At 32.3% G+C, this 131,961-nt stretch overlaps 11 protein-coding genes and 1 pseudogene across 32 annotated transcripts in view; 5 read left to right on the plus strand and 7 right to left on the minus strand.

The window, feature by feature from the left end:
* The window catches only part of LOC137813324 (uncharacterized), a 3,628-nt gene extending 2,793 nt beyond the window's left edge, over positions 1-835 (minus strand). The window contains exon 1 of one of the 6 annotated variants that reach the window (XM_068615476.2): positions 684-835. In XM_068615476.2, coding sequence (XP_068471577.1) covers positions 684-731 — 48 coding nt within the window. In that variant the 5' untranslated portion in view covers positions 732-835. Of the gene's footprint in view, positions 542-683 lie in introns of those variants that run through there. The other 5 variants (XM_068615479.2, XM_068615477.2, XM_068615478.1 and 2 more) reach the window with 5 other exon arrangements.
* Positions 836-21,832: 20,997 nt separating this feature from the next.
* LOC137815414 (ethylene-responsive transcription factor SHINE 2) lies at positions 21,833-22,998 on the plus strand. Its single transcript, XM_068618552.2, has 2 exons — positions 21,833-22,023; positions 22,286-22,998. The coding sequence occupies exons 1-2, from the start codon at positions 21,944-21,946 to the stop codon at positions 22,779-22,781; spliced, it is 576 nt and encodes a 191-aa protein (XP_068474653.1). The 5' UTR covers positions 21,833-21,943; the 3' UTR covers positions 22,782-22,998.
* A 10,740-nt stretch (positions 22,999-33,738) lies between these two features.
* Positions 33,739-34,736, plus strand: LOC137815415 (putative carboxylesterase 17). Its single transcript, XM_068618553.1, has one exon. It carries the CDS (start codon positions 33,739-33,741, stop codon positions 34,666-34,668), a length of 930 nt encoding a protein of 309 aa, XP_068474654.1. The 3' UTR covers positions 34,669-34,736.
* A 3,163-nt stretch (positions 34,737-37,899) lies between these two features.
* Positions 37,900-45,904, plus strand: LOC137813326 (DEAD-box ATP-dependent RNA helicase 15). Of its 2 annotated transcripts, none has more exons than XM_068615481.1 (12): positions 37,900-38,019; positions 38,182-38,293; positions 38,609-38,709; positions 42,790-43,077; positions 43,171-43,402; positions 43,505-43,623; positions 44,197-44,253; positions 44,353-44,537; positions 44,775-44,919; positions 45,060-45,143; positions 45,386-45,449; positions 45,625-45,904. In XM_068615481.1, exons 4-12 carry the CDS (start codon positions 42,940-42,942, stop codon positions 45,633-45,635), a joined length of 1,035 nt encoding a protein of 344 aa, XP_068471582.1. In that variant the 5' UTR covers positions 37,900-38,019; positions 38,182-38,293; positions 38,609-38,709; positions 42,790-42,939; the 3' UTR covers positions 45,636-45,904. The 2 variants fall into 2 exon arrangements, with proteins under 2 accessions (XP_068471582.1, XP_068471583.1); XM_068615482.1 differs by having other exon boundaries at positions 37,904-38,019; positions 42,905-43,077.
* Positions 40,049-41,913, minus strand: LOC150029480 (uncharacterized; annotated as a pseudogene).
* Positions 45,905-46,907: 1,003 nt separating the features above from the next.
* LOC137813327 (pentatricopeptide repeat-containing protein At4g21065) lies at positions 46,908-54,239 on the minus strand. Its single transcript, XM_068615485.2, has 2 exons — positions 53,457-54,239; positions 46,908-48,257 (listed from the first exon to the last, which is right to left on the minus strand). The coding sequence occupies exons 1-2, from the start codon at positions 54,162-54,164 to the stop codon at positions 47,115-47,117; spliced, it is 1,851 nt and encodes a 616-aa protein (XP_068471586.1). The 5' UTR covers positions 54,165-54,239; the 3' UTR covers positions 46,908-47,114.
* A 439-nt stretch (positions 54,240-54,678) lies between these two features.
* Positions 54,679-75,172, plus strand: LOC137813328 (AFG1-like ATPase family protein). 16 transcript variants are annotated; one of them, XR_016518981.1, is made up of 15 exons: positions 54,703-55,022; positions 55,166-55,302; positions 55,446-55,582; positions 55,818-55,963; positions 58,178-58,257; positions 58,400-58,657; positions 60,500-60,610; positions 60,791-60,913; positions 60,996-61,463; positions 61,642-61,771; positions 61,847-61,916; positions 63,475-63,567; positions 63,779-63,906; positions 72,423-72,564; positions 74,769-75,172. XR_016518981.1 is itself a non-coding variant. In XM_068615488.2 (14 exons), the coding sequence occupies exons 3-14, from the start codon at positions 55,500-55,502 to the stop codon at positions 74,868-74,870; spliced, it is 1,458 nt and encodes a 485-aa protein (XP_068471589.2). In that variant the 5' UTR covers positions 54,679-55,022; positions 55,166-55,265; positions 55,446-55,499; the 3' UTR covers positions 74,871-75,172. The 16 variants fall into 16 exon arrangements, 3 of the variants coding, with proteins under 3 accessions (XP_068471589.2, XP_068471587.2, XP_090155439.1); XR_016518982.1 differs by having other exon boundaries at positions 61,650-61,771; positions 63,829-63,906; XR_016518978.1 differs by having other exon boundaries at positions 61,420-61,463.
* An 8,038-nt stretch (positions 75,173-83,210) lies between these two features.
* Positions 83,211-86,477, plus strand: LOC137813329 (adenine nucleotide transporter BT1, chloroplastic/mitochondrial). The gene is made up of 3 exons (XM_068615489.1): positions 83,211-84,074; positions 85,451-85,612; positions 85,840-86,477. Exons 1-3 carry the CDS (start codon positions 83,499-83,501, stop codon positions 86,311-86,313), a joined length of 1,212 nt encoding a protein of 403 aa, XP_068471590.1. The 5' UTR covers positions 83,211-83,498; the 3' UTR covers positions 86,314-86,477.
* Positions 86,478-96,571: 10,094 nt separating this feature from the next.
* LOC137815416 (cytochrome P450 71D11) lies at positions 96,572-101,280 on the minus strand. The gene is made up of 3 exons (XM_068618554.2): positions 100,238-101,280; positions 98,003-98,618; positions 96,572-96,893 (listed from the first exon to the last, which is right to left on the minus strand). Exons 1-3 carry the CDS (start codon positions 101,153-101,155, stop codon positions 96,874-96,876), a joined length of 1,554 nt encoding a protein of 517 aa, XP_068474655.1. The 5' UTR covers positions 101,156-101,280; the 3' UTR covers positions 96,572-96,873.
* A 10,957-nt stretch (positions 101,281-112,237) lies between these two features.
* On the minus strand, positions 112,238-113,757 carry LOC137813330 (transcription factor MYC2). Its single transcript, XM_068615490.2, is given in 2 exon segments — positions 112,238-112,560; positions 112,981-113,757. Coding segments are annotated over 2 exon segments (861 nt in total). The 5' UTR covers positions 113,643-113,757; the 3' UTR covers positions 112,238-112,361.
* A 9,931-nt stretch (positions 113,758-123,688) lies between these two features.
* On the minus strand, positions 123,689-124,545 carry LOC137815417 (uncharacterized). The gene has a single exon (XM_068618555.2). The coding sequence runs from the start codon at positions 124,481-124,483 to the stop codon at positions 123,815-123,817; it is 669 nt and encodes a 222-aa protein (XP_068474656.2). The 5' UTR covers positions 124,484-124,545; the 3' UTR covers positions 123,689-123,814.
* A 3,438-nt stretch (positions 124,546-127,983) lies between these two features.
* LOC137815370 (uncharacterized) lies at positions 127,984-131,664 on the minus strand. Its single transcript, XM_090298017.1, has 6 exons — positions 130,075-131,664; positions 129,716-129,985; positions 129,424-129,630; positions 129,094-129,354; positions 128,310-128,993; positions 127,984-128,225 (listed from the first exon to the last, which is right to left on the minus strand). Exons 1-6 carry the CDS (start codon positions 131,647-131,649, stop codon positions 127,986-127,988), a joined length of 3,237 nt encoding a protein of 1,078 aa, XP_090154143.1. The 5' UTR covers positions 131,650-131,664; the 3' UTR covers positions 127,984-127,985.
* Positions 131,665-131,961: the final 297 nt, after the last annotated feature.

Below are 131,961 nucleotides of genomic sequence, written 5' to 3' on the forward strand. Positions count from 1 at the left end.
CTTACACAGAAAAAACCCTTGCATTTGAGCTTTAACCTATCCATGGAAGAGAGCATAAGAACCCGAAACCAATCACCACAAAACACTGAAAATGAGGGTTTCTTCCCAAAGCATCTAACCAACGGTTCTAGAAAGCAACCCCTAGAACACATTTGTTTGATGAAACTTTCACAGAAGCAAATTGTATGTATCTTATGCAAACTTCCAAAGAATCCAAAGAAAGAATGAAAAACAACAAAAAGCCCCATCAGGCTACCCTGTTGACATATCTTTTGCTTGCTTGAAAACTAAGCAAGTGCAAGCAAAGATTCCAAAACATGATTAAAAAAGTATTACAAACTTCAGAGAAGAACCTTAACATACCCAGAAAGATTAAAAGATGCAAAGCAATAAAAATTTCAATTTTCTAGAAATCAGCCTCACAAAAACAGCAATATCACCTTGATCAAGGCAACTAGTGACTTTGGATCTTTCATATTGACCCATTTTCACTCATTGCTAGACAAAACCTCAAAACTCACTTGGTGAAACAAAATCACACAATTATAAATAACACATTGAAAAAGTTATTTTCTTACAGATTAAGTAATAAGTGGGGCAGTAGAATAGTCACATTCAAAAAACAGCAATTGAAAATTCAGCTGCCAAACCAAGACAAACAACAAAGACAGTAAAGAACTCACCCCATGCACGCCATAGACCAAAGGTGGAACGTACCTACACAGCTGCATTTACATAAGTCAAAGAAGAAGAGATTTTTCACACAAAAAAATGTGAATTCTTGAAGGGAATAATTCAATGCTGCATGCAGATTAACAGTATTGAATAAATAAAAAAGTAGAGAATTTCTTAGACTTTGATAAAAGAAAGGAGGGGAGACATAAAGCTAGCAAATATTCGAGATGTTTTGTTCTTGAAAATAATGGGCACGTTTGGTTGCTGAGAAATTGTAAGAGAATCCAAAACATGATATTCTCACCCTTTTGGTCGGAAACACAATCAAATGAATCTTGCTCATAAAGAAGGTTGCTTAAGAATAGGAGTGGAAATGGTTTGGAGTTACTACATTTTTGTAGTTTGATTCAAATTAGAGTTTGAAGCGTAATTTTAATATAGGATTAGTTTTAAGCTAGTTTTTTAAAGTTTAATCTGATTTAAAAGCTTAATACAACTTATGAAAAAATGTTTTAAGTACTGCATTTTGTATAGGTTAATCATTAATAAACAGATTATTTATATAGTTTTTTCAAACAAATTAATAATTTCAAAATATTAGAATTAAAATTGATATAATAATTATAAAATAATAATAATAATAATAATAATAGTAATATTAGCTTCTGGATTACATAATCTGGAAGTTTTTTTTCGGATGCATGATTATTTTTCGGATTATGTAATTCTAAAGTCTTTTTTAGCTTTTGGATTATGTAATCCAGAAGTCTTTTTTCAAATGTGTGTCCGGATTACATAATCCAAAAACTACTCTATGGGATGATACAAAAATGATAAAAAGGTATTTTCACGTTTTGTATGGAATAGAAAAAAAACCTATAAAGGGGTAGGAAGAAACAGTCTATAAACCCACATAATGCACCGGTCATAGAAATTGGGCTAAACAAAAAAAATTCTAAGCTAGGAATACGAAGACGGCAGTTTCTCCTGCACCCCTATATTTTTCTTCCTGCACCCCCACAATTTTGTAAATTTCGAAACTAACCTCCACAATTTCGGGATTTGGGAGTGTGTTACGGATTCATCAATCCGGAAGTGAATCATGTTGCATTCTGGATGAGGGGGTGTTCCAGAAGCAAAGTTTGCATAAATTATTGATTTCTAGATTGTTGAATCCGGAAACCTAATTTATATTACGGATTGGTGGATCCGGAATGATTTTTTTCATTATCAATTTTTGAACGGAATGCATATTTTGAATTATGGATTAGCGGATCTAGAATGGTTTTTTCAATTATGGATGTTTTGCATCTTTTTATTTTGGATTAACACTATCATTTATGTACTACCGGAAGCATCAATCTGGGAGATTACCGGATGCGCCAATCTGAAAATTTACCGGAAGCTTCAATCCGAAAATTTACCGAATTTCATAATCCGAAATACAAAAAAAAAATGTACAGTTTATATAGGGACAATTTTGTCTTTGCGCAACCTTGTGGAAGTGCAGGAAGAAAAATGTAGGGTGTAGGAAGAAACTGCCTATGAAGACTCTTTACCCCATTTTTTCAATCCTCCATCTCCACCTAACTCCCAAGAAGAATAATGAAAGTGTTAACAAGAGATATTCAGGGAAGATGTGAACATAGAGGAAGAAATGTTAACATAGGCTCCTAAAAGAGAAAGAGACATGGACCAACTCTACCCTAACTTTATTTTTAATTTAAATTACAGTTTAATGGAAATAATGACATGATAAATTATTTAAATTTGATTGAATGTCAGAAAAAAAAAGTTATATTGACAAGACATATCTATTTACTGTTAATTTAAATTAGTCAAGTTTAAGATTTTTTTAATAAAAAATAGTCATATGTATGGAAGTTTATAATATGTCAGGCACCATTTTTAATTAAACGAGTTCTCTTATAAATTTAGATGTTTTAATTTAAATTATTAGTAGTTAAAAATGAAAACATTATTTTGTAAGTACTGTATTAGAGTTAACTAAAAAAAAACATGAATTATAGCAAATATTCAAACCATCTACAACAACAACTTCATTATATTCTGAAATCTTTAAAATAATACATAGTTCATTATATTATTGTTATTATTTTTCAAGACAATATTATAATTTCATATTTCTTTATATATATACTCTGCTTAATATTTATTATGCATACACTTTATCCATAAATTTCGCTTCAACATAAACAAATTTACTGAATTTACTGAATCATGTAATGAACCCTATCGAAATGTGTGTTGATGTTGAGGTTCATAATCTTTATTGATTTATGCAACTCTTGAATTTCACTCCAAGTTTGTGGTATCATTTCCGAGTGATCCTAGAATGGAGCCTAAGGTGCACTATCTTGAACATCCTCGTCTAGAATGGTTGGATCAACGTCATCTTCCTCATCCTCTAGTTGATCTGTCTCATACTACCACACACTTGTACATGATGAATATTTAACTTCTTCACTATTTTTTTCCTAAAGAAGTGGGATCATCCGAGCTCGAGACTTGTTTTGAGCTATAAATTGACTTCACACACATTCATGATCCGTGTGATGAGCATGGCATAGGAAAGAAACATGTTATTTTCTTGACATTTGATCTTTTGTGCCATTATATAATGGGGCCTATATTAATCACTATATTATTTTTTATTTCCCATAATATGAAAATATTTTCATGCAACAATTGAGAATAATTACTTTGTCGTGGACTTAAGATGTGAACAAATGTGTAATGGAGAAGTTTATCATCCACTGATAGACCACTTACAGTCCTAACATCAAGACCCTACATCCCTGGCCTCATCATGGCTGCTAATGCCATATCACAATCGTAATTCAAATCATTAGGAAGGTTTGCAACATTCATTTTCAGTCCCTAATACTTCAATTTAGCCAGCAACATCCAATCTAGAGCTCCACCAGTAATCCTCTTTCAGTTCACCTCGGAACAGGGGGTACATCATCTATGATCCTAAGATTTGTGTAAAAGACTCTCATCATATCCTCAAAACATCCATATCTCAGCATCACAAATTATTTCAATCCTTGATGTTCCAAATGATGGCTAAAATCAAACTATGCTGCCTGAAAGAAGGGAAAATTCATTACTTTAGGGCCACGATCAATCTATTATAAAATTCATGCCATACTCTAGCATATGCTCTCACTCAGTAAAAAATTGTGACTGATTAAGAAGGTCTTCAATACCGGGGACTCGTGCACCAAATAAAGACCAATGTGAACTTTGAAAACATCATCAACACAACAAATGAACCAAATCAAATTGATAAAATCTCAAAACCATGCAAGATAATTGATTAAGTGACGAGGATAATCAATTATCCACTTAAAACACGTAGATAATTGATTATGGCCTAGGTATAATCGATGTTCAGTGAAAAAACCAAGAATCATTTATTATGTAACTCTACAAAGGCACGGAATAATCGATTATGTGACTAAAAAAAACACCATAATTGATTATATGGGCATCATATAATCGATGTTCACTTAAAAAGTGAGTCATAATTGATTATGTAATTATTCAAAGGCATTGGATAATTGATTATCAACTGGAAAAACTAGCATAATCGATTATCTCAAACATGTAATCGATTATGATTCCTTTAAACATTTTTTATGCTGAAATAGTCATTGGGTTTGTGTTCTTACCTCAAAGCTGCACCACTAAAGATGCTCCACAAAATCACCAAAGCACCAAGAAATATGCAGGAAAGCTCCACAAAAGCACAAAACTAACACACCAAAAGCTTCAATACAACAAAAATAGAGTACCTCAGACCTCATAACATTTACGCTTTTAATTGTGAATGAACTCATCTACCTCCATTGATGAGTATTTAAGAACACCACCTATAATGTTACCCAATTTAAAGGGTCAAAGAATCATTGCAAAGTTGTGTCCAAGAATCACTGCAAAGTTGTGCATTGCTACTGTGTTGGTTAGGACATTACATGCAACTGTTACGTGCAGATTCCCGCATAAAGTTAAGGGCACCATGATCAATCTTTATATGCTAGCATGACTTTCCATGCTTTCTATGCACTTCAGTGAAGAAGAAAAAAACAATCAACCCCATCATTTCGTGCTTGCAAATCCGCGACTTTCACTGGATATAAATAGTTAGGTCATCTACCTTTCTATTTGCATGAACAATGAAGCAGTGGAAACAAACACATTGTAAAGGTGATTTGAGTTAAACCAATTTAGTGAGTTAAACCAATTATCAAGTCATATTTGACTTGAGTTGGTATATGTGAACATTATAAAGTGAAAACAAGTTTAAATATATGTTTGAAACTTTATTGGAGGGTTAAAACTTATTATTTTTTTATTAGATATATTTTAGCTGATTTTGCATAATTGTTTGGTTTTCTATAATTTGTTGAGCAAATAAACATTCCCTTCGTGTATCTTATCCAAAGAATAAATGTCTAATATGTGAACTAATTCGACTAAATCCATTAATCCATGTCTAAGTTTAATTTGTTTAGTGAATTTTGATTTACTTTGATAAAAATAAAGAAAAAGAGTTTGTTTGGAATATGTCTAATTCAAACTTTATATGTTTATTTCTTTTAACAATTTTTGTATTTGAAATTTAAGTTAGTTGAATAAATTAAATATTAAATATTAAATATTAAGTATTAATTATATTATTGTTCATTTTTATGATTTAAGAGTGAATTGAAAGTTGTTAGGATATTAGTAAGTAAATATTATTGTAATAAATAAATACATGTGTTATGTTGATAGTAATCGAGGAAATATTATTGGATTGTTGATGTTTTATGTATGTATATTAAATTATAGAGATTAAATGAAATTTTAGATTATAATACACCTACTCATATAGAAAAAAAAAATATTAGACGAAGAGAATCGATACAAATTTATAACATCATTAACTTTAAAGTTAATGATAAAGAGTCACTAATACTCAATAAAATAAAATATATAAAAAAATTACGAGATAAAATCTATATAAAAGTTTGTCTCATGTTAAGCGTTAATATCAAAATCTAAATTTTTTAATATTAATCTTTAAAAATAATTTCTTATACATAGGATAGATGAGCTATGATAGATTAACTTAGTAATTGTTTATACACTAATATTATTAATTAAATAGTTAATCTATTATAGTTTTCATTTGTGTTTATACAATAATCGTATTTTAATACTTAAGCATACATAGATTTTGTAAAGTAGAGGTCAACGCTGACCCATACCCTAGTCTTTGCTGCACAATTTACAATTAACGTGTCGGCGGTGATAAGCTCCTAGTTAAGCCTTCTCTTCATATATTAATATAACGGAGAATTTATATCTCATTTTTACTTTCTCAAAAATTGCTAAAACATCTCTAATCATAATATCATTATCATAATTAAGATTAATAAATCCGTCCTCGTAAGAATTATTTGACTGTATAGACGTACGAATATAGTTAATATTTCATTTTTTAAATTAAGTATAAAAACAATAATAAATATATACGTATTTATCTCAATATCTATCTTTATCTTTATCCTATTCGTCTAAATAATAGATAGAAGTCTAAATAGTTTAAGTATCTTATCTTTTGGGGGTGGAGTTTATGTAAAAGATTGACACACCTACTGTATCTCTTATATATATATATAATCATTTTTTTATAAGAAAAATTATCTTTATTTTGAATTATTAAAATATTTTGAATTTATTAAGTTTTTTTAAAAAACTTATATTAACTTTTTTTTTCTCTTGATTTTGTAATTTGTTTATGAGACACACGTTTGATTATTTTATTTAAGTTTAAGATTTCTGAATTATTTATTTTTATAATTATTTGATATTGATTTGAAAAGACTTATATAATTATAATTCATTTTTTAACATTTGATATTATTAGAGAGAAAAAAACATGTAACATTCTAACACTGAAAAGAATGCGTATGAATATACATATTACTCAATGGAAATGAGATGATATTATTAATTTGTCGTATTAAGATGACATTTTCATCGTCACTTAATTTTAATTTATCTTATCTCTCTTATGCTTTTAGTTTTTACATCATATACGCAAAATGTTAAAAATAATTTATTGAAATTAAATTAGAAAAAGTTTAATTTATTTGAAGAATGTAGATATAAAATAATATTATAATTTAGATAATAAATATTCATAAATTAATTATTAATTATAATTGAATTAATATTTAAAATCAGCAATTCTTTAGAAGCGGGTCAAGAGAGTCGAGAAAAATGTTACACGATGAAAGAAAACATCAGAAGCTGTTACCTAAATTTGCATAAATTGGCACACATTTTGACCTTTTGAATCCAAACAATTGGTGTTTGGTATCCATCTTTTTACGTTATATTTCTTTCTTTCTTATGTTTTTAAGTTTATTGTTAGTTGTTGTCTTGTTTCTGGTTTTGCAGGTGTTAATGGGAATGGATTATTATGTCGTGACGTACAAGGTAAGGGTACACATGTTTGGCTGATAACAGGCAGAAACTCTTAAAAAATACGTTTTGGTATAACATACATTAATAGCTTTTCAAAAATTTAATTATTTTTAATATATGATTAAGAATCAAAATTGAAAAACATAACGCTTGCTCAAGAATCAAGATGAAAAAAATAGATTGATGTTAGAGACATAAATGAAATTCTAAAACAATTCGAGACTTAATTTTGGAATATATGATATTGAGACCAACTCTTAACTTATTTGTTTCTATAAATGACACTCACGTGGATGTGAGGATGTGAATTTGTTATAATTGTTATTATTTGTTTTTGTGAATTTTTTCTTTTAGAGTGTGAAGTTTTTATTTTTATTTTTTACAGTTAGATCTTCAATTTTTTGTTACAGGATTTGAACTATTTGATTTTGAATCTCGCTTGTGCGAGAGTAAAGGATCCATGTAAAAGGTCTTTCACGCTTAAGTCAATATTCAATGTTTGGTGGTTGGAGTAATAAATGTTATTAAATGCTGACATTTTGCTTCACTTTGGTCAACCTATTTATAAAGTCGTATTTAACCTTTGGGTTGAAGGGTCTCATTAGTGTCAATACCACAGTTAATCTTAGCCTGACATCAAGTACAAATTAGTTGTGTTAAACTCCTATTTAAGTGGTCATTGTTTGAGGAGGTCGAGATGTGTTGGGCTTTGTTGTTGAGGTCCTACTTGGCTATATGATTGTGGCCTAACCCATATCGGCCATATATAGTACAATTGCCCTTTAGACTTGCAAAATTTAGCTTTGTAGAGTTTTGTTTCTGCTATAGTTATTACATTGAGATTGTCTTTGTCTTCAAAAAGTTTGCAAAAAAAAATTGTATTCTTTAGTTATGCTAAAGCTGTCTCGACCATTTGTTATTGGGGAGACCATGGTGGTTGTGATGAGGTGATCTCGACTACCTATCGGCCCCAAGTTCAAGGGATTGAGGCCTATAGAGTCTAGAAAGCTTTGTTTTGGTGAGGACAATGAGGTGACGTCTTTTTTGTGATCCGTGCTCGAGGCGATTGCAACTGTTAGATGGGTGATCAATCTAATGGTTGGGAAAAGATGCTACGTTTGTGTTCGTCTACTTTCATTTTCTATAAATAGGGGGCTCATTTGTTGGGACCACCATTTGTTATTTTTTGTATTATGAATAGTAGCTGAGTGCTGAGAATATCTCTAACGTATAGGTTAGTGATGCATTCCTCCATGAGCTCATTAGGTTCTTCGGATGGCAGTCTACCTTTTCTCATCCCTCAACTTTCTTTCCTTTTGAGATACTAGACGTGCTTCTCAATAATTCGAGAGTTTATGTGAGATGAGATTTGGGTCTACGCCCGACATATCAACAACGGTCAATGCGAATAGGTCGACATTTTTTATAAGGGTTTGAGAGATAATCTTGACTTCAACTGGTGACAACAAATTCGCCACACACATGCAACATTCTTCCCCTCCGAGCTTTAGGATTGTAGTTTTCTCACCCAAATGTACTCAAATTTCATAATTTACCCTTAGGTTGAGATCCACTAGCGCTATCGTGATTGTACTTGGGCGTTGGGTCTTGATGTTTGGCATTAGGCACTTCACTTGAAGGCTAGTGGCGTAGCACTCTCTGGCTGCTCTTAGGTCTATGTGGATCGTGATGATGTCTCCGGAGGTTGAGGGAAACTTCACGGCTAAATGTGGGGTGCACATTATAGCTCCAAGCTTGTTCAAAGAATGTCTCCCCAACCTCATGTTGTATAACGTGTTAGCGTCGACAATGAGGTATCAAACTTTGATTATCCTACTATTGAGTGACTTTTCCCCGAACTTTGTGTAGAGATCTATATATCCCATGGTGTCCACCATTTTGCCTGAAAACCCTACAATTTGGTCGTCATAGGGTTGGATGTTGTCTTTGGATATCCACAAATTTTTGAAGGTCTTCCAATACAATATGTCCACAAAACTTTCTTTGTCTACTAGGGTCTTCATAATTACAAATTGTTCCACCTTGACTGTAATCACCACGAGGTCATCTTGTAATGGGTCGATGACCTTGAAGTCGACATCGATGAAGGTGATCGATAGCATTCTCCTAGGCGACGATGTTATAGTGTTATCATATTGCACCATTTGAGATGGCACTTTCGGTCTAACACTAATGGTTCTCCTCCATCATATCCTTCAGCGATTGTGTTTATGACCCATCGTAATGTTGCATCCTAGGTCTCCTCTACTCGTGGTTGTTGTGCTTGCCTCGATCTATTTTCTTCATTTCGGTGATAGTTGGTGTAACAGTGACTTCTATCACGGTTTTTCTTAGGAGATAGTCCTGACTTGGTGCTCAGCTTCTTTGATGAAATTTCTCAGATGTCCAACTTGGATTAACTTCTCAGATGTGCCTGACACTCCTTGGTTGTGTGTCTGAAGTTGTGGTGATGTTTGCACGATTTTTTTGTGTCCACATTGGATGGGGTTGGCACCTTTCTGGGAGTGGGAATGAGCTCGATATTAAGAGCCTCGTTGATTGAGAATATGACCTCAATCTACGTTAAGAAGTATGTATCTTAAGAATTTTGGCACTTTGTGTTCTCTCGTCTTGGGACCTGCCTATTGCTTGTCAAACTTTTTGGTCTCCCTCTTATTTGCAACTATCGCAACCCTTGCTTTGCTTCTAAACTCGCACAACTCCATTAGTTGCATGAACTTCGCAACCCTGCATCGCAGTTCATCTAGGTCATCTATCAATTTCTTGTACAGGCTATCCGCAAATGGTCCCGACCTCAGTGCAGTGATCATGTGATGCAATGCTACTTTGAGACTTAAGTTATGAATGTTCAAGGCCACCTTTATGAATCTCTCCATAAATGTGTGTAGTGATTCATCCTTGTCTTGTCGAATGTTCACTAGCACAATGGAATTTATGTGGTGAGGTCAACATGTCGCAAATTGGGTCTCGAATTTGGTTATTAGTGTGGCAAAAGAGTCAATTAATAAAGAAGGTAGTCAAGTGAATCAACTGAGCACCTCACCTTTTAGCGAGGTGGGGAAGACTCGACATATAACAACATCAATAATTGTGTATAACCTCATTTGCATTGTGTATAAGCTCATTTGCGTTGTGTACCATCGACATGCTCGTCGGGGTCCGTCGTCCCATCATATTTATCTATGGTTAACCCCTTCTAGCTTGAGTGTATTTGAGCTTCCATAATTCCATCGACAAAGGGATGTCAGTGGGCTCCTCTTATTGTTCTAAGGTGTGGGACAAAGTTTTCAACCAAGATTCAGCTTTTTGATTACCAGCCTCCAATGGTCAGGTCATGGCCAACGAGAAGTGCATCAGGGGGTGGTACCTTCTTGGCAGGGTACCCCGACGAACTCATTCTCGAGAGTTTAATGTGTTCCTTCCGTGAGCCTTCTCCTCATCTCCTCATTCTCCTGCCGCAAGATGTGAATCTCTTCCGCATTCTTCTATTTCATCACGACCATTTACCATTGAAGTGTCAAGAGAAGGGCCATATGCTTAGTTTTAGTTACTCTTGAATCTATTGTCTTCTTCTCATTGGTCATGTTTCTCGTAGTTATCATGTGTCCTTCTCAACCTCATGGTGGGTGCCAATTGTTCTTATATAGGTTAAGAAGGTATTTTCCTTCACTAATAAGTCTCAAATTCTTTGTCAAAAGGGTTGGATCTTGGTTGGAATGTGCGAGAGAAAGAGGTACCTGTGAAAGATCATCTAACACTCAAGTCAATATTCGATATTCGGTGGTTGGTATGATAAATGTTATTAAATGTATACATTCCCATGACTTTGATCAATCTATTTATAGAGTCGTAGGGCCTTTAAGTTGATGAGTTTGATTAGTGTATATACCACTGTTAATCCTTATATTAGTCTTGAATGTATATTAGTTATGTTAAACTCATATTTAAGTGGTTATTATTTTAAGAGATCGATATGTGTTCGACCTTGTTATCAAAATCCTACTTGACTGTATATAATTGTGGCCTAATTCATTACAACCATATACTATACATGTAATAAAGTAAATATCATAAGAAAATGTTTATTTTAAATTTATTAGGTGGTTTCATTTTTAAAATGAGAAAATTAACATGTAAAGTGAACTGACAATTTTGAATATGCTAATTTAAAAAAAATTGTTTTAGTTTCAAGTGAAAATATGGAGATTTTTTTAGTAACAAAAAAGATTTTTATATAATTATTGATATATTATTTTTCATTATTATTATTATTGTTTAAATTTAATTAAATGTTTAGAATGAAATAAGATTTAAGATAATACTTGTCTTTTTATGAAGTTGAAAGTAATTTTTATATTATTTATAAAAATATTTATTAATAATGAAATGATTTTTTTCATTAATAGAGTATATTTTATTTTATTATTAGTCATCGGTTTTTATGGTTTGATATCTTAATTTGAATTTTTTTCCTAAAAAATATTAATTAATTTAAGAATTGACTAATATTTCTTTTTAACTTTTCCTTATTTAAAATAAAATAATCAATGCTATTATTGACATTTTATTTTTACATCAGTAACAATTTTAAAGTTTGATATTTCTTTTAATATTGTATTATTAGATTTTAAACTATAATTTTAAATTTCTGAAATTAGAAAATGAGCACATATTAGAATATAAATGTATAAAATTCAATAATAATATACGTGACTTTTCATGAAAATGAAATCAAAATTAAAGAATAATTATAATCTCATAAATACAATTTTTTATCTTACTTTTCTCACTACAAGAAAAAAAGGTTTTAGTGAAGGTTATTTAGCGGAGGTTAACATAACCTTAGAATTTAATTTAATTAATGGAGGTTTTTTTCTAAAACCTCAACAAAATAACGGAGGTTTTTTAACCTTATTTAAATTCCAAAGGTTTATTCTAAAACCTCGGCAAAATGACGGAGGTTTTTTTAACCTTCATTAATTTCCAAAGGTTTATTTTAAAATTTTCGCAAAATAACTGATGTTTTTTTAACCTTCATTAATTTCCATAGGTTTATTTCAAAACATCCGCAAAATAATAGAGGTTTTTTAACCTTAGTTAATTTTCAAAGGTTTATTTTAAAACCTCTGCAAAAATAGTTGAGACTTTTTAACCTTTGTTAAGTTTCATTAATTTATTCTAAAATCTCATTAAAATAATGGAGTTTTTTTAATTTTCATTAAATTTGAAATGTTTATTGTAAAACATCAATAAAATATTTTAAATTTTCTCAAATTTCAATAAATAAATATAATTAAACTTTTTTTAAAAAAATAATTTAAAAAATAATTTTAATATATTTGATAACTAAATTCTTAAAGTTTTTGAAAGTGTAAGTTTAAACATATAAATTTTTTTAAAAATATTCTTAATTTTAAATATTTATTTAATTAAAATTAATTAATTTTTATTTATTTTATATAAATATTTTTAATAAAAAAAGAAAAAATATCTTCTTTTTTTTAACTTTTCCAAAGATGTATTTTTAAACCTCAAGAAAATACTCACACTTTTTCCAACTTTTGACTAAAAAGCTCATTATTGTTCTCCTCTTCCACCGTAGAGCTATTCTCCTCTTCCATGGTAGAGCTACTTCTCATCCTCTACCACAGAGCTTCTCCTCCTCCATCACGGACTTGTTTCTCCTCCTCCACCACGACCTGCTTTTACTGCTTCACCACGGTAATTGGTTTCTTCTTCCTCTTCTCATTACATATTCTCTCTCTCACGCCCCTATACGCTCCACCACCATTGTTCTCTCCGGCGAACGCAACACCACCGTCATCACCATCTATTTTGCTCTTTTTTTCATTATCCTTTCTCTATTTCCATTGTCGATTTCTTCAGTTGGCATTGATTTTACGCTTTCGATACTATCAACTTTATTTTTAGATTTGTGCTTCTTGGCTCATTGTGTTTTCTCTATATGAAGTGTACGCATTGACAAAATTATTGTAGGGTAGAATTATACACATAGAATGGGTAAAATAATGAAAAATGAATTGAATAGTATGAGTGGGATGGTCTGGGTGGATTGGAAGAAGTAAGGCTGGGGAAAGGGCTCTTTTTATGTTGACGCCATTTCAGACTGAAGGGGGCGATGTGGCCTTTGCAGGTGCAGTATGTGGCTCTCCTATCTTTGGTGGTACTAGAGTTCAAAGCTTTAGCCAAAGGGTGAGGAGAGGTGGATGGTCTGGTTGTTATGCAGGCTATTTTGGAATAGATTGGAGGTTCCTGGTGCGGTCCGGAAGTTGGTGATGGGAGTAGGGTGTTGGTAGGAGAGGTAAGGCTTAATTGGAGTGGTGGTTCTGTTGGTGTGTTGTTGTCCTGCTTGTAAGGTTGCCTTTGTTGGAGGAACAAAAGTTTGGTATGTCAAGTTCTGGTGGCTTGAAAGAGGGGAGTGCGGGGTCAAAGGTGAGTTAAGTTTATGTTAGCATGGAGCTGGTTTATGGTACTTGGAATAAGAGAGGCTTGGAGATGTTAGAATCTGAGTCCAAATAGTACATGTGTAAGAAAGGGTTTGCTTGCTGCTCATGACGCTATGGTGGCTTGAGTCCAAAAGCTGCTAGATTTCTAATAACTTTATATTGCAGGTTCAAGTCCTTTAGAGCAGCATTTATGTAAGAAGTAATTCTAACCAATTGATCACAGGCTACAGTAAAGGGTGGTTTATCTGTGGAGGCCCGAGAGCTTTGAAAAGCTTATAGCCAGTACGGTTATTAGCTTTATAATCTGTTTGGTTTTAGTTGTTGATTAGGCAGTCCTGTAGGCTCCTTTTGATGGTCTTTGTTTGATCCATGGTTAGCTATTGTACAAGGGTTGCTATAGGTTCATAGTTAAATCTGCTCCAGCTCAAAAAAAAAAAAAAAAAAAGGATCCCAACCATTTGTTTTCATTCACTGTTTCTGATCCAGTTTTTCCAGTCATTATGTTTTCACATTTGTTTTCAATTCTGTACTATTTGTTTCAGTCTTCTCAGGATTCCAATTCAAGTTCCAGTTAAACAGATGAACTAGATGAACTAGCTATATATAAAGCTGAACATGATAGTTGTTCTCTCCCATTGTCTTCTATTTCCTTAGCATTTGTCTATGATAGGACCTTTAAATCATTATCTTCCATTCCTTTTGTTCCTTCACTTTCCTATCCAAATGTATGTATATTTTTTGTATTTTCCAATTCTAAGTATAACACGTTTTTTTTTAATTGTAACACGCATGCTTTTATCTGTTTCTCATTTCTGCAGTTAATATACAGTTTTCAATATAATCCATTTCAATTTCTGATTTACTTGCTTTTCAATTTTTGTTTTCTTCAATCTTTCTATTAGATTCAATTTCTTCATGTTTTCAATTCTATTTTCAATGCATTCGTGCCATTCAAGATTTTTATTTCTTAGCATTCATTTCCTTTCATATATGCATTCAGATTCTCTTATGCTTTAACCTTTCTTTCTTAATTTTCTTACGTTCATTTCACTGTTTTTGGTTTCTTAAATGTTTTTCAGTGCTTTTATTAGGTGTTTTGTGTTATTAGATAAGATTAAGGTGCCTAATGATCATTGAATCTTCTAATGCATTACTACTGCTGTAGTTTGGAGGTTCTCTAGTCAAGGTTTTGTACCCGTGGGGTTTATGTGCGTTTGATACTGTTTAGTCAAACATGAATTGATTCTATTTTTGTGGGGAGGAAGGGTTAGAATTATTGGGACTTGCTCAACATGATATTATGGGGGTGACCACGTTCAATTTGGTCAAGGTTAGAAATTGGGATACCTTTGAAGGGAGTATTGTGCTTAAAGTTAATTATTACAATAGATTAATATTTTGATTCTCAAAAGATTGTTTTAATATCAGTCTAGTCCTTCAAGTTTTTATGAATTTAATTTTCGGAGAACTGAATTTTCTTGAGATAAATTTGAAGAATGATGTAGTCTATTGATATAAGTAATCTTTTTGAACTAATAAAGCGGAACAAAATAAATCTTTGGACCGATATGTGTACTTTATCTTGATCATCGTCGAGTTGTTGATTTATTGTATGCATGGTGTTTAATGTTAAAATTTAGTGAGAAAAGAAATAAATAAAAAGCTTGTTAAACACTAACTTATCTCTGCTTAATCTTCATCCTAAGATGTTGCTGAAGATAAAGCTTGGTCCCATTTATTTCTTTTATTTATTGAAAAAAATACTTTAACAAACATAGATAAATAAATACAATAGATACAAATAATTGTGGTTTAAAAAACACATGAATGCCTAAATGGTAAAGGAATAAAAAAAAACAAATTTTCATAATTTTGAAACCTATGGTATTTTTTAAGGAGGTTCTAAAACATTTTATGGAGGTTTTGAAACCTATGGTATTTTACGGAGGTTTTGAAACCCATGGTATTTTACAGAGGTTTTGAAACCCATGGTATTTTACGGAGGTTCTTAAACCCATGGTATTTAACAAGAGTTTTGAAAGACTTTTCCTGAGGTTTAAAAAAACCCTGGGAAACACATTCCCCAAAGATGGTTTAGCGGGGGAAACTACAACCCTGGGTAAATGACTTAATGGAGGTTTTAATGTAAAAATAAACCCTCATTAAAACCATTTTTTCTTGTAGTGTCTCAATCATCTATTAGTTTTATTCAATATATAAGAAAAATAATGATAATAATAACAATAGTTTTATTTTTTACAAATTTAATAAGTAATAGTGATAATAGTGAAGGTTTTTATTAGAAATATTACATTCACATTAATAAATTTATATATATATATATATATATGAAAATGAAAAAATGATGATGATAATAATTTGATTTCTTACTCTAATTAAAAAAAAAAAATCTAAAACTGCTAACAAAGAGTATGCATAACAAATTAAATTTAACATAAATCTATATATATGCATGGTCCGTGTGATAAAAGAAAGAAAAATGAAATAATAAAGTTTGAACATGCGTCTCATGTATTCAATACATAGCAAGTCATCACAAAAACAATAACACAGTTAAACTACTCAAAAGAAATATATCATTATACTAAGGTCTGCAATAAAACATTCATACAAAAATAAATAATGAAAATTATTGTAATTCTGCATCTTACCATCAGACACATGTAAAATATATATATATATATATATATATATATATAAATAAAGAAAATAATGAAATAGAAATCAATTTTAGATAAAGAAAATAATTAGTTGTTATATTAATTAAATTAGACACCATTTTAGAAACTAAAAAAAATAATTTCTAAATTAGTTTATATTATTGTTAAATAATTTTTAAATTGGTATCTAATTAGCTATCAAAGTTTTAACTACCAATTATTTATATTCTAAATTTGTTAGAAAAATCTTGATTGCTAATTAGATACCAATTTAAAAATCATTTAACAATAATGAAACTAATTTAGAAACTAATTTTTTTTTAATTTATAAATTATCTCTAATTCAGTCACTATATCAACTAATTATTTTTTTCTTTAAAAATTTATTTGTATTTCATAATTCATGATTTTTTTAATATATATATATATATATATATATATATTCTCGAATCACGTATATATTAACTATAATATATATTAAGAAAGTCCTACAAAATACTAACATTTTTATCATTTAAACATTGTTGAACTCTAAGTAAATATATCACCAATATATTATGTTCGACTATATTAAATTTCTTAACAAACATAACACTTAGATATACATTTCATTCCACACACTATAACATTCTAAAAAATAATAATATAACTTTACTTATTAATTTTATTCTCAACTTATATTATTTTATCCAAAAGATGGTCCATATAAAACTATCACTAATTCAAATAAATCCTAGGATAATTATATACATTCATTCAAAATATAATAAGAAACTCAAATCCAACATTGAATTTATTCTCTTAAAGGCTCAACTTGGACCATAATCTCAAATATATGCTATCCAACATTAATATATGCTATAAAACATAATCACAAATAGGATTTCAATTCAACGACAAACACAAGGGTAAGATACGGTAAATAATTTGGTAAATAATTTAATAATGTATATATGAATCTATTTACACTAAATAATACATTTTAATTCATAACATTCATCGAGCATAGACCACACATGAATCTATACTATAAAATTGATATTCATAAATAAATATTTATTTAACATCTTTTAGTAATAGTTCAACGTAGAACACAAACTAAACTTATCACATTATGATTCAAGTGTTTAAGGAAATTCAACCGTTCATTATGAATATTATAAATTTTAATTTTATTAACAAGTTTTAACCCTAAATTTCAATTTGTTCTATACTCAAACTTACATATATATTTAATCAAACTAAATATCGCGACACAAGACTCCATTTTCACCTTTACATCAAAGTTCTAATACGAACATGCACAATATTCATTCAATTAATTTAATCTAAACTTAACATGATAAACTTTTTATTGATACTGAATTCTTAAAAGAGATACACAATGCAATAATACTTGTAAAGTAGCTTTTCTTGATAAAGAATTCATTGATGGAACATGAGACTTAAAGCATAAAAAAATTAATATATATATATATATATATATATGGAGAAGAAGAAAAAAAAATTGTTTCTCATATAAAAAAAAAGCAAGATCACATGTTTTTTTACTTAACAAACAAACTTTTTTTATTGTATAATATTATAATAGTCACGTCAATAATAAGTTAATATAAAATATTTTAACATTTTAGTTCACATTGGATATCAGTTTGTTACCAAAAAATTAGTAAGAACAAATTTTAATAGTTTTTTCTACTACAAGTAATCAATAGATCTAAAGTTTTAGATTAAAAATAAAAGTTAATTTCCCTAGTACTGAAAAAAAAAAATTTAACCCTTTTAATTATTTTTTGCTATACAGTCTTTAAATTTGTATGTGGATGGGAACATACTATACACTCCTTTATTAATAAAAAAAAACTATTTCTTGTTATCCATCAAGAAATAAATGTTAAGCAAATTCGAAAAATTATTATTCTTGGTTGTTATCTTATGGTTTCTTCGAATATAAAAACTTAATTAAAATAAAGGAATATTTTATGGATTGAATTGATTGTGATGAATGATGAATGTAGGTTGTTGAGTATGAAGAAAGAATTTGTCAAAACATTAATTATGCATTTTGGAGTGTTCTTTATCATAAAATAAAAACAAAAACAAAAAAATAAAAGGCACCCGTTGAAAATTGAAAGTCCACTATTTCGTCCCTTCCAACAATAAATTGAAAAGCACGAGAAGCTACAACCATGGACACCTCTGTTCTTGTGGGTTTGCAAATAAAGTAATAAAATAGTCTAAGGATGATGAATCCCCACCTTCTTTCAAAAAAAGTCCAACTATCAAATCTTGTTCACAAGATTACAAAAACAAAAGAGTAATTTTGTTTATATTTTGTTTATTTAAATTGCAATTTTCATCTACTTGTTATACTTTATATGATTCTTAATTTTCAATAAAAGAATTATTAAATAATAATTAATTTTAAAAATAAAAAATAATTAATTACTATATTAATTAAATTATATATTATTTTATAAATTAAAAAAAATATTATTAATGAAAATTTATAAATTAATTAATAAATTAGTATTTATTATTAATATATAAATTAATTATTAATTATTTAAAATTTAAAATAATTAATATAAAGTAAACAATAGTTGAAATCTTGATAACCAATGTTAAATATCAATTTAAAAATTAATTTAACTTTTTTATAATATATAACCACTTCAAGAAAATCAAGAAATAGAAACTAAATTTAGAGACAAAAAAATAATTAGTTGATATAGTGACTAAATTAGAGACTATATTAGAAACTAAACAAACATTTTGTTTCAAATTTAGTTTCTATTATTGTTAAATGATTTCTAAATTGTTATCTAATTAGTTTAATTAGTTGCCAAAGTTTTTGCTATCAAATTTAGAATTTAAATAATTGGTAGTTAAAACATTGGTATCTAATTAGATACCAATTTAGAAACTATTTAACAATAATGGAAACTAATTTAGAAACAAAAAAAATTTAATTTTTGTTTTTGTTTTTAAGATAGTCTCTAATTTTGTGACTATAACAACTAATTATTTTTTGTCTCTAAAATTGGTTTTTATTTAATGATTCTTTTGTACTGAACTTAGATAATATAGTAAATATTTCTTTTTAAATTAGTTGTTATTTTTTTAATTTAAAAATAGTATATAATTTATTTAATACATAATTATTTTTTATTTCTAAAATTAATTGTTATTTTAATATTTTTTGTAATATTTATATATTCTATTATTTTAATTTCCAGATTAATAAAACTTGTGATTTGAGTCTAATCCTTAATTTATATATTTTATTGTATTGTATTTTAGTCTAATTAAATTCAAAATTTAACATATTTATTTAAAATATCGTTGAAAATACTTTAATTAATTAAAATGTAATGTGCATAGTCCAAATATTCCTAGAATTTATAATGGGGTCAAACTTTTGGTTGACTATATGTCTCAACTCATCGAATTTATCAATAAGGCAATTATTAGTTAATTATCGTGTTTAGCATGTCGTTATTAGGTAAAACTTGATTAACAAGGTAATCAATCACTAAGACCCATGGACCTAGTCAAATATGTATTAAAAAGTTAGATTATATAAATATATTATTCACGTATAATTTATCACTTTCTTGTCAATAACTTAACTAAAATAATTAAAATCTTGTTTAGGATTTTAAGTTTATTGTGGATAAAACAATATAATTAATTAGAAAAAAAGACGTAACTAAAAGTGTGCTGTTAGATTTTCAACCGACATAATCATTCACACACAAAAAAGTTAAAATTGCGAATTTTTTAAATTAAAAAAATAAGAATTTAATAAATAAAGAATAATATTAATTTATGTAATAAATGTGTTATAGAATCACAAGATGGTTGAAGATGAAGACGTAAAGTCAACGTACTTGCCAACATCATTAAATCGACCCACAAAATAAGCAACGCGGAAGTTAAATTCTAAATATATGACCTTTTCAATATAATGTAATTGTAAACATTTAATATATCAAAATATTTTGAATTTATGATAAATATTTAATATTATAGTACAAAGTTGTTTTAATTTCATAAGAAATATGTATTAAGTTTCATTTCATAAAAAAAATAAATTAATTTAAAAACAAAAGTTAGAGGCAGTATAATAGATATATATGAGGAGTACTACTTATTATATTTTGTAACAATTTAAAATTTATTTAAAAATTACAAAAGTTACAAGTGAGACATATTAAATAATGAGTGAGATCCATAAAATTTTATGATTTTCTATAAAAGTTAACCAATATTTTTGTTGAATCACTTGTTTTCTTCTAACCTTGTCTTTTCAATTTACGTTGCCTTGTTGAGCATAAAAAAATATAATTCATTTTTTTTCTCTTAAATCCATATTTTTTGTGATTTTTGTCAAAAATTTAGAAAAAGCAATGATATTATATATATATATATATATATATATATATATATATATATATAAAATATGAACATGTAATAGATATCTTACTGTTTGAAAAAATAAAAATAAAACATTCCATTATGATTATGTAATAAAAAAAATTGGTAGATTAAAAGTGAAGAGAAAATTTTACTATTATTTTGTTTGGTTTGGAGCACAGCTAGGGGTGTTGGAAAGGTAACCCTACCAGTGTTGCTCATTTATTTAAGTTGTTAAGAAGTTAGGGACTCATCCACACATAGGTGAAACTTTTAATGCAACTGCAAAGCTTCAAATGAAATTATAAGGAAGATAAAAAAAAAACAGAAATTAACTTCATTCAATTAAATGCACTAGTGTAGAGATACATAAGCCTCTTAAAATACTTGTTATAATGCTCTAAAAAAAAGATTATGTCGAAAATAATACTATACATATTTCTCTTAATAACTATACAAATATTTTAAAGTTTAGAAAAATTACATAAATTATACCACTTTACTATAAAAAATTATTAAATAAAAATTAATTTTTTTAAAAAAATAACTAATTATTATATATTAACTAAACTAAATATTATTTTAGAAATTAAAAGAATTATCAATATCAAAGTAATTTTTATCGTTAATAATAGTTTCTAAATTATTATCTAATTAACTATTAATTTTAGTAATAATTAATTTATCATTTAATTTAGTTAATATATAATTATTTTTTTGTTATTAAAATTAGTTTTATTTAATAATTTTTTATGGGTTTAATATCTATGATCAATAATTTTAAATAGACATTTATGAAGAATAAGAAAATCTATAATTAAACATATCAAGTGAAAACAGAAAAAGTTAAATAATTTTGAAAAAGTAATTTTAAAATCTAACTTAATTTTGAAAAAAAGAATTTTAAAAAAAGAATTTAAGTTTACTTATATATTATTATAATTTGTTAATGCCAACTCTTCCTACTCTATTTATAAATAACATTGGGTAATTATTTGACCACATTTTCCCACCAATCAATCAACAATCTATATATATAAGTCTCACACAAGTTATCACAAACTCACTATATAAGTCTTCAACATTTGGCATTATACTATGTCATAAACCTCGTACATAGGTTGTCTTCATTTTAAAGTACCTTTTTCCTGACCCAGAGCACCCACACACAAAGCCATGGTACAAGCAAAGAAGTTCAGAGGAGTGAGGCAACGCCAATGGGGCTCATGGGTGTCAGAAATTCGTCACCCTTTGCTGTAATCACCTCTTCACATACTTCATACTTTCAACTGCTATCTCCTTGTTATTAGGAAATGATCTTTTGTTGTTCTGTGTTTGGTTACGTATATCTTGTAGCTTCTACTTCTCAGACGTGATTTTTCACTTCTCAACAAATTTCCAATGAGTGTGTACACGTTTGGAAAACTCTTTTTGATACATTGAATGATTAGAAATATGTTATAGTTATAGTATGAGTTCAAAGTTTATGTGTTAACTGAGATTGTTTTGAATGAACAGGAAGAGAAGGGTGTGGCTAGGGACATTCAAGACAGCAGAGGCTGCAGCAAGGGCATATGACAAAGCAGCCATTTTGATGAATGGTCAAAATGCCAAGACCAATTTCCCTGCACCACCGTTGAATCAGCCTGAAGGTGCCACCACCACTGCCACTGTTTGTGAAGACCCTTTTTCATCTCCCAATGTTCTTGCTGAGCATCTGAGTAGAAAGCTGAAAAAGTGCTGCAAAGACCCTTCTCCATCCCTCACATGTCTCAGGCTGGATGCTGACAATTCCCACATTGGAGTGTGGCAGAAGGGTGCAGGACCACATTCAGACTCCAATTGGATAGTCAGGGTGGAGCTTGGGAAGAAACATGCAGAGAGTGAGTCAAGTGTATCAGAAGGGTCTCCACAAAAAAGTGCTAGTGATGGTGAAGAAGAAGATGAAGAAGATAGAATTGCCATGCAGATGATTGATGAGCTTCTTAATTGGAATTATTATCCCTGTGGTTAAGTAATTAATTAAGCTTTAGTGTTTTAAGAAAGAAAAAAAACAGCAAAAAGGAAAATTTGGTGTTGAAATATATATATCAGCATGTCCATTTTCTTCTATCTTTATCATATGCTTCTTTTGGCTTGTGTAATATTGACAATTTCATCATATTGCTATATGATGTTAATGTATTGGGATGCAATACATGTGGAAAAATCATGCAGAAGAATTTAATCAATCTAATCTATGTTTCTATGTTATACACACCTTTTAATATATAAATAATTTGATGAAAACGAGTTCAGGTTATTTGAGAAGAAAAATCAATGTTGAATGTAAAACATTTTAAAATACAAATAAATTTGAAATTTAAAAAACATAAAAATATACATTAAGAATTAGACTATATATTATGGGTGGTCCGATAGCGGCCCGATAGCAGGTGACACAATAGGTCTAACACAAACACTCGTTAGGATAGGCTCGAAACGACTCTGATACCATATTAAGAAGTGAACTTTAAGTCTAACTCAACCCCATAAAATTGACTCATGGGGTGGGGTTTGCACCCACTTATATATTATGAAAGGTTCTAATCTCTAGTCGTTGTGAGATCTCCAACACTCCTCACGTCTAGACTGCTAACTCGTGCATAAGACTATATATTATGAGTGGTATGATAGCGACTACTAACAATATAAAAAAAAATTGAGAATCTATATATCTAGAAATGAAGAGTATTGAATTTATATATACAGGTGGATAATTCATTCTTATTAATTAGTGAATCATAATAAACTATGTAGAAAAACTGTTGAACATTTTTTATATTTTGATATATATTTTTAGAATTTATAGAACACAAGTTAGCATTATACATTTTGAATATATTTTGAGGAGATGATTATCTTGATATGAAATGCAAGTAAAAGATTTAATGAGACCAATTATTAAAGCATAACCTGGAGACTTGTTTGTATGAAAGTCATGTGGTCTACACTTAGCATATGCAATAAGTCTACACAATAAGATAAAGAAGAAATGGACATAATTAATAGGATAGGGAGTTGTGATTCAAGTAGTTGCCAATCAATAAATGTCTCCTACATAATAGGGCAAACATTAGACTCTTTCTGCATAATGTATTTTCTATCAACTCACCTCAAAAACATCACAAAAGTCAACTCTTACCATTTTCCCATATAAACTTTTGAATAAATGAGGACTACATAATCTAAAATAAGAAAAAATAAATATTTTTTTTATGATCATATGACTCTATAATTGATTATAAATATATTTCTAATTTATTATAATAACAAATAAATACAAATAATATTATCATTAATAAATATTAAATAAATAAATTATTTATATTAATTTATTATTATTATTATCTAATTTTCCAATTAAATAATCTTTACATTCATTTTTTTATTTTTCTCTGTTTCTTAAGAAACAAACAAAATAAATATTAAACTTTAATTTTTCATGTTGATAATTTTATGTATTTTATTAAGATAAATATTTTATTAATATTTATTGTTTATGTACTACTCGAGTGTCCAAGATCATCGTCTTAGCATCTCAGCAACATCTTCAACGAGTATATGACAACCAAGATAAGAGCTTAATCACATAATTAGGAAGTATCACACAGTAAAAAAAAGTCATAAACTACTATTAAGAAAACGAAAAAACAAAAACGTCAAAAAGAGGATAAATTTTTATGTATCGAATGAATCAATGACTATTCATGATTTAGAGCCTACTCTAGTTATATGTATAGGTAGGGACCCCATGCGATTTATATAAATAAGTAAATACACTAAGATAAAAGATAATGAATATCTTACTATTGCTATATACTCGTTGTATTGACCGAGAATTGATTAGAGCATCATGGTGCAATTGTAGGTACTCCTATCAAAGACCAAAGATCGAGAACATCAAGTGTAAGGAATAACCTCGTCAAGAAACATTTTTTATGATGGTTAAAATAGACTCTTTATGTCAGTTTTAAAATTGTCATATATACAAGCGACATATAAAATTAAATGATTTTGGAAAGAATTTGTGTAAAAATTATTACACTGTAAAAGTCTTAAAAGATTAAATATAATTATGCTTCAATGTTTTGAATTAATATTAACTTAGAAATTTTTTGAATGTGGTTTAAATGTGCAATATCTAAAAAAGAAAGTTTAAATAATTCATAAATATTAAAAGATGTTGCTTTAGTGATACCTTATATTTTTCACTAATACTCTTTTCTTTCTAGAAGCTATCAAAGGGAATTAAAGATGTACATCAAAACTTTTCTATTTCAGCGTCTAATACGAAAGAGAAGATTAACAATACAAAAATGGAAATATCTAAGTCCAAAGATAATCAAAACTCAACGGACAAAGTTCATATAAATGAAGGATGTATTTGAAATTCAAATACAAATTAAAGACACGAAGATCACATAGAAGCAATCATTTCCTTATTGAGCGTCTAGCACGTAAGAAATGGTGAATAAAACTAGAAAGTGATACCCAAAGGCAGAAGTGATTCAAGTCTCAACGTTCACATCAAATATGATTAAAGAAACATTTTGAAATGTTTCATAAGAGTTGACTAACACAAACTGCACCAAAACATAAGTTTCCTTATCCAGCTTTTAGCGCATTAAATAAGAAAAGCAACATGAAAAGCGCATTAAATAAGAAAAGCAACATGGCATATTGAGCAAATATTGAAGTAATGAAGATTCAAGTGTCAACATTCATATTTGAGAAAGATGAAGAATTATTTTAAAAGCCTTACACGTGAAGATCAATAAGAAAAAATGTTTCTATATCTAGTGTTTAAAGGCTATATGAAGAATTGAATAAACCCTAAAGTTTCAACATACACATTCTAGAAGTCTATATAAAGACATTAAAGGTGAATAACACAATAATGAAGTACATACACATATCATATAAAACATTCAAGTGTACAATAAAGCTTTTTGTAGTTGTGTTTAGACTTGTGTTTTACATTTCCATATCCACTAGTGAAGAGCGAATATGTGAGATTGAGTTTTGAGTGTAACTATTGTAAATCCTTCACCATTGTGAAGTATACCCAATGAGCCTTATTTGTTCTCTTTGAACGAGAGTTTTTCTCATTGTAATGAGAGGTCCATGATCTCAGGGAGAGATTAGAATATTGTACCTGGAGAGGTTAGAATACTTGGTGTACCTAGAAAGACAGATAATACTTGGTGAACCTGCAAAAATTAAGAATAGTGCGTGAACCTTAAGAGGTTGAGAATATGTGTGTGACTTGAAGAAGTGTAGAATGCTTTTATAAGTGAAAGACTCTTGAGTGAGTTGTTCAAGGGGATTGGACATAGCCCTTGTTGTGGGATAAACCAGTATAAATTTAATGTGTATTTCTCTCTCTCTTTATCCTTATCTATTATTTGTTAGATTTTGTGTTTTTTTTTCTACCCCTTTTGGAGCCAACTGCATCTTCATTTCTTGCTTCTTGCTTTGAAGAATTATATTGTGTGTTTAAACTTTATTGTTTACAATTTTTGTCATATACAATTTCTACATTTTTATATTTTTGTCATTTACAATTTGATTAGACATTCAAATTTTCATTGTAAAAACTTTTAGACGATCTAGTAGACGATAATGATTTAAACAGTAGATAGTTGCATTTAGTTTTTATAAATTTTGAATTTGTTTGTGTTTTACTTGTTGCTTCAAAATTTATATTTTAGTTTTAATTTAGTCTTACAATATGTGTTATTTGAACCATTTGATATATTTTCTGTTTTTGTTTCATTACTACAACCTTATTTTCTTTATCCATTTTAGTTCTAGTTTTTTATTTCCATTAGTATTCAATTTCATTATTATGATTTTAATTTAGTTCTTTTGTTCAATTGCTTTGATTTTAGTTTCTATCTTTTGTTCTCATTTGCTCTGCCTTTTGTTTTAATTTACTATTTACTATTTTTGCTTTTATGTTTGATGCAATTTCTTAATTAATTTTTTTTCTCCAATCTTAATTTGTTTAAGGAGAATATGAAGTAATGGAAATGTATGAGATGCGTCTTTAGGGATTCAACCTAGGTCTCTATATTACACGAGGGGAAACTTAGTTTTGTTTGAACTAGTAACATTCGTAAATGACCTGACTATATCATTAATGGATACAAGTTTGTGAAACAAAGTCAAAATGAAATAATGAGTACAACAAATCATCATACACGTGAAGATCAATAAGAAAAAATGTTTCTATATCTAGTGTTTAAAGGTTATATGAAGAATTGAATAAACCCTAAAGTTTCAACGTACACATTCTAGAAGTCTATATAAAGACATTAAGGATGAATAACACAATAATGACGTACATACACATATCATATAAAACATTCAAGTGTAAAAAAAAAGCCTTTTGTAGTTGTGTTTAGACTTGTGCTTTATATTTTCATATCCGCTAGTGAAGAGCGAATATGTGAGATTGAGTTTTGAGCGTAACTATTGTAAATACTTCACCATTGTGAAGTATACCCAATGAGCCTTATTTGTTCTCTTTGAACGAGAGTTTTTCTCATTGTAATGAGAGGTCCATGATCTCAGGGAGAGATTAGAACATTGTACCTGGAGAGGTCAGAATACTTGGTGTACATAGAAAGACAGATAATACTTGGTGAACCTGCAAAGATTAAGAATAGTGTGTGAACCTTAAGAGGTTGAGAATATGTGTGTGACTTGAAGAAGTGTAGAATGCTTTTATAAGTGAAAGACTCTTGAGTGAGTTGTTCAAAGGGATTGGACATAGTCCTTGTTGTGGGATAAACCAGTATAAATTTAGTGTGTATTTCTCTCTCTCTTTATCCTTATCTATTATTTGTTAGATTCTGTGTTTTTTTTTCTAGGTTTGCGATTAGAGTTCTAAATCCATTCAAACCCCTTTTTGGAGCCAACTGCATCTTCATTTCTTGTTTCTTGCTTTGAAGAATTCTATTGTGTCTTTAAACTTTATTGTTTACAATTTTTGTCATATACAATTTCTAAATTTTTATATTTTTGTCATTTACAATTTGATTAGACATTCAAATTTTCATTATAAAAACTTTTAGACGATCTAGTAGACGATTATGGATTAGTAGACGATTATGGATTAAACAGTAGATAGTTGCATTTAGTTTTTATAAATTTTGAATTTGTTTGTGTTTTACTTGTTGCTTCAAAATTTATATTTTATTTTTAATTTAGTCTTACAATATGTGATACTTTAACCATTTGATATATTCTCTGTTTTTGTTTCATTACTACAATTTTATTTTCTTTATCCATTTTAGTTCTAGTTTTTTTATTTCCATTAGTTTTCAATTTCATTATTATGATTTTAATTTAGTTCTTTTGTTTAATTGCTTTGATTTTTGTTGGAGATCCCACATCGACTAGAGATTAGAGCCTTTCATTGTATATAAGTGGGTGCAAACCTCAACCCTATGAGCCGGTTTTATGGGGTTGAGTTAGGCTTAAAGTCCACTTCGTAACAATTTTAGTTTCTATCTTTTGTTCTCATTTGCTCTGCTTTTTGTTTTAATTTACTGTTTACTATTTTTGCTTTTATGTTTGATGCAATTTCTTAATTAATTTTTTTTTCCAATCTTAATTTGTTTAAGGAGAATATGAAGTAATGGAAATGTATGAGATGCGGCTTTGGGGATTCAACCTAGGTCTCTATATTACACGAGGGGAAACTTAGTTTTGTTTGAACAACTTAATGCAACTGAATAGTTTATCAACTATATACTTAACTTTCTTATTATAATTAGATCTTGACATGGATAAGACAACATTAGATGGTTAAATTTTGGATATTTTTTCAACTTAGTTTAAATCATGTGTGAGTGTAATGACTATTATTTTGTACATTGATTGTGCATAATTTGTTTGAATGATGACTTAATGAAGTGTAGCTACTCAATCTTTTAAATATGATTGAAGATGATTTGTTAAGAAGCTCGACATTGGGTCTTACTAGTAACATTCGTAAATGACCTGACTATATCATTAATGGATACAAGTTTGTGAAACAAAGTCAAAATGAAATAATGAGTACAACAAATCATCATGTTCAAGTTAAAGGGGGACAAACTAATACACATAAAACTTATTACAACAAAATCTCAGTAGATATAGTTTAGGTAGAGTACACATGTTGGCCAAATAAAACCTAATTTTATTAGAATGTGATTGGTTTGATTTAAGTTCCAATGGCACAAGAAAAAATGAGTATGACAACATTGAAATCAAAGTGAATAGGAGATATCATAAGTATGACCCTTTTGTGCCTGCTAAACAGTGGAACAATTATTTTACATAATTTTTTGAAGGGCAATAAGGATGGTTAGTTGTCATAAAAACCAAAGCACATACTAAAGTACAATCAAGTGCAACTGAAAATATTAACATTGCATACCAAGACAATGATGCACAACAAAGGCTCATAATTATTGTAAATGATGATTTACACTAAAATCTTGTTAGCACTTTTGTAATTGAATTAGAAATCCCTATAAATTTTATGTACAAATGACATATTTTTATTACTTTCGTGGTTACCAACATGTTTTAATCACATATATTGATCTTTACTCAATTTAAAAATGATTTATAGGAACATTTAGATGGAAGATAACAATATTCCACATAGAGGGAAATATTTTAGTAGGGGGGTAGGGGAAGGAGTAAGCATAGAGGTACCAAACCTCCTAGCCTTGGTTCAGATTCCAGTCATGAATCCACACCCTTCTTGCATACTATTTATGCACATACTCATTACCGATCTATCTCTTATATGCAACCCATCATGCTTTCTTCAAATCTTGGTTTCTTTATAAATTTATCTATATCTATGATGAGCATATATTCATTCACACTCATTAGCCTTATTCATAGATTATTGGACTATAATAATAAATAAATCCATTGTTTTAATTAATATTCTTATAATTGGGTTTATTTGGGCCTTAACTATTATTATTGTTAATTTTGTGTTTTTAGAGTAAATTATCCGGAGGAAGCATCTACCTTTGTGAATGGGCCAAATGTGCAAAAGTCCAAGTTGCTTCTTGAACCAAAACAGAAAACAAATTCTGAGGAGAAGAAAGAGAAAATAAAATCTACAATATCTCAGAAACAGAATTGGAAGCAAATCTTCTGCAAAATACAAGAATTCTGGAAAGATAGAAACTTAGAAACGGTTAACAAAATATAAACTACAATATTCTCTCAAGATCCTTGGAGCAAAAAAGCCTATAAAAGGACACAAGCATCAAGGAGAAAAGGGAGAGTTTTCATAGGGTTTTCTTAGTTTCTTTTCTTCTTTGTAATTCTTTTGTTTTGCCTCCGTATGGAAGGCTAAACCTTTTTGGTTGGTTCTTTTGTAATTCCCCATTGAGTTCTGAGGTTTTGTTCCAATAAAAGTTTCGATTTTTAATTCTCTATAGCAGTTGTTTTTATTGTCTAATCTCCTGGAAAACTGGTTTTTGTGAGAGGTTGTACTTGAACGCATGATTGAGAGTCTTCCTTATCTTAAACTTTGGTTTCTTAGTTAGTTCGCATTGTTCTAATTAATTTCTTGGGCGCATGATTCAAGGGAGAGGAGGTAAGCATTCCCATGGAGTATACGCATGGAACAAAGTGGGTATTGATTAAACTAGTAGACGCATGCTTTACTAGTGAGTTTCAGTTGAATCAGATCGGCGCATGTTCAATCTGGTTTAGCTCTGTTGGAGGATTGAGAAAAGATTAATCTTTAGAGAACCTGTGAAGAATTCAATGGTGGAAGAACTTGGGATCAACCGCTTTTTATTTGCTATTTTAATTTCTTTTATATTTTTTGCACAACTATCTCAAACTCCCTTTTCATCTTTATTGTTATTGCTAACTTTTATTGCTTGCAGATAGATTTTAAACCCTGATCAACTGATTTTACTATTGGATTCGTTGGGAGACGACTTGGGGACATTTGTCCACAATTATACTATTATCTCTCTAGTGTTAGACAAGTCTACGCTAGAATCATATTAATTTGACAGCAAAACGACAGTTATCAATCTAGCCCCCACCCAAAGCCTATAAGGCAACCCCCACATCACACACTACCTAGTTTGCATATTGCATCTACTGAGACTCATTTACCAACATCATACCAATATGACCATATCCTTGTTGGTACTATTGACAGTGATGGGCGTAAATGGATTCACCTAGATCTAAAAAATATGTAAGCAATTACATATTTTAAGGAAAAATCACTTTTTTATATTTATTTCAATCTTGTATAACTTGTTTGTGTTGTCTCATTGTCCTTGTTTGATTCATTTATTTAGTCCACACATAAGATTTCCTAGATAATAAAAGGGAAATTTGAAAGAGTTTGAAGACTTGTTGAGAGGTTAAGAGCTCAGACCCAAATGTGGTGATGATGTGGTTTGAGGAGTTCTCGATATATTCATATTTTTTTATTAACCTTATCTTCATGTAACAATAATGTGTATATATTAACAATGTTCGATATTTGTAATGTATAGAAAATATAAGTGGTTGCTTGTTCATGATGAACAAATTCGAAGAACATATGAACATAAGACATTTGAAGGCTTTTTAAATGTTATGTATAAATTTTTGCGGGATATTGATATGTGTGCTTGGATTCCCGATGCAATGAGGCAGTACTTACAATAGAAATGAAGCAACCAAGATTGACAAAATACGATGAAAACTAATGCTTATAATAAAAATTCTTCTAATAGTTCATTTCATATAGGAGGATTAATCCTTGCATCAAAGCTTTTCAAGAGACTGGTATGTAACATAATTTACTTTTATTTTCATTTTGTTTATAAATGCAACTAATTTCTTCTATTTAATTTTAGAAACAAAATACAAACATCACTCCAACTTGTTGAAATATTTTTTAAAAGAACCATAAGACTACTAAAATCGATGCATGAGTGTCGTCTAAGGCTCGAAAAATTGTTTTGATTTGGGTAATTATTTTACCACTTCAATTTCTTAATACATTACTTCATATGAACATTTATACATCATTTAATATTGAATCTCACTTTGATTATTTTTTCAAGATGACTATTAAAAGCTTATTGTTGACAAAGACTTCTCTCAGGATATATTGGAGGATAGTGTGTCTAGCTGTCCATCTAATGATAACATATTTTTCGATGTTGTCATAGGATTCAACAAAAGATGACAACTTTATAGCCTAGGATCTACGGGTTAAAATTCAAATCTCTTATTCTTCTTTAATTTCTTCAAATGTAATCACATTATGTGACTTTTAATCAATGAGACGTATTATGACCAACTTATCTTAAGAAAATAAGACATTGAAGGACATGTTAGTTGTTGAAAGAGAAGAGTTATGTTTCTTTAGAGAACAGAAGACACAATTTATGTTGAATTTTTCACTCAGTTGAATTTTTCACTCAGTCACTCATCTTCATAAAAAATGAACATCACTATGCTTAAATGAAAAAATTAACAAGCTTAAATAACTAAGCAACGCTTAAGTGAACATCATACTGCGCTTAAGCGACCATTCTACCACTCTTAAGTGATGTTATACTCATTGTAAGCGACATTATCCAACATAGTCGCTTAAGCGTTATTTGTTCATTCTAAGTGACCAAATCTATGAGTCATTCACTTAAGTGTGTTGTATCGTGCCTTGAGCAAAAATACTTTATGTTGCTAAGTGAGTCCTAACACACACCAAACAATAACATTTCTTGCTCAAAGTACCTCATTTTCACCTAAACAATATTATCACCTACAATATGTTTTGCTTTATAGTACGTGTTTTCATCTCACATGTGGTTGCTTGCCATTTTGTAAACATAATAAATGAGTATTGCATTGAAAATGTGATAATGAAGTTAAATATAATGATTTTGAGTCCAATATGCATCCTAAAATCTAGCATAAAGACTTACTTGGTTGATATTAACACATTTTTAATTTTTATTTAGAAAATGTATTATGTTCTATAGTAAATTAAAACTATATATTTTTTTTTTATATTTTCAAAATTTAAATAAAAAAGTAAAATGTTAATTTGTTCCTTAAAGATTATTAAGCTGTTTAAATATATAAAAAATAATTGTCTTTGTATGAAAAATAAATAACAAATATATATAACTATTTTGGTAAGGAAAATAAATAGTAAATATATTATTGTCTTAACATCTAGCAATAACATTGGATGGAGAATAATGTTAATTGTGCATAATCTTTTATATAATCTACCAGCACATTTATTATTACCATATCTTTATTCCAAAAAATTGTGAAACTAACATTTCTTGAAATAATTTATGTAATTCAAATAATTTTTTTAAAACTAATCTAATTAAAAATAAGAGAAATTAACAAACATAACTTTAAAAAAACTCACCAAGCTAAAATAAGTTTTAGAGCTATCCTCATTTCTTAAAATGTTGCAGCTGCATAATATATTTCTTTCAACATTATTGTAATAAAAAATAGTGAAGTTAAAATCTCATTTCTTGAAAAAAAAAGTGTTACCATAAACATTATTGAGTCAATTACTTTCTATAAAGATATTTTCAACATATATATTTTTTTATCTAAAGCAAACTTTTAACAACTAATACACAATCCAATTTCCATAAAATAAGATAAATCATATGTTGGTCAATATTGTAAATGCCATTTTTTTTCATATTGGAATCAACAAAGCATGCATGTATAACCTCTTAACAACAAATACAACAATGTAATGTAAATGACCAAACAAACAAAATACACTTTGTATTGGATACCTAATAATGCAAGCACAAAAAATGTATGAATGTAAAATACATACACTATTTCAATTCTTTTAGCTTATGTATAAAATTTCAACTTTAGATAGAACTTTCATCTCAACTAACATGTCTTTAATAGCAGAAGCACCAAACTTTCTTCAAGTTTTCTCAAATGGTTCTGTGAAACGCTTTGACCCTGAAACTGTCTCAGCCTCCTTAGAATCAACCAATGGATACAAATCAAAGGATGTGATCATAGACTCATCAAAGCCTATCACAGGAAGAATCTTCCTTCCTCGCTTTCCAACATCCTCAAAGAAACTTCCTCTCTTGGTTTACTTCCATGGTGGTGGCTTTTGCATTGGATCCACCACATGGCTTGGTTACCATGCCTTTCTTGGTGACCTCTGTGTCACATCTCAATCCATTATCCTTTCTGTTGACTACCGTTTGGCTCCAGAACATCGCCTCCCTGTTGCTTATGAAGATTGTTACACCTCACTTGAATGGCTCAGTGATGAAGTTGGTTATGAACCTTTACTGCAACAAGCTGACATAACTAGAGTGTTTCTCTCAGGAGACAGTGCTGGAGGCAACATTGCACACCATGTTGCTGTGAAGGCAATTCAAAGCAATGCATGTCCTTTGAGAATCAAAGGGTTGATGCCAATACATCCCTATTTTGGTAGTGAGAAGAGAACAGTGAAAGAGATGCTTGATGAAAGCATAGAGGATGTGACCATGAATGACATGTTTTGGAAGCTAAGTATTCCTGAAGGCTTAAACCGTGACTACTATGGTTGCAACTTTGAAAAACATGACCTATCTAACAATGTTTGGCATGAATTTCCACCAACTGAGGTTTATGTTGCTGGTCAAGATTTCTTGAAGGAAAGGGGAGTGATGTATGAGGAGTTTTTGAAGAAAAAAGGGGTAAAAGAGGTGGAAGTTGTGGAAGCAAAGGAAGAGACTCACGTATTTCATGTATATTATCCTCAATCTTCTGCAACCCTTTTGCTACAAACTCAAATGTCTAGATTCATGGAAAAATATTAGCTTCAACCATGACTATTAAGTAATAAAATTCATCAAATAATAAAATACATTAAGATGTTTTCTCATTATTTTGCGATGTTATTTTTTAAAATTAACATGAGTTTTTGTTAGTTTATTTATATATTATTGAAGATTTGTGAAAGATTTTTTCTAGGATAATAACACATTTAAATATCTAACTCACAAATATTAATCTTTTGCTTGAATGAATAAGGTAGAGTTTTCTTAAGTTAAACCAAACTTTAGTTATTTTACTAATTTTATATAAGAAAATTCTTTGAAGTTTTTGGTGTTGTATTCCATCAAAAGTTTGGTGATGACAACTTGACTTATGGTAAAATAATATATATATATATATATATAATTTAAAATTGAGAAATGTTGTATCCGTTTTCAAATAAATCATAAAAATACTAATATCATAAACTTAAAAATATGCACACACATATTATTTATTAGAATAAAGTGAGGCAACTTAATAACATTTTGATTTTTACTAATTGAGACACCAAATTAAAATTTTGATTGTGAAATAATTAATCCACCACAATTATAGTTAGTAACTATAAAAATACAATATTAATAATTTATTGTACCATTTGATCTTATAGTAAAACTATATATATATATATATATATTAAATTTTAAAAGATTGAAATGATATTTAAAAAAAAATAAAAAATAAGGTTTTCCTTAAATTTTTCAGATTAAGATCATAACTCAACCTTTAAAAAAATGTATTTTTAATTAGATGAAAATCCCAATCCTAAAATCGATTTTCCATTTCTGAAGTTACCAAACCATATATACTTTATATAACAATACAAAAATAACAATTTTTTTATTTATAATTTATTTTACTGAATATTTTATGCATTAAAATTTAATATTTTATTTTATCACATAATATTATAAATAATGATAAATTATTAAACAGAAGATATTCAAAAGATGCTGAGGCCAAGCTAATCCTTTCAATATGGCAGTTTCTTTCTACACCATTACATTTTTCTTCCTGCATCCCCACAATATTATGCAAAGATCAAACTTGAAATTTTTTTGGATCCACCAATCCGTAATTCAAAATATACATTTCACATTCAAAAATTCATCAGTAAAAAAAAGCATTCCGGATCCACCAATCCATAACAGAAATATGCATTCTATAATAAAAAATCCATAATTAAAAAAAAAACATTCCAGATCCATCAATCTGTAACAGAATTAGGCTTCTGAGTTCAACAATCTGGAAATCAATAATTTATGCAAAATTTGCTTCCAGAACACCCTCTCATCTAGAAAAAAAATGATTCAGTTCTGAATTGATGAATTCGTAGCACACTCCCAGATTCCGATTTCCAATAACCACAGTGCCTTTTTCAAATAAAAGGTCAAGGCCAGTTTCGAGATTTAAAAAATTATGGGGTGCAAGAAGAAAAACGCAGGGGTAAAAACTTAGGAAGAAGAAGCCTTCATAGGCCTCTAAGTTTTATTTGTTTGGTAAAAACTAAATTAAAAGATTGAAAGTGAATAAAAATATTAAAAAAACATAATTAAAAATCAAATCAACATTTTGAAAATGCCATTTTAAATTCATTTATGTAAAAAGTGACTTTTCAAAAATACCATTTTATTAATAGTGACAATCCATTCCTAAATTGATATGTAAATTAAATTCATTCTAACAGAAAACATTAGGACATGAAAAATGAATCTAATTAATAATGAAATCAAATGCAATGACAAATACAATGTTTTTTTAATTCATTTTTAGCAAAATTTTGATTTTTCAAAAATGCCATTTTCAAAATTGATACCGACATTAACCTAATTTGTAAAAGCATAAATATGAAAAGCCTTGATATCTATAAAAAACTTTCCATCTCTAACACACTCACTTAGAATTATTATTACTAAATATTTTTTTACGTTTTTATCATACTATCTTATTTTAATAACTTAAAATTTAAATATTTAAATTAATTTTAATTTTAAATATACTACATATATTATTTTTATTTTATATAACTTTATTTATAACATCTATAATAATATATAATTAAATATTTTCATTCAATGTTATTTGATATAGTAAAAAATAGAAGTAATGGTTTTCCTTCCCTTCTTTCCTCTCATCAAATCTTTCATTATAAAATATTATTAAAAGTAAAATAAGGAAATAATTTTTATATAGAAGAATGATCTTTATACATTTATATTGACTAACAAAAATCCAGACACAATTGTATCCAGGTACTCATATTCTTTTTTTAAAATTTTAAAAAATAATCAAAGTCATTATTACATATTGTAATTAAAAAGATAGAAAAATTAACTTCTTTAAAATATATTTTAATTTGTTTCTCTATTACAAAAAGAAATTGAATAGATAGAAATGATATAAGAAATTAATATTTATAATGTATGAGATATCGAAAAAAGAAGAGTTGAATGGTGCAGCTGTAAATATATAGTGAAGAAAATAATCATAATTAAAAATAAATTTGAATTTTTTTTTATATATTATAAATTGGAGAATTTCTGTCATATATAATTATAATTATATATATTTATTAGAGTTGAATATATTGTTATAAATTATATATTATTAGAGTTCAATTTACTTATTATTATTATTATTATTATTGGAAACGTCGATGCAATCGTGTGTCTACAATTTTTTATAATAATAAAAAGTAATAATAAAAATATATAATTTTATTTTCTATTTTTTATGAACTTTTATCTTATTTTTTTAGAAATAATTACACGTTTTTTTCCTATTTTTCTCTTTCTCTTAATAGAGTTAATTTCACAATTTCATTTTTTTATTTCATTTAATATTTAAAAAATATGGTAAAAATATTCTTATTTGGTAATTGATACATTCAAGAGAGAGAGAGAAAAACAAATTATCAAAAAGTAAAATAGTAAAAAATACGTAAATAAAAATTCAGTTACACAATTAGTAAAAATGAAAATATTAACGATAAAGTAGTAAAAAAAATGTAAAAAGAAATAACCACACAAATTAATCTCTGTACTAATTATTATAGAAAATTATTCTTATTATTGCTATTAGTATTTATTGGGTTCAGTTTATTTCTTCACCCTAATTATGAAAGTCTGTTTTTTTTTTTCAAATAGTTACGAAAATATAATTTTGTTTTTTTTAATTATTTTTTCACACTTGCAGTGTTATTATATATAATTATTATCCTAAATGACCAAGTTTTCATCACTCTCACTCCCTTTTTACCCCAATTTTTTTTGATTCTGTGCTAAGAAATTTTCCTTTTCAGAAACCCTTCAACCCCTTCCACTGCCTCCTCCGAACGCTTCTACAAACAGGTACACTCTTCAAAACCCTAACACTCACTCTTTCTTACTCCGTTTACGCGCCTAAACCCTAGTTTTGATTCTTTTCCGTTCTTTCTTCGGTTTCTTTTTGGAGTATTTGTTTGTTTGAAACAGTGGTTGCAATTGAATTAATAATGATATTGTAAATTGTAGTAATGGGGGATACAAAGACTGAAGCGTACGAGGAGGACCTTCTTGACTATGAGGACGAAGAAGAGAAGGAGCCTGAAGGTGCTAATAAAGTCAACGGTGAAGCTGTAAAGAAGTGAGTTAGTTATATGGTTCTTGCATGGAAATGTTCGCATGTTAATTTTGAAGTGTTTTGGTATATGTATATGATATAAGATATTTTTTACATTTAATTTTTGCATTTCTTGGGGGGGTTAGAATTGCTTTGCTCATTATGGGGTTAAACGGTACGAGAGTATTTCCAAATGAAGTTTGTTTTTTAGTTTTTACTTGAAATGGGTTGATGATCTGGCCTTGGGGGATGTTGGGTGGAGTGCAAATGGTGTCTGTGTTGTTTTTTTATGAGATTTCTGATGTTGAATGCCCTTTTTCTGTTTTTGGTTTTTGGCAGGGGTTATGTTGGAATTCATAGTTCAGGATTCAGAGACTTTTTGCTGAAGCCAGAGCTTCTTCGGGCTATTGTGGACTCTGGATTTGAGCACCCTTCTGAAGGTAAATTGCCTACATAATTATTTATAATAACTATTATTGGAGTTACTCTGATGATTTAGGAACACAGAATAGTTATGGGTTTCAATCATTGTTTTTAAAAACTTTTAGTTTTTTGTTAGGGGTGATCATGGGTTGGGTTGACCCCCAACCAATTGGATCATATATCAGTTTTGGAACATTTTGCAACCGGATAGACCTGACCCAATCATAAAAACTTTATATTTAATGACTACTAATATTTGATTTATTTATTTATCTAAATCAAGTTTTGGGAGTGAATATTTATTTTCATTAAATTTTCACAATTGTTAGTTTTTTTTTCCTTTTTTGTTTTTTCCCTAGTTTCCCCCCATTTTTCAGTTTTTATTTCTTCAAAAGATGTCACCTGAACACTCCGTCCAATCCAACATGATTCTAAATGAGCAAAGGTGACCAAACTTATACACAATCATTCATGATTTGGATCCAAATTTTCCCAAACCTGACCCAAATTGTCTTGTGTCCACTATTGTTTGGTCTAAAACAAATTTCTTTGACCTTTGAAGCACAATAAATTATCACATGGCCCCAAACCATCATGGTCATCTTTGGTCAATCTCCATATTACAAATTTGTTAGTTTATGAAGAGTTGATAAAACTTGATTGCATGTCATGTGCTGATTTCGGATCAATTAATGATTTCTTTTGTAGCACAAGTGCTCCTAAAGTTAATTTGAACATGTACCATGTATGTACGTGTTCAATACTTGTGGGTATATACCACGCAAAAAAATGCAATAAAAAGTACTCTATTTCAATACATTTGGGTATGAAGGGGCAAAAATTTGGAAAATTCATGATTTACATATTTAGTACCATTATCATACCTAATTCTTTTGATGTTTTTTCAAATTGATTTTTGACAAGACAAAAAAAAAAATAACAAAAGGTTTGGAATACTTGTGTCTTACTTTTCATAACATATTTCCATGTGACATAAAGTACAATCATCAATAAAAGTAACAAACCATTTTACTTCGAAGATAGATTTTAAAATAGGTCCCAAAACATAAGAGTGAATTAAGTCAAAAGGGAAATTACATTTTTATTGCTACTTGGATAAGATGCAAAGTGTGCTTTGGCAATTGACAAATATCCTAATTGAAAGACCCACCAGACTCCCTAGTAAACAGACAAAGGAACAATGATTTGATAAGATTGAATGAGGAATGTCAAGTCTTCTATGATGAAGCCATATTTGGGAATTCGCTCATGTTTTTGTTGTTACTTGTTGGTTTACCCTTGTTTTGTTTGAGTCCTTGGACTCTAACACATACAACGCACTCTGCACCTTAGTAGTTAAAATTGTCTTTTTGGTGGCAAGTTCTTGAAAGACACAATACAAAAAATAAGACTATTGACCGGTTTTGGGAGATATAAAACACTATTTAATTCAATAAATGATTCTAACATTATATTCCTGGATCCACATGAATTAAAAAACTAGATTCATTCATGTAATTTGTTCGGTCTAAATTAATAATACAAACACCTTGAGACTTATGCCCAACTAAATTGAATGAAATCTTACCTTTTATGGATATGGTACATGATCTAGAGGACTCATGCATTGATTCAAGCATTGTTCTTAGACGATCAAGTTCCTCCTTATAGGCTTTCATGTCAAGATCTAGTTGAAGAGGAGCACTAGGTTGATCTATTTCTTCATGTTTTAGGTAGTATTGCCTGCCCCTTTCTGTGAGGTCCCTTTCTCGCCTCCCATGTACTCTAGTACATTATCTCTCCCATGAAATTTGAAGCACATTTCCTTATTATGCTCAAATCTTTTACCATATGAGCATTATTCTCTGTGGTTGCCTTTTCTAGAGAGCTTACATCCATTGTTTGTTTCCTTGAAGACCCCTTTCATGTTGTCATGGTATAACTTGTGTTGGAGGTTACTCCATTAAGCATGACAACCCTCAAATTTTCTTCTCCCTGGACAATGAAGAACACTTCTGACAGAGGAAGCAATTTTTCTCTCCTTAAGATTTGTACCTTGATTGGGTCATATTCTTGGTTTAGCCCATGTGGGAATTTTAAGATTCTTTCTCTTTCAACAACTTTAGCATGTGTGGCGACATATGTTTTGCACATCTTCAAATTTTAGTACTGATCTAGTTTTATCCACAACCCAAAATTCTTATATACAAAGAGATAAACAAAGAGAGGGACTTGTTTGGGGTATTAAACACCCTGTTGCTTTCATTGTCATAACAAGCAGCAAAATCCTTTTTCAAAGAAAATTTGTTATTTAAGTCATCCCAAATTTCTTTAGCAAAGGAATAAAACATATAATTTTGACTTATCTCCAAAACCATGGAATGCCACTTCTAGGTCATGATCACGAAATCTTCAGTATCTCAAATCTCAAAAATAGTCATTTGACCTCACTCCTCAACCATCGATGTGGTTTGATCTTGACCATCCTTTTACAATCCTCTGCATGTATTGGCTCTACTACAAATAATTTCGGCCATCAAACCAGTAGGGACCCACCATATTTTGAAGTTCATTTAGAAGTAAATTCTTCCTCAACCATTGAGCTAAAAACGCAAACTTTTTGTCCCACCATTGTTTGGAAGGACCATTGACGATGACAGTAGCTTTGGTAGTGTGGGAATAGAGGCCCCAAGATCCGGAGCTTTTATACCAACATGGATGATGAATGTGAAGATTCTAAGGATATTTTATTTTAATTTCTATGTAGATATTTGGATACTTTATAGTAATAATAACTTATATACAACAATATGTCATCTCCACAAGACCCTATATGGCTTCAAGCAATCACCTTATTCATGGTTTAGATGTTTTCTTTTTTATCGTCATTCTTCCCAAGGATGTATCTATCTCTTTGTATATGTAGATGACATTGTTATTACAAATAGCGATAAAAGGGTATTATACAACTAAAACAATATCTTACCCAAAAGTTCTAGGCAAAAGATTTTGGAGACCTAAGGTATTTCCTTGTTATAGAAGCGGTACAATCCAAGGATGGTTTGGTCATATCGACACCCTAATGGATTCAATTGTCAAACTTGTACATGACCTAGGAGAACCGAATTCTGATCCCCAAAAGGTTAGCTGGTAAACTAAATTACCTCACTGTGACTTGTCCTAATATCACCTTTGCAGTGAGTGTAGTAAGTCAAAACCATTAGGATACAATCATACGGATCCTAAACTATATTAAGAATGCTCCTAGTAAAGACTTCATTTATGAAGATAAGGGAAATAGTCAAATTGTTGGATATTTTGACGATGATTGGGAAGGCTCCAAGCGATAGATGCTCCATCTCAAGATATTATGTTTTTGTTGGAGGTAATTTAATAATGTGGAAAGGTAAAACACAAAATGTTGTGGCAAGATCAAGTGCAAAAATGCAATACGGGACAATGTCATTAGTCACTTGTGAGATCATATGGCTAAACAAACTCCTCAAAGAGTTTAAGTTTGAAGAAATTTCCCAAATGTACCTTGTATGTCACAACCATAAACATTACACATCTATTCTAATCCTGTCTTTCATGAGACGACCAAACATATTAAGATGAATTGTCATTTTATATAAGTGAAAAACTGGAATCTGGAGACCTCATCAGCAGTTGACTCACATATTCACCAAGTCTCTATGAGAACCTAGGATTGATTATATTTGCAGCAAGCTGGACGATGTGACTTATATGCTCTAACTTGAAGGGAAGTGTTATAATTATAGAAACAAGAAGTTGATCCTATATAATCAAAACATCTAGATTATATATGTATTATTGGGAACATTTTTGTTTTATTTTTTGTATCATATTTTTATTATTAGAGGATAGTTTTCTTCTATTTATTGTATTATTATTTTTCTTAATATAAATAAAACACCTATGTTGTCACGGTTTCATTTCAATGTTTCTCTTAGAAACACATGTGCTTAACTGTTTTTAGTTATCCTTCTTACAAAGAGATCTTATATTTTGTGCTGATTCTGTTTATAAAATCACTAATATAGTAAACTTGTGTGTTTTCAATTTTTATTTTACAGGTAATATTTTTATCATGTTCATTTGGAGAACTGTAATGCTTTGGTAAATCTCTCAAAGGTTTGTTTTACTTACCACCGGTTCGTTGGACCTCTATTTTCTTTGGTTTGCCACCAGTGCAACATGAGTGCATACCTCAAGCTATACTTGGAATGGATGTGATTTGTCAAGCTAAATCTGGAATGGGAAAAACTGCTGTCTTTGTTCTATCTACCCTGCAGCAGATTGACCCTGTTGCAGGACAAGTTTCCGCACTTGTCTTGTGTCATACAAGGGAATTAGCATACCAGGTATTTATTTAGGGCTTAGCACTTGCAATATTATGGAACTTACTATTTGATTGGCTTCTGATTTAAGATATCTGTGTAATATCTTTTATGTAGATATGCAACGAATTTGAAAGGTTTAGTACCTACCTACCCGAACTGAAGGTTGCTGTCTTTTATGGTGGCGTCAACATTAAAGTTCACAAGGATCTATTGAAGAATGAATGCCCCAGTATTGTTGTTGGTACACCTGGAAGAATACTTGGATTGGCAAGGGATAAGGACCTTTCTTTGAAGAATGTCAGGCATTTCATTTTAGATGAATGTGATAAGATGCTAGAATCTCTGGGTATGTTGAATTTGCAAACAATCATTTTATAACTTGCATCATACATTTGGACTTCCTTTGATTTTAATTTAGTTTTCTTTGTTTCCTGCATGAATTCTACAGGCATGAGGAAAGATGTGCAAGCTATTTTCAAGATGACACCCCATGATAAGCAAGTTATGATGTTTTCTGCAACACTCAGCAAGGAAATACGTCCTGTCTGCAAAAAGTTTATGCAAGATGTAATGCCCCATGCTCAGTACTACTTGTTACTAGTGTTTTTTCTTAATACCTGAATTCCCTGAAAGCTTTTTAGATGTTTAGATTGCTATGGTATCATCAAAAATGACTTATGATGATATGACTTCAGTATGGATAGTGCTTCTGTTCTTTAGCCAGTTTTTATGGATACAACTTGTGGTGAGGCGTGTGGTTGGGTAGCACTATAGCTGGGGATAGTAGACCTGGTTGGGAATGTTTTAGGTAAGTTCCTGATTAAGTTTGTATGTTTTCTCATTCTATACGTTCCCATAAGTTGGTTTTGTCTCCAAAAGCTTGTCTGTCTGATATGGTTTTTGACAACATAGGATATTCTCTATTTGTCATAGCTAAGGGGGGAGGGTTGTTAGTGTATCCTGGGAAAGTTCCTGCTAGAGTTCTCAAGATTGTCACTGTTGCATGGTATGAAGGATCTGGAAGGACATAAAATAAATGGAGCAGAACTGTGATTCAAGGATCTACATCCATCATTTATGTCGTTCTGGATTCCATTAGCAAGCTGCTAATATGATTTACTGTATCATTGTTCCTTTCAGCCAATGGAAATTTATGTTGATGACGAAGCAAAGTTGACCCTTCATGGACTTGTGCAGGTGGGCCTCTAAGTGAATTATATTATTTACTCGTTCATGTTTTGCTAAAAATTGGCAAGTTTTATGGTATGCTGCTTATGTTGATTATTGAAATGGCAGCACTACATCAAATTGAAAGAGGAGGAGAAGAACAGGAAGTTAAACGACCTTCTTGATGCACTGGACTTCAATCAAATTGTTATCTTTGTGAAAAGTGTTAGTAGAGCAGCGGAGCTGGACAAACTGCTTAGAGAGTGCAACTTCCCATCTATTTGCATTCACTCTGGAATGTCTCAGGAAGAAAGGTATGTGTTATGTGATATGAAAGGATGCTGACAAATCAATCTTGTTTGGTTTATAATTGATGATTCAATAGTCTATAATTTGTGTTTCTACAACTATGCTTCTGTTTGTATTGCTCACTGATGGTAGCTATTGGGCTTCTGTTTTCTTTTGTCTTGCTAATGCTGGTTTTTGTCTCAAAAGAACAATTCTGTGCACTGGTAAGTTGTGTCTGATCTGAATTTCTTGCTTTTGTATAGGTTAAAGCGTTATAAAGGTTTTAAAGAGGGTCATACAAGAATTCTAGTTGCAACAGATTTGGTTGGCAGGGGAATCGATATCGAACGTGTGAATATAGTTATAAACTATGACATGCCAGATTCTGCTGATACATACTTGCACAGGGTCTGATTAGATAATCTCTTCCATTTTCCAAATTTTCCTACTAAATTTGTTTTATGCCCCCTCTATTCTTCTCTAGTGCCATCTATTTGTTTTATTCTGCCATCTAATTGTCATTTTTTTTGGGTAAAATCTTTGAACAGGTTGGCCGTGCTGGAAGATTTGGAACCAAGGGCCTTGCAATTACATTTGTTTCATGTTCCACTGATGTTGATGTTCTCAACAATGTAAAAAACTTGCTTTATATTTTCCATTTTTGGTCACTTCTAATTCATGGCACTGTTATGAAAAATTGCAGACACGTTAGAAATTTAGTAGCATTCTAATATAGCTGTCATGTTTCCACCATTTACTGTATAACACCTTCCACCACATTTCCTTGCTCAATATTTGGCTTCGTATGATTGTCTATTCATAATGCTAACATTGAGTCAATGGCAATATTCATTTTGTTTGTTGTGAATTTCAGGTTCAATCCAGGTTTGAAGTGGATATAAAGCAGCTTCCTGAGCAGATTGATACAGCTAGCTACAGTAGGTTTCATGTTTCCTTTGCTATTGTATTTTGATGCCTATTTTTTCTGTACAAGATATATTTTCACTTCTAGTGTCATTTTTGCTTCACCATTTATTTGGTTCTTTTGTTTGATTTATTTTTACACCGTTGCATCCAAGTTTGACATGGTTTCCTCGAATTGTGTTTTTGCAGTGCCATCGTAGGAAGGAAGGCCAAGAAGGATAATGCTTGAATAGCTTGGATGGTAGCTCTTGTAGATTAATCACAATTCTCAGTTTGTCGACAAATTAATTGACTATGCCATTTCCGAGTCCTTGTAGTTTAAATAGATTTTTGAGGGAATTTTATGGTTAGAGTGGTGTATGTGTTATGGTTTTGCTGGATTTATCTGATATTTATTTTTTGTATTATGGATTTACAATCTTGTTGCAGTTTAATTGATTGGAAGGTTAATATTCATTGTTGGGTGAAATTGGTTCATTCATAGTAACCACTTTTCATTATTTGGGCTTTAGTATTTGTCTTTGGCACTTTCATTGCATAGGCTTTTCTGCATAAATTTTCCTTTTAAGAGAAAAATAAAATAACATGTTTAGAGAAACTATTTTACAAGAAAAAGAATGAGATTTATTTCCCTACATGTGTAGGAAATTAATTTAGAAATAGAAGTTAAGAAACTATCCCACAGAGTGTCAATATATTTATTTATTTATAAATTTGTTTTAATGTGTAGAGAAATTAATGTATTTTTTATATTTCTCTTTTTTTTTCAAAGTCTTTATAACGAATTTTGTTCAAACATTTCATAAATTAAAAATAATTTATGTGCAGGTTAAAAATAAAAATTTATAGAAATTAATTTAAGCTCATTCTGTTCTCCTTTAGAAGTGTTCACAACATTGACCAATAAATTCATTTGTTTCACTCCTACTTAGTAAAAGGCCAGCAAAGAAAGATAATGAAGTCTTGTCACTATAAACAATGATTATTAGAGGGTGTTTCTGTATCCCTACATTTTTTTGAAATCCTCAAATAATTAGCCTTGACTAAAATACGAAAGCAAAAGATGTTTCCATAATACAAAATCTAGAATAGAAAAAAATCATTATGAAATATCATTTTCAAAACATTTTTTTTATTTCAAAAATAGTAAATTCGAAATTCATAAAATATGTTTTTAAAAAAAAGGATATTTTGAAATGGTTTATGGACTGTAAGTTCTAGGAATAGGTTACGGACATTTTTTTTTGGAATGTACTATGCATTTACCCTCCATTTTATTCTGGATTTGTTATTTCCGCAAATATTACAAATTATCAATTCCAGAATAAAAAAAAATGACTTACCTTCTTCAAAAAAATCCAATTACCACCAGATTCTCTACAGAGGTTATGAATGAATATTTGCTCTCCTCAAACTTTGATGTAGTGTGGGTTGTCTAGGGGAAGGTGTGGGGAGGAAGAATTTGCAGAACATTTGAAGGCCAATAAGTAATGTAACCTTCTATTTGGGAAGTGAAAAACATAAATGATACAACCCTCTATTTAAATCTTAATTTTAATTATTTTTTAGAAGGGTTTAGCACATGTTCAAAACATTGCTGATGCCTACATGATCAAAACATAGAAGCTTTCAGGCTTCAACAAGTGAATAGAAAATCTATGATGCCTCTTACCAATTTGTTACCAGAAGTCTCCACAGGAACACAAACCATTCTTGAAATGGTGGAAGCGATTGCGGTCCCTCACCACAATCTCTCGGCTATAAACCTTAGAAATGAACTTGGTAGCAGAGTGGCAATCTTCACAAACACGCAAGTTCTTCACAATTCTAATTGGTGTTCCAGGGGGTGTACTCAGAAGACCAAAAGCAATAGCAAGCTTTTCACTGTGTCTATACAAAGCATCTTCCTTATCTTCTTCATCAATGTCAAGCAACACCTGTGATGTTGTAGGCACATACCCTGCTCTCTTAATCTCCTTTCCCATCTCCTCCACCATTTCATATATCTCTTTATACTGATCATGTGACTTATCCCCAGCAACAAACTCATAGATTTCATTATTCATCTCAATCATGGTGCTCCCTGGAATCTTCCTCATCCCCTTCACATCCATCATCTCCCTAACCTTGGTCTTCTTCTCCCAGCGCATCAATTTTGCGTAAATGTTCGACAGCAGCACATAGTTAGACTCGTGCATTGGCTCGCTCCTGACTAGCTCCTTAGCCATGCTCTCACCGAGCCTGAGCTCACCACGAGCATTACAAGCAGTGACTATGCTTCTCCATATGACCTGGTTTGGCTCAATTGGCATGGCTCGAACAAATTCCACAGCCTCATTCACAAGCCCTGCTCTACTCAACATATCCACCATGCAGCCATAGTGCTCAATCTTTGGCACAATGTTGAACCTATTCTCCATGGTTTTGAAATAGTAATGCCCCTTATCAACCAGTCCTGAGTGACTACAAGCAAAAAGCACCCCAACAAAAGCAACATTATCAGGCTCCACCCCTTGTTCCACCATCTCATCAAAAAGAGAAACAGCCTCCAATCCGCGACCGTGCATTGCCAAACCAACAATCACCGAAGTCCATGAAACTATGGTCCTCATTTCCATTTCCCTGAAAATTTTCACAGCTCTATCAACATCACCACACTTCGCAAACATGTCTATCATTGCATTACACAACGTCACAGACTTCGTTATGCTCCTCCTCTCAACATAAGACTCCAACCACTTCCCCAACTCAAGCGCACCCAAATCAGCACACGCAGACAAAACCAAAACCATGGTGATCTCGTCAGGACACATCCCTGTAACCTGCATCAACATTGTGAAATCGATAATCAAATTGTAATCACAAATCATAATGAAAAATTGTTTCAGATATTCATTTTTACCCTAACATTTTTGACGTTCTGCATATGTTACATGGCTGTCTGAAATGTGTGAGTGAAGGAAGAAGACGATGAACAGTGTAAAAGATAGAAGAAGAGAGAATCAGAATATATTGCTCTACTTGTTTTATTCTGCATGGCCATCTTGCACGTGCATGCTAGTGGCACCTTTTCTTATGTACAATCTGAGCTAACTAATATGTATATATACACGTGAACTAAGGAGGACGGCTCAGCCCAAAAGGGTTCGGCCCAATCCAGTACAAAACAAAAACGCTAAAACGCCCCCTCAAGCTGGTGGGTGAATGTTTAACACACCTAGCTTGGAGAGAAATCTGTAAAACATCTCTCTGTTAAGAGACTTGGTAAAAAGGTCTGCAGGTTGATCCTCAGTGCTGATTGGTAGTAAGTGAAAGAGACCTCCATGAAGCTTCTCCCTTACCACATGGCAATCTATCTCTATGTGCTTGGTCCGTTCATGGAAGCTGTTATTTTGCGCTATGTGTCTCGCTGACTGGTTATCACAGAATAAGCTAGCAACTCCATTGGTGGTTACGTGAAGATCTTCGAGCAAGAAAGTCAACCATTGTATCTCGCAACTTGTGGCTGCAAGAGCTCGGTATTCAGCTTCAGATGAGGAGCGGGATATGGTGCTCTGTTTCTTGGTTCTCCATGATACTAAGGATTCTCCAAGGAAGATACAGAATCCTGTGGTGGAGCGCCGCGTTGTAATGCATGATGCCCAGTCTGAGTCGCTGAATGCCTTGATTTGCAAACTGGTATCCTTGGGATAAAAAAGGCCTTGTGCTGGAGAAGTCTTTATATAACGAAGGATCCTCTGTGCAGCTTGGTGATGTGCCTTCGCAGGGGATTCAACAAACTGGCTAAGGAATTGCACAGCAAAGCTAATGTCTGGTCGAGTGTTTACTAAGTAGAGCAGCCTTCCAATGATTCTTCTATACAAAGATATATCATGAACTTTTGTATTTCTGTCAAACAGTTTTTCATTCTTTTGCGCCATGGGTGTGGCCGCTGGTTTTGCACCTAGCATTCCTGCATCAGCCAAAATCTCAAGAGCATATTTACGTTGACAAATGTGGATTCCCTCCCTAGTTCTAGCTATCTCGAGTCCTAGGAAGAACTTTAAATGACCTAAGTCTTTTATTTTGAAGGCTGCATCTAAGGAACTCTTTACTGTATTAATTTCATTGGCGTTATTTCCAGCAATAAGGATGTCATCAACGTATACAAGTAAAGCAATGAAAGAGCCTTCAGTGTTTCTTATAAAAAGAGAATTGTCAGCTTTAGAGCGAGTAAAGTTGATGGAATAGAGAAAGGAAGTGAGCTTGTCATACCATCGTTTGCTTGCCTGTTTTAGACCGTAGAGAGATTTCATTAATCGGCATACCTGATGTGTTTTGTTGGAAGCAATACCTGGTGGGATTTCCATGTAGACTTCTTCTAGGTCACCGTGCAAGAAAGCGTTGTTCACGTCGAGCTGTTCAAGATGCCAGTCCATGGCGGAGGCCACTGCAAGGATGGTGCGAATCGTCGTGAGTCTAGCCACCGGTGAATAGGTTTCCATGTAATCAATGCCTTCACGCTGTGTGTATCCCTTTGCCACAAGCCTTGCTTTGTATCTTTCTATGTCTCCGTTAGCTTTTCGTTTGATTCTGAATACCCACTTGCACCCAATGGCTGTCTTGTTTGGTGGAAGTTCCGTAATCTTCCAGGTTTCATTTTCTTCGAGGGCCTTTATTTCAGCTTTCATGGCTTCCCTCCATTCTGGATGTTGCTTGGCTTCCTCATAGTTTTGAGGTTCATTTTGGCATGAAATTGACAAAGCATATTTTAAGTGATGTTCTGCCAAATTCTTGTAAGATATAACAGAGCTAAGAGGATACAACACCTTGGTTTTCTGTGTTGCATTGTTGCATGGTGAGGTCATCATGCTGTGATGGTAATCTTCCAAGTAAGCTGGTGGTCTCTTAACTCTTGAAGATCGCCTGAGTTCTTCTTGTTCAGCGTTTTCCTCTGTCGCAGTAGGTATGGGAATGGCAGCCTCACCCATCGCAAACTCAGTGTCTTCAAAAGTGGTCTCGTCACTGTTTTCCCTTTTTGAGTTACAAAAGTGGGTTTCATAGAATATCACATTTCTTGACACAAGTATCTCTCTGGTATGGACATCCATAACCACATAGCCTTTAGTACCATGCTTGAAGCCAAGGAAGATACATTTGCGTGCCCTGGGGTCAAGCTTGTGTCTGTTTTGCTCAAGGGTAGAAGCAAAACAGAGACATCCAAATACTTTGATATTGTAAATATCAGGAGCCATACCATGCATTAGTTTATATGGACATTCGTTTTGAATAACAGGGGAAGGAAGTCGGTTTATGAGATGCACAGAATGAAGAACAGCATAAGACCAGAAAATTTTTGGCAAGTTTGACTGATACAGAATGCAGCGAGCGATGTTAAGAATGTGCTGGTGCTTTCTTTCCACAGTGGAGTTTTGTTCGGGAGTTTCATTACAGGAAGTTTGGTGAATTATACCATGTTCATCATAGAAATTTTTCCAGCAAAACTCTTTTCCATTATCGGTTCTAATAGCTTTTACACTTTTGTTGAATTGGTTTTTAACGTGAGTGACAAAGCGTTGCATGTAATCTCTAGTTTCATTCTTACTTTTCATTAAATGAATCCAAGTATATCTACTGTGATCGTCAACAACAGTGAAAAAATATTTGTGCCCATGCAAAGAGTGTACATTTAAAGGTCCCCATATATCCATGTGAACCAAATCAAAAACATGATCGCTACTAGTTTTGTTTAAAGGAAAGGGAAGCTTATGTTGTTTAGCAAGGTGACAAGGAGTACATACATCAATGTCAGTAGAGTGTATATCCGTGTATTGTTTGGCAAGTTTTTCTAACACCCTTTTTGATGGATGACCCATTCTACAGTGCCATATATTTAACCCCTTGACAGCTTCAAAACTTTCTTGTTCACGCAGGGAGCAGATCTGGCTTTCTTTTTCATCAATGTGGAGATGGTATAGACCATTCACAATATCAGCTTGACCAATCATCTTCGAAGTATATTTCTCCTGTATCTGACAAACATTATCAGTGAAAACAAGCTTACATTTTAAAGAACTTATCAACCTTTGTACAGATAGAATGTTCAGGGTGAAAGCAGGTATATATAGCACGTTATGAAGGGTAATTTTGTGAGTTAAAGTAACAGTGCCAGCATGGGTAGCAATGACATTATGATTATTTGGCAATTTGACTTTTACTGGTTTTATCTCGTAAAAGCTAGTGAAGGAGGTAATGGTGCACGTTACATGATCCGTGGCCCCAGTGTCAAGGATCCAGAGATTTTTACCTTCTTTACCTGTGTTATTTGATTTCAAAGAGTTTCCTATGCTGTTATTTACCACTCTCTGTTTTTCTTTGCACCCCTGAATCATGTCCATAAGCTGTTGTAATTGTTCAGCGTCAAGATTTCTCAGAATTTGGTCATTGTGAGCATCATTGTGTGCGCCCTTTTCTCCCTCTGTTTCACTGGTTTCCTCACTTTTCATAGTGTTCGCAGCATAACTCGTTCTTTGCTTGATCCAAGGAGGATACCCGTGCTTTGAGTAACACTCATCAGCCGTGTGATTCATCTTATTGCAAAAGGAACATTGCTTACCATAGTTCTTTCCTCTTCCCCTTCCGTAGTTGCGCCAGGAAGGGTTGCTCCCATTGTTCTTCACATTCACCTTTTGGCCATATTGATTAGCATTGTTAATGAGAATCTTTGTATCCACTACTGCACTTTCAGTTAAGTGTCTTTCTTGTTGCTGAACCAAGGAAAAAACACGATTAACCCCTGGCAGAGGATCCATTAGCAGAACTTGCGTCTTTACAGTATTGTAATTTTCTCCCAGTCCTTTTAGAAAACACATGACCCTTTCTGACTCCCTATATCCCGCTATGATCTTTATCACATTGCACGTACACTTTGATTTGCAAGTGCAGGTGGGCAGCGGATGCAGTGAATCCAGCTCTTCCCACAGAGTTTTAGAATCAGTATAGTATTCGTTGATGCTCCTTTCACCTTGTTTGATGGAGTTGATTTCTTGCAGAAGGTCTGAAACACGAAAATGACTCCCCTTTGAGAATCTTTCTTCAAGATCTTTCCATAAGTCCCTTGCATCATCAATGTACACCGTGCTTTGAGCGATCTGTGGAGTAAGACTTCGTGTAATCCAAGAAACTACTGTAACATTGCATCTCTCCCAAGCCTCGTACTTGGCATCACTTCGCGGGGGTTCAAGGATTTCACCGTTGACGAACTTGTATTTGTTCTTTGACAACAGCGCACGCTTCATTGCTCTGCTCCACGAGTGGTAGTTTGTTCCATCAAGATGTGGCGTAACCAATACCATACCTGGGTTTTCTCCAGGATGAAGGTAATATGCACTGGTGGGGTTTTGTTGGTCATTCTTGGATGGGTCTTGTTCATTGACAGCCATTTTCAAGAGAACAAAGCAAAGGGAGATAAAACGGGAAAAAGGAATGAAAGATAAGATCGTAGGGATAGAAGAGAACCAGTCGCAGCGGAGAGCAGAGCGGGTCAGACCCGCTCTGATACCATTTTGACGTTCTGCATATGTTTCATGGCTGTCTGAAATGTGTGAGTGAAGGAAGAAGACGATGAACAGTGTAAAAGATAGAAGAAGAGAGAATCAGAATATATTGCTCTAATTGTTTTATTCTGCATGGCCATCTTGCACGTGCATGCTAGTGGCACCTTTTCTTATGTACAAGCTGAGCTAACTAATATGTATATATACACGTGAACTAAGGAGGACGGCTCAGCCCAAAAGGGTTCGGCCCAATCCAGTACAAAACAAAAACGCTAAAAAACATTAAAATAAGTCATTTATTACCCTCACTAGTATAAATAAATTAAAGAATAAAAATGTAGAATTCCTTTATAAATTTAGTTTATCTTTCCTCGTCGCTTGTAAAGGCACTGATTTCTAAAATGATTTTTAATTTACTTTTCAATTTTTATCAGTAGAAAACAAGTGAGAAAGTGATTTGTGTCGTGTGGTCGATTTAACCGCTACCTGCATCTCTCTGAACAACGAAACCGCGCGTGTGGAATTCCCGGTACGTGCGTAGCCTCCAATCATGGCGCTCCACGTCACCAAATCGCGGTCAGGACTTTCTTCGAACACCTTCTGAGCAGAGTTTGGTTTAGACCCTTCCTCGCAGCAGCAATACATGTGGATCATGGTGTTCCGGACGTGGATATCCTCTTCGAACCCGAACTTCACCACCGCGGAGTGCACCGCCATCCCCAGGGGCAAGCTCGCGAGTCCGGCGCAGGCCTTGAGGACGAACGGGAAGGTGAACTTGTTCGGCGAAACGGCGTGTCGGAGCATGGCGCGGTAGAAACGCAGGGCGCGGGGCTTGGCGTGCGTCGTTTGGGCGAAGGCTCTGATGAACGTGTTGAAGAGAAAAGCGTCGTGGAAGGCGCGCGGGCGAGGAGTAGTTTCGTCGTTTTGGTCGTCGAGGAATGTGACGGAGGCGGCATAGTGAACGGCGTCGAGGTCGGAGGCGGTGGAGGCGAACTTGGTGAGGACGAGAGGGTTGTGGTGGAGGCCGAGCTTGAGGATGAGGGCGTGGATTCGCGTGAGGGTGGCGAGCGTGTGGCACGTGCGGAGGAGCGCCAAGCAGGTTTGTTCGGCGGCGCGTCGTTTGGTGGTGTCCGGAGGGAGTGGGACTTGGAGTTGGAGGCGTGAGAAGGTGGTGGTGAGTGCGGTTAATTGCATTGCTTCATTTTTATTTTGTTGTTGGAGACTTATTTAACCGGGAACTAACTACATTTAAATGTAAGGCAAATGTTTTGTTATTGGAGAGTTATTATACTCTTGACGAAGTATTAATAAACACCTTCTTCACTTACTACACAAATATATTATGTCTTTAAAAATAATATAATTGTTTTAATTCATATTTTGTGTTTTTGGTACTAAATTAATCATATTTAGTTAAAAATAATTTAAAAAACACTAATAAAATGTTAAAGATTTAGAACAATTTTTTTTTACAAAAGACAAAAATAATACTGGATAATATTTGTAAGAATGATGAATAATCCTTATTAATAATAAATTTACCAAAAAATAAAACTTATAATTAAGATTATTAATAAAAAAAATGTTAATAAGATAAAAAAAACACTAAACAAAAACATTATAATATTCAGAAATATGAAAAAAATGTTATTATTACATTAATAATAAAATAGTCTAAAATTTAAAGTAGTTATGTTTCTTTCTTATTGTCCTTTCAACCAAAAACCACAGCAAGTGAAAGAACAATATTAATGTTGCACTCTGTTCTCACTTTTCAATTTAGTTTCTTCTGGTGGTTAGGGAAGGAGCCACGTCACTCACATGCACGTTCTTTCTTCCTTCTGAAAACAAAACCCAAACCAACCAACCAAGAAATGCCTGTGAAGAAGTTCATTCACTTTTGAAAACAAAACCACTCCAAAAAAATGAGAAGAATCTGGAATCTTCTCTCCAAATCGAAACAACTCGCTTTGTTTTCACGCCCAGCCTCCAAGTTCCGCCTTACTGCGCTTCGCTCTTATTGCGATGAACCGTATCGTCAGAACCGTCCAGGTTAATCTCTATTCACATTTTCAAATCAATCCATTTTCTGTTGTAATTTGAAATTAGGAATTAATCGTTAATTAACTTTGTGTTTCAATTTTTGAATGGAATTTGCGATTCGTTGATTTCTGCGCGGAATTGTTGTTTTCTAGGGCCGCTTGTGCAGTACAAAAGTCTAGTTGATCAAGGGAAGTTGCAGCATGATCCTTACCAAGAGAGTGTCGCTTCAGAGCTTGAGAGTTTGCTTGCAAGGTTGGAGCAGTATGAGAAAGATATGGAGGAGTATCATGTATAATTGGAATTGGATGTTCTGTTACTAGTTCATTTGTTGCACTAACCAGCATTTTTTTTTTAATTTATTTGCACTGCTTGGTTTTTGTTTGTTTTTGTGTTTGTGTACGTGGTGTCTGAATTTGTCCTCACTGTTGGTAGGTGAATCTAGCTAATTGGGAGAAGCAGCGGGAGAATGAGCGGCGGAGACTTCTTATGGAGGAAGTTGAGCTGCACCAGAAGGATGAGGACTGGTGGAAGCGGTTGAACAATAAGCTTACTGAAAGATGGGAATCCCGGTGAGTTCTGCGTTAATTTAATATGGTTTTGATTCAACTGGTGGTGGCTTGAGACAATGTGATTTCACTGTTTCTATGGATTTTCATTGATAGTAGTAATTTAAGATTCAGCTTCTGTTTGATTACTGCGGATTTTGTTTCATTTTTTTTTTATCTTGGTTAGGATGTATTTTGTGATTGAAGCTACTTGTATTGTGACATCTACTGAAGCTACATGTCCTTTTTCGTGATTCAGGAAAAGACCCGGGAATATGGAGCCAGGGGTTGGGAAATGGGTATCATATCTTAAACGTGAGAAGAAGTTGGATTCACTAATTGGTCGTCGTCCAACTGCTCCTCCAGCTCCTAAAGGACTTTACATATATGGCAATGTTGGCAGTGGTATTTACCTTCTTCTACTTTTATTCTTTTGATTGTTATGCTTACCTATGATGCAAACTTACATCAGCCTGATTTGATTTCTAAATATGAATTATGCATTTTGATACAGACATTACATTAGGGTACAGCTGATGTCTAAAATATAAGACATCCGGGTACTATACACACACATATATTAGATGTGACCAACTTTACAAAAGTCTAATTTGAGAATTAAGATTCATATATTTCCTCAAAACAAGTTATTAAAAAAGCTTTACAATTTCTGATATGATAGTCAGTCTCCTGAAAACACTACGAGGCACCATCATTGAACAGAAAAACTCTAAGAGGCACAATTTCTAATATATCATCTTGCTTCTTTTTGTAGAATGGGTAAAAGAGTAATTGCTCCACTTCTTTTGCATGAAGATGAACACGGTTTCCCAATTAGCTTAAGGGCAACCTTTTCAAGTATCGATGCATAAGAACCATTAACAAACCACCAAGATTTACATGCAATTTACCTCTATCTTTTGAAATGTCAATTCATCAAACCAAGGTTATCAAACTCGAGAGTCTATGTAAACTTATGGGAACACTTACTTAATTTGAAAAAAAATCCTCTTGTACTATGAAAATCAACTAGTTGCAAATTAATTTTCTTTTTTCCTTTCTCCATTATTCTCAACCAATCTTCTCATCCATATATACAACCCCTTTCACCTCAGAATCATCATCTCTACAATTAGCTCATAGTGGAAGTAGGGGTTAAGGTAATATGAAGGCATGCAAAAGCCTGTGAAGCTGATTATTCCACCTTCGATTTCCAAACATTTTCAGAACTATGAAAATACCAATTATGCTGTTAGAATCATCTTTTTCACTAGAGAAAAAGTATCACCATAGTCTAAACCAAAAATTTGGGTATAACCCTTAGCCAGAAGACGAACTTTGAGACGATCAATAGTACCATCAATACCAACATAGAAAAAATCCACCTGCAACCAACAAAAAATATCCTAAAATATTCCCAAGTTCCATTATTCTGAAGCGCATTCATTTTATCAAGCATGGCTTGACGCCAACCAGGATGAGCTAAGGCATCACCTATAGATTTTGAAATAGATACAAAAGAAATAGGCGAATGGCAGGTATAGAAAGGTTGAGATAGTCTATGGTAACTCAAAGCAGTATAATTTGGAGAGGGATTACAAGTAGAATGTATAACCTTTACGGATGGCAATAGGAAGATCAAGTTCAACTGTCGGAGCCAGAGGGGGTGGAGGTGTTGGCACTAGAAGAGTCATCTAATGGATGATGGGGCGTCTGATGACGACTATACACCTGAAGAATTGGTGGCGGTGGTGATTCTTTAGGTGCACTAGGCACAACAAGAGGAATTTTAACTTGATTAGATGAAGACACATAAGGAGAACGAAAAGACTTAAAGTAAAGGGAAGACTCACTGAAGGTGACATCTGCTGAAATAAAATAACGGTTAAGAGAAGGTGAGAAACATTTATATCCTTTTTGTGATTTATTAAACCCTAAAAAGACACATTTGTGTGACCTAGGAGATAATTTATCAAAACCAGAACTAAAATTATAAACAAAGCATGTGGACCCAAAAACTTAGAGGTAAGGAGTGGAAAGGGTCATATGGAAACAAAATAGAATGAGAAATTTTGTTCTCTAAAACAGAAGATGACATGCGATTAATTAGATAACATGTACTAAGAACAACATCAAGTCTCTTCCTTTTGTGATCTTCTTCAACATGCTAATTAGCTTTGCTCTACCATAAATATAGTTGGTGATCCCTCTTCCCTTGATAATAACTTGAGGGACCTTCAAAGTCTTCTCAAAATCTTTGGCGATCAAATCAATGTAATGGGCAACACATGGCGTCCAATACATATTCTCCATTTTTTTGCATCAACAAATCTCTAGCTGCCTCAAAATTTGCAGTATTATTAGTAATCATTTGCACTACATTTTCCTCTCCAACAAATTCAATAAAATCATCTAACATCTTAAATGCTTCATTTGTTGTTTTTGACATGTTTGAGATATCCAATGAATAAAGGTCCATTTAGTAACTAATCACCAAAACTTTACAAAATAGAATGGTTATCTAACATCATCTAATAATTTCCTAATTATCATAAATAGAGATGTATATACAATATCTAACTCTTCTCTAACTATGTGGTTTCAATTCTAATGTTGAAGGGAAGACAATGTTGATGGACATGTTTTATAGTGCTACTAAAGGAATTGTAAAACATCGAAGAAGGTATCACTTTCATGAGGTGAGTCTTTTACTATTTGGCCATATTGATGTAGATGTCTTATATGTTGCTTTCTGGAATATATGCACCATCTTACTTTTCTCAAAACATTGATAATTATTATGAACATGGTGCTGAAAGCAATTCCTCCACTAATATGCAGGCCATGCTCAGAATTAATGAACATATGCATAAGATATGGAAGAGCCAAATAGACGAAAAGCCTTTGCAATCGACTGTTGCTGGATGGATTATGAGTCTTCCATTTGACATGAAAGCTAAAGAGTGGTTGGCTGCTGAGGAAAGATACAAGCATGAGATACAATTAAATAACATTCTTCTAGCCGTAGCAGATAAGTTTTTCCTAGATGGAGAAGAGAATGAAAAAGGAGCTAGCATTTTGTGCTTTGATGAAATACAGGTAAAGGAAAATTCCTACATTTTGTTATAATGAATTCCTCATATTTGTATCCCAATTTATTGTTTCCTTGCCACTATTCATTAAACCTTGATTTGACCACTTGGAGGTTATGGATTTGATATATTACTTGCTTTTATTTAATAAGAAGTGTTAGAATGTAATTAGTCATTAGCTGTTACTCTATTGTTAGTCATTAGTTTACAAATGTTAGGAAATTAGGATCATTGATTCCTAATTATTAGGCAAGTATTTACTTTATTTGATTATGCAAATTGGTTTAAATACATACTGTGTGGTTTGCATTAGACACATAACATTGCGATAACATTTTCTTATATGTTGTCATTAATTTAGGTTTTTTTCCGATCCCTGTCTTTTTTCTCTTGGCTACATGGTACCTATGGCCATGGCTTACCCTTTTCCTCCGTCACTAAGCGCTCTTTTCCTTTAGTGACGGAGGAAAAGGGTAAGCCATAGCGACCTGAACCGCCCTTCCCCGGTCACCACCAAGCTTTGTTCGTAGCTTTGTTCTGCCGCCTCACTCGGTCACGTGTGCAACTTCTTTTCGGCACGTGCGTTTCACAAGCCTATAACAAATTACCCGAAATAACAAACCCTCTGCCTTTTTCCTCACACCTAGGTTTTCCTTGCTTAGGTTCATTTCCCATAGCTTTTCACAAGTACCACTAAAATCCTACTACTGTAATGACTTATACCAATGTTCGGAAAAACTAACTGAGACAAGCAACTACAACTCCTAGGCTGTGGTTGTTCAGTTGTGCTTCAAGGGTCAAGGTCGTGACGACCACTTGACCAAATAAGCCAAAGATATACCTAGCACTGATCAAGCCTTGTTCATCATTGACCTCTTCATCAGTTGGATATTAAAACATAGTTGCTAGGTCTAATGTAGAAGTAAAATATCATGCTATGGCAGCAACCACTTGGGAACTTGGCTTAGGCAACCACTATGACAACTAAAAATTGGGGACATCCGCGAAATGAAGCTTATTTGTGAAAATCATGTTGTACTTCACATTGTATCAAACCCGGTCTTTCATGTAAGAACCAAACACATAGAGATTGATTGTCACTTTATGAGAGAAAAGGTACTCTCTGGAGAATCACAATTGATTTTGTCAATTCTAGCAACCACTTGGCTGATGTGTTTTAGGGCTGACGTGTTTTAGAGACCCATTGGTTGAGTACATTTTTGTAACAAGCTTGGTGCATATGACATATATGCTCCAACTTGAGGGAGAGTTTTAGAATGTAATTAGTCATTAGCTATTACATATTTGTTACTTATTAGCTAATACAGATTCTAGGAAATTAGGATCATTGATTCCTGATTATTAGGCAATAATGTATTGTATTTGATTCTGTAAATTGGTATAAATACATACCGTATGTGGTCTACATTATACACACAACATTCAGATAACACTTTCTTATAATAAGTTTGGGATTTTTGGTGAACACTAGGAAAGTCGTCCCTCATGGAGTAGTTTTTCATAATCCATTCCAAAAGGTTTTTATAGCAGTGTGAAGTTTATGTAGTTTTTGACTTCTCTGCTTTATTTTCTTATTTGCAATCTTTATGGATTACTTGCGCAGAAATATTCCTTCCTATATGTATACTTCTATTTCATAGTATCTAGTGAAAACTCTGATGGCATTGAAGCACCAATGTTTTTAGATTGAGTTGCACCTGTTTTTCTTTTCCTTCTTGGCTCATTCTTAGCATGCTTGCTGAGCTAGCTCTGTACTGCTATGCTTTGTTTCTTCATTCTATATCATTTAGTGTACAATATGACTAACTTTTGATACTCTATATTTCAGACTGTTGATGTATTTGCTATTGTGGCTTTATCTGGAATTCTAAGCAGATTGCTGAGTAGTGGAACTATAATTGTGGCTACCAGTAATCGAGCACCAAACGACTTAAATGAGGTGTTTTCTTTAGTAGTCAATCTTTCACAGTACCTGCTATCATTTTAACCGGTTTTGAGTTGTGATACAGTCAATAACTACACCAATGACATCTCTTATAATTTTCTTGTTTTAGAGGAATTAGATCCCCTCTCAACATAGACCAATTGGAAACAAGTCCTCGTTCTTGCTTTTGTGCAGGCTGGTATGCAAAAAGAAATATTTCAGAAACTTCTCTCCAAATTGGAAAACCATTGTGAGAAGGTATTGATAGGGAGCGAAATTGACTACCGCCGTTTTATAGCACAAAAGTCAGAAAACCTGGTGAGAATTTAAGTTTTTTTTTTTTCTGAAGCTGTCTCAATTATGAAAAAATAACTGCAAATGTGATGTCAATTTCTTTCAGAGTAGAAGAAAGGTAATCCGACGATGACAACAACAACAACCGAGCCTTTTCCTAATTAGTTAGGATTATGATTAGTACCAGCACAGTTAGTGTTTTAGGTTTTTTTTGAGAACAAATGCATCTATACATTACATAATAATACATCTCAAATACATTCTCTTTTATCTCTCTTTTTCCATCTATACATAAATTCTTACAATTTTTAAAAAGGTCAAATGTAAGTATTTTTAACTGATCATGTATTGGTCAATCCAATGTTGTAGAAATTTATGGTCACCCTACCCAGCATAAAACCAAACTGTTATTTAGTAATGCTGATTTCTTAGTTTTTGCTCAGCTACCCTTTCCTGTAACTTTATGGTATGGATCGTGAGCTTTATCAGCCTAAAATTTTCTTAATTTTGTGTATCTTCATCATTGTTAGAAATTATGTACAAGAGCAACAGCATCAAAGTCTTATCCCACTAGGTGAGGTCAGCTCTATGGATCATATTGTGATCATCACACAACGCCAATTGGCACGGTTAAAAGCCATACTAATTAGGATTATTATATGGTGGATATGTACTAATATGTAATCACAACAGTTAAGTAATCTTATTATGCATTTTGAAATTGGAACATATTGGAATTTTAACGGCTATAGATACGTAGGTGCACTTTTTCTGGCCTATTGAAAAGGAAGCAATCAATGAATTTGAGAAAAAGTGGCATGATGTAACAAGCAGATTGGGAGGAAGAATAGTTTCCAACACCATCTCAGTGATGTTTGGAAGGTATCCTATATAAAATTAATTCTGTTAAATGAGACGAATAATAAACATTGACAGTGTAATTTCATTCTATGCCAGGACACTTGAGGTTCCCGAAAGCTTTGATGGAGTTGCACGCTTCACATTTGAATATCTTTGTGGTCGTCCGGTACATTATTTCTCCTAGTACATTATTTCTCCTAGTTTGGTTGTTTTGCAAAATACTTTTTCAATATTAAATAGGCTTAATTGCCCTTTTCGTTTTGTTATTTAGTATATTCAGTTTTGTCCCATTATTAATAAATGGTTTAATATGGTTCTTTAACTTCAAATGGACGTAATTTGGTCCCTTATTTCCTTAAAATTGAAGCAATTTTGCACCTTTGTCTAAATTGACTTACCACTATTAGTCTCAATTAGTGTCAATGTCACTAAAAAAACCGTTGGTGCCAATTGGCAACAACTTTTAGTGATAATTTAAAACTGTTGCCGTTAATTAAGTTAAGTATAAGTCATTTGGATAGAAGGGAATAAATTGGATTGATTTAAAAATTAAGGGACCAGTTTGATTCATTGATTAATAGTGGGATGAGATTGAACAAAATAAATAAATGGTAGGACCAAAATAGTCATTAAGCCTTTTAAATATTATTGCATGGTTTACTTGTATTTATTTTTCTTAAATGGCAAGTTGATATTATGTGTTTCATTAAACTGTTCATTGCCCAAATGGGTAAGAACAACTTACAAGAGTTAGTTCATACTTCACACATATGGTGGAACATTTGATTTAACTCTTTTGCCTTCTGTTGTTTATTCTTGTTTATGTGACCTTATAGTAACTACTATTTCCTTGAGGGTAGAGGGAATGAGATTAGAGTACAGATTTAGAATAATGTAAAACCTTCTTCTCTAATAAGGTAGGACTTGAAAGCCAAAAGTGTTTAGAAGTGCTTCAAAGGTAGCCTCTCAACCCTCATTGGTTATATTGAAAATATTTGAAAATCAATCCCACAATTTTAGGGATTTCTTAAACTCTAGGATTTACAGCATATTCCTACTCCGATTACAGCATAGAATTAGTTATATTTATCACAATAAGCAATTGAAATTTCTTAGAAAGTAGACTTTAAACCTTATGTAACCGCATCCTCTCACGCAGAAAATCGGACATCTCAAGCGTTGGACTAAATAGTTGTGGGTGCTCTGCTAGCGGCTTGATAGCAGGTGAAACTATAGGTCAACAAGCATCGCTATGATAGACTCTAATATCATCTTAGATAGTGGACTTTAAGCATAATTCAATCTCATAAAACTAAATTGCGAGATAAGGTTTGCACCCACTTATAAATTATAATTTGATCATATTTCTAGTCAATTTGAGATCTCTAGCAGAATTATTTTATAATTCTTTAATAATACACTAATTAGCCCTCTAAGTTTTGAGGTAAGAATGTTTAACCTGAAGTAGCAGAGGGATAAGGCTAAGTTGAGTGAAAATGTAGTAGGATAAAGGGTACCCAAAATGCCACCATGGGTTGAAGTTTAGGTGGTTGGTTGTGAAGACCTTAAGGATTGTACAAATACTATGCTTTGCTGTTATTCCCTGTTCCTTAATCACTATTTGGCTTGCATTCAAACCATGATGATTTTAATTTTTCTTCTGTGTGATTTTTCATATGCAAGCAGGTACACATGATATGCTCTCTAATTATTTTGATTTTCAGTTGGGTGCAGCAGATTATATTGCAGTAGCTGAAAACTTTCACACTGTTTTCATATCTGATATTCCAGTAATGAGTATGCGCATTCGTGACAAGGTATTATCAGTACAAATAAGTTAGTTGGCCCCAATGTTGAGATATTTGCCTAATTTATTGTTGCAAAATATTTTCAGAAACTTGCTTTCTTACTCTGCGTCTGTATATTTTTAAGATATTTCTCAAATACATTGCTTAATTTTTTTTCTATTAAGGTTTACATTTCTTTATCCTTATCCTGTTTTGAAAAAAAATATTTTCTACATTTCAGGCACGGAGATTTATTACCCTTATTGATGAGTTATACAATCATCATTGCAGCCTGTGTTGTTTGGCATCCTCTTCAATTGATGAATTATTTCAAGGAACTGAGGAGGGCACACTTTTTGACTTGGAAAGGTGATTTTATCTATTTTATTAGCTATATGATGCATAAGAGCTTTGGATTACATGGTATAATTGTTTTACGCCTACCTTGATAAAAATAAAACTAAATTAGTGTAACCAGGTGAGCCTAAGGTTCCTCAATAGAACTGAGCTTGTAAATGTCTCTCCCTTGGATCATACATAAACTAACTACACTCACAACATAGGCTATGTCAGGTCTGGTGTGAGCTACGTAAATAAGCTTCCCCACAAGTCTTTGATATTGACATTTATTCACAATAGAACTGTCTTCATCACTCTCAATTCTATGGTTTTGTTCTATGGGAACTCCAGTGTTCTTGCAATCAATCTTACGTATCTCTTTGAGAAGATCAAGAACATACTTTCTTTGGGAGATAAAGATACCTTTCTTTGAATAAGTTACTTTTATCCCTGTTAGATATTATTAGATATAATTAGATATTATTTGATATTATGAGATATTATAGATATTGTTAGATATCTCATATTTATGTAATGGGCTTAGCCCATATGTTTCTTTTTCCTATATAAACATAACCCTATGTGTTCAATATACACAAGGGATTTACCCTATTCTTTCTTTTCCTTTAATATGGTATCTAGAGCATAAGGTTAGAGTTTAGGGTTTAGGGTTCAATTTTTATTGGTGAATCCACTATTCACTGGAATTTTTCCAGCCACCACCCCTACCTTCGCCGGACCTTCGCCGGACCTTCACCGGAACTTCGCCGGACCTTCGCCGGAGACACCGCCGGAATCGCTGTCGGAGCCTTCATCTTTGTTGCTCCCGCCAATTAACCGGTGACTGGATTTGTCCTTATCTTTTATGGCTTCTTCCGCTTCCGCTGCCACTATGGCTTCTTCTTCCGTCATTATGCCGGATTCATCTATTTATACTAATTACGTCAATGTTCATCTTTCCATTGACAAATTGGATGGAACCAATTATGACACTTGGGCATCAGATATTAAATTATGGCTTAAGAGTCAAGGTTATGTTGATCATCTTACTCATCCTACTCTTGCTGAAAATGAGGTTGTTCGTTGGTCGAAAATTGATGCTCAATTATGCATTGTTATCAAATCGACCATTCACTCATCTTTAAAACAAATTTTTCGTACCTATGAAACATGTTCAGAAGTTTGGGAACAAGCAAAATTATTATACACCAATGATACTCAACGTCTTTATGGTGTGTGTCAAAATCTTCTCACAATTATTGCTCCCAAACGTCTTGATGGTACAATGGCAGAATATCTAGGTAAACTTCATGCTCTTCTTCATGATTTTAATGAGTTATTACCTCCTGCCTCTACTCCTTCTCAAGAACTAGAACAAAGATCCAAGTTCTTCATGTTATTGGGTTTACATGGTCTTCCTGATGATTATTCTCACGTTCGTGATCAAATTTTGGGATCTCCTATTGTGCCCAATTTTACTTCCACTTGTTCTACCCTTTTGCGCGTGCCAGGTAAACACACCGCTGATATAACGTCTCATGTTGATGACTCTTCTGCTTTAGTATCTCAGCATAATGATCGTACTCGCGCTCACAAGCCGGGCAAAGGGCGTCACAAGTGTGACCATTGTGGCAAACTTGGCCACAAAATTGACAGATGTTATGCCTTACATGGTCGTCCTCCTAGATCTGTTGCGGTTGCTCAAATTACCCCTGTGCAACCTTCTACCATGGACCATACTTCAATTGATACCCCAAGCCAGCCTGCTATTTTCAATGAATTTCTTAAATGGTATGAGGATCGTCAGAACCCTAGTTCCACGGCTTCTGTTGCACATTCAGGTACATCTTTTGTTGGCCTCACTCACTCCACTTCCCATGGCCCTTGGGTTCTAGATTAAGGTGCCACTGATCACATTACTGGTAATAAATCTTTTTTCTCTTCCCTATCTACTACGGGTTATTTACCTTCAGTTACCATGGCCAATGGATATAAGGTACCATCACATGGTGTTGGTACTATTAATCTTTTTTCATCTTTATCTATTGATAATGTTCTTTATGTCCCTGGGTCTCCATTTAACTTATTATCCATTAGTCGTCTCACTCGTTCCCTTGACTGTGTTATTTCTTTTACCAAAGATTCTGTTACTTTACAGGACCGGAGTTCGGGACGGATGATTGGCACCGGATGTGAGTCTCATGGACTTTATCAACTACAGATCTCTGCACATGTTGGCACAATTATGGATTCTCCATCTCTCATTCATGCTCGGTTGGGTCATCCTAGTCTTGCCAAGATGCAACAGCTTGTTCCATGTTTGTCTAATGTGTCTACTTTATCGTGTGAGTCGTGTCAGTTAGGGAAACACATTCGTAGTTCTTTTCCTCGTAGTGTCTCACAACGTGCTTCATCTCCTTTTGCCTTAGTTCACTCTGACATTTGGGGACCAAGTCGTATTAAGTCTAATTTAGGATTTCAGTATTTTGTTACTTTTATTGATGATTATTCAAGATGTACTTGGGTATTTTTAATGAAAAACCGTTCTGAGTTGTTTTCTATATTTCAAATATTTTACAATGAAATTAAAAATCAATTTGGAATTTCCATCCGAATTTTGCGCAGTGATAATGGACGTGAGTATCTTTCTCATTCTTTTAAAAATTTTATGGCTTCTCATGGTATTCTTCATCAAACTTCATGTGCTTATACACCTCAACAAAATGGGGTAGCTGAGCGCAAGAATAGACATCTTGTTGAAACAACTCGTACTATTTTAATCCATGGTGATGTTCCTCAGCGTTTTTGGGGTGATGCCGTTCTTAGTGCATGTTATCTCATTAATCGCATGCCATCTTCAGTTTTAGATAACAAAATTCCTCATTCTATTTTATTTCCACATGACCCTCTCCACTCTTTACCTCCCAAAGTTTTTGGGTCCACATGTTTTGTTCATAATTTTAGTCCTGGTCTTGATAAATTATCTCCTAAGTCACACAAATGTGTCTTTTTAGGGTTCACTAGATCACAAAAAGGATATAAATGTTTCTCACCGTCTTTAAACCGTTATTTTATTTCAGCAGATGTCACCTTCAGTGAATCTTCCCTTTACTTTAAGTCTTGTCCTTCTCCTTCAATTTCTTCATCTAATCAAGTTAATATTCCTCTTGTTGTGCCTAGTGCACCTAACAATTCACCACCGCCGCCAACTCTTCAGGTGTATAGTCGTCGTCAACCGTCTCATCGTCCATCAGCAGACTCTATTCTGGTGCCAACACCTCATCCCCCTCCGGCTCCTATAGTTGAACCTCCGACTGTTGAACCTGATCTTCCTATTGCTATTCGTAAAGGTATACGGTCTACTCGTAATCCCTCTCCACATTATACTGCTTTGAGTTACCATAGACTATCTCAACCCTTTTATACCTGCCTTTCGTCTATTTCTTCTGTATCCATTCCAAAATCTGTAGGTGATGCCTTAGCCCATCCTGGTTGGCGTCAGGCCATGCTTGATGAAATGAATGCGCTTCAGAATAATGGAACTTGGGAACTTGTTCCTTTACCATCTAGGAAATCTGTTGTTGGTTGCAGGTGGATTTTTGCTATCAAAGTTGGTCCTGATGGTACTATTGATCGTCTCAAAGCTCGTCTTGTGGCTAAGGGTTATACCCAAATTTTTGGTTTAGACTATGGTGATACTTTTTCTCCAGTAGCAAAGATGGCCTCTGTTCGCTTATTCATAGCTATGGCTGCTCTTCAACAATGGCCTCTTTATCAACTGGATGTTAAAAATGCTTTTCTTAATGGGGATTTGCAGGAAGAAATTTATATGTAGCAACCTCCCGGTTTTGTTGCTCAGGGGGAGTCTTCTGGATTGGTATGTCGTCTTCGCAAATCCTTATATGGCCTCAAGCAGTCTCCTAGGGCTTGGTTTGGAAAATTTAGCAATGTTGTTCAACAATTTGGTATGACTCGCAGTGAAGGCGATCATTCAGTTTTTTATCGTCACTCGAGTGCTGGGTGTATCTATCTTGTAGTATATGTTGATGACATTGTTCTTACCGGCAGTGATCACCATGGCATCTCACAAGTAAAACAACACCTTTGTCAACACTTTCAGACCAAAGATCTTGGCAAACTCAGATATTTCTTGGGGATTGAGGTAGCACAATCCAATACTGGTATTGTTATCTCTCAAAGAAAATACGCATTAGATATTTTGGAGGAAATTGGGTTGATGAATTCGAAATCTGTTGATACTCCCATGGATCCCAACGTCAAGCTTCTACCCAATCAGGGGGAGCCTCTTTCAGATCCTGAGAAGTACAGGAGATTAGTTGGAAGATTGAACTATCTCACTGTTACTCGTCCTGATATTTCCTTTGCAGTCAGTGTGGTGAGTCAATTTCTTAATTCTCCATGTGAAGATCATTGGAATGCAGTCATTCGTATAGTGAAGTACATTAAAGGCTCTCCTGGAAAAGGTTTGTTATATGGTCATAATAACCATACTAAAGTCGTTTGTTATTCAGATGCTGATTGGGCAGGATCTCCATCTGATAGAAGGTCAACTTCTGGTTATTGTGTCTCCATTGGTGATAACTTGATCTCTTGGAAGAGCAAGAAACAAAGTGTTGTGGCAAGATCTAGTGCAGAAGCAGAATATAGAGCTATGGCCTCGGCTACTTGTGAGCTTATTTGGCTTAAACAGTTACTTAAAGAATTGCAATTTGGAGAGGTTACTCAAATGACACTGATATGTGATAATCAGGCTGCTCTTCATATTAGCTCAAATCCAGTTTTTCATGAAAGGACAAAACATATTGAGATTGATTGTCATTTCATTCGAGAAAAGATTATATCAGGAGATATCAAGACTGAGTTTGTTAATTCAAATAATCAATTAGCATATATTTTTACTAAACCCTTACGAGGACCTAGGATTGATTACATTTGTAACAAGCTGGGTACATATGATCTATATGCACCAGCTTGAGGGGGAGTGTTAGATATTATTAGATATAATTAGATATTATTTGATATTATGAGATATTATAGATATTGTTAGATATCTCATATTTATGTAATGGGCTTAGCCCATATGTTTCTTTTTCCTATATAAACATAACCCTATGTGTTCAATATACACAAGGGATTTACCCTATTCTTTCTTTTCCTTTAATAATCCCAAGGAAGTACTTTAATTTTCCTAGATGTTTCATTTCAAATTGAGCTACAAGTTTTTCTTTCAAGATGTGTTTCTCATGTTCATCATCTCCTGCAACTATCGTATCATCAACATGGACCAAGAGTAGAGTAAGTTTGCTTTCTGGGAAATGCTTGATGAACAAGGTATGGTCATCTTGACTCTGTTAATACCCCCATGGAGATCATGACTTGAGTGGGTTTATCCAAACTAAGCACGAGGTGATTGGTTGAGTCCGTAGAAGACTTTCTTTAACTTACACACTTTATTCCCTTCTTCGATAGGCCTAAAACATGGAGGAATTTCCATCTAGACTTCTTCCTCTAATTGTCCATTTTCACATCAAATTATTGCAATTCCCAACCAAAATAAGCTGCCAATGAGAGAATGATTTTAAGAGTATTCATCTTTGGCACTAGAGCAAATGTCTCCTCATAATCAACACCATAGATCTGAATATATCCTTTAGCAACTAACCTTGCTTTGTAACGTTCTAATGTGCCATCGGATTTATACTTTACATTATAAATCCATCTGCATCCTACTTTCTTTTTCTCTAGTGACTTGTCAACAATTTTCCATGTCTGGTTCTTTTCAAAGGCACTCATCTTTTCATGCATGGCTTGAACCCAATTCTCATCCTTCAATGCTTCTTTAACTAGAGTAGGGACTCTAATTGCATCAATGGTAAGGGAAACTCTAAAGAGCACTTATTTCATCAATCATGACCTAACGTCGACTAGGATGGGCTAAGGCATCTCTTACATATTTTAAAATGGGCACAAAAGAAATAGACGAAAGACAGGTATTAAAAGATTGAGATAATCTATGGTAACTCAAAGTAGTGTAATGAGAAGAGGGATTACGGTTAGAGCATATACCTTTGCGGAGAGCAATAGAAAGGTCAGACTTAGCTGTTGAAACCAGAAGGGATGGAGGAGTTGGCACTAGAAGTGAGTCAGCCGGTGGATGATGGGAAGTTTGGTACACCTGAAGTGTTGGTGGAGGTGGGGGGGTCTTTAGGTGCACTAGTAGGAGGTTCACAAACAACTGGGATATTCACTTGATTAGAGGAAGACGCAGGAGAAGAAGGAGACTTAAAGTAAAGGGAAGATTCAGTGAAAGTGACATCTACTGAAATGAAGTAGTGGTTAAAAGAAGGAGAGAAGCATTTATATCCTTTTTGTGATCTAGTGAACCCTAAAAGTACACATTTGTGTGACCTATGAGATAATTTATCAAGACCAGAACTAAAATTATGAACAAATCATACGGACCCAAACACTTTGTTATCTAAAATTGAAGATAACATGCGATTAATGAGATAACACACACTGAGAGCTGCGTCACCCCAAAAATGTTGCGGAACCCTACCATATATTAAAATTGTGCGAGTTGTTTCAACAAGATGTTTATTCTTGTGCTCAACCACCTCATTTTGTTGAAGTGTGTAAGACATGAGGTTTGATGAAGAATACCATGAAAAGCCGTATAAGTTTTAAAAGAATGAGAAAGATATTCACGGTCATTATCACTGCACAAAATTTGAACAAAAATTTCAAAGTGATTTTTTAGTTTCATTGTAAATTGTTTGAAAGATAGAAAACAACTCATAATGATTTTTCATTAAAAACACCCAAGTACATATTGAATAATCATTAATAAAAGTAGCAAAATAATGAAACCCTAAATTGGACTTAAAACAACTTGGTCCCTAACTATTAGAGTGAACTAAGGCAAAAGGGGACAAAGCATGTTGTGAGACACTACTAGGAAAAATATTATGAATGTGTTTCCCTAATTTACTTGACTCACAAGACAAACTTGATAAATTGTTTATAAATTGTACAAACTTAGAACAAGCTGTTGCATCTTGGCAAGACTAGGATGACCCAGCTGAAGACGAATGAAAGATGGAGAATCCATAACCATGCCAACATGTGTAGAGGTCTGTAGGTGATGAAGACCATGAGACTTACATTTGGTGCCAATCATCTGTCTCGAACTTCGGTCCTGCAAACAAACAAAATCTTTGGTGAAATAAATAACACAATCAAGGGAACAAGTGAGAAGTCTAAAAGATAATAAGTTAAATGCAGACCCAAGGACATAAAGAACATTGTCAATAGATAAAGACGGAAAAGATTAATAGTATCATCACCATGTGATGAGACTCTAGATCCATTGGTCATGGTAATAAAAGGTAAATAACCTATAGATAAAGACGGAAAAGATTAATAGTATCATCACCATGTGATGAGACTCTAGATCCATTGGTCATGGTAATAAAAGGTAAATAACCTATAGTAGACAGGGAAGAAAAAAATATTTATTACCAGTAATGTGATTTGTGGCACCTGAGTCTAGAATCCAAGGGCCAAAAGAAGTAGAGTGAGCGAGGCCAACAAAAGATATACTTGTGTGTGCAATAGAAGCAGGGGAACTAGAGATCTGATGATCGTCATACCATTTGAGAAATTTATTAAAAATAGTAGGTTGTCCTGAGATATTAGATGAAGGAGTACCAGATGAAGTAGGACCCGCAATAGGCGTTTGTAAGGGAGCAATTTGGACAATTGTAGCAAATTGAGGAGTACGATCATGTAGGGCATAACCCCTGTCAATTGTGTGACCTAGCTTGTGACAATATACACACTTGTGACACCCTTTCTGCTGCTTTCGAGTGTGATTACAATCATCATGCAGAGATACCATTGCAAAAAAAGGCCAAAGATGAAAATGAGAGAGAAGCACCTCAGAAGAGAGAGAAAAATCCTAAAAATCAAACGGGCTCCAATCAACAAGACAAGGCAGATCCAGAACGAGGAGATCCTATCGATGTGAAGCGCCGCCAAAACAGGCACCAGAGCACCACCACGCATGGTGGAAAGACGTGTAACGAACCACAAAGGAGAGGCGTGCGGACTCCGACTGCTGCTATCCTGACAGCATGGTGGTTGCATGGCTGAGACAAACCCAATGGTGGTGTCACCTATTCAAACAGCGGCGAATGGAGGCGGAAGAGCAGCGGCGACAACGAAATATCTAAAATATCTAGAAATATCTAAAATATCTAGAAATATTTAACATGTCTAGAAATATTTAACATATCTAGAAATATTTAACATATGCATCTTGTAATGGTTTACTATTAATGCATTTGAATCAGTTTTCCTCCTCATTTTTTTCATGTATTTTCAAGTCCTTTTACTCTAAGATGTTTCCAAATAATGAATAAAGCAATGCTGACTTGAGATTTATCAGCTTTGCTTTTGATAGTATAGACCTAATTAAATGATTCGATGTTAACTGAACCTTCTCACCCCTGTTTTGGTTCCAGTTTCCAATTCGAAACAGAGACTGATGGTGGGAAACTTCGTCGCAATGTCTTGGCAGAAGGCAGGGTCAGCTCAACAGGTGCCCCTTCTAGTATCACATCCATACTATCTGGTCAAGAAGAGTTGTTTGCTTTTCACAGAGCGGTAAGTAGTGACTCTTCTCTGCTTTTAGTTGCGAATTGTGACATAATCATAATTTACCACTGTTCTGAAATGGTTCTCTGTAGCATATCTTGTTCCTGACTACAAGTGTTGTTTTAGTGCCATTTCATACATATGAAATTCTTTCTTTTATTTCCAAATCATGTTTGCTACAGCTGGTTAGTGTAACTTTTACTAGTTTTCCATATGTTGTAATAAAGGGTGCTAAATTATAGAATGATTTGGCAAGAAATTCAAGGAAGCAGGAAGTAACTCCTGAAATAAAATCCACTTTTTTTTTGTTTTCTGATAGAAATGTGAAACTGTTAAAAAATGTAGCTAACTCAGTTGAGAAGGCACTTTATATTCATTCACAATCAACATAACAACTAAGTAGTGAAGCATAATTTGTGTTAAGAGTTGAAGTCCTGCAATCAGAAGAAAGGTAAAGAATTGTAACTTTGCAAGCTGACCATAAAGTATAAACTTTAAATGATTTGGTAATTAGAATCATTTGCGGTTACAAGATCACTTCCAATGTAGGCTTTGCTAGAGAATTATCTTCTTTGAGGATGTTCCAGACATTAATTATCATATTGACCACCGCCCTGTCAAATATGGAGTAAGGATGCTTGCGCAACTTTATCCTCACAGACCACTAATGTATTCCTTTCCCAGAAAAGAGTCACTGAGGTGTTGTCCAATGGATTGCTCTAGAGTTTATAAAAAGGATTTGCGGGGATAAATTTATGCAGATATCATTACAATATATGCAGCTGCATAAGTTGTCGACATGCTTTGTCCATATATTCTGTTGTAATTAAAACTCTGCTAAATGTTACTCGACACTTCTAACATATCTCACACACCAATAAAAATAATTAATTTAGTTGATTATTTTTAAGAAAAGGTCAAACTTCATTATTGACTACTGTTAAAAGTATCTTCTGTAATAGTGGTACCAAAAAACACAGGTAATAGAGAGCTAGATGGAATAAAAGAAGTTTGTAATTGTATTATTTACTGGAAATGAGTTTCTTACAAGAAAACAAAGACTACTACAGAGCAACAAAGAAGAACAAAGGAAAACAAGAATGAACCACACGAGAGAGGAGATTCTTTTACTAAAAGAAGTACAATTTCACTTATTAATTACCAAAATGGGTAAAATTTTAAAAAATTACTAAAAGTGATAAATTGTGTGAACTTGATATGACTTCAGTATATTTGAACTGAAATTGTGCCAGAGTGGCACGACATCAGTGTATCAAATTTTAAGTGAAGTAGTACTGTTTTGACACGATTTATCTATTTTGGTAATTTTTAAATTTCAAGCCTCACAACACATAGTCGTTTAACCATACGTTGGTTATTTTGGGCAGTGGGTTTTTTCTTATTTTTTCATGATTTGTGTCAGCTGTCACGTTACTGGTTGTCCCCATATTTTCTTCATGTGTCTTTTTTTTTTTTGTAATTGGCTTCATTACATCTTCTCATTTTGTTTTTTAATACAAAACACAAACACTCACCATATTTAATAAGGAGTAAACAATAAAAGCAAATATAAAATTGTATTAAAATTGTAAAATATCTTATAAAAAGACGCTAATTTGGAAAATGTCTTATAAGGACGGGAGAGAGTACCACAACCAATTAGTTTCTCTAATGACCCATTTTAGCAAAAAATTGTTGTTCCATTTTAATTGTCATTTTAGAATATCAAGGAAGCATTATCAAATATTTTTTTCCTAATATATGTTTGGAGAAAACTTACAGTGTCATAGGTATAGTCGTACTATTCTCTTGTTAAATTTGGAGTTCTATCTTAATAATTTGTATAATAGATAATTTCATTAAATATGTTGTGTGCTATCGAGATAAAATTTCCAAATCTGATTGGAAAATAACAGTCGTACTTATGATGTTGAATGTTAGTCTTCCTATATCTTTAACAAGTTTTTGTAACCATTGATTGTGGAGTGAGAAAACTATAGCAAGTATAGATAAGAGAGAAATTAATCAATATGAAAGACAAGGGATATATTCAAAAATCAAAATTGCTTTTATATTAACATTGGAAAATTTCTGTGCAAAAAATCTTAATTGTCAAACAAAATGGGATGGAGGGAGTATCACCTAAACTATTTGTACAGCTCTTATATTAACATTGGAAAATTTACCTATTAACATTAAGTCTTCCTTTGTAGGTCTCACGGCTGATTGAAATGCAAACACCATTATACTTGGATGGAGTAAGTAATTTCCACCCCTATTTTCAGAGGCAACATAAACAGTTACAACAATTGTGACAGCCTTATATTCTGATCCATTATCATGAAGTTTTTATTTTTACTTTTTTAATTTCCTTGTTCTGCGTAAAATTGTTATCTGATCTTAAATTGACTTTATATACTATGTGTAATAATCTGTCAATATTGGTGCAGTAATAAGCACCATAATGTCGAGTGGTCAAATTACTGACATGATTATTCTTTAGTCCTTACAAACAAGGGAGGAAACTAGGTTACATATCCTACGGGGCAATCAACCCCTTCAATGAACAAAAAATACAATATATATTAATATAATATATTTGAACATGATTTTGTTATATCCTAAAGTTTTGGGATTTGATTAATATTATTGTTGGATTGTTTAGATTTAATTAGTAGATATTGGGATTTAATTAGTTAGGGTTTAATTAATTGGGATTTAATTAGTAGTTTCTATCATTTATCTTTATTTGGAATTTTATTAGCAAAATTTATCTCTACCATTTGTAGTCTTTAGTACTTTATAAATAGAGTATTGAACTATTATTTGATATATGAATAATATATGCATTTTGTTTCCTTTTCTCAATTTTCTATCATTGTTCTTGTTTTTGGTATAATCAGAAGTCACCTAAAGGTTTCCTTTGTCCAAAATCTAATCGTTCTTCGAAATCTCTTACGAGGGGATCTAGACGCTTCTACACACTATCATTCATATCAGATTTCGTAAGTTGTAGAAAATCTGTGTAAGAATAATCCATCTTTAACATCAGGTTTCTCAAGTACTACATTATTTTCTTTATTTCTTTTCTTCCCTGCGCTACTGTTGAAGTTGCTTTAAAGAACAACTGCCACTACGACTTTTGTCTAAGATGCAAAACTCTTTTGTCTTCTTTTCTATCAGTAGTAGGCAATCTTGTAACGTTTATCATTATTGCTCTTGCTAGAGCTTTCATCAAATACAGTCCATTGTATAACCTAGCATGTCCCATCATCTTCAATGAAATTGTATCCTGAATTTGTCAAAAGCTCAGAGGAAAAAATTAGTTTATAATTATCGCAACAGGGGTCCGGGGGAGGACAGCGAACCAAAAATATTAAATTTTATAAAACAAAACTGAGAATTCAGTCATCACCCGGCGAACCAAAAATATTAAATTTTATAAAACCAAACTGAGAATTCAGTCATCACCGTAGTTTATTAAGGGAAATTACAGAAAAACCAAAAAAAATGGTTTGTGAATTAGATTTGAAGTTCGGGAATCGAATACCTACAAGTTCGTTTAAAGAGGTATCTTTAATTAAATGTGTGAAATGAGTGTGATTTTTATGAAATATTTATTTATCCCAAAAATGAAATCAAAAATATTGTTTAAACAAAAGAAAATATTTTTAGATTGTTTTTATTTGGGGCTAGATAAAGATAAACTTTGGTCCTTCCTATTTTTTTGTTCATAACAGAAAATTAGGGTTTACTTAGTTCTAAAGTTAAGACTATTTGAAAAGGGTTGTGCCAGTGTGAGTTGAGCTTTTGAAAAAAGTGAAACCAAAATTTTGAAAAAGTGAAACCGATAAGGATGAACTTTGCTTCTACGTATTTTTGTTCTTAACAGAAAATTAGAGATGATGCAGTTCTGAATTCAAAGTTGTTTGTTTCAAAAAGGTAAACCTCGGGCACTGTGGGATTTGCCAGAGTTTGAAATGAACTTTTGAAAAAATGAATCTAAGAAGAATTGAACTTGCTTCTAGCAAAAATCAGGGATCATGCAATTCTAAAGGTAAAAAAAGATTTGAAAAAATGTTTAATATCTATATTTTTTAGAAAATAAGAGTTAGTGGATGTATAAAATAAAAAGGGGTGGTAGATAGCAAAACTGTTGGACGAGTTGAATGACCGAGGCTTCAAACATGTATTAAAAACACAGCAATATCTTCCTGCACCCCTACATTTTTCTTCCTGCACCCCACAAGGTTGTGCAAAGACAAAAGTGTCCCTATATAAATTGTACATTTATTTATTTTTTTTATTCTGGATTATGAAATCCGGTAAATTTTCGGATTGGTGTTTCCGGTAAATTTTCAGATTGGCGCATCCGGTAATCTCTCGGATTGATGCTTCCGTTAGTACATGAATGATAGCGTTAATCCAAAATAAAAAAATGCAAAACATCCATAATTGAAAAAACTATTCCAGATCCACCAATCCATAATTCAAAATATTCATTTTGGATTCAGAAATCCATAATTGAAAAAAATCATTCCAGATCCACCAATCCAGAAATCAATAATTTATGCAAACTTTACTTCCAGAACACTCACTCATCCAGAATGCAACATGATTCACTTCCGGATTGATGAATCCGTAGCACACTCTCGGATCCCGAAATTGTGGAGGTCAGTTTCGGAATTTACAAAATTGTGGGGGTGCAGGAAGAAAAATATAGGAGTACAAGAAGAAACTGCCAAAAAACGCGAGTGGCGAATAGCTAAATCAAGGGCTACAAATATAAGAAGCGCGTGGCCAATAGTGAAAATGCTAGTGGAGGAAATATCAAATAAAGGTTCTTAGAAGTAATATACATTAAGGAACAAAGCATTGCAAAAATCGTAGGCCCTATTTTGTTTGCTCTCTTTGTTTTTACGCGAATCACCCTCAATTGCATGCAAATTTTCACTAACCAATGGCAATTTCATCCTATACTATATCATTTTTTTATATCCATCCAACCTAAGTTTTTAAACCCAAATTTGTCTTTGTCACATATTTGCGTACGAATGCCAATATCCAGAAGTTACATATTTGCCTATAGATATTGGTATCCAGAAGTGTCAGTTGTGCCTATAGATATTAATATCCGAAAGTGTCATGTTTACCTACGAATATTATCATCCAAAATTGTACTCTTCATGCTTCTGGATATACATATTCGAAAGTCAGTCCTTTTTGGCAATGTGATGATTTTGGTACTTTTAGATATGTAGAGTAAAAATTATGTTATTTCTTGCATAACATCCTAACCATATTAAACCTACATGTCTTATGTTAGGAACTTCAAATACTAATTCTAAAATTTTTTACAATAACTATAGATAGATTACTAGTAATATTATAAAAAATCGTATTGTTTTTGACCTGTATGGATCACCTACAATAGACATGTAGTTTCCTTGTCATCAATTTAAAAAAAATTATACATCAATTTTAATTTATACTCATATCTCTGTGAAACCTTATCAGACAAATTCTCACAATGACTAAACTCCACTTGTCTCATTTCATCAATATTTTGAATTGGAGATTGAAGACCTAAAGTCCAAATTAACCACTTTATTATTCATGTAAAGCTTAGGTTGATGAAAATTCAGATAATAAAAGAAAGCAACATGTGCATTTATATAACTAATCTTAGGTTCAACAACAAAAACAAAACAAATTTTGTGATACTGAATAATATGTTGCACCTTATTCAGATTTTTTTTAGCAATGTCTCTAACATTACAAATTAAACCTTCAAGAGTCATATCAGGACTTCTTTTTGTATTGAATCGGTTTTAGAAGTATTTTTTAACACTACCTTCTGAATTTTCTCATCCAAAACCCATACAAATATCCATATCTAGAAACAATAAATCACAAAAAAAACCTTCCGAACATAACCATCCAAAACCCCTCTAGATATACACTTTTGGAACGCAAAAAACACTTTCAGATATACATATCCACTGGAAGACAGAATTTGTTGGATAGATCTTAAAGTTAACATAATTTCTATTCATTAAGAGTAAAAGAGTCAATTCACATTAACATGTTAACATATTGTATGCGAATCTGAAATGATATGGTGCATTAACATATTAGATGCGAATCTGAAATGATATGTTGCACGAAGAATCTGGCTCAATTGAAATGAACCGTGGGTCTGACTTATGATTTGAAAATTGGCACCAAATGGTACCCCATGCATTAAAGTAGGTGGCATATAAGAATACAAGAATTTAAAAAGCAAAATGAGTGAATTAGGACCTACACCACCACGTGACCTCTGCACCTAATAAAACAAAAATAAAACTACAAAAAAGAAACGTGCAACTCCATATATATGAAATGAAATGGTTGGTACTTGCTGCACTTGTAACAACATCACACCAAATTGAAGGTCCTCTCATGTGTAACCAACGATCCATTTGCCAATTTAATATGTATTTGGATCTATCTTTTCAAAAGTTATGAAATTATTCTTGGAAAAACTTGTCCTCTATCTAAAATACAAGACTTTTTATTTTTATTTTTATTTGCCTTTTGTTGCATTCTCACATGAACACTCGTTAGCAAAAAATGTGTACTTTACTTTGAGTAGAATCAACCTTTGCATGATTTTCAAAGTGCATCTGATTTCGTGTGAAATGACTTGTTTTATTTCTTTACATTTCTTCATCTTCTTCATTATCTTCCTCATCTTTATTGATGTTATAAAGTAATGTTTTTATTTATGAGATTTTTTCATTTTTTTCTTATACCATAAAAAAATATTTGTATTTGGAGTAACACATAATGTTCACATTTTATCTTATTCTGATTTTTTCTTTTGGATTGTAACTTTCAATCTCTAAGATAACGAGTCTTTTTCACACGTTTACTCTATCACATTCTCACATTTTTACTTTAAATTCATACAAAACATAACTCTCACATTAAATAATTTGTTTTAATATCAAAATAAAATATTTAAATATTTTTTCCGAATATTATAATATGTTACACAAATTTAAATATTTCATACATAATTTTATACTGTCACATCAATTTAAATATTTAATTTCTGATGACTTGGATAATAAAAAAAATAGTTCAGAAAAGCATATTTCCTTTTATAAATAGAAAAAATACCAAAAAAATAAAATTTCTTGTTTTGTACTTTTTATTAAAGTAGCAAGTATATGCAGTCACAATTTATTGACTATTTTGATTCAACATAGTGAAGCAGTTTATTGAACAGTGTTTTTCCATTAGTCACTTTATTGACTGAAGCAATTGGCCGTCAAAAAAAGCATGAATTTGTTGATGTTGACCTCACCAACTCTATCAATTCTTCTCAATACAGTGTTGACTTAATTTCATCTATATATTTGGTTTTTAAGTCACTTAGAACTTAAGTGCCAACTTTTAAAATAAACTATAATTTTTTAATAAGTTTTATTTGTTTTGGAATTTAAAGTTAAATGTTGTTGGATAAAAAATAATTAAAAGTCTCATTAAATAAAATTGTGTAATGATAAAAACTTAAAAATTGTTATGCAAAATAATTTAATCAGCATAAAATTATTTTAGATATAATAAAAAATAATAATATATGTTTAAAATTTTTAGTGTTTAAATTTTCCAAAAGTGCTTTCAGTTAATATTATTTTAAAAAATTATTTAAAAAATTGTTATCAATTATATCTCACTACGATTGTGTTTAGATTGGGGAGAAAATTTGAGGGAGTGAATTTGAAGTTTTTTTGAGAGGAAAGTATAAAGAAAGTGAAGTTGTTTGGATTAGAGTATATTATAGTGAATTTGTGAGGAAAGTTTATTGAAGTTTGTGAGTGATATGATGGTTGTAAATTTTTATTTTATTTTTTTTAATGTGTAAAATATAAGTTTACAAATTTACCCTTTACTTAAAAAATCAAATCACATAAAAATAAAATTAAGTTTAATTATTATTAAGTATGTAATTTATATTTACTTTTATTTTTATTATTATTATTTATAATTTTATTACTTTTTAATATATAGTATTCCTATTTTAAGTTTTAAATATATTATTATTATTTTATAATTTTTACATGTGTATAAAAATAATAGTTAAGGATAATTTTGACTTTTCAATAATGTTATGTAAATTTTGTAATGTTTCATAGCTTTTCTTCTCTTGGCACAAAAGATGATTTTCGGCTCCTTCCCGCAAATCATCGTTTTCCAATCCGTTCAAATAAGTGGAAACAAATAAGAAATTTCTTCGCTTTAATAGAGTGAACAGTGTTCACTCGGATGTAAATAGACTATACAAAAAAAATCATAAAATAAAAACTAATTTTTAGAAATAAAAAATAATTAGTTGTTATAATGATAAATTAGAGACTATTTTAGAGACTAAAAAAAAATTGGTTTCTAAATTAATTTCTATTATTGTTAAATGGTTTTTAAATTGGTATTTAATTTAGAAACCATTTAACAATAATAGAAAATAATTTATAAACCAAATTTTGTTAGTCTCTAAAATAGTTTCTAATTTAGTTATTATAACAACTAATTATTTTTTGTTTCTAAAAATTGATTTTTATTTCATAATTTTCTAGTAGTGTGTGTTATGGTGAAAGTTAAAATCACACTAAAAAAATTATTAAATAAAATTTAATTTTAAAGACAAAAAATAATTAGAAACTATATTGATTAAATTAGATATTATTTTAGAAACAAAATTATTATTAGATTCTAAGGTTGGAATAGTTAAAATCTTGTAGCTAATTAAATACCAATTTATAAATTTTATTAATAATGGAAATTATTTTAGATATCAATAATTTTTTAATCTCTAAAATAATATCTAATTTAGTCTATTTTTTTTTTCTAAAAGTTTATTTTTATTTAATAATTTTTCTGTAGTGTTACTTTAAACTAGATCATTTAATTTTGTTTCCTTTAGAAGTTTCCAGTTAATTGTTTGATATTCTCTTAATTTTAACTAATATAATTTAATTTAATATTTAAATTTTTTATTTTCTCCCACTATTTTAATTATTATAAATAGATATTTCTTTATTTTCTTTCTAAGATTTTGAATAATTTTATTAAATATTACATTTAATTTTGATTTACAAATGTTTTATTAACATTTATTAAATCAATTAAGAATGAATTTGAAACGACCAATATTTATTAAATCATATATTTTATTTTAGCTTGCAGTTCATATAACTTAATTTTTTATTTATTTCTGTATGACACTATAAGGGAACTTAGTGAATGCACACTATAGTCTTAAAAGCTGCATTAATTTTCTCTAAAACTTTAGTATTTACATCCTATCAAATTAGACTTTATAAGGAATGAAGTATGATGAAAATTGCATAAATGGAAAGAAATAAAAGAATACCAAGTATAACCCATTGACATAATTAATAAATTAAAAATCATATTAAAATATTTAAATTAATCAAAATAAAAGATATAAATTTATTATATATGCCAAATTGTTATTGCATGATCCTAAATTCTTTGCATTATTGATAAAAACTATTCGCTAATAAAAATAAATAAATAAATTACTAAAAGTTAATAAACTTATTATATACGATAATTTGAGATTGAGTATAACAGTGTATGTTACCTTGTTATAGTAAATAGTCTATTTTTCATAAACTTATAATATTTCAATTTTTATTTGAATAATATTAGAAAAACTTATATTATTAAATAAATCTGACTAAATGTTATTGTCAGTTCTTTATATTTTAGTGTAATTTTCTTTAGATTTTTTTTAATATAACAATAACTTATTATGATTTTTTACAAGTTTAAGTAAATTTATTTTAAAAAGTATAAGTAAAAAATTAGTTTTCAAGTTTCCGAGTAATTTGGGCTGTTTTTTTTATCATAGAAAATATAAAAAAGATATTTTTTTTACAGTTATGCGTATCAAATTTTGTTTATATAAGAGTTATTCATTTTTTACCCGTTCTAATTAAAAATAAGTTAACAAGTATGTGAATATACTAAATTTGTTAACCTATGTAATATATTTGTTGAAAAGGACAAAAATAACCTTTTTAAAAACTTCTCAATGTATCGAAACTTAAAAAATATCAAAATATCAAAAAAAATCTAAAAAGTAACATTTAACTAATAAATTTAACAAAACTTACATAAAATATATATATGTAATTGGTATTATTCTTCAATCACTTCTAAAAAAATTTAAATTTAAATTTTCACAATATTTAACGTATTCAATATTTTTTTTTATTATGCATATTACTAAAACGAGAAGAAATTTTTTTCTCAAAAATATATATTTGGAAATTTCTTTAAAAAAGTTAAAATATATTTTTTAGGAAAAAATAGCTTATGCATTAATAATGTAAAATAAACATACATTGACATCTAATTAGAGATGGAGGATAAACTTATTAACTTTTATAATTATTACTTCTAAAATCATATCAACAATTTCTTGATATTTGGAAGTACCTAACTACTAAACTTTTTTTTTTGTTGCTAATTTCCCATTATGATTTTGGCCAACAATTTTCCATGATTTTGATGTGAATAATAAATTAGTCATGCAAAAATTGTAATGGCAACAACTTTATATGACATGTGCATAATACAAACATATATACACATTATCACCAAGGAGAGCATTTTCTGTTCAGTGTGCTGAGAGAGAACGCGAATACACTTATTCATTCGCCTACCCTTCTCTCTCTTTCTCGCCGCCCCTTCTTCCTATCCCATACTCTGCCCATCTTCTTCAATTTTCTCTGATTCTAACCAACCAATTCTTCTTCTCACTACCCCAGAAACCATATATCTTAATATTACTTTTATTCGTGTTCATTAACCCCCATCTTCACCAAAAACCCAGAAAAAAAATAATCTTTGAGAGGTTCTGATTGATGGGTGGGAGAGGGATCAAGCTCTTTGATGAAGAAAGGAATGGTCTTTTTTCAATTTCCAATTTTGGGTCTCAATGGGGTGGCGGTATTCACGACCCTGCGGCTATTGCTATGTTTGCCAGCGTTAGTCAAATGGGAATGGGGTTTGGCGTTCAAGAGCCAAACCCTCCTTCTGGTGATTCCCAGCACAATGGTGGCATGAACATTAGGATCCCTTGTACTGAGTTGTACGTTAGGTATGTTCAATCAGAGGGGAAGGTGAAGATTACTGGGGTTTCTGAGGAAGAAGAGGGGGTGGCGGGTGTTAAGGGGAAGAAAAAGGGTGTCTTTAAAGGGTTGAGGATCAAGGTGAAGAACCCTTCTCTTAGGAGGTTGATTAGTGGTGCCTTTGCTGGGGCAGTGTCACGGACCACTGTGGCACCCTTGGAGACCATTAGGACTCATTTGATGGTAGGAAGTAGTGGGAATTCTACTGGGGAGGTGTTCAACAATATCATGAAGACTGATGGATGGAAGGGTTTGTTTAGGGGTAATTTTGTTAATGTGATTCGGGTTGCACCGAGCAAGGCCATTGAGGTAGTTATATGTGTGTGTACATCGTATTGTATGGTTATGTTTTTCAGGTTGTTTTGTGTTTGTGGTGAACGGTTTTTTTGTGTGCTTGATTTGATTGTCTCAACAAGTGTGTGTGTGCCTGCTTACCTTATTTTTTTATATATGTGTAAATTGTTTTGTATGTTTATGTTTTGCAGTTTTTATAGGTTTGTGGTGAATGGTTTATGTTTGCTTGGTTATGTGTCCGTGTTTCTACAACATTTTTGCACAGTTATACTTCACAGTTCGTTTTGGTTTTAGGGTGAATGCTTTTTTGCTTGCTTGATTTGATTGCCTCAATGTGTTTGTTCTTTGGACGTTAATTTTGGTTTTTTTGCTTTATTCTATTGGATTCTTGGTTGGTTTGTCTGCTTCATTATGTCCAGAGGTTTGCTACTATTGGCTGGATTTGTTTTTAGTAGGAACATTTTGTATCTTCAATGTAAGTAGAAGTGTTTGAAATATTCTTGAATTGAGTTTTAATCACCCAGGCTGATGAATTATTTTATATTGTTTCTACCACAATCGAAATATCTGGTTTGGTATCTAGCTACTTGTGTTGTTTAATTTTGTTTTCTTAATGTTGATCAGGAACTTTCACTTGATTGTTCCTTTGTTTTTTCGTTTTGGTGGTAGACCAGTGGCTCACAGACTAAACAAATGTTTAAATGTATAAAATGATCCTTCACTGTGCAACTTTTTTCTAATGGAATGTGTGCTCTTTAACTGAGTTGTGAAACTTTTTCCCTGTTAACTCCTCCTGAAATCATTTTCAATATTGCAAGACAAATTGCAATTGAATGAACTTCATTCTGCCTACTCTCCAATGGATTTTTTGTGTTGTTGATGTCTTATGATCAGGTTACCTTTCCCTTTATGATATCAGTTGAGATGCTTAAACAGTTCTAAAAGTCACGCAGCCTATATTGCTTTTTATTGTCATGGTTTCTGGTAAATGTCAATTTTGTCATGAGTAGGTTTTGATTTTAAGCCAAGTAAACTGTATCTAAGTCAACCTCATGTGATGAGCTTCCTTGTTTACTTAGTGATACATTTTAAACCACATACATGATATCTTACAACCCTTTTTTTGCACTGAAGAGAGATTTAGTTGTTTTCTTTCAGACAAGAAAAGCATAAAACATATCTCAAAACTTCGAACTTCCAAAGCAAAAAAAATGTACACTTGTTTTGGCTTGCATTTTCCTCTTTGATCCCTTTTATGCGAAGAAGGATACATTCATGGATTTAATGTTTTTTTGGAAATTCATATTTCAAAATTTTGACATAATGAAGATCCAGTTAGTATTAAATGATATGTTTCTATGAATCTGAATATATTTCACTTTTTTCTGCAGCTATTTGCATATGATACTGTAAACAAGAACCTCTCAGCAAAGCAAGGGGAGCAGCCTAAACTCCCTATTCCTCCATCATTGATTGCAGGTGCTTGTGCTGGAGTTACTTCAACGATATGCACATATCCTCTGGAGTTACTAAAGACTCGACTAACAATCCAGGTGTGTACATATAAAAGCAAACAAACTCTTGTTTTCCCATTAGCAAACAAAGAGTTTTCACACTATCACCAATTAGAAATCACCATGCATGTTGTTTTCTGAATACTTTAACAGTGTAAAAAACATCTGTACACTGTCAGTTCATAGACTACTTACATATTCTCTGTTTTATCTTATGATGGGACCAAAATAAAAGCAGAATTTAATCTGAACTGGTAATTTTGCAGAGGGGTGTTTATGATGGTCTGCTAGATGCATTCCTGAAAATAGTGAGAGAAGAGGGTGCTGGAGAACTTTACAGAGGTCTCACTCCAAGCCTTATTGGAGTAATACCATATTCTGCCACCAATTACTTTGCATATGACACCTTGAGGAAAGCATACAGAAAAATTTTCAAAAAAGAGAAGATTGGCAACATTGAAACCCTTCTGATAGGATCTGCAGCTGGTGCTATTTCAAGTAGTGCCACCTTTCCTCTTGAAGTGGCCCGCAAGCACATGCAAGTGGGAGCCCTGAGTGGAAGGCAAATATACAAAAATGTGATTCATGCCCTTGCAACCATTCTTGAGCAAGAAGGGATTCAAGGATTGTACAAAGGGTTGGGACCTAGCTGCATGAAGTTGGTGCCAGCTGCAGGAATTTCTTTCATGTGCTATGAAGCATGCAAGAGGATACTGGTAGAGGACCAAGATGAGGAGTAGCATGAGGTTGTAGAAGAGTAGCTAAGAGGCACAACTACATTCATCAAATTTTGCATTTTTGCTTTACTTTATTCTGGATTTTCTATTGTTACTGGAATTATTTTGTTTACCCCATAGGAACTTTTGATTAGCAAATTGGTTATGGAATAATGATTTTTTGGTTTTCCTTCGTCTCATAGTTAATAAGATAATAAATCAATATAAAAATTGAGTATTTAATTTAAGAGATAACAATATTAGGTGTTTAAGGTAAGAATTACATATTCATTATTTATTTTTAAGGATATGATGATATTATTAGGTCAATTATATTTGACAACATATTTTCAACCTTGATTGAATTTTTGGATACATAGTCTTGGTTTCTAAAATAAAAAATTATATTTATTTCTTTCCTTTCATAGTTTATGTTTATTTAGGTCTTCCTCAGTTATACAATTCATCTGTCTTCATACTTGCTTAAGTTTTATTAGATAAAGAAAATAATAATATTCCCCAAAATTCGTTATAAAAGGAATACATATTTTTTCTTTAATATCAAATATTAAAATTGTAATTACATAAATTTTAAAATAATTTAAAAGCAGATGAGTATAAACTTAGTATGAATTTATTTATGATATATTTTGCATGAGTTAACTTTGGGTTCGGTGAAGGTCAAAATGAAATAAATGATTTATATTGAGCTCCTCTCATTGCTGAAAATTTGGTACACACCAACCATCACATGCATCATCATTAACAACATATTTAACAACATATTTAACATGTGCTAATTTCTACCAACATCTCCATTCTTTTTATTAAAAGTCAGATTTACTTTTAATAAAATAAAAAATTAAGTTTAAATTCACATGTCTTTCATTATCTTCGTTCAAATTCTAAAATCTGAAAGTAAAAATGACTTTTTAAGTTTACTTTTAAATTCTATAATTCTGAGATCATTTTTAAATTGAAAATGACTTTTAAATTATAAATTTTTTAAATTAATTTAGTATTTCAAATTTTACAATTTGAAAGTTAATTTTATATTTTGAATTCTAAAATTAACTTTCAAACTGTAAAATTTTATAATTCAGAAAATTAGAAAGATATATTTTGAATTATAATAATTATTGAGTTGCATGAATAAACTATGGAGGTACAATAAGAAATTGACTTAACATTGTTTATCTTATGTGTCTATTTTATTATATTCATTATAAAGTTTTTTTTTATATTAGACTATTATTTATTTTATCCTGTTTTTAAAAAAAAAATGAAATATTTTCCTATAATTTTCCAAATACACAAGTTTATGAGGTCAAATTCGAGATCCGAAAATTAGAAAAATGAATCTCATTGAACTTGAACTCCTTAGAAACCTAATCTTAGATTATTATATGTATTTTATTCTTTATCTAAGAATATTTTCACAATATTTCAAAATTCTCCAAGTAATATTTCAAAATTATGCACTCACATAGAAGGTCCAATTGTTACAAAAAATGCATCTCATTATATTTGAATTGCCTAGAAGCCTAGTCCTCCGAAACTTAAAAAAAGTTATTTGTGTATAAAGAATATGCTTTTTTATCATATTAATTTTTTCTATTAAATTAATTTGGTAATTTTTAAATTTCTTTAAATAATTTAAATTTATTCAATCAATTCATAAATAAAATATCTAAAAGTTAACAATAAGACGAAACCAATTTCCATGATAAAAAATAATGTATTTTGTATTTTATTTAATAAAGTAAAATGTATCACATACATTTCATATATTTTTAGTTATTTATTTATTTATTAGATGGTAGAAAATAGAGTGACGATTTTTTCATCATGTAAAAATAGCAACATCATGTTTCTTTTAAAATAAAATAGTATAGTATAATTATTTATTTCAATTAATTACATTTTTTTAATTAGGCTTATTAAATAAAATAAGTTAGAGAAAATGTTAGGAATGAGTTGAACTCAATCATGATAAATCCAACCCAAGGTGATTCGGGGTTTAGGTATTCTTCCTTTTCATTGTATACTTACAATGTGAGGTCTCAAGGGTAACATTTAGTAGAAAGACGAAAATTGGTAACATGAAGTAATTTTAATTGTTAAATGTAATTTGATTTATTAATTATAAGAAAATTATTACATAAAAATTAATTTTAAAGATAAAAAATATTTTTTCTATATTATTATAAATTTTTGATAATTTAATTAGTTTCTAAATTATAATATCTAATTAGTTATCAAAATTTTATAATAATATATTAATTAATTATTTTTTTCTCTAAAACTATTTTTTATTTAATAATTTTTTAGGGGTGGTCCTTAAGTACCCAAATTGTAAAATTGAATGAATCATTGATTTATCAGTAATTCATATCATTCTTAACTTTTATGTAATATTATTCTTATCAATTTAATGTATTAACTTTTATTTACTATGATCTGATCAAGTGTAGCATTTATTCTTAACAATTTAATATATTATATGGGATTCACACAAAATTAATTTAATTGATTATTATAACTGTGCACTTTAGAATTTTAAGACTGTGTAATTTGTGCTGATTAGAAGTTTAGGATAATGTGCCATGAACTGTGCAAAGAAAATTAGGATTTTATAGTTTTGATTCATGTGGCACATGATAGGAGGTTTATAATAGCTTACACACATAGCTTTTGAATTGATTATTGAGATATCACATAATCTAAGATTTAATACATTGCATACAAACAATACAATCCGAACCCACATTAAAAAACGATGTAAATTGGTTTATTTATTTAATTTATTGTCCTTTAACTATTTTAATTATTGATGTATGAGTAAGAATTAGATTAATTTAAACATGAATTGTAATTTTTTTTTGCTAGAATGTATTTCATTCAATAGATTACGATTCCAGTTTAAGTACAATTTTTTTTACTAAATTAGAAAAAAATGGTTTTGATCAAAATCGTAGCCTCAATGTTATTTAACTAATTACATTAATTTTAATTATAAGAAAATGATAAAAAATGGTAAGAAGAAGAGATGTTTATTATTCTTATGTGTATATTATAGGGAGTTTCTCTCTCCCAAATTACAATCTAATTAGGTAGGATACTAATCATGAGATTCTATAATTATTAAATTAATTGCATATAATTGAGTACAATATCGTCAAATATTGCATACAATAATTGCATATAATTTGATAATTATTATTTCCTTAATACTCCCCTTCAAGTTGGTAGGTGAAGATCAAGAACCCCCAACTTGTGTCGTAGCGTCAAAAATCGTTCTTTGCCCAATGCTTTCGTAAAAATATCTGCGAGCTGATACTGTGTCGGTACATATGAAGGACTGATTATCCCAGCTTGTAATTTTTCTCGCACAATGTGGCAGTTTATCTCAATGTGTTTTATGCGTTCATGAAATACTGGGTTTGCTGCTATATGTAATGCCGCTTGATTGTCACAGAAAAGTTGAACTGGCAAGTTACATGGCACCTTTAAATCCTACAACAGATATCGCAACCAAACTATCTCCAAACAAGTATTGGCCATTGCGCGGTATTCTGCTTCCGCTGATGATCTTGATACGTTTGTCTGTTTTTTTGACTTCCATGAGATAATAGAGGAACCAAGAAAAATGCAATATCCAGATACTGATCTCCGAGTTGTCTGACAACCTCCCCAGTCTGAGTCACAATAAGCTGTCAATGTTAGATTGTTTTCGGATGGCAATAGCAATCCTTGTCCTGGTGATCCTTTGATGTACTTTAGGACTCGAATTGCGGCATCCCAATGAGGTTTCCGTGGATCCTGTATATATTGACTTAGGGTCCGAACCGAAAATGCTATGTCAGGTCGAGTAACCGTGAGGTATATCAGTCGTCCCACGAGTCGCCTGTATTTGACTGGATCCTTTAATAACTCTCCATCGTCTGGTGTGAGTTTTAGGTATTGTTACATTGGAAATTTGTCTGGACGAGCACCTGTGAGTCCCGTATCCTGCAAAATATCAAGAGCATATTTTCTTTGGAACGGGAAAATTCAATCCCTAGAAAATATTTTAGGTCTCCAAGATCTTTAATGCGAAATTGTTGTAATAAACAATCTTTAACACGCTGAATTTCTGTCAAATCATTTCCTGTCAAAAGAATATCATCCACATAAATCAAAAGGGCAGTAAATGATGAGTTATTCTGTCTTGTGAATAGAGAGTAATCTGTCTTGGACTGTTGAAATCCTACAGATTTAATCACATGAGAAAATGTTGAAAACCATGTTCGAGATGCTTGTTTGAGACCATAAAGGGATTTGTTGAGTCGACATACAATGTTCTCCCCTGTCGATGATGTCCGGGTGGCAAGTCCATGTAAATAATTTCATGCAATGTGCCATGTAAGAAGGCATTTTGCACATCTAGCTGGTGAGTAAACCAATTTCTGGCTGCTGCAATGGTGAGGAGACACCTCAAAGTTGTTAATTTTGCTGTTGGTGAAAAATTTTCAGAATAGTCGACACCTTCAATCTGAGTGTACCCCTTTGCGACAAGGCGCGCCTTATATCTGTCGACGCTACCATCTGAGTTGTACTTTATTTTATAGACCCATTTGCATCCGATGGGTTTCTGCCTAGCGGGTAACGGTGTCAAGGTCCACGTTTGATTTAGCTGCAAGCCGGAAAGCTCTTCGTCCATTGCTTTTTGCCAATTTGGATCAAGGATAGCTTGAGCATAAGTGTGAGGTTCTTTGGTGGCTGTGATGTTAGCAAGATATGCACTATGTGTAGAAGAAAATCGTGAATTAGAAAGAAAATGATGCATAGGATACCTGGTTCCATTCGGTCGGTCTTGGGCAGTGGTCGAATGATTGGCTTGGGATCCCGTTACGTAGTCTTGAAGCCAGGAAGGTTGGGTTGATGTGCGACTGGATCGTCGAACAGGAAGGTCGGTTGGAGAAGGTTTGGTAATGGGTGCTAAACTTCTTGGCAGGGGAGAAGAAGGTTGGTCTACTGGAGGTTCAGGTGTATTATGACGAGTAGGAGAAGAAGGTTGGTTTGATGGAGGTTCAGGTGCATTGTGACGAGTAGGAGAAGAGTTGGTTTGATGGAGGTTCAGGTGTATTGTGACGAGTAGGAGAAAAAGGTTGGTTTGATGGAGGTTCAGGTGCATTGTGATGAGTAAGAGAAGAAGGTTGATCGAGTGAATGTTGGACAGGAGTAGGTAAGTCAATGTCAATAGTGGGCAAAATACCTTGTAATGGAGGTGAGGATTGTGTCTGTGACTGTCGGTATAGTATGTAGATATAGTATAAGCCTGCGTGTTGTTTACCCGAGCCAATCATCCTCCCCGTAGCCAAGTCCTGTAAAATGCAACCATGTGGAGTAAAAACGACACAACAATTTAGTGAACTGGTTATCTTACTAATGGACATGAGATTTAAATTAAAAGAAGGAACACAAAGAACATCTTTGAGAGTGATTTTGTCATTGAATTTAATTGTGCCTGTAGATGAGATGGGCGCAGTTGAGCCTGTGGGTAGATTAACATTTGAAATAAATGATGATGAAGTGTGTGTGAAAAATTGTGAATCAGATGCAATGTGATCGGTTGCTCCGCTATCCAAAATCCATGGTTTCGTAAAAGCAGAATTAGAAGAGGAGTTATGGGCAAGCAGACCTGCAGAGCTAACTAACAAACGTGTCACTTTTACCGTTATTGGTGAGCGAGTAAATAGCCATTGCCAATTGCTGAATTTGCTCGGCACTGAAGCGTTGTACGAGGTTTCTATCGGACTCGTTACTGGTGCCTTCTTTACAAGACATGATTTTTTTATTTAGGGGATAGAAATGAAGAGGTTGTCAGGGCACCAAGATCGGTGCTCTGATACCATATAAGAAAATGATAAAAAATGGTAAGAAGAAGAGATGTTTATTATTCTTATGTGTATATTACATCACTCAGTATAGGAAATATATAGGGAGTTTCACTCATGAGATTCTATAATTATTAAATTAATTGCATATAATTGAGTACAATATCGTCAAATATTGCATACAATAATTGCATATAATTTGATAATTATTATTTCCTTAATATTAATTAAAAAGAATTTCCAAAAGTCTAATTATCATTGTTTTAGTGAGTAAAGATTAGGCTGTTAGGATTAATCACTCTTAAGAAATTTTGACCCATTTATTAAGTGAGTTTCTGAAACGAATTTGGAAAAATAGTCCACGTGAAAGTCATAACCCTATATATTAGCTAAGTAATGATATTGGTTCCACTAAAAAATAAACTTTATAATTGAAGTTATAATTGTTTTATTCAAGAGAAAAAGTTGAATTATTAGAATTACTGAAAATATTTATATTCTTCCAGTTCATATTGGAGAGTTGGGTAGCTAATGCTCACTAACTATTTTAATTTGGATGACTGATTTCCAGAATTTGCAGTACTTACTAGCGATGGTGAAATTTAAAATGGTGTGTGAAGATGAATCTGAATCGTATCATCTCAAGAAGAATAAAGGAAGATTGTATGCTAAATTGATCGTTTAATTCATCTGTAGTATTGTAAACTAGATAGTTTATTGGTAAATACAAAATAGACAGCCAAATAGCTTAATAGTTTTTTCATTACATATGTGTATATAAAGTGTAGTTTGGTTTTCTATATAGGAGGTTGATATATGATCTTAGTGTGTGATCCAATATTGCTATAAAATATGATAATGTTCAAACTCAAAGATACCACCAAACTTAAAAAAATTACTCTACATGCAAACCAACAATTCAAGGCACGAATAAAAGAAATAAGCTAAGCGTACTTTTGAAGTTATTCATGACCATGTCTGACTCAGATTAAGGGAGGGCTCCGGAAGGATATGGTAGGTGGAGAAGTCTTAAAGAACAATGACTACTCAACTCAGATTCACTTTGGTGTAGATAGTTGAAGGAGGTCTGGAAGCAAGAAGTCTAGGGATCGATCGTCTTTTGAAAATCGTTTCAGGTGGGAGCTTGGTAATGGAAAGGAGTTACTTTTCTGGGAAGATAATTAGTTGGGTTCTGGCAGTTTAAAAAGTCTTTTCCCAATGTCTTTTTCACTGTCAATATTGAAAGATGCTAAGATATCTTTTTGTGGGGCTTGAGTTAATAATGTTTAGGTGTGAGAAAGGGTCTTTTCGTTTGGGAATCGGAACATGTTACTCAACTTCTTGGGGTTGTACACCTTTCGAGTCCCTTAATTAATTTAGAGGATAAATGGGTTTGGAAGGATGATGTTAGCATTGAATATTCAGTCAACTTTGTGTACGATTTTTTAAAGGGTTTGTTAGAAGGGGATTCTTCGAGTTTGTATAACTATTTTTGGAAGATTAAGGCATGACCCTCAACTCACATCACTGTTTGGAGGGTCCTAGAAAACAAGATCACTACCAAGATCAATCTTGCAAGATGTGGGGTAATAGTGGATAGTACGATTTGTTGCTTTTGTAGGGAGAAAGAGGAGACTACAAGTCATTTGTTCTTTAAATGTAGATTTGCTTGGCTAGTGTGAAATCTTTACTATGCTTGGGTAGGATTAAATTTGGTTGATCATCTTGAACATACTTCACATTTCTTGCAGTTTAACTTGATTGGCGCTCCTGCTGCTGTCAACTTAGTTTTTGGAAATATTTGGATTGTTTTGGTTAGTGAGATTTGATGTCATAGGAATAAAATATTTTCAAGGGGGAGTAATTGATCATTTTGAAAATTTTTCTTTAGCTCAACTGAAGGTATGGTCATGGGTTACTACCAAAGTTCCATTTGCTTGTTTTTCCTTTTTTGATTGGTGTCTTGATCCATTGGTTTGTATGTTTTCAATTAAAAACAAGTGATTAGTGGTAGGTTGGGTTGATGTTTGTGTGAGGGGTTGTTGTTGTTGTCTGGATTGTTGTGGGCTTTCTGTCCAAGATGTATAAGAGTTGAACTATCCCAAAAGTGGTTCAAATTTATTTATTCTTTCTTTCTGATAAAAAATACCTTTCAATTATACCATTATAAAGACTTCAATATAATCTACCTTGCCGCTCTTAAAAATGTGTCGACACGCATCACCAAAACTGATTAACCAATAAAATTCAAATTATAGCTAAAACAATAAAACTAAATAGAACCAACAACAATACACAAAATACACTAAACATTTTAAACAATACAATTTTACATTCCAATTATAATTTACTCCCAGAACAATTTGATTTCAACCGCATAGAAATAAACATTTATACAATGGTAATTTACATAACAGTTTATAACAATAGTAATTTAATTCCATAAAAAATAATAACATATAAATATATAAAATAATAAGTGAATTCTTTTAATAGTTACAAAATAAATTTCTTTTCCTAAAAATACAATAGAGTCAAACATATATCATAATTAATTATTTTCTTAAAATAAAATGCATTAAAACCAATATAATTAATTTTCTTAATTCAAAATACAACATAATTAATCACATTTACTACATACTTTAAAAACATTTTGCATAGATAAAACTAAATTTGTCATAAAATATTGCACCATTTAATACTCAAAAAATAATTTAAATAAAACTATTAAAAAATAGTTGAATTATTTCACCAAATCAATTTACACTTTTCCAACTAATTTCATTTCAAATCTCTTCCGTGTACAACTATGCTTTCAAATATTCATGTTTTACACTAATTTGTCTACACCAAAATAGATTTTTATTTCTTAATTTAGTTGACATCATTTTAAATCTTTTCTTCTAATATTTTCTGAATCATATTTTTTTAATATACTGAAAGAAATCAATCCAAAATTTAAAAATAATGCCATCACCAAAACTTTCTCCTACACTATTAAATACTTTTGTTTACATTCCACATCAATCTTTGAATACCAATGATGCCAAAATGTCTTCTCACCCTAAAAATTTTCTTAGCAGTAAAACAATTATGATCAAAATAATAAATTAAAGTAGAAAAACTTTTTTTTGCCTTTAGAACTAAAATTTTAACATCCACTCCTCTCTATACTTCCTTAGGTAGAATTTTTTCACTTCAACCTCTTCTCTCAATTTCTAAGTAATTTTTTCTATAAAAGTTTTTTGTTTTGCTGTTCCTATATTTTATTAAAAACCACACCTTTTAATAAGAAAATGCAATTTTATTATCATTATTTTTCTTAATTGTCAGTAATGAGTTTTATGTTATTTTAAATTCTTTTTAATATACTTTAGTACAGTAAACTTGTCCATTAACCAACTTTATTTCTTCTTTGAAAATATCTATATTTTTTAATTAATTAATTTTAGAATACATTTACTCTTATTTTTTTTAACTAAAAATTTCCCATATATCTTAAACATTAAAAATAATTATAAGTAAACAAAAGTAATAATATATAAGTAAACAAAAATAGTGACAAAAAAGTTTTACGGAAGTGGATAGAAGATTAATTTTTTTTATCAGCAAAGAAGAGAGATATGTGGTAAAATATTATTCAATAAATTTTTTAATGTTAATTATTAATCATTATAATTTGGAGGTAAAACAATTGGACGTCAAAACAACAAACCTTCTATATGCAGCAACGTGAAGAATTTATTAAAATTCAAAAGAAAGTTTGATTTTAGAGAAAATCATTATAACTTGAAACATAATTTATACACTCATACCAGAGATATAATCATCTGTTGCCAAGAACATGATGCAATTACATCATGAAAAGAGAAGAAAAATATGTAGTAAATCATATTCTAGTTAAATAGCATTATTATGAATGGATTTTTTTGGCATTTAATAAAATTAAATATATAAATTTTAAACTTGTTACTGATAATGCTAAAATAATATTGTATCCATTGAATTTATACATACACTCATTTTAAAGGAAAAGAAAAGAAGAAGAATGTTATTGAGGCTTAAGAAAAAATTAGCAAAATAAGAAATTAAAGGAAAAAAATAAGAAAAATAAATGAGAACCATTAATTTACAAAATAAAAATCTAATGCTATAAAACTTAGGTTAAATAGTCTTTTTAGTTTCACTTCATTTCACTAGTTTGAAAAATCTTAACTTAGTCCTTTTTTTTAAAAAAAATAATATAATTTTTTTCATCAAATTTATTATTAAAACGTTTTACCATCAATTTTAAATAAACTATATTAACTTGTTTCTTTTAAATAGACCAAATTAAAAGTATTTAAAATAGTATGATAAAAAATAAAAAAATTATCATAATAATAAAACTAAAGAGAATATTTGACCTAAAATTTATCTTCCATCATAAGAGAAACTGTCTCAGTAACCATAAAAGACAGATAAACATAAAAGTTGAAATTATAACTGCAAACACATTTATTAGTATTCTTTAGATGAAGTGAAAAAGGAAAAGAAACTCAGAATTCAATACTTTAGAAAACAAACATAACATAAAATATTACACTAACAGTTCTTAAAGACTTGATCTACTGACCAATTATTCATAATTTAACAACTCATGAACACTGAGCCATTCACTTTTCAACAAACACCTTATGGGCATCTTCTTCCTTCTTTGCTCTTACTCTTTGCATCCTTTCCCTTCAAAAACGTCAACACTTTTTCCCCTTAATATTCTAATATAAAATATTACCAAATGCTAATTTAGTAAGATATCAGTAACAAAATTTATGAACACTTTCAGGGAAAAAAAATTGTTCTTTTTTACAACAAATTAAAATTAACTTGTGCATAAACTAATTTATAAAAAAAATGTTTTCTTTTTTCTCCACAATTTGATATGCAATACAGGTATAAACTAATTTTACCTTATTAAAACTAAATTTATTTTTTTTCTTCTAAAATTGAGAAAAGTTTCCTCAAAACACATCCTAATTTACAATGTTTTCCCGTATCAATATAAACACATGGAGTGGTGTTGTTTTTATTGATATAAACACCATGAATCAATTCGTTCCCACTTCACCTCTCAATACTGACAAATAGTTTATTATAACTAAATTATATTGGAGAATATTGGTTAAAATCTAGATTTTACAATTTTTTTACTAAAGCTTTACCTAAATAAAGATTCAATTAACACACAAAAGAAAATAGAACTCAACAATTTCTCTATAAGAAAACTCCCACTCATAATACAATTATAATGTTTTAACTCTTAGTAAGTTTTTACTGAAAATATAATGTCCTAATTATAGAACAAATATTATTATAACTAACATGTATGTATAAGACTAATAATATTAACAATAGAAAAACATGAATAATGTTTCTCCTTTCCGAAAAGAGCAACAGAAAAGATCAATCATTAGACGGTTTCATTAGACCGTCTAATTTTCGGGACACAGAATAAGGGTAGACGATCTATTGAAACAATCTAGTAGTATAGTAGTGTTAAACGATTTAAAAGCCTTAAATACAAGATTTTATTGGACCATTCTTCACAATTGAATTATCATGGGTAACATTTATAGATTTTATCTTCTTCATTCTTCCTTTAGGCTGATCCGGTGCCTTTTGTTAGTTTTTGTTTAATGTTAGCAGTCTTTTCTTTGTATCTTTTTCATGTTTCCTTAGTTAAAAAAACCATAATATATTTTAACTATTTAAGAGTGACATTATCATGATTATTAATAGTTATAACTGATAGAATATATTATAATATAATTTACCAAATAAATATATGTTACCTGCAAAAGGAGGAGAAGTCACAGGTATCAAGCATATGTCATTCTTTCTTCCGACAGTGACTCCAAATTTCTCAGTCATGTCGAAGTCCTCAGTTTTCACTCCATTTGGAAGCTTCCAATCAAAGTGAAACAACAAAACTGCAAGTGTGAGTTCAACATTTAACAAACCAAAGGAAATGCCTGGACACATTCTTCTTCCAGCACCAAAGGGAATGTACTCAAAATGACTCCCTTTATAATCAATAGAGCTATCAATGAATCTCTCTGGATAAAACCTCTCTGCTTCACTCCAGTACTTTGGATCTCTTCCAAGTGCCCAAGCATTGATCAACACCTTGCTTTTTACTGGTATATCATACCCATCAATCTCACATGTCTCTCCACATTCTCTTGGAACCACAAAAACAGCTGGTGGGTGTAGCCTTAGGGTTTCTTTCACAACTGATTTCAAATATTTTAGTTCATTCATGCAAATCTCATCAACCCTTCCCTTTTCACTGAATACCTCTCTCACCTCATCTTGTGCTTTCTTCATAACTCTTGGATTCCTTATCATCTCTGCCAGTGCCCAATTTATGGTAGTTGCCACAGGCTCAACTCCAGCAGCAAAAATGTCCTGCAAGGATAACCAAAGAGAGGTTTCTTTGTGTATTTAGGGTTTAATATTTGAGTTTTATAAAATGAAAGGAATGGAGTAATATGAAGTGTAGTTGTAACTTACATTTATATATTTAAATTACTATTCTAGTTTAAATATCATTTTGATAATAAATAGATAAATAATTTTTAGAATATACAATATGTTATAATTAAACCATAATAAATAAATATATTTAAGTATATAACTCATATTTTTCATTCACAATAATGAATTTAAATTATGAAACAAAATTACTTTAATTATTATCAATCAATTTTAAAACTATTGAAATTTAATTTAGAGATCAATATAAAAGGAAGTAAATAAAAGTGGTTAGACAACTAAGAAATTTATGTATGTCTATTTATATAATAATAATAGTAGTAGTAGTAGTAATAATAATAATAATAAAAGTAATTTAAATTGGTTGAGAAAAAACTTTTTGGTTAATTAAAAAGGTAGTGTGTAAAATATACATGTAAAGAAAATGCATAATGTTAAAAATGCTCAATTGAAAATTAAAAAAAAAAAAGTAAGACAAACTCAATTTATGAGATAATTTATAAATATACATCTCTATTAAATTAAAGAAATAGGGTTTGTTGGGTCAGGTCCCCATTGTGAATAAACTGGATTTCTTTTCCAGATTTAGTAAGTTGTTTGGAGGGGACAGAACCAGATGGGTGGGGTGCAATTTCATATAATAAATATATATTCATCAAAGTATATTAAATATTGAAAATGTTAGTTACAATTATCAAAATGTCACATCTATAAATTATTAGTATGTTTTTGAGAAATCAATTATTAGTATTATAAGATATAAACATGTTAAATTCCTATTTGTTATATAGTTAAACGACAATAGAAATGTAAAAATACTTTAATTCTACACTATTTTATACAATTTAACTACATAAATACTAAGATTGCTATATGATGTTGAAAATTTGTTTATTGAATCAATTTTATTTGGAATAGTTCATATTACAACAGTTGATGAAAGAGATGGTTCTATTTCGAAGTCATTTTTTTGTTCCCCACTTGTATTTATTGGTGAATGGAATAAATTTAGGAATCTAATGTTCTCCACAGTTAAAACTAAGTATGGTGCTGCATATTCAGGCACAGTAAGCTTCAGGTGCTAATTAGTTGCTGATATTATGACCAGTGATGCATGCATGCATGCATTCAAAATTATCCAAATACAAAATTTAAAAATTCAGTTTTTGATACACAAGAATGATTTTCAGGTACTGTAGTTTTTGTAGTAGAGAATTCTCAGGATAATAATTCCTAGAAGATTTTCAAATTTGTTTGGTTGGTAAAAAGAGTTAGTAACTATATTCAGATAAATTTATTGAAGCCAGAGTTATTATTACGAAAATTTGTTATTTGTTACCCCAATAAATAATTTAATAAAAGTGAAATAGTGTTTTTTTTATCATTCTCAAAAAAACCTGATTTCTTGAATATGTTATCAGAAGCTAAAAATTTTCCTTACAGCAAAAGCCTTATTTGTGACTACTGTCATGTTAGACTGATATAGTATAGTTTAGCAAAGAGAATGAGTATGTTGATAAAAGAATCCTTACCATGATTACTGCTTTGATATTGTTAAGGGTTAAGCAAATGTCTTGGTTACTTTGATTATTACCATCATAGAACTTTAGGAGAACATCTACCAAATCTTCCTCTGATTCATGGCCTTCTTTGGCTTTGGATCTTGCTTCTCTGTGTTCATTGACGATGTCTTCTAGTATCCGATCCATTTTTCTATGCACCTTCTCAAGCATAGGCCTCAGACCAGTAACACGTTGAAGCCATTTAGCAGAAGGAAACATCTCTCCTATGTCAAAACCTCCTGAAGCAAGCACTCCTTCTTCGAGTATTGTCATGAATTCATCTTGGTCTTTGCTGCGCTTCTTGCCAAGAGCAGCTCTTGAAATGATGTTATACAATGATGAGAGCACTGCTTGAGTGAGGTTGATGGGGGACCCTTCATCGTGTGAACCAACCACTTTAACCAGATTGCTGAGTTCTTCTTCTCTGATTGGTTGGAATGAGTTGATACGTTTTGGGGAGAAAAGCTCCATGGTGCATATTTTTCTCACCTTTTTCCAGTAACTCCCATAAGGTGCAAAAGCAATGTTTGTGTATCCATAGGTGGCTATTTCTGCGGCTAGAAGTTGAGGCCTTGATGCAAAGATTACATCATGGGTTTTCATGATTTCTCTAGCATACTCTGATGAAGAGACAACGATTATGAAGATCTCTCCTAGTTGGAGATGCATCAAGGGTCCATATATTTTGGCCAAGTCTCTTAATTTTCGGTGTGGTGTGGATGAAAGAAGATGGTGTATGTTTCCTATAACAGGCAGCTTCCATGGTCCAGGGGGTATGTTTAGAGATGACTCAGTTTTCTTAAGGTTTCTCCCTAGTTTCAGTGCCACAATCATGGAGAGGAGAAAGGAAAAGAGAAGGGCTAATGACTTCAGCATTTCAGAATCCATGGTGAGAAAAAGTTACAAGTAATAAAAGGTTCTACAACTCATGATGTATATATAAAGATGATTGATAAAATGGAGGGAGAATCCAAAACTAGGGTTTTTTCTGGTTCTTTTCCCAAAGTTCTTAAATGAAGAAACTGATAGGTAGATAAACAGGTGAGGAGATCAACTACTCTTATAGTAATAAGTGCATGTTGAATTTGATTAGTCTTGAGGACATAGTTATTGTTAAATATTTTAAACCAAGTTGTCTCTAGCCTTAGACAGAGTTCAGAGATATCATTGTACATATAACAATAAATATTTCATATAACAATTAATGCAGTATTTTTTTATATATATAACTAAAATATCTTAAAGACTTATATAAGTTGTCAATAAATATATTATATGAGTAAGGGCCACATTCTTAACCTTATTTATGAGCTGCTTTTGTAAGTTGAATTAGGTTTTCTGATCCAATTTTTATTTTGTTATCAAAAGATAGAACTTTGTGATAGTCATTACCACATGTCAAGTAGAGTTAAAGGCTCATTCGAATTCTAAAGTGAAGTTTAAAAGTCTCCTAACCACCATATATACAATCCAATACCATTATCAACTATAGTATAAAAGTTTGATGAGGGACAAGAGTTTATCGAATAAAAGATTTACAACATACCCAGTTTTGAACTATAATCACATTTGAACAAAAACATATCAGAATAAACATATATGTTGATAATAAGATACTACATGTTCTTAGATTGTCACAAAAACATATATCCTCTTCTACTCATATTAAATACAATCACAAGAGAGAATCAAAACAATTGCATAAATGGATGGACTAATTAAAAGTAATTAAATCAATCTACACCTAATGATAAGAATAAAGGTGAATTAAGGATTAGAGTGAGTTTAGTAAAATCAATATCTATACACCACACTAGATCTTGGATGCGTAAGAAACTCTTTATTAGTTTTTCAATCACATGATTTTTTTTTTAATCAAGTTTTTTACCACATGATGTCTTAGTATATAATACTTAGACTATGAATAAAGTAAATGATATATGTTATACCACATCTTCTTTTACTTAATACACATGTATACAACAACATCACACCATACAATAATTCAATCATTTAAAAAAATGATAATTTTTTGTGACAAAATTCTTTCATCATAAAACACTTCAGAAATTCATTAAAGAAAAATGTGAGGAATTATGTGAAAAAGAATATGATTGCATCACAAATTCTAACACCATATGATGTCATAAAGCCTTATTTTTTTTTTCACAACATCATTGTGGTTACTAAATGTGATAGAAAGATTAAGAGTTTCTTAAAGATACATGAGATACAAACAAGTGCTTGAAGTGGGAACAAACTCATTGTAGGCATCAATGTTGTTTAAAGTCAAACAAGGATACTTTGAGTCAGTAATAACGAGTTCTTTCTTGATCACATTAATAACAAGTTTCTTAGTATCAATACTTGTACTGGTAAAGTTCTTCGTCCTCTTCCTATTAGATAGAGTTTCCTTCATCAGGCTGGGTTAAAATTAACATTGATGGGGCTGTTAGGGGATATCCTAGTCTTGCTACTTGTGGATATATTTCTGTGGGAGTATGAGGAAGTTTATTGGTGTTTTCTCTGCATTTCTTAAAGTTCAGAATGTTATGGTTGCTGAGTTTTATGGAGTTATACATGCTATGGAGGAAGCTCAAAAGATGGGACTTACTAATGTATGGATTGAATGTGATTCTGCTTTGGTTTGTGATGCGTTTACTGCTAGGACTAATATTTCGTGAATGCTTCATAATCGATGGAATTTGTCTTAATTACTGTGGGAAAATCAGGTTTAAGGTTACTCATATTTTTTTCGTGAAGGGAATGAGTGAGTTGATAAGTTGGCTAATTTAGGATTTATTCATAGAGAACCATTTCATTGGTATAATACGCTTCCATCTAGTCTGTTTTTAGAATTCTTTATGAATAGATATAGTCTACCTATGTATCGTTTTTGTTAACATATGAGTTTTGGTCTAGTCCCCCATTTTTTTTGTATTTTCTTTTTTTCTTTTTTTAATAATATTTTTTTCATGTGATGACAGATAATTGTTGTTACTTGAGGTGTCAGCCTAGTTGAGATGTCAAGTTGCATAGTGATGCCTAACATTAAACAATGTCGCTTACAACGAGTATGTAATACTTGAAGCGAAATTCATGGGCTTGGTTGCTTAGAACAAACAAATTACACTTAAGCGACTATGTTAAACAATACTACTTACAATAAATATGTAATGCTTGAAGTGACATTCATGAGCTTCAACACTAAAGAGTGTTATAAATATTCACTTAAGCGTCAGTTTGTCACTTAAGCGTATTAACTTTTTATTTAACTGCATAATAAAATCATACCTTAAGCGAGTACTACAAGAAAATTATTAAATAACAATCACTACTAGAAAAATGTTGAATAATAATCAAAGTTAGTGATAAAAAAATGTCACCAAATCAATCATAAAAACTGTCACAAAAAATCAGTTACAAAATCGGTCACCAAATCAGTCACAAAATTGGTCAAACAAAATCAGTCACAAAATCGATCACACAAAATTAGTCACAAAAGTGATCACAAAAAATCGGTCACAAAATCAGTGACTATATCACTTCCCCCAAATTAATTTTAATAATATTAAATATATTAATAATAATTACAAGCATAACAATAATATTAATAAAATAATAATACTAATAATATAAAATACTGACAATAATAATAATAACTATAATAAATGTAATAATAATAATATTAATATTATTTACTATAAAAATAATTTAATTATTATTAATATTAATAATTTTATTAATAATAATATTATTAACAATAATATTAATAATAATTATAATAATAATATCACTAAAAGTTTTTGGTCTAACGGTTACAATGATATAATAACAGTATAATAGTAGTAGAAACTAATAATAATAATCCATCATAAATAATAAATATTTTTTCAAAATTATTAATAAAAAAAAATTGTAGTACAAGATTTTCAAATCGATCACTATTTGAGCCACTAAATTGGAAACTATTTCAGTCACTCAATTGGTCACAAATAATCAATCACAAAATCGATCACCAAATCAGTCACTAAATCAGTCATTATTTCAGTCACTATTTCAATCATTAAATCGATCATTATTTCATTCACTCAATCAGTCACCAAATCGATCATAAATAATATTCACAAAATCATTCTCCAAATCAATCACAAAATGGTCACAGAAAATCAATCACAAAATTAGTCACCAAATCAGTCACAAAATCGGTGACTATATCACTTCCCTTCCCCCAAATTGATTTTAATAATATTAAATATAGTAATAATAATTACAACCATAACAATAATATTACTAATAATTATAATAATATTAATAACAATATTAATAAAATAATAATACTAATAATATTAATATTAATACTAATAATAATAATAATAATAATAACTATAATAAAATTAATAATAATAATGTTAATATTATTAATATTAAAAATAATTAGAACAATAATATTATTATTATTAATAATAATATTGGTAATAATCTTAATAATAGTATTAATAATAATAATATAATTACTATTAATATTAAAATGATCAGTGAATGCCATAGAACAAACTCGGTTGAGTGGGAAGTGTAATAACTAAGAAAGGTGGCAGGATTGGGAAACAGGTGGAACGCATCGTAGATGACACAAAAGGTTAGACGCTCAGGTGTTTGGGTGAAGTTGAGAAGGAGCCACGTTGAGCGCCTGAAGGACGCCCATCGTGAAATTGTCAAAGGGAAGAGAGACGTGTAAATCAGAAAACAAACAAGAGTACATAAAGAAAAAGGAACGTTCAGAAGGAGGCCGACCCAAACATATTGTATCGATCATTTGATAGGGTTCAACACTCAGAATACCCAAGATGACATCTGGCTTCAGGATTGGAACCCTACCCAAAAATCAGAGGTTGAGGCCTCGTTCACGAAGGCGGAGATGATCCTAGTCCCTTAGGGTCCACCCAGTCAAGCCCTAGGAGGGGGGATGACTGTTTAGGGAGCCCGACCAGTCGGTAGCCCCTTCCGGATCGTTCCCTTAACTACGTCCTCCACTGGCTGCAACACTTGGATCGCACTGACCGATAAGGTCTCGGTCGTGGAGGAGTTAGACGAGGAGGATGAGGAAGACGAAGAAGATGAAGAGGACGAAAAAGACGAAGGAGGAGAGGAAGAGGAGAAGGGGGAGCCGAGGAAGAAGATGTAGGACGAGACAGAGAAGACATGACTAACCTTTTTAAAGACGAGGAAAACAACTTGATAAGATGAAGAATGCTCGGGTGTCGGAGCAAGAAATCATAGTATATGCCTCAACACTGTTGGGACAACTATTTATAGTCCTTAGGGGGTCTCGGAAGACGAAGTGTCGCATCCATCTCAACCGTTAGATCTCCCTCGATCCAACGGTTCTCACTAATTAGCGCCAAAAAATCCCTCATAAATGCACATCAAATTGCGCATTCACGCGTCGCCCAAACATCGTGTCAGACCTCGAGACACCCAAACATCGCGTTAGACCTCGAGAAGCCCAATCGCCACATCAGTCTCGGACAAAGATTCTTCGGATTAACCATTCTCGAGCCTGGGGAGCAAGTGTACCGGTGAGAGCCATACGACCGATGCCATATCTCAGTCCCCATCAATCGACTGACCAAGACTACAAATCCAATTATGCTCAAGCAGAGTTAATCAAGCTAATCAATGGTTAAGAGCTAGGTAATGTATTCCTAAACGTGACCCAAACCCTCTAATCTGACTCAATAAGAAAGACCCACTAAAATAATATAAATAGCATAAATTCCAATAACCATATTTGCCATCATACAGTGTTCTGACTACTGAGTTTCTAATACTAAAATTGATTTGAGTGTCGAAGTGCCTTTTGCAAGTACCATCTGAGTCTGGGCTACGAGAAGACCGAGAAGTGGAACGAGTAGAGGGAAGGAAGGAGCTTGCTTGGAGAGGAAGTGAAGTGTTATTTGATCGACCGATTAAGGAAGGAGAGGAACAGTCTCAATAGTTCTCTGGATCCCAACCCCGTTCGAGAACAGTTTTATTTTTTCATCAAGCTTTTTTCTTGAGTTTGAAGAAAATAAATGGGAGACTTCTTTCTGATTTAGTTTATGTTCTATGATTGAGAAGTCTAGAAACATGCTAGTGGTGTAGTCAGGATGTTTGGTTTGGCTAAGATAAGGAAGTATAGTTTACTTTTAATGTTGATCTAATTAAGAACTATTTAGTTAGAAATGTGACTTGCATAATAGAATGTTGATCCCCTCCTTTAGAGGAATTGTGATATTAACTTGGTTTCTTTGGATGCAACTTTTAAATGGGAAGGACCGTGATCATATTCTTAGTTCGCACAAGAAAGTTCTGCAGTGGATTGAGAGCACAATGCAACAAAACCTCTCATCAAATCCTCTATAAGCTTAGAATGTGACCAAACAACCTTGACATGTGTGATGCATATTATGAGATATTGTTTAAAATTATGAAATATTGTTTCCATTCAATTTCATAGAATTGGGAGTTTTATGGCCTTGACAATACCATGTGTCAGTGTGCGTAGTGGGCCATGAGAGAGAGAGAAGAGAACAAAGGAATTATTATTGAAAGATATCACACACTTATATAACAAAGCAACTATCAAAGTATATACATATATAGAGCCCATGCAAATAACAACTAACTACAAGGGAGGACGTTACAACAGAATGCCTAACACCCCCCCATAAACTCATGGTGGCTTATTGGTCACAATGAGTTTAGTTCTGAGTTGTGGAAACCGAGAGCCAGAGATGGGTTTTGTAGAGGGATCTGCAACTTGATAGTGAGCAGGGATGTGAAGGAGTTCAACATGTTGTTGTTGGATATGATCTATAACAAAATGCAAATCAAGTTCAAAGTGTTTTGATTTGGAGTGCATAACGGGATTAGCACTAAGGAGAACTGCACCAAGATTGTCAGAGTAAATTTGCGGAGTAGAGGTGGGAATGTGTAACTCACAAAGAAGGGATTGAAGCCTAAGAATTTCAGTCATAACAGCAGCGATGGCACGGTACTCAGCCTCTGTGCTGCTACGGGACATAGTTTTTTGCTTGTGAGTGGACCATGAAACGAGATTGGAACCAAGGTAGACACAATAGCCGGTTGTGGATTTACGGTCATCAACATCAGCAACCCAATCAGCGTCTGAGAAAGCTAGGATAGACGAGGAGGAATGAGGGTGAAGCATGATGCCGTGATCAAGGGTTCCTACAAGATATCGAAGGATGTGTTTGACGGCTTGCCAGTGATGAACATGAGGGTCATGCATGAACTGAGCAACTTTGTTGACAGAGTATGATAACTCTGGTCGAGTGACAAGAAGATACTGCAACGCTCCCACAACGGATCTGTACAGTGTAGGATCAGAGAAGACTTCAGATGAGGAGGAGGATTGTTGAAGGCGAAGGGAGGAAACCATAGGAGTGGGTTGCGGGTTGGAAGTGAGCATGTTGATTTTGCATAGAATGTCACGAATATACTGAGTCTGAGAGAGATGCATTTTGCCACATTGGGTGCGAGAGGCTTGAATCCCAAGGAAATGATGAATAGGCCCCAAGTCTTTTAGAGAAAATAAGGAGTTGAGACGAGTAATGAGATCAGTGATAGCTGTCTCAGAGGATCCTGTGATGAGAATGTCATCAACATACACGAGTACAAAAAAAGTATATGAGGAGGCAAACTTAACAAAGAGCGAGGTATCACTTTTAGTTGAATGAAAACCAAGTTGTTGTAAGGTGGTACTTAGCTTTATAAACCAAGATCGGGGTGCTTGCTTCAGGCAATAGATGGCTTTATGAAGATGACATACAAGGTGAGGATCGGTGGAAGTGAAGCCCGGAGGCTGTTGCATGTAAACACGCTCTGTAAGGTCGCCATTAAGAAAGGCATTGTTGATGTCGATTTGTCGAATAGGCCAATGAGACGCAATGGCATGAGCAAGAATAAGACGAATGGTACTGTGTCGAACAACAAGACTGAAGGTCTCAGCATAGTCAATACCTTCAGTTTGATGGAAACCTTTTGCCACCAGTCCTGCCTTACATCGTTGGAAAGAACCATCTACATTAAGTTTAGTTTTAAAAACCCATTTGCAACCAACAAGGGGTGCGCCTGGGGGAAGAGAGGTTAAAGTCCAAGTATTATTTGAGAGTAAGGCATTGTATTCTTCATGCATAGCAGTGAACCAAATGGAAGACGAAATAACATCTTTTACCGAGGTGGGAGGGGAGGGGGTAAAGGGTAGAGAAGTATGATAAACCCTTGGTTTAAAAATTCCAAGTTTGGCACGGGTGACCATAGGGTGAGTATTAGTAGAAACAGGAGTGGGGGAGGGGAGAGTAGGTGAAGCAGAGTGATTATGAGGTGAGGGAGAGGGAGAGAGAGAATCATTGTTTATTACTAATGATGGAGATAACGTAGATCATGGTTGCATAACAGTTATAGAGGGAAGAGATTCAGAAGAAACCTGAGAAGAAGCAGATGCAATCTCAAACTTGTTGGTGTGATCATTGTAGGGGAACACAGATTCGTTGAATATCACATGCCGCGAGATGATGGTTTTGCCTTCAGGAGTAAGACAAATATAACATGCATGTTGAATACTATATCCCAAAAACAAACAACAGGAGGAACGAAAAACAAATTTACATTTATTATTTAGGCTAGGATAACAAACACAACCAAAAATTTTAAATTTGTTATAATTTGGTTGGCATTGAAACAAGAGATAATAAGGATTATTACCACTTAACACTTCTGTGGGGAGAACATTTATAATGTGAACGGAGACAATGAAAGCTTTAGCCCAGAAACGAAGAGGAAGAGACGCAGTAGCAAGCAATGTGAGCCCCATATCAACAATGTGGCGATGCTTGTGGTCAACAGAACCGTTTTGCTCATGAGTGTAAGGACAGATGAGACGATGGTGTATACCATGTTGATGGAGAAAATGAGTTAAAGAGAGGTATTCACGCGCATTATCAGTTTGCAGAGCAAAAATTTTATGACCCGTTTGATTTTCAACCAGCGCTTTAAACGTTTTAAAAATATTGATTACTTGAGATTTTTTATGCATGACATAGATCCAAGTAAATTTAGTGTAGGCATCTAAAAAGGAAACATAATAACACGCACCATTGGAAGCCATGACAGGAGAGGGGCCCCATACATTAATATAAATCAATTCAAGAGGTTTAGTGTAAGTATTTAAAGACTGATGAAAAGGTAACTGATGACATTTCCCACGAACACAGGCAGAGCAAAAAGGAACATCATTGCAAGCACGAATATTACATTGAGAAAGAATTTGATTAAGAACTTTGAAACTGCAGTGGCCAAAACGTTCATGCCAAGTGTTTACAGAGAGTTTGTCAGCAGTAAAAGATATTGTATTTACAGAACAGGTAGGAACAAATTTTAATGCAGGAAAAATGTACAATCCATCCTTAAGAATGCCTTGAAGAAGAACTCTTTTCGTGACCTGATGAACAACATAGCATGCATTAGAATGAAACTCAAAAATGACATTATTATCACGACAGAATTTTGAAACACTGATAAGGTTCTTAGTGATGTTAGGGACAGGAAGAAGGTCAGTTAAAACAAGATCATGATTGGAAGTAGAAGAACGAAGATTAGCAGAGCCAATAGCAGAAATTTTCAAACCTGTGCCATTACCCATTTTCACTGTGTCAGTGCCATCATAGGGATTCTTGATAGTGTAGGCAGAGGAGTTGTAATATGATGTGTGGCACCGCTGTCTAGGTACCACAGAGGATCTTCTACAGAGGAGGGAACGCCCAACAGAGAAGAGGTGTGGGACTCATTGTCTTGTAAAGACAAATGAGTGAAATTGGCTTGAGCTTGATTGGAAGGATGTGGATCGTACCGTTGCCAGCAGTGCTCAGCTGAATGCCCAAGTTTCTTGCAGATTTGGCAAGTGGGACGAGAGGATGTTGAAACAGATGATTGCTAAGAGTCTGGAGGTGGTGGTCGAAAACTAAAGGGGCGAGACCCATGCAAGGAACTGGAACGAGAGGAGCCACGTTGGCCACGATAATTGGAGAACTTGGTCTTAGATTTGGCAGTTCTGGAATTTACTGGATTCCAGGAAGCAACAACAGTCGTAACAGGTGATGTTAGAGGATCAAGAAGGCGATGTTGGCCAAGTCGTTCTTCTTGTGCTAACAAAAGAGCCTCTATCTCATTGGTAGTGTAGGGTTCAGATCTGGACATTATTGAAGCCACGAAAGGGTCATAGTTCTCAGAGAGACCATCAAGAATAGCCTCCACGTGATCTTCAACCGTGACCGGAGCACCAATGGCTGCTAGTGAATCATCGATTTTCTTAATTTCTAAAAGATAAGCATTTACAGTCCGATCATTCTTGGAAGTCTTGAGGCGTAACTTGTATTTCTTAATCTGGGCACGAGTGTTGGAAGCAAAATACGTATTTAGAGTAGACCAGATTTGAAAAGATAATTCAAGACCTACCATTTTTGTCAAGAAGGGCACAGTCATTGAAGCTAACAACCAAGCAATGATGAGACTGTTTTGTTGCTTGTAGAAGGAGTACGCAGAATTGGAGGAAGGGGGAGATCCATTCGCAACAACAAGAGAGCAGGAGGGTTGTGCAGATCCATCAAGATATGCGGTTAACAGAAGACCATCGGTAGTTGCAAGTACCTGTTGCTTCCATAATAGAAAATTATCATCTGAAAGTTTGAGAGAAATTGGTGTGGTGAAATGATTCAGAGTGGGAGCAGAGCGCGGCGTGGAGTCCAGGGACGTGCCTTGAATGGAGGTAGAGGACGACATTACGAAGAGGAGAGGGAAGAGAAAAAAAAAAGAGCTTTGGATACCATGTCAGTGTGCGTAGTGGGCCATGAGAGAGAAAGAAGAGAACAAAAAAATTATTATTGAGAGATATCACAGACTTACATAACAAAGCAACTATCAAAGTATATACATATATAGAGCCCATGCAAATAACAACTAACTGCAAGGGAGGACGTTACAACAGAATGCCTAACACCGTGTATAATTTGTATAATTTGTTGTTCCTATAAATGGAATATTGCAGCTTTATGAAGTTTTGATTCTCGAAACATTTTTTTTGGAAGCAATTATATGAATAGAATATTTCAGTTTTATGTGGTGAAATAATTTATGTACCTCTCTTATAAACATTTGTCATTGTCTTATGTAAGGTGTCGAAAAGTACCATCCTCAAGTTCAACTCTATAGCTGCTCAATTCAAATCCTTTTTAATAATTGCATAATGGAAAGGCAAGTTTTTGGGAGGTGAGAAGGATGTGAACCATGGAGCATCAAAGTTCCAATTCTATCATATCTTCCAAGTCAAAGACTTTATACCAATATCAATTTGGTAAGATATTTCATTTTCATTTTAAGTAATGGTAGAACAATTTAGAAAATTGTGTCACTTCTTTTAGTATTTATGTGTGATAGATCTAATAATGAATTACTCATTTACAACTTATTAATAATTTTACATTTTTAATATGATTTTATTAATAATTTTACATTTTTAATATGATTTTTAAAATTATTATTATAAAAACACAAGCATGATAGTGTTTGTGTATCTGTATTTTTATTTTTATTTTCATAAATTTATATATATCTACATTTTATAATATTTGACAATATATTTGTATTTTATAATATTTCACAATGTATTTGTATTTTATAATATTTCACAATGTATTTGTATCTACATTATTTGATAATGCTTGGATGTCACATTTAAATCTTTGTTTCTTCTAAGATGACATGTTGCGAACAATAAAAAATTGTTTCATTTACTTTCAATATCTATATGCTTATTTTATATGTATAAATACATATACACAAGTATTGTCAAATATTTAAATATTTGATATCCAATGTTGTCAAATAAACGGATACATAAACATTGTCAAATATTATAAAATACAAATATACTACAAAAATATTGTTAAATACTATAAAATACAAATACATTATTGATAATGCAGACACACATAAATTTGTGAAAAAAAAAATTAAAAAAAGGGATAAACATAAATTAAATCCAGGAGGGGCCAGGATAGTCGTTAGAATGGGAACGTGTGGTATGAGAGTCTCCATTGGAACTTCCTGACAACAAGAACCATGAGCCTTTTGAATCACTTTCCTTTTCTTTTCCTCGAGATTGCTTAGACAAGTTCTCGTTTTCATGATTTTGCATCTCAATATTTGCTCTTTCATGCAACCATTTATCTTCCCTGTCATCATGTGTTCGTAGATTAAATATAAAAACCAAAAATGGTTCTGGACCCATCACGCTATATATTTAACTCAAGCTCTTCATTAAAAAAAGGTCTCCTCTTTTTCAATCATGCCATTCTAAATTGAAGCTTAAACTTTGATGCATTTATTTAACTAAATTTGTTTAAATATGAATATATATATATTTATGAATTTTTATTAATGCATGTGCTCAGTTATTATATGCATTTAATATTTCAAGATTCACTATCTTAATTTTAAATAAATAGTTATGTATTTTTATCAGTTTTTTCGTAGAACTTTTAATAAAAATATAACAACTATTTCTGCAACGTAGTATTTATAAAAAATGTTTTAATAATTTAGTGATTAAATTAAAATTTTAAAATGAGTATTATAGTAAGATCTGGAGTTACCGTGGTCGTATGATTTCGGCGGAGGTGAGGTCCGCGAGTGGGTCGTTGAAGTTGAACAAATCTCGCACTTTGATCACGAAATCAGGGTTGGGCAGAACCACTTCGGAGGAGGCCAGTTCAACGACGCCGTTTGGACACGGTATGCAAACCATCGTCTGAAGCCCAGACTGCTGTAACTGCCTGGCCCGTTGGCAGGCCGATTCAGATAACTGGGCTGACCCGGTGAGCCAAACCGTTCTCGGATGAAAGAAAGCCTGGCCCAGCATGCCGCTGCCGTTGACAAAGGTGTGACTAGGGGAGAGCAAAAACAACCACTCTGGATCAGTGACGTCTTGGTCGCAGTAATTATGGGTGGCCGAGGGGCCTGAAGTTAAGAATCTGAATAACCTATAAACGCTCTTGCGCTGGGCCTGCTCTGTGGGCGACGTCGTTTTTTGGACTTTGCTATTGTCGTGGTAATAGCCGTTACCCCAACAGAAAAGGGAATCGGTAGGGGAGTACCTCCAGTAAATTGCTTACACCCACCTCTCTCTAGCACCTTCAAATATCATCTGTAATCGCCGTTGGAGGGTAGCTAGATCGGGAAGAAACTGGGATTGGTGCAGCAGCGGAATAATGCTTGACGCGGTGGATTGTGGCGTCGGCGGACGAGAGGCCGCCATTAATGAACTATGAGTCTCGGTCAGATATGTATGTAACCTCTTGCTACACCCTATTTGTTTCCTCTTTTTATTTTACTTTTCTCAACGGGTTTGTTACACGGCATCAACGCGTTTGTTCCTGCTCTACTCGTGGTGGTCCTGTTTGTGGAGTCCTCCACATATAGCGTCCATCCGGTCGAGAGGTTAAGGAGAGGTGTGAGCTTGGCGAAGAAGTCGGTCAAGCATTGAAATTTTATGTCGTCTCTTGGCTTGTACCGAATGTCGAACTTCGAAAGTTCAACCGACCACCCTATCATTCATCTTGCCAGGTCTGACTTAGATAAAATTTTAAAAATGAGGTAGTCGGTTCTTACCGTGATGGAGTGGTTCTGGAAGTATGGCCGCATCCGACTGGCCATCATCAGGACTAGGGCGAGGGTCACCTTCTCAATCATCTGGTACCTCGTCTTGGCCGCATGGAGCGTCCGACTAACGAAGTATATCGGTCGTCCTTCATTCTCCACCTCTTGAACCAGAGCTGCACTAACCACTTTCTCAAAGACCACCAAGTATACCACAATGGGTTGGTCAGGTCTCGGCTTCTGGATGACCGCTGGAGACGACAAGAAGTTCTTCAACTGTTGGAAGATCTTTTCGCACTTCTCATCCCAGCTGAACTTGTACACCTTTAAAAGCAATTGCACCATCGGCTTGGTTCTCTCGGCCAGTTGAGGGACGAACCTGGATAGGGCAATGAGGCTCCCCATTAGCTGCTGGACCTCTTTTATGTTCCGGTGTAGGTTCGTGTAATTTAAACACATTTTCCATTTGTCGTTTGATTTGGTGACCATCACTAAGTTGGCCAACCATGTCGTGTATCGGGCTTCACGAATGGAGCCGGGCGCGAGGAGCTTCTTGGTTTCTTCCTTGGATGCGAGCCTTTTCTCGTCACCATGGATCCTCTTCTTCTGCACAATCGGGTGCGCTTCCTTGAATACTGAAATCTTGTGGTCATGATATCTGGGCTCACCCCCGGCATATCGGATGTCGTCCACACGAAAAGGTCTACATTCTTCTCCAGCATGGCGTGCATCAGTTCAGCCTCGGCAGCTGCTATGGTCGTGCTGACACAGGTATTGTGCTCTTTGTCAAGAAGGGGCACTCGGCGCAGCTCCTCCTTGGCCTCCAGCCTGTCTTCAGTCGTTTGGGGATCAAGGTCCACCATGACGATCATATGTCCCATGGGTGCAGGCTAGTCTTCTCTGTGAGGAGATTTTTGTCCTCGAGAGGTTTTGCGTTTAGGGGACGTTCTTTGTGTAACGACTCCACTCTAAGACTCTTGACATAACATTCTCGGGAAACCTTTTGATCCACGTGCACCGTGAGAATGTCCCCTGACACTAAAGGGAACTTCATTGCCAGGTGGGGTGTCGAGACGATCGCCATCAGTCAGTTGATGGACGGTCGTTTGAGGAGAATGTTGTACGAGGTGTTGGCGTCAATCACCAAGTATCTGATCCTTATGGTCTTGTTGTTCTTCCCCTCACCAAAGGTGGTATAAAGCTCGATGTAGCCTTTAGTACCGACCTTCTCACTCGCAAAGCCAACAACGTGGTCATCGTACGGTACCATCTCTGCCTCAGGTATCCTCATGGCTTTGAAGGTTTTCCAGTAGAGGATGTCTACTGAACTTCCTTGGTCCACCAACATTTTCATGATGGTGAGCTTATCGATATCGACCGATATTACCATCAGGTCGTCCTGCCGATAATCGACACCCTTAAAATCATCATTGGTGAAGGTTATGGACGACATTCTCGGTCGAAATGACACCGCATTCACCTTATGCACGACTTTGAGATTCTTCTTCGGACACGGTTGGAGTTTCCATCGCCGTCGAATCCTCCAAGGATAGTGTTGATCACTAAATAGATACTATTTTAATTAGTAGTCGATTTTGGTCATTTATTGACTAATATTTTTATCATTATTTATGATTTTTCTTGTAGTAAACTAATTTTAAAGACAAAAATCAATTAGTTATTACATCTACTAAGTTAGATAATATTTATAAACTAAAAAACTATTAGTATATAAAATGATTTCTATTATTAGTAAAAATTTCTAAATTAATTTTTAAATTAATATTTAATATCAAAATTTTAACTGCTAACTATCCATAAAAAAAATTATAAAAATCACATCTTTATCCCAAATAAGTTAAAAAATATTAGGTGAAAAAATAGTTTAAAATAACAAAGGTTTCTTCTTCCTATCAACAACATGGATGAAGGAAGGCGTGATGAGTTTAATGAGGATCTGTTGTGATGGTTCTTTATTATGATAATTAGGACGCAATAAGAGTATCTTTATTATTAAACTTTATGCATACATTTAAAGTTGAAAACCAAACCATCAAAATTTCAAAGCCACCTTCCTAATAATTCAATAAATTTATATTTTAACTTTACCAACAAATCAAATGTCCACATCAACACTAGTCTAAATCCCTACTTTGAAATTAAAAATGACAACCATAATTATCTTCTTCTTAGTTTTTACTCACAAATCAAAATTGGGGCCATGAACTTCTCTATTAACTGTAGACATAGATAGATAAATATTGTTAACTAACTAGTATTTAAAGATAATGTTTAAAAATTATAAAAAGAAAAATATTAAAACTTATATAAAAATAATTTTTACGTATCTTAATAAAAGGAGTTTTTTAATTAATTAGAAAACCTGTAATGAATATTGTAAAAGAAAATATTAATTATACGATTAAGATTTTATTTCTAATTATTTTTCTTATTTTCAATCATATATAAAATGTTAATAAAAATAGTTTAAGTCAAAACGTTTTCAAATAATTAAATTGTACAAAAAGTTCTTAATTAGAATATAAACGTATTTTGAACCCGAAGAAAGTATTTAGTTATGAATCTATTTGGATGAGTTTTTCTATAAAATCTTATACGAAATATATAAGGAAAAAATGAAATTATTTTTTTATGGGCTAATATTAATTTATACTTAAGTTAAAATAAATATTTAGGAAATTCTATAAAAGAGTTATTATAGATTAGTTTATACATAAATTAATTTTAACTTATAGATAATTTAATTTAATTTTTTAACTCGTTTGATGGACATTATACAATACAATAAGAGAATAAGATATAATAATATAAGAACATGTCAGGACAAACCTATGATAAACTATAGTCTTAACCATATTAACCTAAATAATATAATATGTTACTGTTAGGAAGATGAATCTAGATAATTATTAAAAAGTTTTGTAGGTTGTCAACATTTCACTATGATTCTTCTAGTTCTCGTGCTACACTTTCGGCTTCGGTCTTTTAATTCTGAATGAATGTCAAATGGAGGAGGTACTTGTAGAAGGTACTCTGACGCTCAAGTCAATAAAAAGAGTATTCGGCATTTTGGGGTGTACAGTGATTATGGCGTACCTTTCTTCTTGAAATATGTGTTATTTATAATATTTTAATGGGTTTACCTTATTGGGTCGGATTAGTTGAGTGGATCATGCTTAGGAGCGCATTACCTAATTCTTAATGACGGTTTAGTTTTACTGACCTTGATTTGAGCGTTAATGGATTAAGTGTGTCGGTCGGCCTGACTGTCCGTGGAGGTCTCGGTCAACTCGATCAGGGGAATCGAGTCATGACAGTGACCGAACGGTCCATACCAATTCATAATATAAATTATATTTAAATAAAAATGTGATTAAAATTATGTTGTATTCATATAACTACATTTTATATCATACAAAGTGGGTATAAGATTTTAAAATTATTATTAATGTCTTAAAAACATTTAAATAATAATAATTTAATTTTAATATTTTAATCAATAATATAACTCAAACTATAACGAATCTGATAAGATGTGCATTAATCAATGTGAGGATAGGATAACTACTGTCTTAATACACCGTGACTACTAAACAGATCTAGAAAGATTTTTCATGCTTAAGAATCATCATGAACATTAAGAACTATAAATATTAGAAATAATTAACTTTTATTTAGTTTTTAAAATTAATTGTAAGAAATAATTGTATCAATTTTATAGAATTTAAAGAATAATGTTCTTTTTACTGAAGTTTTTAATTTGTTACTGTGTTAAAGAATTTTATAAAAACAACATACTTCTTTTAGTAAATCTTTCATTTTTAAAATTTGTACTTTCTTTGTAGGAATGCTTTGTAAAGAAATTTGTCAAGAGTGATCTAAAAAAAAAACATTATTTCCTATAAAGATTATCTTTAAAATTAAGCTAATTTGTTAACTTCTTCTTTCTCTCTGTCTAACTAGAAAATTTATCGTGGCAATCCTCATTCAGATCAATATAATTGGTTTTTTTGGATATGCCTCAATAAATGAGGACCCACTCGTGTTCTTCTTTAGATAAATATAACTGCTTTCAGTCTTGTAACAAAGATTTAAAATTTCACAAGTTATTAAATTGTTCAAGACTGTCCCTTTTATAAAGTTATGTGCACGAAGACAATGCCATAACGTTAATGACATGACATGTACAAATCTTTCTATATTTTGTTTTTAGGTATATTTTCACATATTATTTAACAAAATTAAATTTAAATTTAAATGACAATTAGTTAATGTAAATATATTTAATATATATATAGATAGATATAAAATTAAATTTGATATAATCCAATCAAATCAGGTTGCAATAATATAATTTCAATAACATAATAATAATTGATTAAATAATAAATATTTAATAATCAATCATATTTTTTTATTTAAAAATATATTTTTAATATTTTAGTTTAAATCCAAAAGAGTCGTATAAATACAAATCAAATTTTATAGGGAGTATCAATCTTCACATTCATTTATATATTTGTAATTTATTTTGTTTTTACGAATTTCAGGGTCGAAAAATCTTCTAAAAATGGATTTTCCCTTATCGTCTTTGACAACCTCAAGAATCATATTTTGGAGTCTTAATTTGGAAATCACATTCCTCCACCTTGGTAGATATGCACTTTTTTAGGTAAGAACATTTGGTCCCTACCATTGGGTCCAGATAAAACCATTCCTAGACTACACATCTTATGGTATTGACTAGAAGCAAAATTGTTGTCTCATCATCAATGATCCCTGAGATAAATCCATCAACGTACAAAATCCTAATAACATAAATTGAGTTCTTCTTCGAAAAAATGAAGAAAATCTCAAAGATGTAATAGTTGGGATGCATAACAAGTTTGATAAAGACTTGGAGTTTTTGAAGGAGCAATATCGGATCGAACTAAGTCAACATCGTCATGCGGGAACACGATCAGACCACTCATCAATCTAAGCAGAAGATACCAAATCGAGTCAAACAAGTTGTGGAATCTCCACCACCTAAAGATTCTCGATCCCCCCCCCCCCCCCCCGAAACACCAATAATGACTTCAACTAATGGATATAATCCCAAGCTAATAGTTCTACGCGCACATAAACCCAGGTTCATAGCCCCTCTCTAAAGGGAGAGTCACGAGGATATGATCAACAATAACATTTTAAGGCGGTACCAACTCTCTCGTTAAATGAAATGATGAAGGCAACACTACAAAAAATGTTGTATATAGTAGCGGTGATTTTCATATAAACTGACATTTATGAACGCCACAATATACGTGTGTGACAATTTCCCGAACCGCCATAAAAATGACCGCCACAAAGTTTAATATGGTGGTCTTACACTATCCTTCATTTTAACACTTTGTTTAAAGTGGCGATTTTTATATGTAATCAGTGTCAGTCATAATTATCGCAATTTATTTCATTGAAAATGTTTCAGCACAAAACACAACGCATGTAAACGCCATTATGACATTTTTAACTATCAGTATTATAATAAAATTGTCACAATAATATATCGATTTCAACTGACATAATTTTAATTCTAAATAAATGGAATTCAGCCACCATTTTTTTATAATATCATTTGCATAAATTAAACATAATATATTTTCATAATAAAAAATAAAATACTAATAAAATGAATTATATAAAATTATAAGCATCAATTCATTGCATTGAAAATTAAAACACACATAATTGTTCAAAAGTTCATACATATTTAAAAATTAAAACACACATAATTGTTCAAAAGTTGATACATAATTTAAAAAACACACATATAATTGTTCAAACTATTACAACATGTTCATCTCTAATCAGTTTTGCTTTCAGCATTTGATCCTACTACTTGATTAGGAGACGGAGTATCGCTTCCAACATCTGGTGTTTGAAATAAATAATTTTAAGTTAATAATTTTTAATGTTTATAGTTATAAAATAAAAGACACCAATAAATATTTAAATATATATATTAATACCTCATTGATGGATGCATGAACTAAATTAGCTACCATTGCAACAAAATGTTCCGAAACATCTTTTCTAAAAGCAATATATGCAAGCAAAGTTTGCATTTGATTTTTCATAGTTGCGAGCTAACTTTCCATTTGAACTACCTTGTCCTCCACGTTTGATGAAGTTGAACTAGAGGAAGCATAGTTCATACCACTTATCCTTGTTGTTTATTTTTTAAAAGCAAGGCTGGGACAAGCTCCATATGATAGCCCTCTAACTCGACCCGGATGCTCCTTTCCAAATATCACACCAATTGGATCTTCTAGAGAAATATCTGAAGCATTTTTTGAATTTGTCATCATCATTTTTTCCTAGATAAAATCGAAAATAACCAAAAGAACATATTTTTCATACCTGAATATATTATGACAACAGTTCTAAAAAACTATTATCAGACCAACAATTAAATTGCAATATCATACCAGTAATAAGGATCAAATTTCAGACCAATGAACAACCAAAATTGTTATCTATAATACCAATTCAGTAATTTCAGACCAACAATTAGACGAGCAAGACCAACAATTAAGCAAATTCAAATGATAAATTCATATTTCTTAGAGCATTTCTTTGTATGGTTAAACCGCACTCTCTCAATACTATATACACACAAACCTTCCTTTTGTGTCATTGTAATCATTTACAATTGTTTCATACAATTAAATTTTTTCTCTCTCTCTAAAACTTGTGCCTTCCTATTTTTCTCTTCGATTCATTTATGGTCATGATGCCTTTAGCTTAAAGTATACTTTGTATCAGAATTCAACATCTTAAAATGGTTTGCAGGATCGAGGCTATTTGGCTTCTATTCTATAATATTAATCTATATATTCACAATTCATTTAATGCAAGCAGTCCAATATATCATCATCGTCATCACCAATATAACATAATTATAATCATCATCACAATATATCATCATCAAAACAACAAATTTATTTTGAAAGTATAATAACACTTATCTCAATCTCCATAGCCTCATCATTCACATAGGTGTCATTTTTCCTCTTATGTGTGATCTTCCACATTTCAGCTCGTCCAATATCCTTACCAGTCTCAATTTTCTATATGTTCAACAATAATAATATAAGTATAAAAGTCAGATAGCAGAATAATATATTAAAACAAAAAGATAATATAAGTAAATAAATACCAAATTATCTCTTATTCTTGACAAAGACATAGCACTACCAATGTGAGGAATAATTTGTCTCTTCCTTATATATTTATTTCTATTACACATGCTCTACAAAGTGAAAATGAAATCAATTTTGTGTAAACTTAAAGTAGATGGTGGAAGATGTTCTGATACCAAATGATGACATTCCTATGAGCTCTTCTTTGCGTTTTGGTGATGAACTTGCGGAAGCTTGTGGAGGAGATGAAGCAAGGCCTTCCTAGGAAGTATGGGTGCCTTGAAGGTGCATGAGAGTGGGGAATTGGGGAGGTTCGGCCAGCCCCCTTTGGTAGGTGAAAGGATTGAAGATTAAGACCTAAATCTTAGGCAAGGGAGTAAAGTATGGCTCAAGTTTGGCAGCATAACAATACTCAATTTAATCTTACCAAAATGAGAGCCAAGCACCTCCTTATATAGGATTGGAGGGCTAGAATTTGAAGAGCCAAATACAAATGAAATGCTAGCCAAATTACATGCAAGTGTGAGCACATGGAGCACATGGCACATGGGAGCGCTTGGGATGGTGGCTTCCAAAATTCAGCACATGTGAGGTAGGTTCTAGAATTCTTCCATGTGCTAGGAGTTCTAGAACCTTATGCTCCACTTAGGCTAATTGTGGGTTGGACCTAAGTTTAATAGGAGTAGGAAACTCTAATTAAACTTAGGTTAGTATTTTAGGTACCACTTGCATGTTTCAACACATTTACAAAAATATTTAAACTATTACTTTGACTAGAAAAATAAGAAAAACTATGACACACTAGAGTCTATGACATGTAAAATGTGTCCTCTTGACCCCTCTTTGACTATGACTCTAGTGGTTGCCTCAAAGTAGCATTTTGGTGGCCTCTCAAAGGGTTGGTGTTGGGGCCTCTTCCATCAGTAAGCTTATTAACAGTAAAAAAATAGAGTCTACCATTGTAGAATGCCTCAAACGATAATCAACAAAAACAGCCAATTGTTCCATGTTTAGTCCGGCGGGAACACTCTTCTTTTTCAAGAACTTGCCAAATTTCCTTGTGAGAAGGTTGAGAGTTTCAATGCTATTACAATCACTTGAATCTTGATCAATCTTTTGTGTTGCAGCTTTTAAAGCAATTCTTTTCATATGCTTTTCTTCACCCTTGATAATTCAATTGGCTCATCCTCCCTGAGCTTTCCAAACAAGGATACAATGGTTAATGCAGTCAGGTCCTTTGATTCAGAAATGGTTGTGACCTTTGACTTCCATGATCTGTCCAAGCATTTTAGAATCTTAATGTTCAACTCGTCTCTTTCAAAGACCTTGCCTAGACCAATAAGATGATTTACTATATGAGTAAATCTCTTTTGCACATGTCTAGAGTAGATATGATCACATTGTAAGCCAAAACTATAAGCTTTTCTATACTTCCCCCATTACAAGTGTAATGAACAAGATGAACCAATAATTGTTTAAATGAGCTTTTACGTCGAGTTTCATATATCTCATAGAAAGGTCATATTTATATTAGGTGATATCACACCAAGGTAAATATGGTCCTATGTTAGACCTAGAACTTAAGTCACACTTAAAGCATCCGACATAAATAAGTTGGCCAAAAATTACAAAAAAATGACATTGTATTCTTATGTACAATATGATTCTAATTGACATAAATCCAAAGACCTAGATGACACATTCTCCATTAGAGGAACAAAAATTTGGTTCAGAGGAACGTTACATGAATGAAGTAACCAAATACAAAATATACTAACGTTACATAAATGAAGTAACCAAATACAAAATATACTTTAAGTATAACTCAACCTTATAAAACCGACTTTTAATGTGAAGTTTTATAATTTGACCTTATTTCTAATCAATAGATAGTCTGAAAACGACCGGATTATAGTGACAAAATAAGTTTAACAAATCTAATTAGGATAAAATCTTATATAATATTAAGAAATAAATTTTAAACTTAATTCAACCCTATAAACTTTACTTATAAGATTTGTACATTGTAATTTGGTTTTGGTTATTTGTAATTTAGATTTGCACTTTGATTTTATCTTAAGTCGATGTAAAATATTTCCAATACAACCCTCGGAGCGAAACTTTTCTGTTCACCAGAATCTTGCTTTGGCATTCATCCATGGAGCTACAAGAGAGGCTTTTGTGAGCAGCCGTGTGAAAGGAATCACGAAGGTTGCTCAAGAAACTCCATGAAATGAGATCTCGCACGACACCTTGTTCCATGGAAACAAAAGAAGGAAAGAACAGCTACGGGAGAAATCTGATGCATTGTTGGAATTTAGCTATATTACATTTTGTTATTTAAATTAATTGTCAACTGTAATCATAATTAATAACCTAAAACTAAAGAAAACATAATCAAGTTAAATTTTTATATCGATAAATTCAAATTTCCAATCTTTACAAGGTAGAAGAAGATTTAAGAAATGAAGGGTTTGTCATGCGAAAAGGAACCTGGAAAAAATGAAAAAATTAACGATATTTATTCATTCATTGAAATGAGTTAAGTGCAAGTATGAGATCCTTGTTAGGAGTGTTTGGAAAAGGATATGCAATTATCTTTGAGAAGGTGTATTTATAGTTGTTTCAGTCATGGCTTGTTTTCAAGCTGGTGATGATCACCATCGTGATGTTGAGGTGCAGAAGGATGAGTATCTGCCACCTGAGCAATGCTGCTAGAAGAACCTTGATCTGCTTCAGGTGGAGAAGATGATCTTGCATGCAAATTGTGACCAACTTTCTCACTCTTGATGATTTCTTCATCGATATGCACATCATCTTCAACAGTTACCACCACTGTGTTACGTCCGAAAGGACCAGGCACGATGGTTTCGTTTACCCTTCTGTGCTCATCAAAGTGAATAACATCGGTTTCTTGCGTCGTCTTCTTCTTCTTCCTCTGAACGCAGCAGAACAGAGCAAAAGCAAGCATTGAGAGGAGCAAGAGGCCACCCAGTGAGACAACCACGACTATTATGACTGTGGGGTTGCTTGGAGAGGGTGAAGGTGGAAGAGGGGCAGGGGGAGGACGAACCGGGCGAGGTGGTGGCGGTGGAGAAGGACGAATGGGACGAGGTGGCGGCGGTGGCCGCACCTTTGGGGGTGGAGGAGAAAATTGATGAGGTGGCGGCGGCGATCCAAATGGTGATGGAGGAGGAGGAGGAAATGAATGCGGGGGTGGTGGTGGTGGTGGTGGTGGCGGCGGTGGAGGAGGAGGGAAACGTGGGTAGGAAAAGTTGTTGGGTTGAATTGAAGCCATTTGGTTGTTTTTAAATATTTTTGTTATGTGTATGAATTGATGTTTTCAAAAGATTGGTTGTTTGTTGTGGTTTGAGTGCATTTAGCAATGGATTTATAAGAAAAATATTGGGTATGAAGCTATGGTATGTTTAGTAACTTGAATCTCATGCAAAGTTTTGTTAGGGTTTGTTTGTAGTGGAAAATACTTCTCTTTTGGACTTACTTAGCTTCTTTGACTTGTGTTGCTTCCTCTTCTTTCTATTTTTTTTGTTCTAAAAGATGGTGATTCTTCTGCTGAGAGTGATGATTTGGAAAAGTCAACATCTGGGTGATGTAAGATCAGTTTACTTTTGATGCATTATGAGTGTGTGAAAAGAAAGTATAAAACACAATTTACACAAATAAGGAAAGAGATAGAGACAGAATGTTGTACAAATTGGATAATTTGATATATAATACAATTTAGTAAAATGTTACTTTCGACAACTACAAATTCAAAAAAAAAAAAATTACAACTAAGATTTGGTTTTAAATTGTTACATTTCACTAAGAATATATATATTTTTCCAACTATAATCTGGTAGGATTATCAACATATCTTTCCAGTTATAATTTAGTAGGATAATTAACCTATCAATACATACTCTTTTTGTTATTAACATGTGATCTATATGTAAGTTAGAATTATCGTAGTTTAATTAAAAAATATCTACTTAACTTGATGTAATTCTTAATTAATTAACAATGTCCATAATGGTGGTTTGATTTTAAGATTTTTTTTCCTGATTAGATTCCATTTTTCCTTCCTAAAAATTATAGTTTTCTCCCATCAAGGGCCAGAAGAGTAATGTAGAAAAAACTTGTTTTATATTCCATTTCACAAGTCTCATAAGGAGAAGGCTAAGTTCAAAAGGATAAGAATTGTGGTTGAAAAAATAAAATAAGAAAGAAGGGAACTAGAATACGTAAAAATATTTTGGGACGCAAATAATCTTATATTTTTATTCATAGATAATCCTTACATTTATAATTATTGAAAGAGATGAAAATGAGAACTTAAGAAGTGTAATTATCAATAACTAATCTTCAAGTAAAAGTAGTAAGAGAATGACTTTCTCCTCGAATAAAAATATACACAAATTTATTTGATTATATAAAGTCACATTCAATACATAAAAGAAAATATTTAACATCATTTTTTTTTTCAAAATATTTAAAAGAAAAATAATATGATAATATAAAAAATACTATATTAAATTTAAATATAAATATACCCTAAAATCAATTCTACAAATATTTTATTAACAATTACCATATATAATTTGAATGACATATACAATGTGAATGACTCGTAGCATGTATATGTTTGTATGAGGACATCGGTCCCCCAAATTTTTTTTGGTATATATATATATATATATATATATATATATATATATATATATATATATATATAATAAAAAACAATTCTTTTAATTTCAATATATTTGATATATTTGGTATCCTCAAAAATTTTGTATATTTATTTTAGCATTTAAAATATTTGTTTAAGATCCGTCACTGTTTAAAAAGAAATGTTCCCATAGTTTGAGAGGAAAGACTTAAAAACTATACCCATATAAATATAACTAAATTACTATATATCTCATTTATAAGTTAATTTTATAAAATTAAGTTGCATTAAATTTTATATTTTAAATAATAGGATGTACTTATTATCGACCCTACAGTTATCACTTTTAAAATGATAATTCATCCTCATAATCAAATATAATCAAATTACATATAAACCTATTAAGTGAGAATTCCATAGCTTCTCATCCCAATAACAATCACAAACACAATCTTTCTTTTGTCGTATGTGATTCCTTATTTAATTTTTCTTGGCCTCACATTCTTTCAAACTCCATATTCCCTTTACCGATGTTGGCCATAGTCGTGAATGCCCCATCGCCATGCACGAAGCTTTAATGATTAAAAAGCGTAGGCATCAACATGTAGATTATCACCTTCACGCACGATAGAGTCGAACAAGTACATTTATGTGTTGAGGGAATCGTCCTCACTTATAAGCTTTACCATGATTATGCACAAGGTGACCTATCAATCCCAAAAGACTTTAGCCTTAACACAATTATGCACGAGAACCTCACTAGTACAAAAAGGTAAATTAACGACGGTTAAAATCGACATTTAAAGACGGTTCCAGAACCGTCGTTATTACAGGCGTCGTTAAAAGATATGAATTTTTAACGACGGTTCTGGGAACCGTCGTTAAAAGGTATGGACTTATAACGACAGTTGTGAAAAAGTGCTTTCTATTTTTAAAAAAAAAAAATTACGTGACTTTCAAAGACGGTTATAAGTGTCCCTTTTAAAGACGGTTCCAAGTGGAACCGTCGTTATATGTACTGTTTAAAAAAAAATAAATTATTTTTTAAAAAATCTCAAATAACCTGCATAAAGTTTTCAATTCCAGAAAATAAAAACATTTCAAATCATAATTTAAATATAAAAATTACATACAACAAATTATAACATAATACAAAAAAGTTTGGTAATATATGAAAAAATTTGTCATTGTAATGATTTATCTATACTAGAGTGTTATACATGGTTACAAAATACTTTGACCATGTTGTTCTCACATACTCCAATGTTTCTAAATCTAGCGGGTGTTGGTCGTTGAACAACTGTGACATTTGAAATATTTTGAATTAGTGCATGATTAATAAATCTCAAATTTTAAAGTGTTTATTGTATTGAGGTATTACCTTATCCCAACCTTTCATAATTTCAGTTTGCAAAATAGTCAACATCCACTGCATAACATAATAACCGCACTCATAATTTTGAGGTTGCCTGTTGGACTGCATGTGAAAATAAATGTATTAAATGAATGAGTGAAACACATTAAATTAAGTGAACAAATATACTTTAAATACCTTAAGGTACATCCAAGTGAGTTTTTGTGCGTTTGAAGTTCTCCTCCCACACAACATATTATATCCAGAGTAAGCACTAAAATAATAAGATTTCATGTTAGAATACATAACATTATATAATATATAAGTAATAATAAATGTTAAATGAAACTGTCGTACCTATCTATAATGTTTTTAAAATAGGCAGGAGGTTTTTTATGCAAGGAGCAAAACCATGCAGCGGTATGATCTTGAACAGATATGATCAATAGTTGCCAATGACGCCTGTATAACAAATCAGTTAATTAGTTTCTCTTATTTCAATAATTTATTAAAACTTATTTAATAAATAAGAACTTACTCATGGATGTACGGAGCAAAATAAATGTGTTTTCCACCATTCTTTAAGGCAGTGATGATGTATGTTTGTGTTTCCGACTTCTTGTTTCCAATTGATTGAGTGATTTGAGGGTCTAAAAACCCATATATATTATGTTTCCCCTCATCAAAGCATAATCCAGAAAGATACCTAAATTTCAATAAGTTAGTACTAGTATATTTAATAAATCAAAAGTATAAAGAATTTAAAATTTGAACTTACATCATCCATAATTGCAGAACTGTTATGTTAATCTCTTGATCTCCGGATGCAAGGTCCAACAAATCAGACATGTGAACGTACAACGGTAGATTACTATGCCTTCCAAAAACATTGGCATCCCATGGAACCTCTAAGACGGTTGTATCTAAAGCTGTAGCAACTTCCACCAATGCCGCCAGAGGATCATCAATGGAGACTATTTTCTTCTTTCCCAGAGGCAAATTTGTCTTAGGTTCCTGCTACTCATCAAAACAAAAAATACTTAAATTAGTTAGAATGTAATATATCATAATTGTATTAGTATTAGTGCAAATATATACCATAGAGTCTATAGGTCTGACGAGATGTCTAGGCCAGGCAACGAAAGTATGTAATGCCTCTGCCACAATTGTCACCTCTGATGTCGGCACAAGAACTGCAAGATCACCATAAAGGACCTTCTCCACCGTGACCTTCATCAAATTAGAAGAAAGAGGCACATTGTGTAACATTGTGACCCCTTCATAACACTTACCCAAGGCAACGAATCGGGTTGAGGAATTACACTCAACATATAATTCGCATTGGCTAGTTGAGCCAAAGTCATCCCCTGATAGATCAACTGCCGAACAACTCCCTTTAGTGCTGACTTTCTTAATAGGAGGCGGAGGTGGTTCATCTTCTACCATAGTAGGTGGTTGCTGTGAGTGTCCTAAACCCTCCAACCGCTTTTTGAACTCCATTTCCATTCGCGCACTAAACTCCTCCATGAAGCTTTCTTTAAGCTCTTGAGTTACCTCAGCCTTTAACTGCTCACGTAGTTGTAGTAAATACTCTTGGCTAGGTTCATTGGACAATTGTTCCTTGCTGTGTGATGGAGGTCCAAAGTATGACCGAATCCCAACCCCATATCCAGCTACACGAACACGTCCAGGGTGTTCAGGTCGTCCGAGAGCAACATTAAGAATATCATTGCGACCACATGGTTTAAAAGTCCCTTGTGTTGATTGCTCATTAAGAGAATCCTAAAACAAATGAAAAGAAATTGACAAACTTCAACACATTGAATTTAAAATAACACATAGAATTTAAAATAACACATTGAAAAGAAATTGTCAAACTTACAATGCGTTCAACTGTTTCTTCTGTAGACTTAGAACTCCATGTCCCTAATGCGTTTATACGGGCACCCTTCCACATCTCATGTCGGAGTGGTGGGGATGGAGGTCTTAAAGAATCTACACTATTCATTTCCTCAATGGAAGTAGAACGTGCTTTAATCTTTTCTTCAAGCATCCTCTGCTCTAGCAACTTATAACCACCACGAGACAATAGGTGTGGGGTATCATTATGTGCCTGATTGGCTTCTGCTTTGTTTCGAACCTCCTATCATAACACTCAAAATTTAGTAATACGTTAATATAAACTATATTCAAATATAAAAGTGATACTAACCTGCCATTTTTCAGTTTGTCGAATATTGACAAACTGCTGCCAAGTTTCTTCATCAATGGATGCATATTTTGCACAAGGATTTTCTTCTTTCCTTTTCCCATATATATAATCTGTTGTCAATTTTGATTTAAACTGACGAAACTTGACACCCACATCTGAAAGAACCTTCGCTTTCAAGGTTTCCACATTCGGGATGTTGTAATGTGTCTACATTGTTTGAAAGAATTAGTTCATAAACAAAAACAAAGTATAAAAGAACTTTAGATTTAGCAAAGTAAAAACAGTTACATACCAGAATATCTTGCCAAATCATGTTTTTCTCGTGGTCAGTCACGTGATCCCAAGACTGAGTTAAGATAGAGATCCTTTCACGAGAAAGTACTCCGAGATAACTCCTATATTTCTTTGCATGTTGCCCAGTGGGCACACCAGTGTGGATATCAATAGACAAAGGTATTTTGTCATCTTTAGTTATCTTCTTAAACATATTCTTCAATCTTGTAGGTCCTCTACCAGTTTTTGAATGGGAAACTTTATCATCTGCCCTGTTCCTGTTATCAAAAAAATATAATAAGCATCAAGAATATGAAATATAATAAAAATGAAATATATTGTAAAACTAAACATGAATCACATGTACATACAAATATATATTCCTTCATCATGATCATTTCGAGTTGCATGTACAACATCAGCAACATCCTCGTACTCTTTATTGATGGTCGTTCTTGTAAGTGATTCAATCTCACAAATGTCATTGTTTGTATCTTCTGGGTCATTATGTTGTTTTTTTCCATGTAGCACAACAGACCAGTGGTCAGACGTAGGATCTTGGATATAGAAAACTTGGGAAGCTTGATGTGCCATTATAAATGGTTCGTCATGATAACTTATCTTTCGAAAGTCAACCAAAGTCATTCCTGATTCATCAACTTTGACACCAGTCTTATTGTCAACCCACTTGCATTTGAAAACAGGTACAATAAACTTGGTATAATTAACTTCCCAAATCTCTACTATGACACCATAATAAGGCATTGATCCCACAACAGGATTTTGATCCTTTGCAGTTGAAAACTGCATAGACTCTGCCTCCAAGGTGACTCCGCTATTTTGCACTGTACTCCTATCATCTCGAGACTTTGTGTAAAACAAACAACCATTTACTTCATAGCCAGAACAACATAAAACATCAAATTTGAGACCGTTTGCAAGCCATGTTAATGTTTCAGATGCTAATGGATCATTCATTATTTGTTGCTTAAACCATGACATGAAAGTTTTGTTATGCTCAATTAACACCCATTTTTCTGATTGTCTTGGATTTTTATATTTGACAATGTCTTTGTGTGTATCTAAGTATGGTAACACCTCATCAGTGTTATTCAAGATATACAAGTGTGCTTGCAGAACCTCTTCTCTAGATTTGCTTATGACATGTACACCTCTTGAAGATTTACTTATGAATCTACGAGAGTGCCAAGCTTTTTCAGGAACTCCTATACATTTGGCTTTTGACATGTACTCGGAACAAAACTCAATAGATTCTTCTGAAATGTATCTTTCAATAATGGAAGCTTCTGGACGACATTGATTCTTCACATATCCCTTCAAAATCTTCATGTATCGTTCAACTGGATACATCCATCGCATATAAACTGGCCCACACAATCTGATTTCTCTTACAAGATGAACAACCAAGTGTACCATAATATCAAAAAAAGATGGAGGAAAAAACATCTCGAGTTGACACAAGATAACAATTATTTCTTCTTCAAGTTCATCCAACTTCTGAGAGTCAATCTCTTTACTACATATGGAATTGAAAAATGAACATAGTCGAGTGATTGTATGCCTAACATTTTTGGGCAAGATTCCACGAATAGCCACTGGTAATAATTGTTGCATCAGAACGTGACAATCATGTGACTTTAAGCCAATTAGTTTCAAATCATTCATAGATACAAGACTCTTCACATTTGAAGAGTAGCCTTGTGGTACCTTAACACCTTTAAGACATTCACAAAAACTTGTTTTCTCTTTCTTTGACAAAGTGTAACACGCTGCAGGCAAGTATGTACGTTTACCAACTTCTCTCGGTGCCAATTCCTCTCGTATATTCATTTCAATCAAATCCAGACGTGCATTCACACCATCCTTTGTTTTGCCTTTAATGTTCAGAAGTGTTCCTATTAGACTGTCACACACATTCTTCTCTACGTGCATTACATCTAGACAGTGTCTAACATCCAACTTACACCAATACGGAAGATCAAAAAAGATTGATCTCTTCTTCCATATTTCACTCACCGTTTGCTTCTTCTTCATTTTTCCAAAAGTCACATTAACATTTTTTATTTTTTCATAAATTTCAACACCACTTAAGGGAGTGGGACAAATGTCATGTTCTTGGTATCCGTTAAAAGCTTTTTTCAATCAACAATACGGATGATATTTCTTTAAAAATCTACGATGCCCAAGATACACGGTTTTTCTTCCATGTTTCAACTGCTCATAAGATGTCTTGTCTTGACATAT

The sequence above is a fragment of the Phaseolus vulgaris genome, chromosome 1, assembly GCF_051622355.1.
Source record: "Phaseolus vulgaris cultivar YP4 chromosome 1, ASM5162235v1, whole genome shotgun sequence".
NCBI classification, from domain to species: Eukaryota; Viridiplantae; Streptophyta; class Magnoliopsida; order Fabales; family Fabaceae; genus Phaseolus; species Phaseolus vulgaris.

Excerpts from the sequence above, each read along its gene's own strand:
- LOC137815414 (XM_068618552.2), top strand. The coding sequence starts at position 21,944 with ATGGTACAAGCAAAGAAGTTCAGAGGAGTGAGGCAACGCCAATGGGGC. Across the intron at positions 22,024-22,285 it reads GAAATTCGTCACCCTTTGCT|GAAGAGAAGGGTGTGGCTAG; the intron begins GTAATCACCTCT and ends TTGAATGAACAG.
- LOC137813326 (XM_068615482.1), top strand. The coding sequence starts at position 38,184 with ATGGGGGATACAAAGACTGAAGCGTACGAGGAGGACCTTCTTGACTAT. Across the intron at positions 38,710-42,904 it reads ATTTGAGCACCCTTCTGAAG|TGCAACATGAGTGCATACCT; the intron begins GTAAATTGCCTA and ends GTTTGCCACCAG. Across the intron at positions 44,254-44,352 it reads CCCTTCATGGACTTGTGCAG|CACTACATCAAATTGAAAGA; the intron begins GTGGGCCTCTAA and ends TTGAAATGGCAG.
- LOC137815416 (XM_068618554.2), bottom strand. The coding sequence starts at position 101,155 with ATGGATTCTGAAATGCTGAAGTCATTAGCCCTTCTCTTTTCCTTTCTC. Across the intron at positions 98,619-100,237 it reads ATATCAAAGCAGTAATCATG|GACATTTTTGCTGCTGGAGT; the intron begins GTAAGGATTCTT and ends TTATCCTTGCAG. Across the intron at positions 96,894-98,002 it reads GACTTCTCCTCCTTTTGCAG|GGAAAGGATGCAAAGAGTAA; the intron begins GTAACATATATT and ends ACGTTTTTGAAG.
- LOC137813327 (XM_068615485.2), bottom strand. The coding sequence starts at position 54,164 with ATGCAATTAACCGCACTCACCACCACCTTCTCACGCCTCCAACTCCAA. Across the intron at positions 48,258-53,456 it reads CGTTGTTCAGAGAGATGCAG|GTTACAGGGATGTGTCCTGA; the intron begins GTAGCGGTTAAA and ends ATGTTGATGCAG.
- LOC137813329 (XM_068615489.1), top strand. The coding sequence starts at position 83,499 with ATGGGTGGGAGAGGGATCAAGCTCTTTGATGAAGAAAGGAATGGTCTT. Across the intron at positions 84,075-85,450 it reads CACCGAGCAAGGCCATTGAG|CTATTTGCATATGATACTGT; the intron begins GTAGTTATATGT and ends TTTTTTCTGCAG. Across the intron at positions 85,613-85,839 it reads AGACTCGACTAACAATCCAG|AGGGGTGTTTATGATGGTCT; the intron begins GTGTGTACATAT and ends GTAATTTTGCAG.
- LOC137813328 (XM_068615486.2), top strand. The coding sequence starts at position 54,896 with ATGAGAAGAATCTGGAATCTTCTCTCCAAATCGAAACAACTCGCTTTG. Across the intron at positions 55,023-55,165 it reads GTATCGTCAGAACCGTCCAG|GGCCGCTTGTGCAGTACAAA; the intron begins GTTAATCTCTAT and ends GTTGTTTTCTAG. Across the intron at positions 60,611-60,790 it reads CACCAAACGACTTAAATGAG|GCTGGTATGCAAAAAGAAAT; the intron begins GTGTTTTCTTTA and ends GCTTTTGTGCAG.
- LOC137815417 (XM_068618555.2), bottom strand. The coding sequence starts at position 124,483 with ATGGCTTCAATTCAACCCAACAACTTTTCCTACCCACGTTTCCCTCCT.
- LOC137815415 (XM_068618553.1), top strand. The coding sequence starts at position 33,739 with ATGTCTTTAATAGCAGAAGCACCAAACTTTCTTCAAGTTTTCTCAAAT.
- LOC137815370 (XM_090298017.1), bottom strand. The coding sequence starts at position 131,649 with ATGCACGTAGAGAAGAATGTGTGTGACAGTCTAATAGGAACACTTCTG. Across the intron at positions 129,355-129,423 it reads GACAAACTGAAAAATGGCAG|GAGGTTCGAAACAAAGCAGA; the intron begins GTTAGTATCACT and ends GTGTTATGATAG. Across the intron at positions 128,226-128,309 it reads TCAGACCTATAGACTCTATG|GAACCTAAGACAAATTTGCC; the intron begins GTATATATTTGC and ends GATGAGTAGCAG.